Below are 113,980 nucleotides of genomic sequence, written 5' to 3'. Positions count from 1 at the left end.
ACAAATATGATAAAAGAAAGAGACGAACTATATTTATGGCCTAACAGAAATATAGGACTACTTGCTATGACAGACGCATATCTATGATTCAGAACTATCACTGGAGACTGGAATTTCTTCTTGACTTTCTTGCATTTGCATATCCCTGATCTTGATTTTGTTCAGCACACTGTAGAGGATGTCACATGGTAGCTGCCTCCTAAAAATTTCTATATCTTTCTGCATATGTATGGTAAAGTAGTTAAACATGGATCCAAGGATGAAATTTACAGTGCATGTAGGAATAATATTCGAAATCTTCACCTGTGAAAATCTCTTGGACAGCTTGGATCCCGACCATAGTTGTATGTACTTGATGACAAAAAGGCCACATGATGTCCTGAATGAATTAATTAGGATTAACCAGAATTAAAATACGAGGTTATCTTGACACAAAATAAATATCGTTCGATCGTATTGGACTCTGTATAAACAGCCAAGTCAGAGGGAATTAAAAACTGCTGGTTCACTCTGCTCTCAAACGAATGAAGAAATCAGGGTTCATCGTTACAGGCTTACAGCTAGCCATTCATTAGAAGCTGCGCCTATCAATTATCAGTAATGTCTTTTGCTCGAGAACTGACAATCTGACAAAGCAAGAATTATGTACAACAGAACATTGCTACAACCGACGAATAATTAAAACAAAAATGGATAACTTCATTCATTACAGACAAAGATTATGTACAACAGAACATTGCTACAACAGACAAATAATTAAACCAAAAATGGATAACTTCATTCATTACAGACAAAGATTATGTACAACAGAACATTGCTACAACCGACAAATAATTAAACCAAAAATGGATAACTTCATTCATTACAGACAAAGATTATGTACAACAGAACATTGCTACAACCGACAAATAATTAAAACAAAAATGGATAACTTCATTCATTACAGACAAAGATGCATGTTGCTGCTTTAATCACATAAGTTTTACAATGAATACTTGGGCGTATACATGATATAATTTCTACTCTATGGGGCTACAAAACTTGGTGCTGATGCAAGTCATTTTCTTTTGTTTTGACCAGAATTGATGATCTTTCTACTGGGCTTCAATGTCCACTACGACCTCAAAAGTATTGTTGATTAGCTTCACTTCGTGCTGGCCCATTTTTTCATCCGTGCACTGGTTACCTTTGCCTGCAACCACTCAAGCAATTATCTCAGAAAAACTGCTGGTCCGTTTATGACAAAAAAAAAAACAGCTTGATGACCGGAAAAAAATGGAAAAAAACTGCTGGTCCGTTTTATGACCAAAAAAAGAACAAGCACCTCTTCATCCCAATCACATCTAATGGTGAGATAGGCCAATACCAGCGTCTGAACTGCAGTTCCACCAATCAATCCAGACCAAATTCCCTGCAATTTAGACATAATCAGAAGATCAAGATTGATCCAAACTTTAGTTTGTTCCTCCAACCAAGTAGTAGGATGCCCCAGCAGCAGGCAGCAGCGTCTTCATCACGCCTCCAGAGTCTGCTATCTCGAACTACCATCTTAAAAGCACAAAAATAAAATTTGCCCCGCAAAGCAAATAACTACTTCAGTTTTGGACAAGTGCGCCTGTCATGTGTGCAATCGCCACATTCGCCGCACGATCTGTTTCGCCTCTTGTGCCCATTCGACTGCCTTAATGTCTCATGAAATGGCTTCATTCTTTTCTTTGATGGAGCACCTTTTGTCACGATTATTTTTGGATCAAGGACTTTCTCCCCAAAAGCATTGCTTGAGGCAGAATAATGGGATGGTATAGGACCAAAATCTGTCTCATCTGGGGTCCCATCATTCTCAACGGTACCATCGAGAATGCTTTGCAGAAAATCCATCACCTGCTGCGAACGCTCATCGCTCTTCGAAGCTTTGAATAGAGCAACACTAGCCTTGTTTCGCACTCGCCGGTAACGACCCATCTCTTCTGACCACACATGTGTATTGGCATTTGTCTCCGACACGAATGTGGCCTTGGCTTGCATTGTCCACCTAATCCAAACACAGCACGGAGGAATGGTCTCTACACCCAGGAAACTCAGAACAGAAAAAATGTGTGAACCATGGGACACCTTCGCACTCCAATTTGCGGCAACCATAGAAGATGCCATTCATTGAAGAGCCATGAAATGAACACTCTACAAAGAAGACATGTCTGCTCCCTCCTTCGGCTCCTTCTTTTAATGCAGCTCTATAGGTGACCAACCCATCTCTCTTTGTATGCTCTTCAATCTCCCATGCAGATGATCTGCGAATGCAATATCTAACCTTCCTGAACATCTTTGGTGTGTAAATACGGGCAGCATTTTTCTCTAATGGATTAGCATCTATTCTAGTGAAAGGGACTGGATGTGCAGCTTTTGCATCCAACTCGGCCTCATTTATGCGGATACGTGACATGCAGTGCTCGCTGTGCTCCACCAAGTCAACCAACGACATTTTCCGGTCTAGGTGATTATGGAGCCTAGAGTTAAGACTCTCGCTACGCTGGTTGCTCTGCATGCCCAAAAAATATCTTCCATTTGTATAAGCCACAGACCACCTCTTCCTAAGTTTGTACATTCTGGACATCCATGCAGCCTGCTCTGTGATCTCATACTTTTCCTTGAACTGAGCCCAAGATCTCTCAAACTCATATACTCTCATCTTACGATATATGAGTTTTCTGAAGTCCCGAAGCATTGGATTACGCAGGTGGCGTATCATGTTCTGCTCAATGTGCCAACTGCATAGTCGATGGTCTGTCCTCGGCATAACCTTCTTAATGGCTTTCCTCATGGCGGCGTCTCCATCAGTGATCACAGATCTCGGGTTCTTATGGCTCATCGCCTCAAGAAATGATTGCAGTAGCCACTCGTACGACGAGACAGTCTCGTCCGAAACAATACCAACACCAAAAACAATTGTACTGCGATGATGGTCCACCCCAATAAATGGAACAAATGGGAGATTATACCTATTGACCCGATATGTGCTGTCAAACACAACTAGGTCACCGAATGCTTCATAATCAATCTGAGATTGTGAATCTGCCCAGAATATATTTTGAAGATGTCCTTCATCATCCGTACTGTATTTGAAGAAAAATTCAGCATCTCGTTCAACTTGGGTTCTCACGTGGTTCAAGACAAATTCAGCATCCCTTCCTAAGATTCTTTTCTTCTTGTACTTGGCGAAGAAATTATAGAGGTCCCGGGAAACAAACCCAACCTGATCATACCCACCATGGTGCTTCTCCATAACTTCCATGATTTGGCACGTACGAAGGCCACCAAGACCATATTCTACTGCATCAGCTTTCTGAGCGTTGTTTAAACGGCGATGTGACCGTAGAAAAGGAGACTGCTTGGGGTCAAGTGGATGGCTGTGGACATCAACAAAATTCTTGACAAACCAAAGACCCGTTCCAGGTTCTCGCTGGATCTCAAGCATAGCTTTACATCCACAACGGGTGAGCGCCCGTGGCTCCCTTATTTGATCTTTTGCTACAAAGTACTTCTCCAAACGGTACCCTTCCTTACTGCAGCAGAAATGTCTTCTTTTCAATTCCGTGGTGCCACTAATTTACTCCTTGTCGTCCAATCTCACACTAAACCCTTTAGATTTTGCATAGCTGTTGTAGTGCTCGTAACCTTCTTCAACGCTTCCAAACATCTGACTCACCATCATGTGATATTCTTCCATCTCCTCCATGCTGGCATTATAACCATCCATCTCACAAACTGGCAAACCTGACATTATGAAACACCATCATCAAATTAGCACCTTTGTTCCATCATTAATAATTCCTTGTCATTGTTATCACACTCACTAATATAATTACAAGATAAGAACGAGTATTACCTTAGAATGGAACGAGGGTTTGGGTGCGGGCAGGCTGCCCGATTTCTTCCGTTCTGGGGGTGCCGGCACTGCGCCTCCTTTGGAATGGCCGCGGGGGCCGCAGGGATCGGCGCTGCGGCTCGATTGGAACGGGCAGGGGGAGAATCAGTCAGGGGGGCGCGACGCACTGGGGGGCGGCGGCGCTAGGGCAGGGGGCGCTCCGACTGGGGGTGGCAGCGGCGCACTGGCTGGAGCCGGCGCAGTCAGGTGGAGGGGCGGCGGCGCTAAGGCAGGGGGCGCTCCAGCTGGGGGTGGCGGCGGTGCTCGGGCTGGAGCCGGCGCAGTCAGGCGGCGGGTGGCGGCTGCGTGGAGGCGAAGGACAGGAGGTGGCTGTCCCTAATTGGTCTGGGTCTGTGATAATCCGATCTATTTGATTAAGGGATGAAAAGACCAATGTACCCTTTTGATATCAGCCGTTGATACCTTTGGTACTCCTATGTACGTTTTTGGAGTACCGGGGTACCGTAATTTTTCTCTACTATAATCATATATGTTTTGACATTCAAGAGAAATCTACATTTCTTCAAATTGAAATGCAGGTCCAGCGCACCCCCACCGGGTCTATAAAACTAAGTCAACAATCCTTGAACTTTGCAGCAGCTATCTACCTTCTACAATTATATATAATGTTGAAGAAAGTCATCAGTCATTAGTCAGACAGCGAATTAATGAGTTTCGTTTGAGAAACATTTTCGTACTGATGAATTACTTTGTTCCAAAATGACTTTGTTTAGTTATGCAGTCTCCAACCTTGACTGTTTGTACTAAATCCTAAATCCAGACACTTATTGTGGATCGAGGGAGTAGAAAAGATTAGAAATCAATACCACAAAATGGTCCGCCGTGAAACTCCTGTGAGTTTGCCGTGCATGAAGTCAGATGTACAATGTGAAAACTTTGGCTAGCATGTCAGCACTTCGAGTCAAATGACAATATTGGGACAGGTCGGGGGTTTCAGTCAAATGACATTATTGGGACAGGTTGGGGGTTTACAGAAGCGAATCCCGACATTGAAGCCGGACGAAGCCCTTGAGTCAGTATTTGTGCCAATTGGCACAAATTTGGACTGCACTTTGCAACCGTGTAAGATAGTTAGGGCAACTTCAACAACCGTTATTAATTTCTATTTTATAGTTTATCTCTATTCTTTTTCTTTTTTATTCACTTCTTTTTTCTAATGGCCTACATGTCATCTTCTTTTTGTTTTTTGTTCCCGCGTACCTCTTTTTGTTTTTGGTTCCCACGTAGAAGCCGTTACTTCTACAAGTAAACAAGTAACACTATTTTTTTCTATCTATCTCTCCGCCGCATAGAACAAGTACCTGTTTGGTATCAACCATTGGAGATGCCTTTAGAGAGCTTGCGGATGCAGTCGAGAACTCAAATGCTGGGCTCAGACGTAGCGCTTCTCTTTCTACTCTGACGCATAAAAAGCAAAGCCAGCCTTAGCATTTGCATGTTGCGCCCAGCATCAGATGTTAGGACTAGGATGTTTTAAAAAATTTATATTTATTTTTTCCAGTTTAAGCGTCTGCATAGGAGCCTCCGGTTCGACATGCCCTTAGCTGCTCTTAAGGTCTAGTAGTTATTTCTCCGATTCCTCCCATCCCTACATGTCCATGGCGTGTCGCGCTGCCGATTTCCAAGCATCTTGCCACTGAGACAAAGAGAGGGTGAGGGAAGGGATGGGACAGAAGCATTGGATCTTTAGAAGATGAACCGAGCTTGAGCTGCTAGTTTTGCCTCAACCGTGCGATGCAGGGAAAGAGATATACGGCCAAATTTTTGTTCTGGTGTGTTGTCCTAGCTAGCTCGGGCTGTTCTCCAAACCTGCGTACATTGTCCGGCTTTAGCTTGGGCCTTCAGCATTTATATAAGAAACGATACAATGGAGTGGTAGAGTTGATGGATGGGTGCAGTAAGCAGTAACGTTCTGCCTCACTTTTAATAGGGCATCCGCCAAATCTTTTGAATAATTGTGTGATCTTCAAACCCTGAACCAACCATCTTTACTGATCCTTGCTGGCATGGAATACCTGCAAGTAGTTCTGGATCCAAAATTAAACGAACAGTCTTCGGTTTAGACATTTTTAAGAGTTAATAATTTCACATTGGGTACGGTGTCTGTGCACTCGAAAGGTTTCATCAGATCTTAAATTTATAAGATATATATCAAGGCAGACTTATAAAGCTAACTTGAGTCGTAAATGTTAGTAGTTTTTTCTATAAACTTTAAGAATTTTGATTTAGCACAAACATAGAACATCTCATATTTAGGAACGGAGGGAGTATCTTTAACCTCTATAACAAAGTAAGGGTAGCATTCCAGAGTATTTGCTAAAACAAAATCTGGATTTTCAAGGGATTTTAGTTTTCCAGATCCATTTGTAATAAGATCTACTCACATTTCTCTCCAGCCAACAATAAATGGATTTAACACTGCAAGTTTTTGGAAGAAGAACCGTCCAAACTATATTTCTCAGAGGGGAGTAATAACGACTGGATTTCAGCAACATCATTATCCCATTAAATTCTCAAATCAGGTGAGATTCTTCTGCTAAATTGAATCCTAAAATTCATATCACATCACTGTTTTATGGTGCAATTTGCATCATAAAGATATAAAAAATCATAGGAAATCTTTCAGCTAAAGGAAGTTTCTCATGCCAATCATCTTTCCATAGTAGTCTACCAATACTTCCATTCGCAACCATCACTTTCCTACAACGCATATCAACAAACAGAGCCATTAATCCTCTTTGACTTTAGGGATAGCTTATCAGCAAGGGGGGTCATTAACCCTCATCTTCACTGAAGTAACAGAATGCTTTCTAACATATTTAGCTCTAACAATATTTTTCCACATGCCTTGACCGGTATCGAGTTTTCACCACTACTTTGAAAGGAGACAATGTTTATCAGCAAGGGGGGTCATTAACCCTCATCTTCACTGAAGTAACAGAATGCTTTCTAACATATTTAGCTCTAACAATATTTTTCCACATGCCTTGACCGGTATCGAGTTTTCACCACTACTTTGAAAGGAGACAATGTTTTGCCTGAAAAGATTTTCAACACCCAAAGCACCATTTTTTTATGTGCAGATTCTCCCCCATCTAACCATATGATACTATTTTCTTATTATTATTTCCCTATCAAAAGAAATTTATTCTATGTTTATCCACCTTCTCCACAAAAGTTTTATTCAGCAAGAACATGGATATATGATAAGAATTAAGAAGTTGGATTAGACAGCGGCAGAGCTGGTATACAAGTGATGGATTCAGATGAACTGAACCCAATAGAATTTGTCATACCTTCAATAGATTAGTCTTTTCGCGTGTTCATTAGGACAAAACTACACCATAATGAATAGAGTTGAACCCAATAATTTTTTGCTCGAGCTTTGCCACTGGGATTAGACAAACAAGCATTAAGGACTACCTACTTTTCTCCCACTGATATGTACAAGTTTTCTAGGCTTGTTACAGAACTTAGGATTCAGAAAAGCCTAGCCAGCATTTCTAAGAGCTACAAAGCTAGGTATCTTAGAGGCAGAGTTCCAACCTGACAACCAAAGATATCAACATATGAAGCAATTGACTATGGAGACAAGGAAAATCGGAGAAGATCAAAACGGCAGACAAAATATTCTGCAAGCTCTAGATATATGGCTCTCCGATGGCTCCTGTCCCATAAATATCACCAACACCGTACCTCCTAAGACCTAGAAATACTTCCATCAAGAGCACAGTATGTTCCTGGTACCTCCCATACTTAAACATAGGGCAACCTTATCTATAGCATGGACGTACCAACACCTTCTCTCCCGGGCCGATGCCCTATGGTATACATAAGTGTTGCCCTCGTCATTTTGGTCCAAGAGAGGGGCGGACAGTAGAAAGGGGAAAGCTTAGCTAGGTGTCAAATGAAAATGAAAGGTGGATCGATCGTGTAGGGTGAACGAGAGAAGAAAGCTGCTGTTTATGCGTTGGAAATCAATGTAATGTGGGGAGCAGTACACCATGAAAGGCTTCTTCAATGTTCACATGGTTGATGGTTCCTGTCCAGTTGACAACAAGCCCTAGCCTCTCAGCAAAAACTCAATCCCACACCTAAGTTGGTGGACAACTACTATCCTGGCCCTCCAAAGTTTTGATATCCGCAAAAGTCACAAGCTGTCAGAATGCTTTGATATGTTAGAGTTTGGCAAATCCCACCCCAAACTTGCCTGGCGTTTTGATTGTAGGATGAACATTTTGGCCACTTTAAGGCATCCGAAGTGTCGACTATACACTAACACGGTGCTGCCTGGCTCCCTAAAACTGCTGCCATTATCGCGGTCGCTATTGTTGCTAGGTTTAGCGCTCTTACCTCCCTCTCACAGATCCAGCCTCGCTCCCTAGGTAGGCGCCGTCCTCCGCCACTCCATACTCCACAGCGTCCTCCGCTGCTCCCTACTCGATGACGTCGGCCTCCACGGCTCCGTGCTCGAGGCCGTTCCCCGCCGCCGTGGCTCCGCCTCCTCACCCCGTACAACCTATGGAGGCATCCTCCAAATCTTCACCCGTCGATCGGGATGCCCCTATGATAGGCTGCGCCTGTGGATATGCAACCGCCACCCGCACATCCAAGACCCTTAGGAACCCTGACCATCAGTACCTGAGGTGCAAGAATGCGCCGGTGAGTTCTTGAACCAATGGATTTTGTCATGGATTTATTCTTCTCGGATTTTTCCCTCATTCGTGCGTTGCAATTTTGACAAGAGGGTTGCTTTCTGTGGATTTGGGAGGATCTGCTCAATCAATACGTCGAGGAGATCATCGAGCTGCGGACTGTGAAATTGACGCGAGAGCTGCTACGCGTTCAAGGGGAACTTGTAGCTGCCAAGGATTTGCAGACGTTGACGGAAGATCGCATTGCACAGTTGGAATTGGAGTATGCAAAATGCGAGGATGAAGGGCTGGCCCTGACGCAGAATGGGGTGATGGAGGCGGGGTGATGAGAGGCGGCGTGTGATGCGACGGCAGAGCGGACCAACATGAAGCGAATTGCAGGAGGATGAAGAACCATTCAATTCTCGTTTGTTCCACGAACAAAACAAAATCCACACATTCTATTTTTTCCAACCAAACACCATAATGGAATAATTTCGTTCCATTCGATTCTTATAGAAATGGAAGGGCTCCATTCCATTCTACTCCCGTCTGCAACCAAACACTGTCTTAATGTTCAGTGGTAGACTGCTAGTAGCTCAGATGGTTTTTTTGCTCCTTAGAGCAAATATAATAGTGTAGCCAGGTCTCATATATAGTACTAACTAGTTTTTAGGGCCTCTTTGCTTCGTAGGATTTTGATAACGTAGAAATAGGAAAAACTCAGGAATATGTTAGGAATGCATGTGTAAAATAGAGGAATGAAAACACATGAATTTTATAGACTTTGGTGTTTGATTAGCAGGAATGGGAAAAACAAAGAAATCCTAATTAATAAACACGGTCAAGTATGGTCAAACCACCAACAAAGTAAAGCTTTAATGTTCATATGCCACTAAATATCATTGTCTCGTTATGTGTGCAAAAGAATTAGGAAAAGAGATATACCTAGGTGGATTGTAGAAAATCCTATATTTTTCGTTTGAAACCCTGATCAAAGGAAAATTTTATGTGTTTTTCACATACTTCATTTCTTTGAATTAAATGAGTGAATAGTGTCCTTAAAAGGATTTTTTTTCCAATTCCCATGGTTTTCCTAGGAATCAAAGCTCTTAGTAGCCAGCATGTATAATAGTTAGCTATAAACGTGTATTACACCTATGTTGACTAACATTTTCTTACGTCTAAGTCGATGGTCCTAGCCGTTTGATCTAATCTTGATTCACCAACCCCTGCTCAAAATGTCAGGGTGGCGACTTAGACATGAGAAAATCTCAGACGACTTCGTTTTAGCAAAGCCGATTAATTTATTACTACATGACCAACATCTTATTTTCACAGATTTTGTAGGAACTCGTACTGCATCAGGCTATTAGACTACAGCCAGCTTCACTTATCTCTCCTTTTTTTGAATTAAGAAAAAATATAATATTTATTTCTTATAACCTGCTTACATTATCGTAATTGCTCTTAGATTCGGATCTTGAAAAAGAAAAATCGACATAAAAATGATGTGTGGATATCCTGGCGGTGTACACTGAGTCAGAGTAGAAAAAGGTTTGACAAGAAAACACCATATCTCCTGGATTATTTCAACTGTGTGACATCGATCAATTATTACTCGTAAGGCCCGCCGTCGTACGGACCACATGATTACTGCGGCTGTCAAAGTCCACCATCTACATATATTCAGTCCGACTCGGACGCCAGCCAAAACATGGCTGCATCTGTCGAGTACTCCAAGATAATTTACAAAATGGAGTAGCTAGAATAAGTTTTTATGAGGTGAGTGCCGGCGGCAGGGACATGATAGCTTGGCCATTTACTTTCTTCCAAGATCTTTTAGTAGCTTGGGAATGTATATTCTTCCAAGATCTTTTGAGAGAACATTTTTTTTCTGCGGATGATCTTTTTGATTTTGCACAACTTTCAGCGTCCAAAGTCCAAACTTCGACCGTTACTTCTGGAACAAATAAGTTTACGTAGTACTCTTCAGTGCTCTTTTTTTTCTCTCCTTTTAGCTTCTGTGTAATATACTTATACTGACTAGTGAGTGCTACTAGCTTAATTTTAAACCCTAAAGAAGTCGACCAGTGAGTAGCACTTTATCTTTTGAATACCACGGCGAATATGTTAACTTAACAGGTAATCCTACGTGGAATCACAACATGTGTGTAGTGCGCGCGCAAAGTGTGGCTTGCAGGAGATCTGCAGCCGTCACGACTCTGTGTTGTAGCTCTGATCCTTTTCGTTCTCCACTTCACCATGTAGAAATACAAGACGCACGTGCTATGGGACAATACAAATTATCTATCAATTTAAAGTGTTATTTACTCCCTCCGTTTCATATTAAGTGTCTCAAATTTGTCCAAGTATGGATTTATCTATTTCTAAAAAGCGTCTAGATACATGTAATATTTCGACACTTAATATGAGACAGAGGAAGTATTTCACAAATGCACACTGATCAAGCGCGATTATATATATAGCGGCATGCAATCTCCTAGCTATGTCGGATCTATACAATTGAACAAACAACTTGGTCTTTAGAACAAGATAGTAAATTAAAAAAGATATCTCAGTTGCCTGATTTTTAAGAAAAAAATTAAATCTAAGTTGTGTGCCATCATCACTCCCCTCTCTCTCAGGTACACCCCCTCTCCCACTACATATATGTTGTTTGATTAAGATCCGACCGTCAAGTGAGTTGATACATCTCTAACTTAAAAACAAGCGACTGCCGTACAACAAACCGAATTAAAAAGGCCATCTTCGTAACAATGTCAAGCAAGTCGAACCAAATAATGTTTTGATAATTTTTCAAGTCGATGCACTAAGCTGGAGCAGAACAGATGGTGAAAGAGAAAACCTGCAGGCTGGCTGGCTTGACTGGAGTTGATCAATCAGTGAAAATCCTTAACTGGCTTTCTTACTTGAAGCAGATCAGGCCAGAGGATGATCAGTGCTGATTAGCACATTATTTACACATTACTGGAGTTGGTCTCCTCCGACCATGTAAGTGCTAGCTACCCTCTAGCTACGGTAAACATTTACTCCAGAATACGTACACTTGCCTCCGAATCGATCGATCAGAGTAGAATACATACAGTTCATCCATGCATGCAGCTAGCTATCGGTACGTCGATCATTGGATCGATCTAGCTCATCGATGCATTTTGCAGTATGAACTTAATTAATATATCCACCTAGCTAGCCAGCTAGGCGGTGTTGAGGATGCCGATGAGCGGTATGCCGACGGCGGTGACGAGCAGCGTGGAGGGGGCGCCGAAGACGACGTGGCTCCAGAAGGTGAGGTCGTGGGCGTTGCGCGGCGCCCGGCGCGCTTGCTCGCACACGATCAGGTTCGCCGCCGATCCCAGCAGCGACAGGTTCCCCGCCACCGTGCTCACCCACGCCAGCAGCAGCCACGACCGTCTCACCGCCGCCTCCGAGATCGTCGCCGCCGACGCCGCCACCTCGTCCCCCATCAGCAGCACTGCACCACAACGTGACGTCGCGTTAATTAGGATATTTTCAGGTATTTATACACAGGTGTTTGTGCGTGCACGAATGAAATTACGTAACTGACCAGTAGGCACGTTGGAGGCGAGGTTGGAGAGGAGAAGTATGATGAGCGACAGCACGGTGACGCCGCTGACATGATCAATCCTAGAGTAGGGCGCCACGACGTTCCAGATGGCCCCCGGGAGCCCCGTCTTGTTGAACCCGCTGACCGTGACGAACATCCCGGAGAAGAAGACGAGCAGCGAGTAGGACACCTTCCCCAGGCAGCGCTCCGCGTCCCGGAAGTCGGCGACGACGAGCGCCACGGCGGTGGTGATGGCCGTCCACGACATGTTGAGCCCCATCATGTACGCCACCACCATCCCCGCCGTCGCCACGTACGCGAAGCTCTTCAGGAACACCCTCCGCCGCCGCTCGGTGCACTCCATGAACCACCTGTGCTTCGTCGAGATGCTGCTCTCCTGGTCGTCTTCTTCACCGGCGCCGGTGGCCACCAACGTCGACGGTGGCGATGGCAAGCCCGAGCCCTCCTCGACGACCACGACATCCTCCATCTCCATCTCCTTACTATTCCCGGCAGCCATGTCGCCGGGGGCGAGGTCCTTCCAGTACATGCAGAGGAGCAGCACCATATTGACAGCCATGCCGGCGAGCATGGCCGGCAAGACGCCAAGCAAAAACCCCACGAAGGAAATCTTGCTGCTAAACGCGATGACCAGATTCTGCGGGTTCCCGATGGGCGTCGCACTAGACCCAATATTGGCACTCGTGGCCAGCGCCAGCAAGAAGGGCTTGGCGGGGAGCTTCCTGTCGGCGGCGAGCTGGAGCACGAACTCGGTTAGCACGACGCAGCAGGTGTCGTTGGTGAAGAGCGCGGAGGCGAGCGCCGTGACGACGCAGACGCGGCAGAGCAGGTCGCGGCCCCCAGGCCGGCAGCGCCAGGCCAGGAGCCGGCCCAGGTGGGCGAACATGCCGGCCTGCTTCAGGTAACCCCCCACCACCATGGTGGCGAAGAGGAGGCCCAGGATGGGCAGGTCGATGGACGCGTAGGCGTCGTCCGGGTTGATGACGTGGAAGAGGATCATCAGGGCCGCGCTCAGCAGGGCCCCCGCCGTGCGCCCGATGGGGAGGAACGGGACGGAGGGGAACACGGCGAGGACCCAGAATACGCCGAAGGATGCCGAGCCTAGGATCACCTTGGGCAGAGACGCCAGCTGCGACATATCGATGGCTGATGATGAGCTAAGGTGATGAGCTCGATTTTCCTCCTCCTGCTCTACTGATCGACCGAAGGGCTTCTTAATTTCTCTAGCTACCTCGATATGTGATCTCTAAGTTGTAGTGGCTTGTGATGTGTGTGAGCAGAGAGGCGACCCCTGCTGGGGATTAAGTACTCGCGAGCTCTCTGCTGCAAATGGCAGCTGACGCTGCAACTTTTTATGTTCATGCACAGCAATGAGAGACGACCAAAATATCTGCATATATGTGCATGCACACTCACTGGGTCACTTGTAATGATTGACTATTAACCATGCGCGCTCTTCCAAAAGTTTGAGTAGCTGCTGGAAATCGCACGTTTAACATTTCTGTACATTTCAATACTTCTCGTAGCGGAACAAACGTAATAAAGCGATACAGCCGGCCGTACACCAAATGAGAAGTTTGCTGCTTAGTGAAAGGCTGCCACGTGTGCCGCGTGCACGGCAGCCGCGTCATCGATCCCTCCATCTGCAGAACAGCACCTGTTCCTGATTCGTCATGGTCACGTGTGCGCTGGAACCCGGCCGTGCATGTATTTGTGCTAGTGTGTGTACAGATCACCAGCTGAGCGGACTGGAATGAGTGTTAATGGATGACGATCGATCGAGAACTGTGTACTCTCTCTGAACCTCCGCACTACATGTATATACGGTTATACGCTTATTTTGGTTATGGCTAGTGCTCACTTTGCTATCGATCGCTACCGAGAATACATTGCCGAGTTATTATTATTGGTACGCGAACCAGGGGAAGTGCAGTCACGCGAGCCACTACTGATATGGCGCGGTGAAAATGGAGGCAATCTCAGGCCTCATCCGCCTCTCAGGGCATCTTCAATAGGCTGGTACTATAGCTGATACTTATAGCAGAAAGAGTGTGCAACTTTGGGCATCCAGAGGCAATAGTACCTCTAAGCTGGGACCCACCTCTTGCCTCTAACCTTATCACCAAATGCCGCAGTCTTTAGAAGCAATTTCATCTCTAAGATGGACCCCGCGTATCAGTACAAAGTATTATGATGCTCTCACATGATCTTTTTTCTTACTTATTCTGTTGGACTTTTATAGCATAGAGGTTGCCTCCAAAGAAAGAGGCATTTCTCATCTCAGATTCTTAGAGGTAGGAGATTGCAATGCTTAGAGGTTGCCTCTAATGGTTAGATGCATCTATGGAGGTAGAAAAGCTAAAAACTATGTATGCTCTTAGTGAGCTCCTCTAACAAGGGGTTACTTAGGGTTGTTACTATAATCTGAAATACTATTTAAATGATGCATGTGTGTCTTTCTTGTGAGGATCTAAAATGAACTATATCTTTGTAGTCTATATGTGAGCTCCTGAAATTCCATGTACCATGCAAGCACAAAAGTAAACTAAATGTTAGTCTAATTAATCAGCGAAAGAACACCAGGTACATCAACCACACATCAGAATTCTCTAAGAACATCATAATACTTTAGTTTGCAGAAACATAATCATCTGATGGATTCTCTAAGAACATCGGTACTTAGTTTGCAAAATATAATCATGACTTCTCTAACAGCAGCAAAATACCTAACATGATTAGATTCAACACAGTGAAAAAGAAATCAAATTCCACAGAGCTAACCCTTTCGGGGAAGCCCAACAATCGGAGGCGGCGGGGCGGCACCCATGTACTGCGACGGAGGTGGAGGTGGCGCGCAGCCGACGAACTGCTTGGGAGGCGGTGGCATGCAGCTGGCGAACTGCGCCGAAGGAGACGACGTATCTTGCATGCCCCGTGCGGAGTTTTGCCCCTGCTGCTTCGCCGTCCTCACACGATTCTTCTTGCCACAAGCCACTGCGGGGGGGGAGCTCCAGCGGCTCAGGGAGATCGAATGTCAGATGGCAGCTTGGGGAGATCGAAGGTGGGTGGCGGCCGGTGGGAGGAATCCACGGGAAGGGAATTTTTTTGCCTTGGTGGAGGAAATCGGGATGGGAGGGGAGGGGAGGGGATGGCTGTGTCCTGTGTGGGGAAGATGCACAGAGGGATCAGGAAAATATTGGTGGGTCCCTCGTAGGTAACGAAGAGGCGTCCAACAGTTGTTTTAATCGATGCGATGCTCTTGGTCATTGCGCTCGTATCGTTTCCTGCAGGAGAGACCGTTTCATCTATTTTGCTCAACTTTGTGTGCCACGTCACTGATACGCTGATGTGTCATAGCACTAGTACCTGCCTAGTTGGACTATTGGAGATGCCCTTGTCCTCAAAAACACGACGTCTTTTCTGATTGCTAGTTAGCTCCCGCGATCGGATATGTACATACATACGTGCACGTACACACTATGCCAACACGTACAAACTTAAAAACAAAATCCAGTTCAAACACATCAGTTTCGATCGGGTCTCGATCGGCGATAAAAACACACACGTGGTCTGGAGTCAAATTCAAACAATGCTCCCTTTTATTTTGTCAAACTTGGGAAAACATATTTTGTCTTTCAGTCTATTTCGGACGAGAATTCAGCCTTATATGGTTGAAGTTACTAAAATTCCAATACGAGCTTTTCAGGGTGAACCAAAATTTGATGGAGATTTTTTTGTTTTTGACTGGCAAATCGATGGAAATGAAATTGACACATCTGTTCGAGACTTCTCCAACAGAGAAGATATACGTATAGGAAAGCGGCTCCGTCATGTGCCGGTGCTCTGGATGCCTACCACGTGACATTGGGTCGGGTAATGATATATGGTATGGGTCAATGGTATATGGTATGAGTCAATGATATATGGTATTGGTATATGATATGAGTTAATGGTATATGGTAGTATCAGTCAATGGCATGTGGTTTTGGTCTATGGTATCAGTCAATGGTATATGATATTATGGTATATAGTATGAGATGCCAGGTGTCAGCACATGACTGGTTGCATGCAGCACATGGGTGGTTGCAGATTGCCGTTAGGTAGCGGAGCCGCTAGATTAGTGTTTACGATACGCACAGTGGCAACACTGGCTAAAAAGTTAGTAACTTGGAATTTTAATGTATAATTAACTAGCTACACAAATTAAATCGATAATTTAGTGGAAAAAAATCTGCTCTGTCAATCCAAACGTGACAATATAATACTGCCAAAGAGTAAGCATCAAAGATGACAAAACGATAAGTTAAGATCATCCCAAGGTGGGAAAAAAAAGGTAGTAACATAATATGTCTACAGAACGATTGAATCCAAACCAATTAACACTCCACACGGCTCAAAAGAATAAAATTAACACTCCACAGGGGACAGTACCACAGTGGCCGGCACAGTGAGTAAAGAACTGATCAGGAGACGCCACTCACGCATCACATCCCTGTCGTGTCACGAAATCGCGACGTCGCACGGCACGCTCCTGAAGGACCTCGCCGCGGCCGGCGACAAGCCGATGACCACTGGCGAGCAGACCGCGCTCATGTCATACCTTCTGGACCTGACACCGCCGACGACGAAGCGGACGCGCGCGCTCACGCGCACCTCGACGCCCACCTCCCCCGCGGCGCGGTCGTGTTCGAGCTCCCGCGCCGTCTCCCCGGCCACGGGCACCGACCGCGCCACGGCGCGCACGGCCAGCCGCGTCTCGTTCCGGGGCGGCTGCCGGAAGTCCGCCACGGGGTCCGCTACGGCCAGCGGCGCCGACGCCTTGTCGTCATTGCTGTTGCCGGCGCCGTAGTGCACGGAGAAGGCGACGTCCCTGTAGCGCACGGACAGGCGGCGGTTCGGGTTGTCGGCGGAGAAGGTGAGGTAGAAGGTGGCGTTGACGAGCGCCGCGGCGGCGTTGTTGGCGGGGGAGGTGACGTTGAGGTGGCGCACGGCGGCGTGGGTGACGGTGTACTCGATGGGCTTGGGCCGGACGATCAGCCAGAAGATGAGCACGACGAGGCCCGCGAGGAGGATGGTGGAGATCAGCGCGACCACCAGGCAGCGGAGCACGGCCGACCGCTTCGCCCGTGGGCTGCCCGAGACCCCCCTGCTTGCCGCCGGCATCGGTCACGTTTTCTTTTAGTTCTCTGCTAGGCTAGCTGCCGATCGACTGTTTAATGCTGCTGCTGTAAGAAGCTGTTGCGTCGCGTGTATGCGTGTCTCATCGTCTCGCCATGGCTCTGCTTGCTTTGTAGAGAGGGAGCCAAAGGGATCGGAGGAGCCGTGAGCTGCACTGTGTGCGCGCGATTCGTCAACTCCGATCCGCGCGCGCACGTAGTTTTTCTTTTTTGGCGGCAAAGGAATCGAGCATGTATGCACGGAAGGTATCGATCGATCGAGGAGACGAGGATGCACAGCACAGCCCGGACCGCGCTGGCTGGATGTGGGCGCATCAAAAGTCGTGCTTGGATCGATTGTCTATCGTCTTTTCTTCTTCCTTTTGCCTTCGTCGAGATCGGTTTCGGTTCCTTGTGCTTTGGCTGTCGAGGGAGGGATTCCATTTCCAGCGGTATAGTATCCCTCTCCGCGCACTCAAGGAATTCCTTTTGCTTTCTCTAGATCCAAGTTCGATCGCGACTATACTCTCGATCGGTCGGAGGAAACCCCGCTTGAAAGTTTTCTAATGCAAAAAATTCTACTAGTGCGTACTCCCTCGTCCTAAAAATAAGGCCTACTTTTTTTATTTTGACCGAACCTTTGACCAAGAATTACTTTATTTAAAGTGTGACTTAGGCTCAGTTTGGCATTGCCGAATTGTGCTGCGCTGAATTTATTTTATAATCTGATATCAAAAAATACAAACAAAAGTAGCGAAAAGTTGGTTAGCCAAACATGAAAATAGCGATAAACGGGTGGAAAAAACGGGATTATGATAATCCACCGCAATGCCAAACACAGCCTTATATGAGTCAAATTATAACCATAAACAAGTATACTTTTGAATAAAAATGTAGTGATATTAATTTTATTTTATAAAAATGCATATTAATAGACTAATTCATGGTCAAAGTGTCGGTCAAAGGAAACAATATACGCCTTATTTTTATGAACGGATGGAACACATTACAGAGAAAATAATACTTTTCGTCCTTCAACTTGTCAAAAAGTACACAAATGGTCACTCAACTTTCTTTCATTTATTTTTCATCCCCTAGGCGTTGAAACCGGACACCAATGGTCCCTTACTCCATCCAAAACGGTATTAGTGCCGTCAAATTATGGTTTTGCCTTCATAATCGTCATATCAGCCTGCCAAGATGGCATCATCACTTTTTTTTAACCCCCAGGTCAATTTGTTTATGCAAAAAAGAAACAAAAAAAACCTTAAGTCAAAGTGGTATGTCGAGGCCAAAACCATGACGTCAGTACTAATACCACTTCGCATTGGCGGAGTTAGGTACCATTGTTGTTCGGTTTCAAACATTGAGGGACGAAAAGTATACGAAAGAAAGTAGAGGGATCATTTGCGTACTTTTCGACAAGTACTTGAGGGACAAAAAATATAATTTCCTCTACATTTTTTTTAAAATTTAGTTGTACTGACTATGACCATTGCGATCTATGAAAAACAAAAGCATTTCATCGTTTGCTTCAACAGAATGTTTCTTGCTTGGGCTGTTGACCATGTAGGGCCCTAATGATATTGTTCAAGCATTTTGGTTCGTAGTATTCGATTATAGGAAAAGTAGAGGAAAATTTTCTCGGTGTCTCTTTTTTTTTTCCTCCGTTGCCTTTTTTGAGGAAAAAATACAAAAAAATTACCATCTAGTAGATCTTATTCTTAGATTCTTCTGTTTTGCATCTGATTTCCTATCCTACTCCTATGATTTTTCTGTTAATTACTACATGTTACAAACTGATTCTTATGATTTTTCTTATTCATACTTTTCGCATTCCTCGAATAAGCCCGTAGTCTTAAGCTGTACACATCTTTTGACCTAAACAGATGCACGGTGCATGTACAAAAGTGCCTAGTTAACACGTGGCTTTTGTCTTTCACATACGTACAGGTTGGCACCAAAACCCAGCTCGGGTAGTACACTGTACGTAGCAGCAGCAGCTTGACAAAAGTACCTAGAGATTAGAGATCGATAAAAGCCAGAATGACAAAAGTAAGGCAGTAGTGAAGAAGTGACACATGCACTAGCTTAACCAAAATGGCCAACACTGGCTCTTTAGCTGCTAGTTGTAGTACGTAGTAGCTAGTCAGCTAGTGGTGCGGAGAAAGTGGCAAATTGCATAGCCATCGATTTTTCTCACGTTCTCCCAATTGATCCTTGAAGTTTTCACCTAACTTTTGCACTGTGTGCATAACGGAACTTTGTAGACTTTCTTGCAAGAAAGGGTAGTTAAGACTAAAGATTAGTCGGCTTGTATCTTCGCACGTGTACATTCCCCCTCATTTTTTATGTTAAGACGAAGTACAGTTAACCACTTCTTCTACACATGATACAACAACTCCACTTACCGTTCAGCCTAGTACCACTTTAATTGGATAATAAAAACAAAAGGTTTTAATTCTTTTGGATAAGACGATATAGGACAAACTATACAGCACAAAAGGAGCAATCATCTTCCAAATGGAGGTGGCACTCAGGAGCATGTACGGTGATGTGACCTCTGCTTTTTCTTGAGTCATGTCAAGTACGATTGTCATTGAGTAAACGAGAGAACTAGGGGCCGGCCGGGAGAAGCTTGTTTTCTCATAGCTAAGATTAACCGGTGCTCTTATGAGATCAATATCTCCGCATCTCATTAATATCGAGAACCAATTAACATTGTTGGATGGTTAGGGTATGTGGTGGTTGTACCTCCAACACACTAGGGATCAAACCTAGCTCATGTTTGACATCTCATGCCTCTCATTTGATTGAGGTGTGTTTCAGTGGCAAGCCAGTATCCGTCGATATATAATGAGACGTTAGTGATAACTTCATCAATCTCCAGGCTCTGCGACTCCGATCTCCTGTAGGTGTTGTGTGAGCGCATGTATATATAGTGGTGTGTGTGATTCTACAATGTAATCGATGTTAAATAAGAATATTACAGATTATCAGCAAGATTCTAGGGGTGATTTCGCAAGTCTCAATATACTTCTCAACTCTACTTTTAGGATAGATGTGTGGGAGCGTGTGCCAAAGCCATTATTTATAGCCTTGCGCAGTTGCAACAACCCCCCGTTTTCTTAATATAGATTTGTGCATTTGAACCAACACATCTCTCGTTTCTAATATCTGAGTATTCATATTGGTTAAGAGTAAATGGATGCGAGCAATTATTGACCGGATGCGAGAGCCGAGAGAAATAATGAGCTACTCCCTCCATCCCTTAAATTAGGGAGTACTAGTATATTGTTTCTTTTGACCGAATCTTTGACCAAAGATTACTCCAATCAACATATGACTTATGTGATACAAATTATAACCATAAAACTTTTGAATACGAATGCAATGATATCAATCTTATTTCACAAAAAAATTGATAAACTAATTCTTGGTCAAAGGCTCGGTAAAAGAAAACAATATACCCTTAATTTAACGAAGGAGGGAGTATGCTAATCATAATCAGTGATTCATTGGAGGATAAAGCTAGCTACAACTTAATCCAGGATCTTTGGCAGCCGTAGATTCAAAGCAACATTATTTAATTTATCATGTAGAACTAGTTGAACGCCACAGTCACTAGTTAAGTATCTGCATGCGGCATACGACAGAACCATACTACTACTCCATCGTTTAACGACCTTTCAAATTTATGGAGACAACCTATCCTGACCTCCGCCCGGCACCGTTTATAAATGCATATATTGCCCTTTTTTTCCTTGTCTTCACTCGAGTAGTGTGGATGATAATAGACATCTCATGCATGCCACTAGTCGTCAACTGGTCTGGCGGGGGCACATCTGACATATTGTGCCAGTATATATTACAACTGACCGGCCAAAAAGGCTGATCTGTTCTTCTTCATCATCGATCATACATGCCTCCGGGTACGCGAGATCCAAAACTAGATAGCTAGCTAGCTAATGGGCTCCTGCGCGACCAGCACTGCGAAGTAAAAAACCAAAACTAGCTTAGCTTGCCAGTCACATTATTCGAGCGTGTGCCAGCAACAATACTTTCCCTTCGCACTGTTCGTGCCAAAATGGGAGGTGGACCTACCTACCTTTTGCGCGAGATCCTCTAAATGTACGCCTGGCAAATACCCAGAGCAAACTACTCCAGTATGGTCTATAGTGGAAACTTAATTAAGCTTCCCGTAAAAAAAACTTAATTAACCTTTTCTTTTTCTCAAAAGAACAATGATCCTCATTAAACAACTCCAACATTACAGAGAATATCTCTAACAAAATAAAAACAACAACTAGATTCTTGAAAACTCCCGCCTTCTTCCACCAGCATAAGTCGATAGCGTGCCGTCGCCGCTACTCTGCTATTGAAGCCAGCCTGAATGTTGCTCGCGGTTAGGAATTCATCAAGACTTAGGTTCATGAGGACCAACGTCCTGGAGAAGAAGTCGTTGCCGGGCATCATGAAGTTCTCGATCAATGTCCATCATTGCTACTCTAGGGAACAACACCGTTGGCCACATCCTCCAGTACTTGCATAAGGGCATCTCCAACAACGTACCAGCTAGGATCGGTACTAATTTTTTTTCTCTTTATTTCGATGTGTTTCATTTTTTCTTATTCATTTTTTTTTTGATGGATCCACGTGTCATATTCTTTGTTGTCTTGGTATCCGTGTAGTACCTGTTACTTCTTTAAGTAACCATACTTGGTTGTGACATTTCTCTCTCATCCACATTGACCACTAATTTTTTGGTATCCGTGTAGTAATTTTTGTTGAGGATGAGGCCTCTTCCAGCGCTCGTTTCTTCGCACCCGTCCCATAGACGCCATGTCATCTGCAAATGAGTAATTTACAGTGGATCGTTTCTTTCCACCGTCCCTACATTAAATTATCTTCTGGATCTTCTGTGCCTCCTCTTCCTCCGCTGGTAGGCTCCCTGTCTCTCCCGACCTCCCTGCTCCCTCTCTCTCTCTCTCCCTTAGATCCAAAACAATGGACTCACAGATCCGTCATTGATGGATGGTCTTAGAGTTTTTTAAGGGCAAAAATGGATCCGTGTTGGTGTTGGGAGGGTGAGGAAGAGGGTGATTTGAGGATGATACCATGTGAGGAACAAATTTCGAAAGGGAAAGAACTGCAGTGTCTGTTCATGGTGGCCAACTTCGATTTTGTTTACAGAACCACGGCTGCTCAAGGCAAGGCCCGATCTGCTTGACTGGCAGGAGGGCGGCCGGGATTGGTCTAGCAGTTGGAGACCGGCGTGACCTGTGGCTGCAGGGACAGTGACCTGTGGCGAGAGGGCAGCGGACGACCCGAGCAGGGAGGAGACTTGCAGAGCCATGGCGAGAACGGCGGCGAAGCTGGAGAGAAGAAGGGAGCAGAGAAAAATCCACATCATCGGGCCGCATGGGATCAAGCAGAATTAATGCGTTTTATGATGTACGCGCTAAGGATCGTTTTCTCCACAAGAACTCACATTAACTGAAGTGCCATGTCAGCGTTTTTCCTATGTTTTAGCGCTAAGGGACTGCTCTAAGGCAGCATAGGGAATGTCTAGGGCTCACTCTGACTGAGATCAATCGCTAGGCCTATCCCTGGCATAGTGCCGATCTGTGTGTCTTCCGTGCCCCGTGTGTGCATGTGTGTGTGGGTTCCCATGTTTCTTTGGTTTTTTTGGTTTTCTTGTTGAATTTAACAACAGGCTTTAGATTACCAAATTTTGAACATCACACGTGAAATTTTATGCGCGATTTAAAAATTGCACGTGAAACTTTATGCCTGATTTAAAAATTGCGCGAGAAGTTTTATGCCTGATTTTAAAACTTGCACGTGAAATTTTTCGTGTGATTCTAATTGCACGTGAAATTTTGTGCGCAATTCTAAAAATTGCACGTGAAATTTTATCCGCTATTCTAATTGCACGTCAAAATTTGTCGTCGATTCGAAAAATGGCACGTGAAATTTTGTGCGTGTCTAAAACACGTGAATTTTATCCGCGATTCTAATTGCATGTGAAATTTGTGCGCGATCCAAATTTTTATGTGACTTTAAAAATTTGCACGTGAAATTTATGCGCGATTCTAAAAAGTGCACATGAAATTTTATGCACGATTCTAAAGGGATAAAGAAAACAAAAAAATGAAAACAGAAAAATCAAGAGACAAAAAAGTATAAATAAGAAAAGGAAATAATAAAGAAAAAGACAAATGGAAGAAAAACGAAATGAATAAAACAATGGCAGACACGGGACTTGAACTTACAACCTCGTAAATCCAGCACAAGACACCTCTGCTAGCGACAGAACCAATTGGTTCGTAATGTTTTATAGGAGTTATTATATGATATATATTGGGGGCTATCTCAGATCGACTGAGAAACACTACAACAAAAAGGCCCTGTAGACTGTAGAGACGTTCAGTTTAGGGGCTAAAGACGCTATAAATCATCTCTATCTCCTCGTAGAGTCGATTTTGTAAAGCGTCCTAGGAGTGTCTTCTCTAGCACCGTGTCAAAGTCCATAGAGACGCATAGGAAGCGTGCCTAGTTGAAAATGAGACGTTTTAAAAGTGTGTCTATGAAAGCATGTCTACTTTAAATGAGACGTTTTAAGAGCGTCTCTACGGCAAGAGAGACGTATTGGTAGATTCACTTTACACATCACTCTATCGATGTTGAGTCACTCTATTGCGTGCCAAAGAACTACACAAAAAGGATTTATTTATAACAATGTTGTGATCAAAAATTTGTCAGATATGTAAAGAACTTTGTGCCGTCACAAATAACAAATCTGAAGAAAAAAATGCATCGCACGTAAGGGGCTATAACATTATACATTATATTACCAATAGTGATGATAGTATATTTACAGCTGAGTGGTACAACATGTATGCACACTAGAAAAAAATTCTAATTAGTTGAAACTTCGTAGTTTCTACATGCAGATAACTGTACATCAGCTCCCCTGTCTTCTCCGCTTCTCTGAATTTCCTGTAGCCTTGATTGTGCTTCTTAGACAAAATCCTCGCCCAGAAAAATTCTGCAAAGGATGACAAATGACTAATAAATTAACTCACTGGGTATATAAAAAATCCAGTAAATAACTATTGACATATGGTGCTGTCTATCAGGCGACAAGAGCAAAGTTTCATTTGGTGAGATAATGCATCTGCTAGTTTAATTCAGATTCCTATCAGAACACGTGAGCATAATAATTTTAATTGCATGAAAAAAACGCACCTTCATACAATTGTTCAGTTCATGGAAAATACAAGAGGAAATATTAATCAAGAACATTTGCCATCTTGCTTCAGGAGGGTAATATCACAGAGGCATATTATCAAGCACCTTGCAGATGTGAGGATTGATAATTTAGAAGAAATAACAGAGAAAGTAATCTGTAAGATCAATGCAAAATTGAGTCCATAGTGGTCGATAGAGAGATGGGAGTTCAGAAAACTACATAGAAGTAGTACTTCTTACTAATTACAAGCGGGCACCGAAAGAACAGAAACAAAAAAAGTCAGATTACTTTCCACACACAAATTAGTCCAGGTACTACGGAAGATTGTATGGGGGTGTGGAGAGAGGTCTACGACTACTAGGATCTTCTTCACTCTTCCGCTAGGCAACACACAAGTTCGCTGTTGAAGACGGCCTTCAGGAAGTTGGATCTCGCAGAGAGAAGCCATCCACGCCGGGGAAAAGAGGCAGGCAGCAGGCGACGGGATCATAGCCGTAGGCCGCGGCCCGGGAGAGCGAGGAGCTCCGCCGGTGGATCATGGATGGAAGGGAGGACGGAGCCAGCGGTAGATGGCGGCGCTAGGTTTTTCCCAGGGAGAGAGATGGTCGAGCAATTAGAGATGAGATTTCTTATTAAAGAAATTGGAGATAAAGGCAAAGGGTGGCTGCAGCAGGGGTGGACGTGCGACGATTTTGTATGCGTCTCAAGCAACGTCCCTACACACCGTATGATTATCCACGTATAGACGAAAATAAAAGCGTCAAAATTAAAACGTCCCTACACGTCTGTTTTGTTGTAGTGAAATATCAATTTTCAGGCGACTGAGGACTAGCAATTCCGTTGCATAAGACCCCTTTAAAATTCGTCTCGATGTCGGAGGGAGCGCTGTCGAGATGAGGTTCGATCCTGAGGAACAAAAGCCTAAAAATGTGTAGCGCCACTGTCTTGTCAACGTAACCGAGGATAATCTGACCTCATCATCCTGAGGGATACATGGTAGACCTCCATTAGTTGTTGTCCGCTTCATGCAAAGAAACAATGACGGGATACGAGGCTAATAGACAGATCACAAATTCTAATCTACAATTCAATGAAACTGAGATGGGGTCGCCCTACCTTACGATGTGGAGGAAAACATGGGAGACAGGAAGACCGGAGAGAATGAGAGATACGAGAAGCTAAAACTAACTGTGGCGGCTAAGGCACGTGCTAGGTTTTCTCCCTTGTCGCAGCGTTGCGTTTGGGGGTTTTCCGCTCGGTTTTCGTGGACCTAGATAGAAACTTAAGCATTCTGTATTGGCAAAACATCAAGCACGTGTGTGAACATAATTTGATAAAGGGATAAACAGTGAAATGGACGAGAGATAGCAACGAAAATTCCCGCAGCTCAATTCCATCATGATCTCAAAGAAGCGGATAGATGCGTTGTCATGTCACCAACTTTTACTTGACGTTTTGATAGGATCAGAGACTGACTTGACGGCATTTTGTCGTGGCTAGTGACGTCTCTGTGTCCGTGTGTGGTGCGCCTGGGCGGTCAAGGCTGCGCCCCAGCGGCCGGCACACTCAGCTCGCGCTGGATTCGGGTGAGAGATCTATCCATCCATCTCTTTCGCAACCGTGTCGCGACGCAAATTTAATTACTTCCTCCGTCCAATAAAAGATGTTTTAAATTTGTGAAAATTTAGATGTATCTAAATATGACTTAGTGTATAGATGCATTAAAATTTGATCAAAGTTGAGACATCTTTGTTGGACAGAGAGAGTAGTAGAAGTAGATTAATTAGTTGGTCGACGTCGACGTATACCCAATAATTAGATCCCTAGCTCTATCTGGGTACTTGGGTCGTACTTGTTGCTACTCCTACTTTCTCCTCTCTAATGTCGTCATAGACCATCTGTTTTCACATAGCTAGAGACAGAATTAGGGGAAAAGGTACGAGTGACACAAGGTGCGACCCCATCTAGACTGAGTCGATGCGCATTTTTTATAGAGTACTGTGATTTTGCTAATTCTCGATTCCCCGAGAATTTGTGAAACTCTTGTCACTAACATCCGACGGCGTCGATCAAATATCTATAGCAGCAGCTAGAAAACCTCATGGACCGAAATTGGAAGCGACAGACATGAACCTGGATCTCATTTCGTCGCCCCACCATTGCTCTCCTTTAATTTCCTCGTTCCCATACTACGTCATCGTCACGGCAGATGTTAGGAGGCGCTGAAAAACGCCACTGGACATCTAAAATATGCCCTGAAACGGCAAACGGGGCGAATCTGAATTACAGAAAATCCTGAAGCGAAATTTAAATCTTCGGCGCTTTCAAAAATCGTCTCCGATTGGACCAGAGTTCGTGAAGTCAGGCTATCCATTGTCCCGGACTCTGTAATTTGGAAATTCAATGAAAATGGAGCATATTCTGCTAGGTCTGCCTATGTGTTGCAATTCTGTGGAAGAATCAATCAATCAGCCCCTCCTTGATAGCGTTTGGAAGATTAAGGCTGAGGGGAAGATTCAATTTTTTTTTCTTTGGTTGGTGCTTCAGAGTAGGATTATTTGGACGGCTGATCGTCTGGCTGCGAGGGGATGTCCTCACGGCGCGCGTTGCTGCTTCTGCGATCAGGTTCTGGAAATTATTGATCATCTGTTTCTAACCTGCACCTTTGCTCGGGACTCGGGACGTTTGGTTCCGTGTGAGTGTTGTGAAGCCTGCTATTTTCTTCGACAACGCCTAGCAAAATATTATTCTTCCTTCGGCGGATTGACAGGTTGTCTAATGTTTTGCTGCTATTGTTATCCGGGGTATATGGAAGGAGAGAAATTTGACAATGCCAGATCGTCACCTGCGGTGGTGGTCGAGTCAAGTGTGGTTGACTTCAACCTTTTTCTTCAGAAAAGTTTATTGTGAGTAATCATTTCTTTGTTGGGTCTTGGCCTTGTTTTTCCTTTTATTTTTGGTTGGATCCTGTTTGTATTCCCTACTTCCGAAAATAAGTTACTCAGATTTTTCTAAATTCTAATGTATCTATACATTAAAACATGTCTACAAATTCTTTAAAAAAAATCGCCTGTGATTTTGAGACTTTCCAAAACACCTCCGATGCGTATGTAGGGTATGTAGGGGCTGGACGGAAAGTTTGAAGCCTATTAATCTTAACGAACGGTCGGTGGCTCGGCTCGATAAGAGTTCGGTTCGTTAATTTCGGAACGGAACCCGCTGTTCAGATCGTTATTTACATTAATGATCTTATCGATCTAGTTTGGCGAGCGTTCAGTAGGCACTAGGCTCGATAACAAGCTCGTATCGCTACTCCATGCTTCAATTAAGCCCATGAAGCCCACTGTTGCAGCGACCCATCTTCTATTCCACTGTGTCTGAATCGATCCCTCTCGGTCTCTCCCATTTCTCTTCGTCGTTACCCTTCCCAATCTCACGCGCAGGACGGCGACGGTTCTTCCAGTCCCAAGTGCATGCCGGCTACGGCTATCCCAATCCCAGGCGGCGGGTCTCCCTATCCAGGCGCAGGCCGTCGGCAGCGGGTCTCCCAATCCAGGCGAAGGTCGGCGGCAGCAGCTCTCCAAATCCCAGGCACAGACCGGTGGTGGTGGCGGCGGCAGTCCAGTACTTCAGCAGATCGGGAGTCCGGGATGGGAGACCGAGATCAACCGACCACCAATACATCGTCGCCCCCACAAACCTCGCTTGTTTATGTTAACGAGTAAGTAACGATCTTAACGAGCACTCGCGAGCACCTAACAAACAGAGCCAAACTAAGCTTTCATATCGCTAACAATAACGATCTTAACGAAACAAGCTCTTAACGAACCAAGCAGGCTCGTTTGCCAAACGCCTTAAAGAGGCTGAAATGGGCTAAACCCAATCACGCGCGGCCATGGCTGGGGCCGAATTGGCATATGGGCCTTTTGTACACTATTTCTCGACGTGTCAACCCAACACTTCTGCGTTTGGCAGGGAAGCAGGCGCGCGGCGCATCTCTCAAGCAGTATTGTGAGATCGAGATAGGCAATCAGAGGAGGGTGAATGATTGCGCGGAAGCAAATTAAAACTTTTCCCGAAAGTTCAAACCCTAAATCACCTTTCTGTCCGTGATATTAAAACAGCCGTAACTTTTGATTGGATGAACCAAAAAATACGTATGAGTATGCAAAAGAAAGGTATTGAAATTATATAACCAATGCAACAAGAATCGGCTCAATCGGACGTACCAATCAAAAGATATGATCAAAATAGTAACAACTGACAGAAAGTTACGAGGATTAATCTAAAACCAATTTCGAGGAATAACAAGAAAGATGAATTAATCGCAATCTTCTCTTGATCTCGTGATAAACCTGCAGCAAAGTATTATAAACTTGTGATGAACCTGCACCAAAGTGTTAGAAAGATCTAGCACGAAGATTTCATGAAGATCTGAGAAGAACAAAGATGACACCGCCAACGAATCTCTTTATTGCAACGATGTCGATCGATTACAAAAGATGCAACCATGCATCCAAGAATTAATCTAGATCCAAAGCTCTGAGTTCCCTCACGTCCTTGCTAAAACCCTAGCTAGGATGCCCTCTATTTATAAAGGAAAATTCGCGACCCTAAACCGAGTCCGAATCCAACACGAACTCCTCTGTCCCGGTCGGTATTTTGCCCGTGGGCCCCGCATACGACCTCGGTTGAGATAACTCCAAAAGAAAAGTTGTTCGTCTCGACGACGCGCACAACTTTCATGTAGACCACTTTTCCATCTGACGCCATCTTGATGACACTACTGTTTAATCTTTAAACAGCTCTCATCCAGCCACGGCTGGACCTACATATCTTCACGTCGATGCCACTCCGTGCCATCCACTCTTCTTGTGATGTCTTCAAAACTCGACCATCACGTATCGAATATCTCCAATACCGTACATATCCGGTATAAACAACGTACGACAAACCGGTGCCCTCCTGGATCATCGTAGCCTTCATTTCCATTGTTCCTGGCACGAACGTCACGCATGACCTTGATCCTCGACCTCAGCTTCTCCCAAGCTTCGTCCCTCGATCCCGTCATCGACCACATTCTTCTAGCTCCGACAACACCTGAAAGCGAACACACAAATCGCCAGTACGGGCACAAGTTCACGACTTGACTCAAGGTAAGTTCCACACAACTCACGCCATATTTTCATATAAAAAACTAATGGATCAGCACACCACTAGCAAATCACTAAGTCCAAACAAGATACATGTCATCACATAAATATCCATATTATCTAAAGTATCCACATCAATGTTTTATCTAAAACACTTGCCAATGTTACACATCACCTATGATTTCACAAGTATCACACATGTTAAGTTCTATGGGAGAACGCACGGAGTGTCTAAGATGAGGTAAGCTCACTATATGTTTTTTGAAGCGAGTATCTGAATCATAATCTGTTTTCATCCTTTTCTTTTTCATGGCAAAAGTCTCAACACTAGATGCCATATTTATAATTTCTGCAGAAATTTGCTGACACCAATTTTTTTTGAAAATTACACCATCTTTTGACATCACTTCATTTTTTATTCTGCCTAACATTACACACGATAAAAAAAACACATTTGCACGTACGTATATACATGTGCACGTACATCCGTGCACGAGTGTGCTTCTATAATGTTAAGATTAATTAACAAATATTAATTAAGGAGAATCAATCTTTAACCGTGGCATCCCACGATCCCTCCAAAAACTGTCGGAAGTAGTCATTCGGGAGTCTTGTCTCCAGGAACTGTCATATTTGATTCCCTATATATTTATATAATCAATCATCAATAAATAATGCCGATTCATTCTAGTGCACGTTATCAGCACGCTCTTAGAGCCCTTCGAGAGAACAACACAGAGAGGGAAAAGCCAAAAAAGTTTAGAATCATGACTGGGCTGCCTTTTCTGTTTCTCACGCTCCTTCGTAATGACGGCCGCTCCGTCGTTTTGCCCGTCGTCGTCGCCATGGTGTTGGTGGCCTTCGTCGCCACCAGTACGGTGTTAGCCGCCTTCGCCGTTTTGGAGGACGGCGCCTGAATGCCACTGCTCCGGCAAGCATGCCGGTTGCCGGCGTCGGACACGACGCTCGCGACCTCTCCAACTTCGCCGGTTGCACTGGCCGTGCCAGTGCCGTCGCAGACCGGCGCGACCTCCGTCGCCCTCGGCTCCGGCGCGGGCCTCCCGTCACCAACGCCGGCAACCGTGGTCGGTGTCGCGGGCAACGGCGCTAGCAGCAACTCTGCTTCGCCGGCCTCACCTACCTCCGTCTTCGGCTTCAACGCAGTCGAGGACGCCCACGGCCTTCCTGCCACCCCGCCGGAGACGCCGCGCACGGGAGCCCGCCGCCGCCTCATAGCGCTCGGCCTCCCGCTCTCCAGCCCGCCGTCCGGCGGACGCTCCGTGCGCTCGGGACCTTGGAGCCCGGCGGTGCTCGGCCTCAGCAACGGGGTGGTGCCCGGCACGCTCCTCCCTGGAGGCTCCTCCAACGAGGATCTGGCCAGAGGGAGCATGGGTCGCCGGTGAATTTCGCGTGGAGCGGCAGACATGGGTGGAGGCAGAGAGTTCGGCTGATCATTGCTATATTGGGCTGGCCCCTAATCACGTCCAGGACTCCAGGAAAATAAAAATCTGCTAGAAGGCCTTATATTGTTTGGTTTTCGCAGATTAGTCCTGTTATCAGTAGAATTTTCTAGTTTTACACTGTTTAGACCCGGTTAATTGCAGTATTTTATTTTCAGTACTGTTCATATGTAGAGTACTATACTACGTATTCCATATCCAATGTTGATGTAATATATTTCCATGTTTCCTACATGTTGAGATTATTGTATCCATTATATATTGATGTAATAAATTTCCATGTTTTACTTACATGTTGAGATTAATTATATCGACTATTTGCAATTGAGGTTTTTCAAATTTCTTGTAAATAAAGATCAATTCATAGCTTAATTGGGCATTCTGCCTCAATACGAGCAAGAATTGATATGCAAAATTCAAGTGACTACTTCTGATTGATGTTTTTGGGATCACTAGGTAGTGGAAGATCTACTGCACTGCAGATTATCTACCTATACTAATAAGCCTACATTATTGTCATTCTTGGCATGATGATTGCTTAACATAGTGCTCTCCCATACATTTTATTAAGTAATGACATAAGGCACTAGAAATACGAGTATCTACTGATTTCATCAGATTATACTTTCTAGCGCTGAGAGATTGACTCCAATTTGATTTGGAGGGTATTTACAACGTGTCAAACTTAACAATCTGAAGCCCACACAAATGATTTCAAGCCCACTTCTTGAATTTATCATTAATTTTGCATCCATTATTACAACATAACCATGATGGTTTTTGGTTTACCATGTCTTAATTGACAATTTCTGGTTTACCCGTGTAGGTAACCGATGGCTGGAAAAGAGTTTGAAGTACTCGAACTCGATGGCCACAATTACCCTACTTGGGCAATGGACGTCAAGATCACCCTTGCGTCCCGTGGGATAGTGCGTGCAATCCAGACCCCGAAGGATCCACTTTCGGCTGGAGTCGTACCACTTAGAGATGAGCAGAAATATGCGGCCGTGTACATTATAAGGCACCATATCCACACAAATCTGAAGTCGGAGTATTTGGAGGAGTAATCCCCACTTACTTTGTTCGAGGCCCTCAAAACGAGGTATGAACAGCAGAAGGCAGTTGTCCTGCCTGAAGCACTCCATGACTGGACCCATCTCCAACTTCAGGATTTCAAGTCCATCGGAGAGTACAACCATGAGGTTCATAAAATAAGTTCCAAACTGCGTTTTTGCGGGAAGGAACCTACTGATGCGGAAAAAATAGAGAAGACTTTGTCTACTATGCTCCCATCTGAAAGGCTTCTCCAGCAACAGTACAGAGCTCGTAACTACCAAGTCTATTCAGACCTTATTCATATCCTACTTCAGGCAGAAAAGCATGATGAGCTCCTCGTTAAGAATGGCTCTCAACGCCCGGTTGGTTCTCAACCTCTCCCTGAAGTTCATATGAATATCGTGAACAGACAAAGGTTTGATGGTGCTTACAATGGTAAGCCATCGAACTTCAAGGGAAAGCGAAAACGCAACCGGAACAGGAAGCCTAGGAACTCAGACCATGCGAAAAGCACCGCAAGGCCCGAGTTTGACAAAACTAAGCTTTGTGACAAGTGTGGATGCTACTCGCATCCTACTAACAAGTGCAGGACCCCAAAGCATCTGACTATTCTGTATCAGCAATCCCAAGGACGCAAGGCCCCTCAAGGGAATAGGTTTGAAGCCAACTTCAACCTCCATCCAAATGGCAACAATGAAGCTAGTGGTTTGCAAGACATTCCTCCAGGACCTAGCAAAGCCGTGACTCTCCCGCAGTCAAAGGATCCCATGGGCACGGAGAACATGATGGTTGAGTACACCTCAACCGACATGTATGGAGACTTTGAATAGTTCCTCTATCTCCTTAGTGGTCAATTTAAATATGTCTATTTATGAAGTTTTAATAAGAACATAAGTATTTGTTGACATTTATATTGTATCAGCACTCTAATATAAATAAGATTGTATATATTATATATATGAGAATAATTTCCATACTGGAAATTCTTTAACTCTATATATTGATATCTACGGGAGTCAATCCGATGGATGAGGAACAAGTATTTGAAACATAATACCCTCTCTATTGTTTTGGACTATACTACATGTATATCCAACCCGTAGCACATGTTGCATCTAAAGCAATTCCAATGGTCACAGTTTGCTCGAGACCAAATTTGGTTGAATCCCTGAATAAGAGGATAAAACTCATTGCAAGACCTTTGTTGATAAATTGCAATTTACCAACTTCACGTTGAAGTCGTACAATTTTACACATTGTTTACTGACTAACTGCATATCGCAGTACTTCCCCTCTGCAATCGATATGTGGAAATCCTCCGAGCATTTCCCATATGCGTAAGTTCGGAAGCGCTTCATGCATACCGGTCTCACCACCGCAATGTACATCAATGGGCCCACATACTAGAGATCTATGTGGGGTACAGATCTTCGTTGATCACTTAGTACCATGAACCTCTCACAATGGATTCATTTAAGCCCTGCACGTTGATTGCTATATTTAAGGATGGATTATTTCCAGGCATTAGGGGGAGACTTCTAGTACCACAGATAATGCCAAGAAATCAATTGGGACAACACATTCCACCTCATATCCACGTACTCAAGAATCTGGAATCTACGTCAAGAATTCACAAATTTGCAACATATTGCAAATAACATGCCATATTTATTTACTGATCTTAAAGGTGTTACAAAAGCTCCTTAATCCAGCTAGAAATGCGCCCGAAAGAGGAGAGGTACCAATAAAAACCACTCAACTCCCCAATCCTGGAAAGAGGGGGAGTAGTACGGCCTCTAATCAGGATCTAGCTTCTTCGCAAGCAACAAATGAAACCAAGGAGAAATCCTCTAATCAGCAAATGCAAGTCAATTTAGCATTGATGAACACCTGATGGGTAGTATACACCCAGTGGAAGGGAAACTTCCACAACCCAGCTTCAGCTTGCACACACTGGCTGGGATATCGGAACACCCAGACTCACGCGTATTGGGAAATCACGAAGAGTCATCAAGGGTGCATGAGATTTCCATCGACTATATATATCGATTCTGGAGAATCATATAATAAAAGCTTACAACTGTCGACAAACACTTCTCTTGTATGATTGCCAACAACCTTATTGATAATTCAGATCCAAAGACCATGGCCATGGCAAAGTGTAAACCACTCGCTTGGACTGAAACAATCGAAGGATGCAATCCAAGCAGAAAATAGCCTCGCATTTTCAAATGAATTCCCTATATATGGGACTCTTTCGGAAACGGGATGAGAACAAAAAGGTGGTGAGAAAGCAAGGCTTGTAGCATAAGGCCGGTTTTTCCGCAGAGATCCGAGACCTATTCTCCAGACACAAGTGGAATCCCTTTTCCGATACACTATACGATTGGCAATACAAAATCATCTATCTATGCAGTTGATAGATGTAGTGACTACATATCCATGTGGATCACTAGATACGGTTCCCAATGGAATCTCAATCCGAATCGAAATGCAAATGCAATATACATTGTGTAAAAATCAATAAGTCGTCACATGGCTTATTGTTGTTGGTAAATTTTTGGTACCCGACAAGTGAGTTCCTTATACACAACGACTACTCCTACAATGATGATTACACATGTGTGTTTGTCATATACAAGGTTAACTCCTACAATGACGAAGCACATGATCATCTAAATGACGAAATTTGAGTCGAAGGATTTGGATAAAACCAAATAATGCTTGTGACTAAAAAGTTGAGCGCCTTCACTCAAATATTATGGTACACCAAGTTGCTTATGCCAGCGCGTACCTACATGGTAGAACTGTCACTCCATTGACGTCTTCCAAACAGACTCTGGTGTACTACAACTACCAATCATTCTGAAATAAGAGACTATGTGCTAATGCGTGTAGTTTCACAGCATGATAAACCACATACATCAGTCGTGTGGTATATTGGTTCAATCGAATTATTAGCCATTGTCTACATAGATAATGTTGCCTGTGTTGCATTGATGCAAACATAATACATCAAAAGCTATATCATTAAGCATATTGCCCCTAATTATTTTATCCCCATAAACTCCAAAAGAGTGGGGGAAATCATGCGATAATCTCGCTAATCGATTCACAATGTCTCTACCAACTTCAACATTCCAGAAATTCATTCATGGGATTGGTATGCGACGACTACGAGATTTGCAAGAATCAGGGGGACTGTCTTCCTGAATTATTCATGTTCAAAGCATCATATTACACTCTTTTTCCCTTTATGAGTTTACTTCATGGGTTCTCATTAAGGTTTTTAACGAGGTAATATCAACATGAGATTTTGTGCCATACTTTCTGTTTTCCCCATCGGAGTTTTTAGGGAAAGTATACACGGCATAATTATTGTCCTCGATATTCTATGGAGCTTATTCATATTGAGTTAACAGAGATAATAACCATAATATGTTGTATCATTTTCTCCTTATTTTTCCCACGCCGTTTTAAAGAAGTTTTAACAGCATATCCTACATCACTCCTCACATTTTTCCCACAGGGTTTTTGGAGGAGACTTAATCAAAGATGATGGATCATTCTATGCAGTCAAGCAGTGATTAGGGGAAGTGTTAAGATTAATTAACAAATATTAATTAAGGAGAATCACTCCTTAACTGTGGCATCCCACGATCCCTCCAAAAACTGCCGGAAGTTGCCATTCGGGAGTCTTGTCTCCAGGAACTGCCATATTTGATCCACTATATATTTGTACAATCAATCATCAATAAATGATACCGATTCATTCTTGTCTAGTGCACAATTTACTTCTATCATATAACACGTACTCTCCCTCCACGTGACACATTTCGCTTGCCAAGGAAGCAACACACAACATGTCTCCCAAGTCCCAACTCCCAAGTAGCACCACACATGTCAAGCTCTATGGGAGGATGCATGGGATATCTAAGCCGAGGTAAGCTAATAAAACATATTCAAAATGCAATATTTTCTGAACTGTGTATCTAAATCATAATCTGTTTCGGTCAAAAATAAAAATAAAAATCATAATCTGTTTTCATCTTGGTTTTTTCACAACGAGAGCCTCAACAATAGATACCGTATTCACATGTTCTGCTGTGATTTTTTGATAGCACACCATTTCTTTATTGTGCCGAACATTACACACGATAGCCCTGGCTAAAGTCTTACTAGTTACAATTGTCTTCTCTTGTGTCTTTGGGTATGTTTGGTTCATGTCAAGGGCTCTCCTATCAAAATTTGCCAACTATGGGGTAGCCAATATATTGGCCAAAAATTTCTTGGTCCTAGTATGTCAAATTTTTTGGCAACATTTATGAAGATTGTGTGAATTGGCAAAATTTCATAGGCAACCAAAATTTTGGTGCCCTACCGAACAAGCACCAAATCTTCAAAGGCTGTCAAAAATCACAAACCAAACATTCCCTTTGTCTTGTATGGCGTTTTTTTTTCTTGTGTCAAATAATTAATTAATTATCATGCTTAATATTACATGGTGTCCTGCCAAACAAGGTCTTATGATTATAATATGGTGTGCCTGTTGTTACACTGACATTTTTGTTTCATCTAATTGCCTCTAAATCTAGATTGTGTTATACGTGCACCACCTCTCATTTTCTTTTTTACGGCAGTGGCAATTTATCTCTCAAACAGGATGTACACGTCCTACTGCTGTTCACAACGATCTCGTCGTAGCCACGGGAACGAATATCATACGAGGAACGATTTTTTCTGACAGTACAATTTTTCCTCGGCAAAACAAAAACAAAATGAGGAGCCGCGTGTTAAGCTCCCGGCCCGTTTTGCTAAACCAGGCGCTAACTCCTCGCCGCCTCCCATGGTTTTCTCGTCTCGAATCCCCCAATCCATTCCCTCCTCTCCCGTCTCGGCGTCCCGTCGACGAGCGAAATGATCCGCACCGTGCCGCGGCGGGGAAGGCGCGACCGGCCGGGCCACTCTTAGGTGGTGATTCGGCGGCGCGAGCGAACGAGTCTCCAGACGCGGCCGGGCGTGGAGGGGAGGCGGGATGTCGAAGCTGAAACTGGCCCTCTCGCAGGATGGGCACGGCGAGCGAATGGAGTTCAGGTTCTCCGGCCTCCGCGCCGTCAAGGTGAAATGTTTGGAGTATTTGCCCTATTTTGTTCGCATTGCATTGTACCACTGCATTTCGAGCGATTTGGAAGAAGAGAAATTTTTTGGTGCTTCGCTCGTGTGATTGGCGTTTTGGTTGCTAGAGTGGACGCGTTGGGGATTTCATTCATTGCCCCAGGGATCTCTATGCAGGATCGACCGTTTCCAATCTCTTTGCTTATGGTATCAAAAGTTCGAAACCTCCGTGTGATATTTCCATATGAATGAGTGGTTGGTTATTTGATTTCGAGAGTAGGCACGTTAAGTTTCTGTTTTGTAATTGGCGTTGGGTTGAGCATTCTGAATGTGTGATTTTGACATGCATGCTTAGGGAGATCGACGTATGTATATGTGCATTCCGATCCTACAGTGGGAGAAGTTTCCTCATTTTATCCATGTTTGGTTATAATTTTTGATTCAGGAAGAGCACACAATGCCAGCTGTAGAAGGAATGTTCATCTGATTATGTTTCGGAGATTGTGTTCGAGAACTATTTGCAAACTCAACATATTTAAGCTTACTAGCTAAATGCATGTGTTGCTATGGAATTTTAAAAATATATATGTATTGCCTGAGTTGTTTAAATGCTTGGGCCTTCCAACTCAGATCTTTATAAGGGTAAAGATAAAGATAAAGAATTGTCATCGTGACACCTAACACTGGGGGGGAAGGGGCATCTGAAGGTGGCAGGAGTTCCTTTTGTATACAACAAGGAGGGACACACTTAAGTGCTTGTCCAAATGAAAACAGTGGGATGTTTAAACTAGTTTCATAGAAGATGGTTTGATATTACACCATCTTAATTAGGAAAAACAGGAAAATTTGCTACTTTGCTCAGTGGCACTTAAGGATTTGCCACGCCGTTGTCTCTGGTGGTAAGCTTGCTGCTGTGGGGGCTGCAAGCCAGTCAGGATCGACCTGATGTGCCCCTACGCGCTTAGAGGCTATGCCCCCTTAAGTCCCTGACTTTGTCAGTGAGACATCGAGTTGGAAATCCTTAAGCATCAACCAGTGATGTGCAAATGCCTCAAAATACCAAGGAAGCACACAGCAATGCATAGAATACAAAGCAAACATCATACCGGTGCAAATGGATTACATGTGTCTGTTGATGAATTTTCTGATTCATGCTTTGCTCAACAGGTACCAGTAGTATCAGATAGGCTACTCATTAAAATTATTTCAGTGGTCAATGGAACAACAATTGCCAAGTCCAGTAAAGCGGCTGCCCTTAATGGGATCTGTCAATGGCCTAAATCCATCCTGGTACCAATGTGGTTTTCTCAAGATGAAGTGTCGAAAGAATTTCACGAGCGTCAGTGCAAGATCGTTGTTTCCATGGTATGGCTATTGCTAGCATGAATATTTTCTCAGTTACTTCCTATCAAATTTTCATTGCTGCACTATACTCACTGTTCTTTTTACTGAAAATACGTCTCCCATTACAGGGATCATCAAAAACTGCTGTTCTCGGGGAAGTTTTCCTAAATTTGACTAACTATCTCAGTTCATCAGACTCGACGGCTATCTCGTTGCCGTTGAAGAGGTGCAATTCTGGCACAGTTTTACAGGTAGATTTCAATTACCTACACCTATTTTCTCCACAAGAATTCTGATGGTTTATGACTCATGATCCTCTCTTTCCTACACGCTTTTAGTCCATCTAGTTATACACTTATACTTATTTTGACCCGAACCATGTAGTTGGTAGTTCCCTGAAACACCTTTGCTGTTCTGTTGAGCTGCAACCTATGCCAGTTGATTGGTGCATATTCAACAAATGTGTATCTTTGTCTGGAAATTGCTTACATCGTTTATACCTGTCAAAGTGCTGATGCTTTATTAATAATATTTCTGTTTATGGCTGCCACCCTCTGCTTATAACCTAGTATTAGTAGCAGTACACATTTTGTACAGCCAGGAAGGAAAAATGGTCACATATAATTTGATCATTTTAACTGTTAGCAGAGGAACTCATAAATCAATTATGTATCAAATTTATTATCTCTCTGTACGTATGGGAGGTATTTTGTCTTTTGCAATCAACCAAACAACAACTATGTGTCAGATAAAAGAAAAGGATAATGCTAAATACTAAGGCTTTCGATATTGTCATGCGGTAGCTGCACGATTTTGACATGTTTTTGTTACACAAGAGGTCACAGGTTTGACTCTTGTCGGGATGGTGGTTTAAGGAAATTTCCAGTTATCTCTAATTCTCTAGGTCAAAATTGTTGTCAAAATTTATGATGATATCCACTGTTTCTTATTTTGCAGCTTAAAATTCGTTGTCTTGGTGCAAGGTCTAAACCAAGGTAACTGAACCATATTCTTACGGCGATGTTGACGTGTCCGTAATTCCTGTTGTTACTCTGGTAGTTGCAAATATTTGCATCTTTTGTCTTTGGACTTTGGTGGTCCCCTACTTGATGGCCTAAACTTTTACTATTTCTTGTGTCTTGACTGCTTATAGAGCTGTTCTTTCTATTTGTCACCTTGGCATTATATGCAGTGGGCGATTATGGGACGAACTATCTCTTCGTCTTGATGACTGTAGTCCAACCGAAGATGATATGGGCATAAAGTCAGACGGCTCTAACAGTATGTTGAACAAGAGTGCTCAATCTTTATCAGAAATTCATTTAGGAAGTGTTTACCAAGATGAAGCTGGAAATGGGGTATGATGCCCTTGTTAAAGACTCTTTTGTGCCTAAATTATTTTTGAAAATATTATGTTGTGGGAGACCCATTACTGTTGGTCCTCATGGAAATATCTTCAACAGTTTGAATTCCTCATGTTCATGCTTGAGAAGTTGTGTCTAGTGATGAGAAGCGAGTTTTAGCTGAAGTAGAAGACATTTTTCTTTGTTCTGCTTAATCTGCCTGCTCTCAAATCTTTGAAACAAACTCGGCACTGCCCAATGTGCATAAGGATGACCGTTGACCAAGTTACAAATTTACATATATAACTTTATTCCATTTTCAAAGAACACTTCCATATTGATGGCTTGGCCTATAAGTTATCTTGTTCTTGGATCTCATTATTTCTAGTCAGAAATGTTCGCTCTGACTAATATTATGTTTGATACTGATAAAGGTGGATTCTGAAGATCTTCTTTGTCATGTACTACCCTGATGGTTAGTGTGCACCCTGACCCCACTTAAATGAAATGAAAGATTGAATCAACATTTGTATTTCTGCTCCTTTTCTAACCCACTGGTAAATACCTGTCCTAAGTGAAGAATGGAGGATTTTTTTTCAAGTCCGTTGTTTCGTGCCCTTGGCCTCGATTAACACGCATCTTGCAAGTTTTTTTTTAATATTATCTAATTGCAGGTGTTTATTTTTCTTTCATTAAAACTATAGCGTTATGATAAATTGAATGATGTATAAAAATAAATCAGACTGCATATGTGATTTCAGGATGCAAGTTTCTCAGCACCAGAGTCTCATCAAAATTCTAATTCTGGAGATGGCACCACAAACAGAGAAGTTCCGTCTCCTAGGGACAACTCAAATGAGGGATCTCTCATGGGGAGGCAAGACTCTGCTAGTTATGCCAGCCATGATTATGCAGATCATGGTGATGATTCATCCAGAAGTATCCTCGACACCGCCGAAGAAACAACTGAAGACGGCAAAAAAATGTTGGAGAGACATTCTGGCAATTTTAAAATCGAAACTGAGACAGTGAAGAATGAGTGTGCTGACAAACCCAAGCAACAGGCTGAGATAGCGCTCGAACTTTCTGCTTCATATTCTGAACAGGATTCCTTAAGACAAGAAATGGAAGAACTGAAATCATCTCTGGGGGAGGTAACGGCACATCAAACTATCGCAGGAACTCCAAAATCTGGGGGTGCGATAGTTCTCCAGAATGAAGTTATAGACGAGGTGCAGTTTCTGAAACTATCAAATGCAAACTTAACAGCCCAACTGAGCAAAACCCAAGAGGCCAACATAGAGCTTGTTTCTATTCTTCAAGAACTGGAGGAAACAATAGAAATACAGAGAGTGGAAATGTCAAAAGTTCCCCACATGAACGACGTGGTTGATCATGAGGTCTCCAAAAGTGATTTGACAGTTCAAGAAGCTGCAGAATTGGCTAGAATGCTGTCACTAAAAGAAGATGAAATCACATTTTTGAGGGAGAAGTTGGATCGTATTCTCAATATAGAAAAAGTCGATGGTGCACGTCCTGATGCAATTTATCTTGAATTGGAAAAGGAGAATGATTTTTTGAAGGTCAAAATACAGGAGCTTGAGAATGAATTTTCTGAATTAACTGAGGAAAATTTGAAGCTTATATACAAGTTGAAAGAAGTAAATGGGGTAGGAAAAGGAGAGGATCCCTGCATTTCTAACAGTGAGGAGATGTCCAGTGTAGAGAGATCAACATCTAATGTAAAAGACCTGGAGAGAAAATGTGCTGACCTTGAGCTGAATCTGCTGAATTTTAGGACTGAGTTCAATGGGCTAGAAGAGAATTTCCAGAAAAGCCAAGAGGAGTTAAAAGAGAGAACACTTGAATTGTCTGAGATGAGAGAAAAGCTTTTCCATGCCACTGAGCTGGAGGGACTGGAATCGGGTAGTGCAAGACGTGACCAATTGGGAAGTGGAGAACCTGATGATACTGAAACTGACTTAGATTTGATGAAGCATAGTGTTCTGCTGAAAGAACAGGAGATTGAGGGTTTGCTACATTCTGCAAAAGAAATGGAGAACATCATTTCTGATATCCAGAAGGAGAAGAATCAGTTGGAGGAGGAACGTTTGGCAGCATCACTTAAAGAAAGTAGCATGACTTTAAAATCCTTGGATGAGGTGCGAGAAGATCTCATTGTGCTTACGAGCAGTTTAGATTCCCATGTTTCTGCCAATAAGGTTCTTGAAAATAAGATTAGTGAACTTGAAAGCTCCAAAATCGGACTAGAGTCGCATGTATCAAAGCTGGAAAATGAGAATATTGAGCTGTCAGAGTTCATATCTGAACTGGAGGCACAGCTGACTTCTCTGACAAGTGAAAATGAGTCAACTAAGCTACAAATGGATGATTATAGATCACTCATCATAAATCTTAAGGATGAAGTTGATCAACAGCAAGCAGAGATGGGATCTCAAAAGTTGCATGTATCAAAGCTGGAACATGAGAATGTTGAGCTGTCAGAGTTCATATTTGAAATGGAGGCACAACTAACTTCTCTGACAAGTGAAATTGAGTCAACTAAGCTACAAATGGATGATTCTAGATCACTTATCACAAATCTTAAGGATAAAGTAGAACAACAGCAAGCAGAGATGGAAGCTCAAAAGTTGCATGTCTCAAAGTTGGAAGATGAGAATATTGAGTTAGCAAACTTCATATCTGAACTGGAGGCGCAGCTAACTTCTCTGACAAATGAAAATGAGTCAACTAAGTTACAAATGGATGATTCTAGATCACTTATCACAAATCTTAAGGACAAAGTAGAACAGCAGCAAGCAGAGATGGAAGCTCAAAAATTGCACGCATCAAAGTTGGAGCATGAGAACATTGAGCTATCAAAATTGATATCTGAACTGGAGGCACAGCTGACTTCTATGACAAGTGAAAATGAGTCAAATAAAGAAATGGATGACTCTGGATCACTTATCACAAATCTTAAGGATCAAGTAGAACAGCAGCAAGCAGAGATGGAAGCTCAAAAATTGCTTGTATCAAAGCTGGAGCACGAGAACATTGAGCTATCAAAGTTGATATCTGAACTGGAAGCACGGCTGACTTCTTTGACGAGTGAAAATGAGTCAAGTAAACAACTGGATGATTCTGGATCACTTGTCACAAATCTTAAGGATCAAGTAGAACAGCAGCAAGCAGAGATGGAAGCTCAAAAATTGCTTGTATCAAAGCTTGAGCACGAGAACATTGAGCTATCAAAGTTGATATCTGAACTGGAGGCACAGTTGACTTCTCTGACAAGTGAAAATGAGCCAACTAAACTACAAATGGATAATTCTGGATCACTTAGCACAAATATTAAGGATAAAGTAGAACAGCAGCAAGCAGAGATGGAAGCTCAAAAGTTGCATGTATCAAAGCTGGCACATGAGAATATTGAGCTATCAAAGTTGATATCTGAACTCGAGGCACAACTTACTTCTCTGACGAGTGAAAATGAGTCAACTAAGTTACAAATGGATGATTCTGGATCACTCATCACAAATCTTAAGGATAAAGTAGAACAGCAGCAAGCAGAGATGGAAGCTCAAAAGTTGCATCTATCAAAGCTGGAACATGAGAATATTGAGCTATCAAAGGTTATATCTGAACTGGAGGCACAACTGACTTCTTTGACAAGTGAAAATGAGTCAACTAAGTTACAAATGGATGATTCTGGATCACTTGTCATAAATCTTAATTATAAAGTAGAACAGCAGTATGCAGAGATGGAAGCTCAAAAGTTGCATGTATCAAAGCTGGAACATGAGAATATTGAGCTGTCAAGGTTCATATCTGAACTGGAGGCACAGCTGACCTCTCTGACAAGTGAGAATGACTCAACTAAGCTACAAATGGATAATTCTAGATCACTTATCACAAATCTTAAGGATAAAGTAGAGCAGCAGCATGCAGAGATGGAATCTCAAATGTTGGAACTTAAGCAAAAATATTTAGAATCTCAAAGAAGATTGTCAGAAGTACAAGAGGATTCAGAGGCTCTAAGAAGGTCAAACTCAAAATTACAGGCCACAGCTGATAGTGTCGTTGAAGAATGCAATTCTCTTCAGACTCTGACAGCTGACCTAAAGATGCAGAAGCTGGAATTACATGGCCGTTCTACACAGCTTGAGCAGGAATTAGATCAATCAAAAAGAAAGATGATGGATTTTTGCAAAACAGTGGAGTTCCTGGAGGCAAAACTTTCTTCACTTCAGAAAGAGATAACTTCAAAAGAACAATCTTTGCTTGCAGAGCTGGAGAATATATTCCAGGAGCATAAGGAACACGAAGAAAGGATAACTCGTGCACATTTCCTTTTAAACAAGATTGAGAATGAAAAGATTGCTGAAGTGAAGAATCTTGAGAGGGAGGTCATGAGCCTTACTGCACAAGTGTCCTCAACAGACGGGGAGCGAGGAAGTGCTGACTTGGATAGCATACATGAGGTCTCCATCCTGCGAGCAGACAAGGCTAATCTTGAAGATGCCAATGCTCAGATGAGACATTATGAGTCTCAATTGGAAGACCTTCATAAGGAGTCTAAAACCAAAATTAAAGGCATGGCTGATTCACTTAATGCATCTAAACAGAATGAGGGAATGCTGACAACAGATGTTGAGCATATGAGAGGATTGATGGAAGCTGCTAGATCCAATGAAGAAAGCCTAAGGAAAACTTCAGACGAACTAGAATTGAGGTACAAATCCAGTGATTACGAGAAACAGCAAATAATGGAAGAAATTTGTGGACTAAAAATCCAGGTCAACAAAATGACAAGCCTCCAAGATGAAGTTTTCAATCTAAAAAGTTCCCTTGAGCAAGCTAAGTTTGAAAAAGGGAAATTAGAAGAGCACCTGCAGTCATTGTCTGAAGAATGTGAAGAGGTAAAGACACAAAAGGCCATGCTAACAGACAAACTCTCCTATCTCCAGAGTACTTTGCACGATGCTGGTGATGAAAATCATAGCAAATCCATGCAAGAAAAGCTTATAATAAATCAGGTGAGCCATTTAGAATTTTTCCTGGTTTAGTACAGAATTTGTACTGAATCAGGGGTAAGTAGATTTAAATATTATAGCCATCTGCACTTCCTCACAGAACTATTTCCTTACTGCTTTAGGGTAATGATGATGTTGCTAATGGTAATGGAAGTACTCCTGTTAATGAGGATCCAGACATTCAATCAAAGATACAGTTACTGGAAACTAGACTTGCCGAAGCATTGGAGGAAAATAAATTGTACAGGGCACAACTGCAAAGGTAAACTCATTCATAACGTTCCTGGTCCCTCTGATATTTTTTTACTAGGAAACCTATTCTTTTGTCAAACACGCATCTAAAATGTGTGTCATTATGTATTAGACATTTTTACACTAGGCGGCGTGTACTGGAGTCTTGGTTAACTACCCATGTTCTGAGAGCTGCTGTTTGGTTTGAGGCCAACTTGCCATGCCAAATTTGGCTAGCCAAAATTTTGGTGAAGGTTTTGGTTGCCCATGAGTTGGCCAATGTTGGCAAGCAAAATGACTAGAGTTGGCAAAGAGGTATTGGCTTGCCAAAAAGTTGGCTACCATCCAATTTTTTTTGGTAGGGTAGACTTTGGCCACCATCCAAACATACCCGCAGCCCATCTTGGTCACTTCATAAGCATTAAAAATAAACAATGTCCCTCTGAGATGGTCTGTGTGAAACTAACTATTGTATACAAACAACCAAATAGGCATTATATTCTTAAGTCAATATAGACCACTTAAGTATCTGGATGAACTATATCTCAATCTTTGGCCAGAATCGACACGCAGTGTTGTCAAAGTGGATTAACCAACTAGTAAAAGCAAGAGAGCTTAAAAAAACTGAAGAAACAACGACGCATTTGATTCATGCATCCGTAATTTGGTAACTTATATATAACCTTTATCATACCATTAGCATGGTCAAAATAATGTGTACACTGGAGTTTTTTTGCTTCATATGTGTCTTGCTGTAAGGCATAAATTAATGATGTTGGGCTACCTTTCAAAGGTTCATATTCTCTCTTTTTACCCTGCACAGTCCAACGGAAGAGGGGCAATCTAGTAACAGAGATGAAATGGATAATAATGGTAACAGCAAGATAGCACAACTGGAGTCAGAGCTAAACGACATGCAGGAACGGTTACTCACTGTGAGCATGCAGTATGCAGAAGTAGAGGCTCAACGGGAAGAATTAGTGATGGAGTTAAAAAATGCAAATGCAAAGAAGGGACGATGGTTCTAGAGTGGCGAGGAGCAACCCTGCACCATAACCATAAGGTTCAGACCGAATAGCGCAGGTACTTCCTCCATGTATTCTCCTGCCCCTTCAAATACATGCAATTGCAGTTTGATTTCTTGGATGTGTATTGCAAAAATAAAAGGTTTTGGGTTCAATTGAAGGTTGTCAAATGCATTAGATAGTGTGGCAATGAAAACTCACACTATAGAATGTTGATTAGTTCAATAAAACTCAAAGGAACACATTAATGCAAATGTGTGACATCGATACCTAAAGATGGATGATGGGACCCACAATTCATTGAACTACAGTTATCAAGGGCATAGATGGAGGGTTTCCAATTAATTTATGAACTGTATACCAGTGCAATGCCTCATTGTGCCCCTACCAGTTGTTCGTGTAGCAACAGGACATGGGACTGCTGCTTACATGAATCCATATTTAAGCAACTCATTACATTGGCCATTGGACACTTAAGATATTTATTTTTTTGAAATTGTAGGAATAGTTTGTTTGATGCCATGCTATACCTGTCAGTTACTGAAAGAGAAAAGAAATTCCTCCAGTTCACCTAGCAGATTAACACGATCGATCATTACAACAAAACTAAACTAAGTGGTACAAAACTCTCTTTCATTGATTTTTTTTGGCAGAACACCCTCTTTTATTGAAGAAGTTTCCTCTGGTTCCCTTAGCAGATTAACACAATTCATCAGTAGAGCAAAACTAAAGAAGTGGTAGAAAACCCTCTTTCTTTGAATATTTTTATAGCAGAACACCATGTTTCATTGAGGAAGTCACGGGTAACTTTGTACTCTTCTGGCCATGTAGATGAGTTAGTACCGTCAGTGATGACATGCTTGTCTAATTGTCAGGACAGATGTTGAAAATGTCGGACCTTACCAGATTTCGCAGACAATCAATGTGTGAAAACTGACCAACTGCAAGCTCGCTGAACTGCACTGTTAGGCAAAAGAAAAGAAGATTTGGGCCCTGTTTGGAAGAGGGGTATTGCCCAGTAAAGTATTGTAATGAAGCTCTCAAAAAAATACCTTTAATACAGGATCTCATGGTTCTCACTCATCAGGTCTCAGTGACGAAGCGATGACATGAACGTTGGTCCTTCACACTCGGCAATTTGGAGACCCTGCTACGCTTGATTTCAACCTTTTATTAGTTATTGCAAGCATATGTAGTTTTTCGGGTTAGCCTAAAATCATGAGTCCATATGACCACATGCATCACTCTTCCCTTTACACAGAACCAGCATAACTGTAAATTATGAATTGCGTAACAGCTGATAAGCGTAGTTGATTTTATTGAATTGTATAGCACATCACATGATATACTTTTGTAGACTAATGTTCTTTCCTGTGTATATAGTGTATCCACTTAGTCCTTTAATTACTTTGTTGTTCTCCGCTTACTTTAGACATGGTATTCTCTCAAACATAAGCAATCTGGCATTGCTTTCATGAATTCATCTTAACGGCCCGAAGTCATCGACAAATTAGTGGACAACGGTACAACGGTCACGAGAGATCTATATTAGCAAGGAGGGGAGAGAAATGGCGTTATTGCACAATATGAAACTACTGGCAATAAGGTCATCATCATTGAAGAAAACAGCTGATTCAGTCCACCTGCGATGTTGTTCATGGAGTGGAACCTGGGGAAGTGTTAATCAGGTAGCCACTTTCCTATTAAAAAAAGGTAGCCATTTTCCTGTAGCAGCAGCATTGTTTGCATCCGGTTCTTTCCAGATCAAGACATTGTGTTAAGCAGGCCGCATTTCTCAGGCGTTATGGTGTTCCAGATTCCCTTCGCCCTCACAGCTTCAGCGGTTGTTTGCATCAGCTGATATAATCTGATGTTGGAAGTCATTGACATGCTGCTCTTGGTTATAACATGAAACGTGACTTGTGAACTGAAGTGAATTCTGCAGCTCTGCCTGTATTGTAGACAAACAGTTAAACTAAAAAAACATTATTTTTACTGAAATAATTAATGAATCAGATATCTCTTCCTATATTGACCTGCTGTGAGGCTCGACAATTACTAATCAATATGCTAGTAGGAGTAACTAAAATATCTTATACGAATGGGATGGCTCAAATTGGATATGTTCCTATTCGACTTGTTGCTATCTAGCAGGTTGCAGTTTTCCCAAGTGACAAATTGGCACATCCTATAACTGGATTTGTTATATCGTTCAAGCAACCACCAAATCCCTATCCAGTACTATTAGCTATTAGAACAAATGGTCGCTAAGTTAGCTTGGCCTCCATTAATACCTTATTCTAATCTGAAGGGTCAGGTGAGGACGGGGTCAATGATTTGTGCTCCCTTTTGCCAACAAGGGGGAGACTTCTTCCTGAATTTCTGATTTGCTGTCTCTATAACTGTAGAATTGTATGATATCGTTGGGAATATAGCTTAGCTGTTTTATAATTTCTCCACCTAAGGTGGTTGTTAATTATATTCTCCAGAATGATTAACCACTACACAATGAACAAATATCTTGGCAAGTTCTTAAAAATGAAGATATCTTAACAAACATTAAAGACTTATTTTTTAATTATTATTTTTAGATGCTAGTGCCTCTTCTGCACCTAGCATGGTGAAATAAACCCAAAAGGATAGGCCGATAGGGTATGCAATTTGATGGACTTACAGAAATAACATGCCTAATCTGTATACATTTCTTCAACGAAGCAGTAACCACATTTCGGAACATTGATTATACATGTACACGTAATTTAGCGTTAAAAAACCTTACACGGACGGACCAAAAAAAAAATTGTGAATTACTCCGTATATCTTTGCACAGTCCCAGCAAAGCTACTCCGTACAAAACAAAACTTACCCAGTTAGGTCAGCTGTAGCTGTACTGCCTGTACACCCAGGCATGCACGCGTCATCTCATCGCCCACCGGCGGCGGCACTCCCCTGCGCGCGCCTCGCGGCGGCCTGCTCCTCTCTTATCGCTTCGATCATCGCGACCACGCGCTCCAGGACGACCTCCTGGTCGTCGTCTCCGTCGCCGGCGCCGGCCGCCACCGACGCGTCCCGGCCGTCGCCAGCGGCGGCGCAGTAGCAGACGACGGCGCAGCGACAGACGGGGCAGGAGTTGCGCACGCCGAGCCACCGGTCGATACAGGCGGCGTGGAAGACGTGGCCGCACGCCGGGACGACCTTGACGCCGTCGTCGTCGCCAAATTCCTCGAGGCAGACTGGGCAGTCCCTCTCCTGCCCCTTCGTCGTGGCGCCGGCGTAGGGCACGACGGGGAGGGACGCGGCGTCGGCGGGGCGGAGGAGGAAGGCGGCGGTCGGGAATCCCGCGGCGGCGCGGCCGGCGCGCGCGCGCTGGCGGGCGCAGCGGCAGTAGGTGCAGAGCAGGATGAAGCAGAGCACGATGGAGAGGAACACCACGGCGGTGGCAGCCCCCGACGAGAGGTCGAACTGGGCCGCGGGGCCCCTCCCCGAGGTCGTTTGGCTTGGGCCGACCGCCGGGGTGGCCGTGGTCACCTCGTTGCGCGCCGCCAGGCGCCTCGCGTGCGACGACGCCGTGGCCATGTGTTTCCGGCGCCGGCGTGTGTGTTTGTGCGCGCGCGGGGGTTCCGCTCTGTGGTTGTTGAAGGCCAGAGGCGTTCTACGCGCGTATGTGGAGTATAGTACAGCCGTACAGGTGGCTACTCGTTTTTTTGGGGTCACGAGGCGAGTTTGGTTTATGACGTGCTAGCATGTTTTGCTTGTGCGAACTGAACTTTCGAATATTTGACAACCGTTTATTTTATTCAAACAATAATTAGAATGTATCCATATATGTCGATAATTCATTATTGTGTTTTGGAGAATAGTAATATTTTTTTCTTATACATGGCGTGGGCCACAAATTCTGAAGATTAAATCAAACCAGCGGTCAGGGTGGTCAATTCGTCAATGAGTACATTGACATGTCCCAGCCTGGACCTATCAACCACCTGACACCTCACAATCAAGGCGTCAGCGCAGCGCTGCACGAAGTGCCCGTTGTGATCCTGGATAACAGCGGAAAGACCAGCATCGCTGTTTCTTCGGAAAACTAGCAAACGAAACTCAAAACCACCCGAACTAATGTGTGTCGTGTTAAACAACCGCTCCGGTCTCAAATTCCCTATGTCGCCCCTCTTCCGGACTCGGGAGCTCCTACACCTCCCATACATGGGTAGAGCTCGGACAAATGATCATGGCATGATACCCATCCTCCTCTCCAAACCACATCGCAGGCTCTTAAATTGAAGGAGTGGAATAGCGCGCGACGCCCGCGCTGTAGCTCTTTGGCGCGACGCCGCGCTGCAGTCCTAGCGCGCATATGAGTTTGCATGCGAGCACGCCGCGCTGCTGGCCTAGCGTGCGAATGAGGTTGCATGCGAGCAGCACATGCTTAAGCGTCAGTTGATTCCATCAGCATAATCAGCTTGTGTCATGTTAATTTTGTTTCACGTGTGAGTGCAATATCTTTTGTATCACTACTAAAAACGCTCATTAGTAACGGTCGAAAATGGCTATCAGTAACGGGCAGGCTGCCCGTCACTAACTACCTGTCACTGATGTGGGGTACATCAGTGAAAGGCGGCCAGCCCGTTACTCATGTGCAACGCATACACTGATGATGTTTTAGCGTAATTAAAAAAAAGCTCACGGCTAGCATATAATTATGCTAGCCATGATTTTTTTTGTCCCAATTGCATACAGTACGAACTAAAAATCCACTGCAGAGTTTAGAAAAAGAGAGAGTGAGGGGGAGACCGGGGCTGCAGAAAGAGAGAAACGAGAGGGGTAAGAGACCGACCTGAAGATCTTCGACTCCATGATGGCGCCGTCAACTCCATGACCGTCATGTCGACTCCTTGACCGCGCCGTCGACTCCTTGACCGCGCCGTCGACTCCATGCCGGAATGGGGGTTTACCGGCGGCTGGGTGGCCGAGAAAGGCCGGATCCAATGGGGCGAGGACGGGGGCTGCCGGATCCGGCCCTGTCCGTCATCGGTGGCCGGCAAGGGAAGCGGGGCCGGCGTCAGAGGGGTGGCAGGGGGCGGCAGGAGAAAATATCGGGAGGCAGGGAGAGATGTGGGCCCGTGGATCCGGTTCCTCTGTTGCTCAGCCAATAGCATGACGGCACACGGATCTGTGCTTCTTAGTACTCCTGAGAATCTAGAGAACATCAGTGGCGGGTGCAATTGTAAGGCCCGCCACTGATGTTTATTTTTGTGAATTTTGCAGATTTTTAAATTGGACCATTACTAACGGACATCCCGTGCCCGTTACTGATGAAGTGTTATCAGTGACGGACATACCATGCCCGTCACTGATAAGGGGTCATCAGTGACGGGCACGGGCATGCTCGTCACTGATGTTATGTTATCAATGACGGGCATGGTATGCCCGTGACTGATGAGGGTCATCAGTGACGGGCGGGAAAGGCCGTCACTGATGACCCATCACAGATGTTGTGCTTTGTAGTAGTGTATGTGGAGGCATGAATGGATCACGAGACTTCACGGTTCAAAAAAAAGCTTCACATATTTGTCATGTTAGTTCTCATGAATTACCGCCTCCTAATAATATGTACATCCATTTCTATCATAATCTATCACTCAACCGTATCCCGTATCTGTTTCACTCCAAATTAAGTTACCACCTCGACTTAAAATGACCCAACACAAATACTATGTCCTTGTTGTCCCCTAATACATACAAATTGCCACCTTATTGAGTGCAAATCGATGTATCCAACAAACACGATAACCATATGACCATATATTTCGGTCAAAAGTATAGCATGCATCATCGCATTTCGCATCTTCTTCACTTCAAATCGAGATACCACATTCATTTAAATAAAGACCTCACACAAAGCCTATATCCAGGCGTCCCTTAACAAATACAAATTGTTACCCCTAGAGTATACAAACTGTCATCCCCTAATGAACACAAATTGCCACACATCATACACACAAATTGCCATACCCAAATTAACATAAATAACCATTTATGTCCATCCATTTTGTTAAAAATGTGTAGCACCCACCACTGCCACACTCATCTCCTCCGCTCCAAATTGAGCTACCACCTCCATTTAAAACAACCACACACAAACATATCTCTTTTCTTTCTGTAATAAACACAAATCGTCACCCCGAATGCAGATAATTGCCACGCCTAATGCAGATAAATCGACACCCCTGATGCAGATAAATCGATGCCCGTAATGGAGCTAAATTGCCACATCTCATGCAGATAAATTGCCACTCTTAATGCAGATAAATTGCCACATTGGATGCAGATAAATTGCCTCGGCTCCTGCCTTTGTGCTGCCACCGAGCTCCCCGCCATCGTGCTCTCCGTCCCGTACAGCCTCGCCCCTCGACACTTCGCCTCTCCGCTGCCATCCACGACGATGTGGATTTCCCCTGCTGGCTCCGCGTCAAGGCCGAGATCGGTGACGCCGACCCGTGGCTCCTGGAGTCGGCCGCCTTAGCCAGAAGGCCCAGAACCTTCTTCTCCGGTGCCTCCCCCGGCCACTGCTGCAGTGCGCGGCGACGAGCGACGGCTCGTGGTGGCGAGACAAGGGCAGCGCGCGGCGACGAGGGCAGGCGGGCAGCGCGCGGCGTGCGGTGTGGCACGCGGCGGCTCGCAGCAGCGCGCAGACGCGGGGCTGGTGCGCGGCGACCGCGGGGCGGCTTCTCGCGGTGGCGCGCGGAGGAAGTGAAGAAACGCGGCGGCGGCGGGGCGGGCGCGCGGAAGCAGTGAAGGCGCCCGGCGTCGGCGGCTCGCGGCAGCGCGCAGAGGCGGGGCTGGCTTGCGGCGGCGCAGGGAGACTGGGCCAGCGTGCGGCGGCGGGGACTGCTGTGACGGAAGCGGGGCTGGTGCGGCGTCTCGCGGTGGCGCGCGGAGGAAGTGAAGACACGCGGCGGCGGCGGGGCGGGGGCGAGGAAGCAGTGAAGGCGCCCGGCGGCGGCGGCTCGCGGCCGCGCGCAGAGGCGGAGCTGGCTTGCGGCGGCGACGGGGGTGGCGCGCGGCGGCGGGGACTGCCCGCGGCATAGCGTGGACGGCGGCGTTGGATGCACGGGCAGAAACGATGCGTCGCGCGAGGAGAAAGGGAAGAGGCAGTGCGTCGCGCTAGCAAACCACCGAGCGAACGTTAGTTCGTTATAATTTCCGTAAATTGAAATGTCAACTAAGCTTGATACCTGTAGTCGTTAGACCGCCAACAACCAGTTCCCATGCATGCACAAATCTTCATTTTCGCATGTACTCTGTTTGCCAGACGATCTTCCACGGAAGAACACGAATTGTACTCCCTCCGATTCATAATTTTTGTCTTAAATTTGCCTAAAAATGGATATATCTGTTTGTTTCTAAAAAGCGTCTAGATACATGTAATATTTCGACAAGAATTATGAAACGGAGAAAATAGGTCGTAAAGATGGCACAATTCCTAACATGTTCACGTGAACTGCATGCCTTGTTTACATGCAAAATTTCAAAAATCCCGTTGCAGTGACTAGTTGTGTCCTGCAATTTTTTGCACGTACGCATTGGAATTTTTTTTTACACATGTCACTGCACACGCTGTTTCCATGAACATTTTTATAATTTTTCAAAACCTTTAAGCAAGAGGCAAAAGCTTTGTTTTCCTCCCGTATCCATGACGCGTGACGAGGCGTTCTTCAAAGGGCACCCTCCGTTCCTTGAAACAGAGCATATTAGATTTCATTATGACAAAATTTTGACCACAAATTACTATCTTAAGAGGTGATTTATATGGCATGAAATTAGTATCATTAGATTCGTTATCAAAAGTATTTTATAATACTTGTGGTCTCATATCTCACAAGCCACGTATTAATAGAGTAATTCTTAGTCAAAATCTTATCTTCATGAAAGCTAATATGCGCTCTTTCAAGAAACAAATGGAGTATTATGCAAAAGTATAACCTGGCACCGTGTCCGTGTTTAATGAAGAAAGGAGAGACACTGTATCACACTCTCTCATTTTCACAAATAATGTCGCACATATTTTGAGAACTTTAACCAACAATCAGACTAATGATTTGAGAATTACGTGCTACAAAAAAATATATAGAATTTATAACATCACTGGACTCATATTTAAAAAAATTCCAATGGTATAAAATTTATAACATATAATCTACATATTATTGGTCTAAGGTTAGTCAAAATTTGACCCTGAAATTGAAATGTGTGCGCGACATTCTTTATGAAAAGGAGATAGCAATATAGAATCCGCTCTTAGTACCGAAATCAAGACAACTTGTAATTTTCTCTCAGAATACATAGTAAATGAGATCTTATTTAGATAAAAGTCATTAGGAGTTAAATCTAAATAAATACTTAATGCATATGATATTAGGGGCAAAATCCCCCTCACTCAATTTTTTAACTTCTCTGTACCACACCTATGGTACAGAGAGGCCGTCGGTGGCGAAGCCATGTATAAGTTGTGGGGTCAATAGATGCATGGTCCCCACAAAAAGAAAACATGTACTCTTAGTATTCTAGATATACAAATATTGTGGTTTTTGCACAAGTCAAGTCAGAATTTAAGGTTTTCTTGACGAAATTTACATGCACGTAGTATGCATCTGCATTTATACTGGAAAAACATAAAAAAAAATAGCTATGATTTAGAAAAATACCTGGCTCACCGGGACCCAAACGTCTACTACAGTGCTACTATTCATGACAAAATATCATTTCTCTCTTGGACTCACAGCAAAATTTGTCTGTTTTTTTTTAACTCAATGTGTATATTTCCAAGTTTGAAATTTTAGGGTGTGATAGGTACATATTGGGTCAATGCGACAAAAAAATTATAGTGGTGGTGCTAACGCACATTGGTTGCACCAAAAGCAAGTGATCCATTTCTTTACAGTTTTCAGAATCTCCTCTGCAACTGGAAAGATCAACAAGCAAGTGATCCATTTCTTTACAGTTTTCAGAATCTGTAAGCCAGACGATATACCTACAACCTGTTGAAGATCCAAAAGGAGAAGTTTTAGACGCATAGAAACATCCGGAGAAGGGAAGATCTCAAACAGTTGAAATTGAGCTGCAGAAGCATCTCACATATTGGGAATTCTGTAACCGCTGCATGTACTGATCTCACCCTGTTTTGCTTATCTGGTTAAAAGTTATTTCATCTATCGCGAGTCACTGCAGGAATGATAAGAAAAATGCTAACTAGTCAAAGAATGCATGCGGGTAATCTTGTTAAACTGTAAAGGCTAGTAGTACTAAAGAAAACTAGAAAGAGGGGGGATCTTGACAATCTGTAGTTCTGTGACATCTGTTAGCCGGTGTAGTGATGATGTTAAACAAATAAATATACATTTTACCTCAGTGCTAACTCAGGTTCCTGCTCAACTCTACGCAGACTAACATTCATATACAAGCCCTGGAGGAAAGAGACAAAGTAAGTATAATCTCATCTGAAATAGAAAATGGAACAAACCAAAAAGGAAATGAAATGAAGCTTGATATCAATTGAAACATGCTATCAGCACTGTGGCTGCTGATTCAAGTAATCACAAGACAGTAAGGATGACTACAACAGCTGTGGTTTAACATAGTCACGTGATTTCAGAACGTATAGTGCTGCTTTCATCCTTATTCTTTGTTAGCAAAAGGGCTAACGAATGTTACTTCCTCCGTTCCTTTTTATAAGATGTTTTAGCTTTGTCTGAAGTCAAACTTTTTAAAGTTTGACCAAGTTTATAGAAACATGTACCAATAATATCTGCAATAGAAAATTAAGTACAATATGAAGATAATTATCATGGAGGATTTAATAAAGCTAATTTCGAGTTATAGATGTTGGTAAATTTTTGTATAAACTCGGTCAAACTTTAAGAATTTAACTTAGGAAAAAACTAGAACATCTTATAAAAAGGAACAGAGGTAGTACTTCACTCGACTTTCCGACTTTCATCTCAATTTACTTCTAATTCTAATATTCAAAATACAAGCTTTTGAGCCATCTGCAGGTTGGTGATGAGATGAATATAATCTGGGAAACTTCAACTGGTCTATAACTAATCTAGACACTCATAAACCAAGACCATGGTGAATAGAATCATCTCCTCTGGAATCTCGCATAGTCTACCTCCAAGTACTGCAGATTTTGTCATAGTAGTTTCTATGTTTATTTTACAGATTGAAAGCAACTTGATAATGAATATGACAATGCAAAAATAGGATAATATAATATGTCTAACATGCTCTCTTACATTGGTTGTATGAATCGTGGCCCCAGTGGTCATGTTGATTTCTTGATCAGCCACAAGCTGAATGTCAATCTTCTGCAAGACAACTGCAAGTGCCACAATTGCTTCTAAAAGAGCAAACTGATCTCCAACACATTTTCGAGGACCTCCGCTGAAAGGGACAAACCTGGCAAACAGTGGTGATGGGAGCAGAGTATAATTTAATCATATTTGGTCAGGTGATAAAAATTAGTTTGATCAATTTTTTCACAAATAAAATGTAGATGGACCATATAAAGTAACACGATATTGTGACCTGAAATCAGTGTTTGACTCATTTGGAACTGGTCCCTCCAGATCAAATCTCTCTGGAACAAATTCATCCGCTCTGTCCCATACCTTTGCAACAGGAAAAAAAGATGAAGATTGCAATGATAAAATATTGGAATGGTATGCATTTATTCATGCTAAGACATTGCTAACAGGGGATAACAATTTTATATGGGCAAAGGATCTGCAGTGTGCAGAATACTTCAAGCTCCGACATTGTGTGATAAGAAATTTCCCTGAGTATGTTGTCATTATGTTGTGGAAATTGGACATAATTCCATAATATCGTCTGTTTAGAATGCATGAAAGCTCTACTCCCACATACAATAACCTATTTAACTAGTGGGTCGTGGTTTGCACATAGCTGAGTGACCCTACGATTTTCTAGTAAAAAAATTATGTACTATTCGTCAGTAAGCTAGCCATCAATATGCCATATTTCAGCATGCAAAATAGTTTATCTGAAGAGCTTAAAAAATATCAGTAAGCAGAGCAACGTGATCTGATATTCAGATGGAAAAATATACCTCAGGTGATCTGTGTATATTGTACACTGAAATCATTATATCTTGACCTGCCTTAACCTTGTAGTTTCCAGGAAGAACATCATCAACTATTGCACGCCGTATCAGCACCTGTTAATAAATTTTCTTTAGTAACCAAAACTACTTCTGAAGTTGCTTGTCTGAAGCACAAGGAATGTACAGGGGGGTGTGGGTATAGCCTCATAGACTCATTTATACAGCGCATCAAGTACTTCAGCTCTTTTACATCTTCATATCTGGGGAGTCTACCTTGTAGAACACGATCTACCTCATCCTGAGCTCTCCTTAGCGCTGCTGGATCCTTCAGCAGTGTAATACTGAGCAGTCAACAAATATTAAAGTGATAATTTAAGTAATTTGTTGTTTCTCATTTATGACTTGACTTGATACATCATTTGTCTAAGATAGAAAGGAGTACCTTACTCAGAAGATAAACAGTCCATGTCAGGACAGAACCTGTTGTTTCATGACCAGCAACTAACATTGACAACAGATCATCACGTAACTGCGAACTGTTGACCTGAGCCATATAAAGAAAAGCATGATAGTTAAAGCACTAAACAGACAGCAAGGAAAGTGTATGTACTCCCTCCGATCCATATTAATTGTCTCAAATTTGCATAAATATGGATGTATTTATGCTTAAACAGCGTCTAGATACATGTAATATTTCGACAACTAATATGGATCGGAGGGAGTAACATATATGGTGAAACAGAGCAACATATAGTAAATATTGCATGCAAATACAGCACAGCTGGCTTAGCACAGAAGCATATAAAGTGTTTTACATTTGTCAAAATTCAGCCAAAAGTGAACTGAGTCGACAACAGGAAAGGAATAACTTCACATGGAATTATTTTTCTGTCTTCTGTCACAAGTTCTTCAGAAATTGGTAGGAAAAGGAGAAGGAAATGCTCGTAGCAATAAGCACTGAACAAGTGCCACAGGTGGGACCACTTGTATCAGGTAAACATCATTTTGCTCTGCTAACTTGGAATTAGGAATAAGACAGCAGAAGTACTTAAATTAGGAATAAGACTTCATTTCGCTGGACACATTGAATGAAGTTTTGAATTAAAAATAAATCAAAGGCAAAAAATAATATGGTCCACTGTAAATATATCCATTTGCTTTGTGTAGATATCTCAACCTGCGATAGAATGTCAAGAATTGTATTCACAAACAAACCCATTTTCTCTATGATATCATTCATTTGAACTGATACTAGCAAGTTTGATCAGCTGGACACTCAATGCATGATATGGTTCAACCGCTGATTTTAACAAAAAATCAACTACATCAAAGATAAATGGATAATGAAAGATGCCATCACAAGCTAAGGGTGAAACCCTTGAGATGATAAAAATAAGACTAAAGTCGAGGATTTATATGAAATGAGAGAGTACTTTCCTACCCAGTAGAAAATCAGTTGGGGAGAAAATAGGTACTTCTCATAAAAGTTATAGCTCAGGATAGGCTAAAGTACCTCTTCACGGCTCGCAAGTAAAAAGCGCAAGATGCTAGGATCTGCCTCGTTTACATATTCATCACCCTCAATCTGTTCATTTTCAGCATCTACAATTGTCTTGCACTTCGTAATCAGTTCTTCAACGGTATTCCTTATTATGTTAACTGCCTTTTCTGCTTTTATCTGTCTAGGAACTATCTTGCGCAGTAAATCAATCTGTCAAAAATAAAAAAAAGGATGGCCTCAGATATCAGTCATGGAATTTTCGCTTCTGCAAGTTAGCTAGGTCAAAGTCAATCAGAGTTCAAAATTTGAAATGTAACATGATGAAAGAACCTACCTGCCAGTATGGTAAAAGATCTGTTGAGCGAGCCTCTGCTTCTTTGAGTGCAGTATAAACAGCATCAATAACAGGACTATCTGATGTGAGGGAATCAAAATTGTAGTTGAACAAGGACAAACCAATCACATCTAAAGTCATTTGAGAAAACCTTGCTTCCATATTAACAGGTTCACTACTCAAAGCATATGTTTCGAGTTTCTCCACTAATCTCTCAGCACATTTACAAAATACTTTTTCAACCATCACTGAGATAAATCTTTTGTGTAAAGATGGTACAACTGCTCTTCGTCTCACCTAAAATAGATGACAAATTACTAGTCAGTTGAAGAAAGTATAAATGATAAAGCATACTAAAAGGTAAGGGGTCGAACAAAGGGAGGGAGGGAAAGAAAACTTCAAATGCAATTCATGTGATTAGATACAGTACGCCTTCAGAATGCACAAACATCAACCTGAGTTCTGAGTTTCAGTGAAGTCTAATAGGGTATAATTCACAAATGGTATAACAATGAAGAAAACAAGTCAGATTGAGTCATGTTCTGTTAGATCCACTACAGTTATGAGTCTTGTTCTATACACCCAAAAGTAATCTTGATCATACAAAATATCACAACCGGTATACGATTTGGTAAATTGTTGCTTCGAACGAAGCAAATTTCCCGTGTGTCTTACACTTCACTTCGGGAACCTCAGTTGAGTACCTCATAACAATTCATCACCAAATCCCGAAAACATGCACAAAAACAATACTATTCCGTATTATTCCTCCAATTCTAAATTCTTGTCATTGTTTTAGTTCAAATTTGTACTAAAACGACAAGAATTTATGATCGGAGAGAGTACTAGATATTTATGCAATTTCTCCGACACTTCACAGAACAATATAATCACGACCATCCACTACCCCAGTCGCTCAGAAACACCACCAATTTTGAGGTCGAAACGAGAGAGAGAGAGAGAGAGAGAGAGAGAGAGAGAGAGCACCGTCCAGAGCGCTCCCTCGGCGATGGCGAACCCGGAGCCAAACAGGAACTCGGAGACCTCGGCGACGAGCCCCTTCTCGTACCGCGTGCCGTACCCGCGGAGGACGTGCTTGGCGACTGCGGGGTCGCTGACGATTACGAAGTCGCGCGGACCCGCAGCGAGGCGGTAGACGGGCCCTTCCTCGCGGAACCACTTGAAGAGCGGGAGGAAGAGCGCGCCCCCGAGGAGGTCCCGCACGTCGTCGAGCTTGGCGGACGCGACGGGGATCCCCGAGCCGTCTCCACCGCCGCCTCCCCTGCCGACCAGCGAGCGGGACAGCGACGTGAGCCAGTCGGGACTGACCCACGAGGTGGTGGGCTTGTTGTTGTCGCCACCGCCGCTCCTTGGAGGGGGCAGACGGAGGCGGGCGTGGCGAGGATGCGGCCTCCGTGGGACCCACGGCTGGGGCGGAGCGAAGGTGGAAGCGAAGGCGAGCGCCGCGGCGGGCATCGCGCCGGCCGCCGCGGAGTCGGGTTTGGGGTTTGCCGGGGTCAGGGAAACGGGGATGAGAGGAGGGGGGAGGAGCCGGGAGTTGTTGACGCGGGGAAGAGGAGGAGGGAGAGGATGAGGTGGGTCCCGCTAGTAAGCAGGCGGCGTACGGGGCGCGTGAGTTTTGAATGCTTTGGCACGCTTACAGTAGGAGAAGTGATACGGGCCCTGTGGGCTATTGCCATGTCCGGATGTCCCTCACGCTGATAGCGTGGGGAAGCTAACACACACCTGCAGGCCTTACCACCCCTCCCTCGCTTGGCCCATGAAACGTGGCCCAGGTACGGATGCACCCTTCCTTCCATCTGCGTTTGTTCGTGCGTGAGAGGCGTCCTCACGGGAGGAGCAGAAGACTAAGGGGTTGTTTGGTTGGGAACATCTTGAGTGTAGCCAATTCGAGTCTGATCGGGCAGGTTCGGCGGCCCTTGACTTCCTGCTGGGGTCCTGAGAAAGTCAGTACATGGGGAAGCTGTGCAATCTGCAGGTCAGTCGGCCATGTCGATCAGAGCTCTCTCCTCCAACTTCATTGCCGCGGCACCCTCGAAAGCCAAACGAAAATCTGTGGTGTGGTGCAAACCCCAAATCGATTGGGTTAAACTGAACGTTGATGCCTCGTTTGACGCTGATTCGCTCTGTGGCACGGTGGGGGCTGTCATCCGAGACCACACTGGAAGCTTTGTTTCAGCTATCAATTGGAAGCTGGACTTTGTTGCAGACGCTGAAGCGGCGGAGGCTCATGCTATCCATGTGGGATTGGAGCTGGCGAATCTTTCGAACTGCCAGCGAGTGCTGATTAACTCGGATTCTTCTGTAGTTGTGGATGTTCTATCATCAGGCCATCGTCCGTATGGGGCAGCAGCTGCTATTTACAAAGATTGTTTTAGTATGCTCGAGGACTTGGTGCAATTTGATATCGCACACTGCTACAGGGAGACTAATAAAGTTGCGCATGAGCTAGCCCGCATTGCCAGGTTTCAACCTGTTAGTTCCTGGTTTGCAAATCCCCCTACTTGCATTGTACCTCTCCTCACTGAGGACGTAACTCTCATTTCAAATTAATATAGAGGTACTTTGCTGTCAAAAAAAAGGGCTGTTTGGTTGCTACCGTGACACGAATATGTCTGATCGGACACAAGTCTGAAACTAGCCTGGACCTTATTTGGTTGCCACCCTGAGCTTCTTGTCCCCTTGCCTGACCTGACAACACCCACGAGTGATTAGCCTGGAACAGGCGTCTTTTTCGCTTGCGCATCTGCTTTGCTACCTCCCGACGCCCCTCCCGACCCTGTATGCGCATGCGCAGCTGCTCCTCACTCCTCGCTGTCGAGGCGACGAAGCTCCGTCCTTAGGCGAGAAGCTCGACACGCTGCAAGCTCCACGAGTTTCGTGGCATTCGAGCAAGGAGGAGATGGCCAGCCGGGCGTAAGATCCGTCAATGTTTTAATGGAGTACCAAGATCAGCTGTTTGGAAGTCCGGCGAGCTCCCTATAGTTCCATGTGCAAGGACATCGTTTGCCAACGGCAAGGCCTTTGCTCGAGCGGGATGTTCCTTGGTGATGCTGATTGATTCGCTTTTCTTTTTCCTGCTGTGTGAACAATGGATCGATCTGATCTATTTCCTTATACGTGCATCTAGTTTCCTTTCTTTCCCCTGTCATCTGGAATTAGGAGAATCGATCATCTTGGGCTTGTGTGTCCCTGGAGAATCGGTATTATGCCATGACAATAATTTTGTGCTTCAGAGGAGTGTGGAGGGGAGGAGGAAGAAGACGAGTTAGGATAAAATCAACCTGTGTAAGTATTATTTATGTTTCTCAGGCATAGTCACCAACCAAACAACATATCACAAAACTTGTCTGGTCAAGCAAAAATCACAAATTTCTCAGGCCAGTGTCAGGCAAGCATTTTTCTCAGGCACATCTCTCAGGGTAGCAACCAAACAGCCCCTAAACCCTGGCCGTCCATACCTTTGAAGAAATTTGTGATTGTGATCTCTAGCGGTTTCCTTCGTCCTTGACAGCCAATCTGGTGTTTAGAGACGGGAAAAACTACTGATTAACGTCTGGAATCTAGATTTTTTTTTCTTAATAGTTTTGTGTGTTTCTTGCGATGGAATCTTGACGTGGAGATGACATTGTCTAGTAGATTGCCATGTCCTCATTGTGGTGTTGACGTCGCAGTATATTCCATGGAGTCAGTGGTTATCGTGGCTCATCTTTTGGTGTTTTCGGTTTGTATTCCTTGTCGACTCATCAACGTGGCAGCGGCTTCACAGCTTGTTTTGTAAGGGGTGTGTCTCGGGTCATGCTGCATTCAATGATTTTAATTTTGCACTGTTTCAGTTGGACGACTCATGCGGCTTCTCAAAAGCTATATGGTTAGTCCAGCTTGTGAGGATGATGTTTTGTAATATCATCACCTAATACTTTGAGGAATATCAAAATGCGAATGATGGATCTAGTGTTGTTGATTATGAAGGACCATGATGAAGCTTTTAGTTTTATCGAGGATCTTTGTTACTTTTGTTCTTATAAATTGTATTAGTCTAGCTTTCTTTATGAAATAAAGCCATATTGTTCTAAAAATTATATGTTGTTCATAGCTACGCTAAAAAAATTATACATTGTTCATAGTGACGGCTAATGATTAACAAGGTCAAGAACGCAACATTGTCGCAACCGTCATCGAAGATTTATCGGTTCCTCTCGTCCCCTGGGTCCATCTTGCCGGGAGGAACATCGGTTCCTCCTATGTTTAATGATATGAATTGCGTGGTCCTGATCGACAAAACTACGGTGGTTTCTTTGATGTGACGATGCCTTGCCTGCTGGTGCCGCGAAGTTAGAGAGTTTTTCTCACCATAAGTTCGGTGTGCCCAATCTTGCGGACTTTGGGGATATGCCCAATCCGTTTATATAGGTCTAATAAGCTTTTGTTAGTGTATCATGGTGTTTTTGTTGGGCTGATCTTTTGTCACTTGGGAGTCATATTTACTGTTCTGATGAAGAACATGTGGTTCGATGACCTATAATTTCAAGGAATGATCACATGCCATGTTCACAGGTTCGTATCATTTTGGATGGGCGAGTCTAATTTGTGCATGGATATGATCAGTGGCGGTGTTGCTGCTTATCTAAGTTGAAGCCTTGCAGTATTTCATGTTGCAGATAATGATACAACTAAGATGTCTTCGAGATATTGCGTTATAATTCTTAATTTTAGAGTTACCTTGTAGTTTTTTTGGTCAATGATCCAAAACAATGATTGTACATATAACGGTTTTCGAGTTTGAATAAAGTTACAGATGATTCTAGGCTACGTTTTTTGTGTGGGCTCGCCGCATCGGGAAATGAGAGAATCCGCAATCATTTCAAACAAGTAGTTTGTGTACTTTGTGAGGTTTTGTGTTCTTGGTGACGACACCTTGGCGGAGGAGGCAATGGCATATGAAATAGTAATGATCAACGCTTCAACATTTTGACTGCAATTGGTGTGTCCTGACCACAACACGATGGAAGATCTTATGTTTTCTTTGTTTGAGGTGAACGACAAATGTAGGGAGTTTGGTCCTTGGTGGATGAGAAGAACATTAACCAATCCGCTGCTCTAACCATTCAACCTATGGTTGGTTTTCAGATGGCCTATTTAGTGGTGCATTGCCCATTCATTTTGCGTAGACTTGATTCGCCGTAGGAATTTACCATCCGATCTAGGTTCGTGTAAGGGAGAACTGTAAACGAATAAGAATAACCACTCGCTGAAACTCCCTGAAGCTTCAAACGTCGAAGTTTTTTTTTTTTTTTAAGAACAGCTTCAAACGTCGAAGTAGATTTGACTTTCGAGACATGGGCTTAATAGGTGGAATGGGCAGAGCGGGGAGATGCGTATGGCCCATACGTCAATACACTTGACGTTTCGACAATTTCCTCAGCAAGCCCATGTTCCCTGACATGACACGATATGGACTTCGCACAGCCAGGCCCATACTACTAGCACAGCGCCACCATCCTCTCTTTTCGTTCATCCAAACTTCCACAGCAAGAGGCGCCAAGAGCAGAAACACACCAAAAGGCGATTAGTCGGAGAACTAGGAGTACTCGACAACAAACACGAGCGCTAATTAAGTTAACCATCCCGACAGAAAAAGGGTCAGGCGGGACGACGGAGAAAGCCGTGTGATCCGCGGAAAAAGTAGTGTCGTGGAAACGAGGTGGGTTGTGCTCCGTTCGGGTTCGAAAAGAAATAGAAGAGAAATGTCGCACGACGCAGCCACGCGCCGCCGCTGGCGCTTGCTTGCGTGGGTCGTCGATCGCGAGGTGGCCGTGGTCCTCTCACGGGGATGGATATCGACCAGACGTGCGCGGGCGTGCGTGCGGCACCGAGGAAGGCGCCGGACCACACAACACCAGTTGTGGGGCGCTGCTGACCCTGAAAGCCACGGTGCAGGGAGGCAGCGAATTAACCGCGTCCCGTATGCTCCTCCTCCTGGCCCCGGTAAAAAAAAAGAACAGAAGGAAGTCTCTCCGTCCCACGTGCAGGCGCTCTTGTTCTCGGTTTTCGCAGGCAGACAGATACTGTAGGAGTAGTCTGTGGTGGGCGTGTGGCCATTAACTGCCGATGGAGGAGTAAAGATTTGCTTTCCCCCAAATGAACCATTTCAAACTATCTGAAGGTCACGAAGTTCACTGTGTAGAAATTCCAGCATTATGGTACAAAAAAGGCACCCAGAGCCTGGTACTACTACTCCTATTCCCGTTGTTAATCCATTCCCTGGCGATAAGTACTCGGCCGGCGAGCTGCTCTCTGCGGGGTACCCACGTGAAGCACTGGAGTGGAGAGTACTGTACTTCCCGAGCTAAGCTGGCGAGTAGAGCAGCCACACGACAATTAATCTTCCCAATAAGCGAAAGGGAAGAAGATACGGGTTCACGGACAGACATGGCATGCGACTAGAGGCGTTGCCACCGGATGGAACAAAGGAATCCGCCCTTTCATGTTCTAGAGAGACCAATGGCCATCTAATCTTAATCTCTTTTCTTTTAACACCAACTCACCAAGCGCACAGGCCCCTGCAAGCGCAGGAGTGCAATAGTGCATAGGAGTAGAGTAGTACTCTACAAATTCAAAATAATTACTGCTATCGCAGGTACTAGTACATCCCATGAAGACTGGTAACTGTCACGGGCGCTTTTATTAAAAGAAAAAAGAAGAAAAAACAAACCCTCATGTTGGATTCCCTCGGCGATGCCTGCGGTGCCGCTGCCGGTAGGCGGCCGCGCGGGGCACGTCGTCGGCACAAGCGGGATCACGACAGGACGACGCAGGGTAGCGTGGCGAATAAATCTAGGCGCACGGGCGGCGGGCATCCAATGCTGGCTGCTGGCGAACGATGATGCGTGCCGCCAAGTAAAAGTACAGTGGAGAGGGGAGGGGGAACAGACAGGGAGCCGCGCAGGGCCTGCGCCTGGTGCGGCTATCGCGGGCGGGGAATTGGCGCGCGGCGGCTCTGCTCTGGCCTCTGGGGCTCGGCTCGGTGGGAATCCCAGGCGTGGAAACGGCGGCATTTTTTAAGTCCTTTTCTCGGGCGATTCCCGGCGACGGTATCCGATGATCCCGCGTGTCGGCTACCACACGGGAGGGTTCGGGGACAGACAGCGTCACGTCTCTTTCTCTCGGTCACACCCCGCCCTTGTGCTTTTTCACGCCAGGGTCCTTCGTGCCCCTCCTGCTGAGTCCTGACTGACTCCTGAGTTCTGATTTGAGTGGATTTGGGAGAGGAATTTCAGGTTCTCCCGTGCGGTTCGTGTGCGTCGGCAGGCATAGGGATTTGCGGCTGATCGGTGGTGTCTGGACTCACCTTTTTCTTACCGTACGTCCCCATTGGTGGGAAGGTCTCGGGTTTACGCATTCTTCCGGCTTTTCCATTGGTAACTCCGACACAACAGTGCGAAGATGAAATACTAATATCACGGAAGAAAAAGTTCACACTCTTCTTGGGCAAGGCCTGTCGTAACGGCAAGTAACTTAGAACATTAACATGCATACGTTACTAGTCTGAGTCCCACGGTGGGTAGTAACTTATGTGTGGTGTCATGTATTGTGTCATTAATTGTTTTGTAGACTCATCTTGTCTTGATTTGTGTGGTGTTATGGTAACATATTTAGTTACCACATCTCTCTCTTATTTCATTTATTGCCATGCCATGTCACTAAATTGCCTAAGTAGCATCTATGTTATTATCCATGTTATTTGCAGTATGACTAGCCTAAGACACACACGTCTGTAAGTTTTAATTTTCATCAATAATTTAGACCAACTAATAAAATACCAGTTGTTGCCTGGTAGGAGGAAAACAGATTTTGGCCAACACAGAGGGAGTACATGAAACTCACTTTACCATCACTTTCAAAAATAAGTGTGTGAAGTTGAACTTATTCATCGATATGTGAATGAGATGAGTGGGTCAAATAGCTAAACATTTGTCATAAAATATCATCATTCTAAGAAATTAAATGAAAATGTTTGTAACAAAAATTTATTCAAAGTCCAGTTCCAGAGATTCTCTACTCTAAAATTGATGTTATATATCTTAGAACGATGAAGAAAATAGCTTGCATTTCGTAAGATCGAATTAAATTCGAACTAAGATCAAATTCACATTTAAAGTTATGTGATCTAGCTATGGATGCAAGCAAGCAATCCACTTAAGCCTCGCCTAAGTATGCTAGGAATCAACCTAGTGCAATTTCTCAATTAAAATTAGCAAGAAGTGATCTTTTGATATATTCATGTTATAGGAATTGCTACACTGACTTTGCATCCTCAGGACAACTCCAAGATCTCTTTCATATTTGGACCACTATATCTTCACTTATATAGGATTGTTCCAAAACATAGTTTCCTACGTCTAGTCACTCCAACGGTTCTCCTGAATCTATTGACCCCCCCCCCCCCCCCAACCACTACCCCTCCGTCATGACCGCAACAACCATGTTCCGAAGATGCAGGCTGACAATACGGTGAGGTAAAGATGACGACACATAAAACTTTCCTATCGACGAAGAGATGATGGTGCGGTAAGATATCAAACTTGTCGTAGGTGACAACTGAGCGAGCAGGGAAATAGGAGAAAGAAGGGAGGGGGGCTCATCTTCAATCTTCGGTGTCATGCGGGAGGAAGGTCATGATGACAAGCAGTGGCGGCGGAGACAGGTACCAGGCCAGCCCTGGCCCCGGCCCCCCCTATGATTTCGCATTTCTACTTTAGTCCTTGTATAATCATTGCAATTTCATCATCTGAGCTTCATATTCTTATGCTTTGGCCCTCCCTAATAAATCACCCTTCCATTCTGGCCCTCCCTATATTATTTTCCTGCCTCCGCCCCTGATGACAAGGGGCTTGCGTAAGCCCAAGATGGCCTAACCCGGCCTAGGACAAAGGGGGGGGGTGGTGGCTCAAGACTCCAGAAGGTGTTTGACCCTGACAAGAGGCCTTGCAGCAAGATGGAGTACTAGCCAATAAGACATCTCAATGATATTTTAGGGGTAGATTAGTCCTTTGCCCCCAAGGAAGATTCGGTTGTAATCGCATGGACAGTTGTGACCTTCACTCGGATCAGACTATATAGGCCGATTGATGGGAAAGCTTTGGGAGGAGTCTCACTTTTCAGATCATCCTCGCATCACCCCTTTAAGCTAGAATAGCTAATTCAGGGAAGAAAAGCATATCAACAGTCCACCTTTGCATACTCATATCTCAGCAAATCATCATCGCATCATCCCTTTAGGCTAGAACAACTTTAGGAAAGAAAAACGTCTCAACAACCCATCTTTGGATACTTGGATCTTGACAACCTTGTGGATCTCTTCCCCGAGTTGCTTGAACATCTCAAGACAAGATCAGCCCGAGCAAGTCTCAAACCGGAGTAGGTGTTACCTCAATCTGCGGGCTAGAACCTAGAAATCCGTGTCTCGATTACTGCCAATATTGCTAGTACAAAAACACCGACAGAAGGTTCGTGGTAGCAGTTACCCAATGACCATCCAGGAGCCGCCTAGAGTGTTGTCGAGTGAGTTACGAATTCACCATTGAATAGATGATAAAGAGTCTACCAATAAAGGGATACTCCATAATCCGTTTGAATGAGACACACAAGACGTTAATTATATAATTTGACTCTTAGGGCATCCTCAACAAGGAGTACTACACGGGTACCAAGAAATTAGTGACCAATGTGGAGGAGGGAGGAATGACACAACCAAGTAATGGTTACTTGAAGAACTAACAGGTACTACACGGATATCAACACAACAAAGAAGATGACATGTGGGTCCATAAAAAATAATGAATAAAAAAATGAAATACACTGAAAAAGGTTGAGAAAAATTTTAGTACCTTGTTGATGCCCTTATGGTTGTGAATATAACCACCACCCTAACCATCCAACCAATAGTTGTTCTCAACACGATTCTACTTTACGAGAACCACGTCCACATCCATATGCCCACAGGAAAATCAGTACAAGAGGGACCTAGGCGTAATAACAAATCATTTAGCCGTGCCCGGTACAAAAAGGACACACGCCTAATACAGAAGTGGCGCTACAAAGGGGCCCTTTCTCCCAAATCCGGAGCATATCATATCCCACCCGGCAAAATCACCCAGCGGATCAGCGCGCAAGGAAGAAGTGAGACAGTTCCCCAAGTAACCTGCCTAGCTAGCTCCTTTCGTCCTCCACTCCGCCGCACGCCCCCACAGTCACACCAACCCAACAAGTTCTTCTCGAGCTCTCTCCTTCTCTCCTCTCTAGCGCGCGCGAGCACAAGAAAGAGGCAGTAGTAGTAGTACGTGCGCGGGTGGCTCGAGGCAGCCGTCGGTCGGCCGTCAGATATCGAGGTGGCCATGTCGGCGTCCCCGGAGTTCTACAAGCCGGCGCCGGTGTTCTCGCCGTGCAGCTCGCCGCTACTCCTGCACGGGGACGCCGTCGCCGCAGCAGCAGATCAGGGAACCGCGTGGGAGGAGCAGTGCTGCCGGACGCCGAAGGGAGCGGGGACCGGGCTGGGGCCGGCGGCCGGGACGTGCCCACCGGCGCCGAGGAAGCCGCGGGCTCCCGCCGCGCCGTGCCGGAAGCGGCTGTTCGAGGTGGAGGTCTTCAGCCTGCGGCTCGAGGAGCTGGAGCGCCTCTTCTGGCGCCCGCAGCCGCAGCCGCAGCGCACGCCGCCGCCAGACAAGAAGACCGCCAAGCGCCGCAGGGTGGCTCCTCCGCCGCCGCCACCGCAGCCGGAGCCCAGCAAGAGCTAGTAGCTGGTAACAGTAGTACTGCTAGTAGTAGCTCAGGCCAAGCGGTTTTGGCTTGCTGGTGCTGGTTCCAGCTAGTAGCCGGTGGTAAAGATTTGCGTTTTTACTGCTGTATACTTGCACTCTATACTAGGTACTGCCCTATTTCCAGCAGTTCCATGTAGTTCCTGGCAGTAGTAGTACCCTAGCTAGGCTGTAGTAGTATCTCCTGCTTTTTTACTGTATGTCATGATATGATAGCGTCATAGTGTGGTGTCAAGGTGCAGTAGCAAAAATTTACCAATAGGCAGGTTAAAATTTCGTTTCCAGGCAGTGCAGCCTGTATAAATGTGTAATCGATGCTGTATATCTCTGCCCATGTTACCAGTCTCATTATTCCCAATGCAACTCCTGTGTCTCTATCCCTTCTATTTTATCTCAAGCTTTTGGGTGGGTTAGTTTAACATATACAGTTGGAGTATTGTGCGGCCGGCAAGCTAGACCATGAGAAATTTCTCTCATTCGTCTAGGAAAAAATTAGCAGTTTTCCATGCATGTTCGGTTGGCGCGTCGCATGTAAGAAGATGCCGCCGTTGCCGGCCTTTATGTTGGTGGCAGTGCGTCTTGTTGTTTTCGTTCGTCGTTGTGGCCTTGTTGCGTTGCTCGTGGTGGGTGGCGTTTTATTTTATTTTTTCTCTCATTTGATTGTAACCTTAGTTCTTAATTGGGGTTTTACTCCTTTCAATGGATAAACAACAAAGCAACTACAGGGAAGATGTTGATGATGAACCCTTGTGCCGAGGCAGAGTAGGAGTAACAATGATGCGTCGCCGTGGTTCTTGCCGAAGTTTCTGCAGCGTTTTGGAGCCGCTGCAGTTGCAAGGGAGGCGGAATGATTCGGCGACTGGTGTGAATAAATGTGTGGGGGCGTCCAGGGACATCGCAGCGAGTTCACTGGCGGCTGTTGTCCAGGAATAGTCGAGCCGCGGTGAGGACACGGCCGGGGAACTCGGGGCGGTAAAATCCTGTGATGTGGCTGCAGGCTCTCAAAATCATTGTGTCGTCCAGCTTTGTTGTGCCCCTCCCTGCCTGAAACACTGAATCTTGCCACCTTGGGGAATTTTCGGTTTCTTTTCTTTGCGCACCAGGGATACAGAGTAAAGCGCAGTGCCTTCGTTCCGCTTCCAACGAGGTGTCTTATGCATGGTGGCATTTTTTCCTTCATTCCATTCCAATTAGATAATGGCATTTATTTTGCTGTGTGGGAGAAATTGGAACAAAAGTTTACACATATTTTGATTTCTTCTGTCTTCCACGAGCTCAAAATACAAAAATCACAACTCCCTTCTTTTCACAAAGTTTGGTGTATTTGGTTTTGTTAAGACAACGTTTGAAAAAAAAAATACTCCCTCCATCTCATATTAAGTGATTCAAATTTATCTAAATATGGACGTATTTATATATTAAAATACGTCTAGATAATATGGGACGGAGGAAGTATTGAATGTATTTCTTAACACATGAAATTTATATCAATAGATTCATTTTCAAAAGTTCTTGCTAATAATTATGATTTCATATCATATAAATCACATATTAGTAAAGTTATCATTGATAAAAAAATTGTCTTGGACGAAACAAATGTGCCGATCTTTAAATAGGAGAAGTACGTACTACTATAACATACTCAATTCTATAGCAGAGAGAGAACCAACCGTAAATACGGATTACCTATTACACGTTACTGCTGGAGATGAGTGAGAACTGAAAACGGTGTTCACGTATGCAGAGCACGAGGTAGACGTCAGTACCACCTGTACGTGTAAACAGTCCAGAGCTTGTCTCAAAGCTGTGCGCAAATGCAATGAAATCCTGATGTTGCGATTTCTATACGGATGACCAGGAGCAGGACCCGAATTAAAAGTTCTGCGCAAGTGCAGTCCGTAACCAATGTTTTGATAGGGCTTTATGACAGCATCATTTATGCAGATTGTAACCGCAATGAATACCACTCTCTTGCATCAATGGTGCATTTGCAGCCATTTAAGACATCTGCAGCAAGTTAAGGTGATTGAGCACATTCATATGATGATTTCATATTTATTGTGCCGATGCTCCATGTACATCCAGTTCTGTACCTTTGCCTTCAATTGCTAACCCAACTACATTATGATACAAGGTTGTCATATACAACGAGGAAGGGCAATGGCGTTAGCATCAAAATGGGAAGGAGAAAGAATCGACAAAATCGCTGAGAAACAAAACGAAAAAGAAGGGGGGGGCGGCGGGAGGGACAGCTCTATATGCAGCTGAAGCAAACAAAAACAGAACAGTTACAATGACCATCTGTTCGTCTATGGTCCCGCCTCAATCCTCTCAATGGTTTCTGTCCTCGTTTTCCTTTTCCATCCTTTCATGGTGGCAACCAGGTTAACCAACCCGACGACCTGAGTCTTGCTGTACTCCTGCAGAGTTACCCAACAACAGACGGTGTAAATAGTTTGCATCGACCAAGTAAAAGATGAACGCATGCTAAGATTCATGGAGTTCTTTTCTCAAAAGATTCGAGTTCTTACTGGATGAGATCGTGCCCAGTGAACATACTCCGTCTCCGGCAAATAATAAGCCTGTTTGATTGACAGAAGAAATGTTAATACTTAGTAGCAAATTCAGTTGTCGACACAGAATTAATTATGGGAAATTGAACCCAAAAGGTTACCTTTACAAAAGTATCCACAATTTGCAGCTTCGGCTTAACATTCGATGATACAATGTGTTGCAGACCATTAATTAGTACCTGAAAGAATAGCAAAACTCTTAGCAAGTCATCTCCCATGTCTTCTGATTTGGCAAATCACACAAAAATCACCGTATAAGATTACAACCTGAAGGTCAAGTGACATCAAGGCACGTCCTTCATCAGTGCACCGCTTTACTCTAGAGAGTCCTTCCACTAAAACTTCTGCGATGCTCTCTATGCCATACTCCAGCAAGAGTTGTTGGAGCTGGAAAGTACATAAAGAAGTTTAATTAACTTTAATGTAGGTATATCATCAAAAAATAATTAGAGCTAGAAGGAACAAAGGCAGAGATTAAACTCTATGAAGTTTCAAAACTAATACGCCCTCCGATCCTAAATTCTTGTTGTGGTTTTAGTACAAATTTGATCTAAAACCACGACAACAATTTAGGATCGGAGGAAGTATATACCAACACAGTAAAAAAAGTGAAGTGTGACCAAAGAAGAAAATATATCATTCAGTTAATTGGATCAAACAAACCTCCTTGGAAATTCCTCCATGGTCCAATCTTGTCTTGTAATGTTTGAACTCACCCAATAACAAATCAACGTATCTATAATAAAAATAGGTCCAGGCAACAAAAAACTAATCAGCAGCATTTCCAGATCTTGTATTCATTGTAAAAGTAAGGACAAGGATTTAATATTTAATGTTTCAATTCCAGATCAGATTTGTGCAAGTGACTGGAAGAGTAAAATGTGTGATTTTATCTGCAAAAAGTAAGTTTAGCAAGACATAGAAAGGAATGACTAGCATGCATACTGCCACAGAACTCCACCAACATTACACCCATGCAAATTGATAGATTGAGGGATTAATTAAAACGATGCATCTTTCTAGATGGCATGCGGCTCAAGGAAAACAACCACAGGTGATGTAATTTATCAAAAATTAAATGCATAGGTTTATAAGAAACGGTGCCACAGATGTGTTCAAATGCGTACAAAGAGGGTGAAACAGAGACTCGAAAACAAAATATTCAAGTTACTGACATTAAGGAAGCTCAAATATATGCATACCCATTGTGCTCTATTCCAAGCTCCTTGACCTCCCATTTGGCATTTGCTATTTTATCTGGATACCTGAAAAAACACATTTGGAAGGTGAGTTGATTGAGCATCCACGGCTCCACGCGAGCATTGATTGAAAATATCAACTACAGTAGCTGGGCAAGAAAAAAATTGTTCTGAACTTCTAATACTCCCTCCGGCCTACTAAATCTGTGACAAGTAATTCCGGCCGGAGGGAGTAGCATTTGTGGAGACCAATCCTGCCCAAGTTATACTCAGCACAACCAAAAAAAAGGGACAGAAGATTTCAGGGTATTGGTAAAGCATGTAAGATTTTGCAACATACCCATTGATATGCAAAAGCATCCGTGCACTTGTCCTGTGAATGTGCTCAGCCAAATCTGGAACAGTGTCCACCTGTCACAAACAAGGGAAATGGCAAATTTCAAGATTTACCATTGAATATTTGTTATCTATGGAGTATATGGACTAGAAAGTAAGAAAATGGACTTTATTCCAAATAAACACATACAGCAGCAACAATAGCAGCAGCAATAATAGCAGAAGTCAAGAAATTTACCAGTGTGCCAAAAAACTCTTCAACAACAGAAGTGTTATTTTGAGACAACACTGAATGTAGATGAGACCTAGATCTGTTCAAAACTCGAGCAACCAATGATACTGTTTCGGCAGCTGCACACCTCTCCTGCAAAAAAGGGGAGAAGTTCCAAGTATGAATGAGGTATTCACTTGCCCGCTAAGGTAAACGAGGATACTGAATATAGAGATCATGGACATAACACAAATACACTTTAACTAGTGTGAAGAAAACGTTGATATGCCATTGTATGTCCAGGCACAAAAAGCACCATGTCCCCCTCCCAACACTACATCCAAAAGTTTTGTCTTTCCAACGATCAGCTGCTATAACTTTCCCATCCACCTTATCCACACAATCAGTATAAGCTATTAAACAGAAGACCTCAAACCAAATATGGAGAATTGTCCCACGGCAATCAGCAGAAATGAATGAACCAAAAAAAATCACAGCTACAAGAGTATTTCTTTTCCTTAAGTAGACACAATTGAAGCAGCTAACATGGTGAAGCCAAGAAAATAATACTAGATGATAAGTTGCTGATATTATGGAACTTCAGCCAGCATCTTCAAACTCTAAAAACCGCCGGAATTAGAAAACCTGAATTCTTATGAGGCAAGCTCAAGTCAAATATGTTGTCTATGACAGGACCATACATTAGATTTATGGTGAGTATTGTAACTCCATTCCAAATACTAAAAACATGTTGCGCATAGCATGGCCATGTAAAATCAGTAGCTACCTTTAACCCATAGGAGGTGAACATTGAACTTGGAGGCGCAGTAGGCATCACATCCATATGAGTGATAGTCGAATTTATTGATAAAGGTGATGACGGTGCATACAGACTGTTCTGTGGTTTGATCCACTGATCGGAGTCTTGTGTTATTTTTGATAAAGCAGCTTTAAGCCGAACTGAATACAACACAAGCATCGGAAAGGACATATGAGCTTCAAATCAGAAATCATTTATTTACAAGCATTAATAGGAAATAATGATGAGCGGAAAAAAACATGATTCATAATTACATACATGATTGGGAATCAAGTAACGGCTTGCCACTTTGACTCCTGTCCTGGTACCCAAATGTCTCGTATATGTGGAGATAAAAAATGCCAAAAAGTTGGAAAATGCCCTGGAAATTTTTGTGAAGTATGAACAAAGAGATGGTATTCCACAAGCTTCATGTCAATGCAGTTTAACAAAGGGAAAATCTATTGACATCATAACTAACCTTAAAAAGCTCAACATTGACCATTTCCAGCTTTTGCATAAGTCGGGCATATTTATCCATCATCCTGATTCCAGAGAAGCAGTGACAGTTTAGCTTAGGAAGGTATGCTAACATTTTTTCTCAAAAAGAAAGTTAAACAAACATTTCTTAAAGTTATGGTGCATGAGCATTTGATACCTTAATAAAGAAAGTGATGATCCTGTCTGCGATGAAATGTCTCCATCTTTCCAATATGAAGAATTGCCTTTAACGGTTTTTGTTTTCAAGATCCTACTGGGCAATTGGCTATCTTCATCAATGAAATCAGCGAGAAGGTCCTCATTCTCTTCATCAAAAGGTGAATTATTTCCATTACCATGACTACCATGGACAGGATTATTGCCAACTGATGAGTTGAACAGCGCATTAGACTTGGGGGATTCTGTGGAGCCATTCTCTAACTTGAAAAAAAAAGGGTTTTCAATCTCAAACCAGGAAGCAAATCCATTCTTTTGCCTCCCTATATTAGACACAGAAATATTTCCACGGAAACATGTTGGCAAGGTGGAACTACGGCTGGTAGGCGAAATCAGCGCAGCACCATCACCAGTAAGTCCTGCTAAACTAATTATTTGTGAAGCTTCAGCACACATTATTGTCCAAGATTCCTTTTCCAGTACCATTTTAAGTGCCTGTCAGAAAAAAATGCCACACTTAAAAGTAAATGCAGAAGTCAATTATGGTCATGCCAAATCAAGAATTAAGAACAAATACAAACTAGAGCAGTCCATGCATTACAAGAGCATATGAATTACTTTATCATTTATATCTTTATTACAAACACAAAACTGCAGTGAAACATATTAGAGTTATGTAAAATACCCAAATCTACAATGTGGTTATACTGTTGCAGTGACTAAAGATGCATATTAACTGCAAACTCTTTGGTGCAAGCATAAAGAGACTAGTTCGTATCAAAATCAGCATTCCTGATGCTTGCAGTTATAATAATAATTGAATATGAGTTATTGGACATACATATATATTTTGCCGGTGAAAGGTCACTACGTAGTTCAAACAGACAGTCTTCAACTTCTGCCGGAACTCACTAGCTTCAAACCCACAAAATGCTTCACCAGCCAAAATGAATATGGTGAGATCTTCATAGTTCTTCAGAAATTGGTATGTGCTAGTTGAACAAACAGCTGAAGAAGACAGTAAAACAGACAAGCGACTTGTTGCCAATTGCCAGAGATTTCTCCGCCCCCTTTCAAATGTATATGCAACAAGTTTTGTAGCATCTGCTCTCAGTTGATAGAATGGAGCATCAGTTCCTGATGTGCTAGTATCAGGATTGTTGACATCAGAAGATGATGTTCTGTCACTCTTTTCGGCTGCAAAACCATCCTGATTGACTACTGCACTTGAATGAACTTTTCCTGAATCAGCTGAAGTTTTGCTTGGACTCTGAGATGTGTTATTCTGGAGAGAAAACATAGGTTCCGTGAATAACATTATTGAGACACTGCTAACAACTCAACCAAAATATTGCATCAGATTTATATGAATATCTGTAAAATTAGGGGAAGATAGATCGAACGAGCTAGGATTTATTTCATGCTGTAAACAGGGAACTCTATTAAGTACTCAATATATGGTCCAAATGTACAACCTGCCAGCTCCATAGATAGAGAAGACATTCAAAACTGTTAGTGTTTGACACTTAAGAAGCTTGTTCAGCTGGAAGTTTCCTCAGCATTGCATGTATACACTCATTGACGCAGAAAGATAAACTTTGTAGTGTTTTGCAATGATTTACATATTACACAGAAGTGGATTCACAATCTATTCCTAGTACAAACAGGAATTGGAAACCAAGTTAGAGTAAGATTCCTTACTTGCTAGTGAGTCTCAACAATCTAGATATATCATCAAAATTTGAAAAATAAATTGAGTGCACACCTATAGAAGTTACCTTTTCATCTGGGCAAAAGCTCATGATAGCAAAATAAGATCGCATCAATGAAAATATGCTCTCAAGAGTTTTTAACAAGCAGGGGCGAAGTTTGGACTCAGGAACTTGAACACACAGATCACTATATGTAAATCTGCAGGAAATAAAGATCAATGAAGTGAGTACTCACAGAACTTGTATGCTGTCTGGTTTTGATTTTTAAGTATCTAGCCCACAAAATACCATGCAAAAAGCTGACAAGAGTTTTATCGACAAAGTCAACGTGTGCAGGGTAACACCACTATCAAGGAATACCTACCAGTACCAATTTCATCTGCAAATTAGCAGGCTAGCAGGGATCATGTTTTTTTCGCAAAAAGTGCAGTACTTCAAACAATAGCACACAACCATATGACGGTCCCAATATTTTTGAGTAAATAGTCCCAGTGACACAAATAGTGAAATATAAAATATAACCCAGTTAAGTTAGTTTGCCTTGATACACATGTCCAAATCGCTTGATTCCTATTTAAGATTAGAAGGAAATCAAAGGAACCAAAATGAGGTGCTGAAGCATACCTATTTCTCTGCGTATTATTTCCCACCTCCTGCAATATTACGAAAAACGATAATACTGTTACTAAAAGTGCCTGTTATATTGCACAGCCCAGGGGGGCAAATAGTATAAGATGATCTGGACCGCAAATCAATCTACTAGAGACCTAGACCAATACAATCTATGAGGCCGAGACCATATAGGAAACTAAATACCCCTTAACAAATATTGTCAAGAAATTGATAACGAAAACAACATGAACAGCAAGCAGTATAGAAGAAAAAAAATGACAACAAATCAAATGATGTACCTCTTCCAACATTTCTTTCAGGACAAAATGTGTCTGAGAGAGTACTTCTTGCAAAAAGAAACTCTGCATCTTTTCAGCCATGCCAACAATGTCACCCATCAGTGCGAATGCATCAATCACCTACAATTCATATTTTAATTGTTACATGAGTGTAACTCAAGTTAGCTAGCAAAAAGAATAACAAAACCCTCACAAAATAATAACCAGTTAAATACTCACGGTTAGATAGCTTTCTTCACTGAATGTTTGACAAACTCCAAGCAAACGGATGTCCAATTTTTGGATTGTCCGTGCTAACCATGCCTGTGGACGAGAAATACCATCAGCAGGATAGTAATAAGATATAAATTAATTGAAGTGAGAAATGCAGATAACTTTATTGAATTTGATGGTGCAGAAGAGTTTTGACTCTTTAAATATACCAAAAGAAAGCTATGGGACGAATCTAGACTTACTCTACACCTTAAGATTAAATCCATAACATCTCAACAGCAGTAGCCTAGTTAAAGTGAGCAAATGAAAAATTACCTCAATCCCTCGTCCCATTTCTTGTACAGCAGAAAGTCCTGAATAATTCTCCAGGATTTGCAAATACTCTGGCAATAATTGAAATGCCTGCAAACATCAGTAAGGTATCATAAGGAAACTAACATAATCCAGATGAAAAAGATAGATTGTTAACCACATAGAGAACACACAGTACTAGGGTCATTTAGGTGAAAGAGCAGCTAACCCATATTCCCAAAATTGATTTATGGTGTTAAAAACTACTCACAGACTAGCAAACACACAGTACTTGGGTCATTTAAGTGGGAATAACCAACAAGTACTCACAAAGATGATTTGTGATGTTAAAAACTACAGGAGTAAGACTAAAATAAAATAGCTGCCAATATTTCTCTTGAGTAAAGAATATAAATAAAGAAGTAGCGGCAAACGAAGTATTCATGGCCAAAAGTTAGCCCACCTGAAAGTAATTTTCCTTCTCAACATAAGTTTCAAGCTCCAACTGCATATCTTGAGCATGTCGAAGTTCTGTAAGAACAGGAAGAACATCCTGCATTACACAGAAACTAAACCTTTTTATGTACAGATCCTCAATTCTACGTACCTAGAGCTAGTGGTAGTGAGATAGTAAGCATTTGGATTTATGAAGGCATTAATAACTCCATCATTAAGAGTTAAGACACTGATAGAGGAAGGAAGGGCTGATCTAGAAGGAGCTAAAGTGCTAAACACATAAAGAACCTCATTTTACAATGTAACGGTAGCTTAGTGTTCTCTATGGACGGCTGGGAGCGATCACAAAGCTTATCCATTTAATGCAGAACATCAAAACAGGACAATAGCATGCACCTACCAGCAAAGCTTGTTTCTTCTTTGATTTTACATTGACAACCAGATCCCTTGACACCTCATTCTTGGAGGAGGATATGTGCCTTCGACCATTCTAAAATATGAATTAAAATCATCAGGGCCAGATATCCTGGAGGGGTAAAACAATGTTTGCTCGGGACAAAGTTTCAGGAGATAATACCATGCAGATTACATTCGCAACCTTTAAGTCTTGTTCTAACTCCATCACCAACTGCATCCCCTTCACTGGCCAAAAATTATTATCAGTAATCTGGTTTTCGTTGAAAGTCAAAAAACATGGCATGTTTAGTAGCATAATTGAGAAAATGCTTATAACCGATATCTCTATTCTTCACAAGTAAAGGGGCTTACACGACGTGTCAAAGGAGATGAACATTCGTGATAAGGATCAGTTGAAGACAAAAAGAAAAGAAAAGAGTGCAATAGAAATATATTCTATCCTATGCAGAGAAGTAGGAACCAACAAAAAAATTGTAATGTTGTACATTCTGATGGGATACATACCCATTTCTTCATGGTGACCCATAACATGATGTGATAACCGTTCTGCAATCTTGTCAAGCTGTGCTAACCTCAAAGTAGACTGTAAACATATGCGAAAAAAGGAATTAATTAATGTGGTAACATAAGTGTGCATGCACACAGGTAGATTGTTGAATCTAACTAATGGATAACAAGAATGCTAGGAACCGACAAAATGAGATTGGCTTCTTCTACAAACAGCACATGTTACACTTGTGAGACAATTGCTTCCAAAACTGTCATTAACAGATCATCACACGAATGCGTGCAGGAGCCAGCGACAGGCATATGGTCTACATAAACTTTTGCATCATGCACCCCGGTGATTATGACTTAAAACATGAAAGGGAGGTGATTATAACTGCCTCACAAACCTGCTTATCAAAATAGGAGGCATCGCTGCCTTCTTCGGAAATATTTGCCAAAATGAACTTTATCGGGTCAAACTCCTGCACATAATTCAAACTCAAGCACATCAGCCCCGACCGGAGGCGGGAAGTCATTGGCAGACACACAGGTCCAGAAATGCAGCACCAACCTCCTCATAGAAAACCTCCTCAAGCTCATCCACGGCAGGCCCCTGCGGGTTGCTCCCGTAGATCGAGACCAGGTCCTCCGAATTGGACGGCAGGTTGATCCTCTCGTGTGGCGGCAAACCGGCGATTGCACGTGCAGCAGCCGCGGCAGCAGCAGCTCGAGCTGGAACCTACACCCGCATGATACAAACGTCAGCAACCACTACCGCCGGATCCAACACGCGGCATGCAGAGAGAATGAATGACGAAGGGACGGGAGAATTCGGGACCTCGGGGCGGGGAGGGGCCGAGGAAGGGGTCGGGGGAAGGAGGCCGAGGGAGCGCGCGGAGCGGACGGAGCCGAGGAGCCTCTCGCCGACGCGGGAGAGGTCCATGCCGCCGCCCTGGATCAGGAGCAGGGGCAGGAAAACGAGGGGCGAGGGGGCCCCCGACTCAAAGAGCTCGCCGCCGCCGAAGAGAGACGGAGAGGAGGAGGAGGACGAGGCCGAGGGCGCGGTGGGCGGCGGCGCGTCGCTCCGCATCTCAGCAGCGCCGCGCCCCTTCGGCGCGGCGGGGGATCATGGGACTGGGAGTGAGCCCCCAGATCCGCGCGCGCGCTTAGGGCTCGCTTCGCGCGTCGTCGTCGGTGGGCTGGATGGATCGCGCGGGGAAGGGACAGAGACCGGGTGGTTGGTCGCGTGGGGCGTGTGTGGAAGTGGAGAGCGGAGGGGGGACGGGAGAAGAACGGTGAGGACGTGAGGTTAGTCTCGGAAGGGGGTGACCGGTGACTCAACTGATCGTCTCGCGATCCCCGAGCTGGTTTTCTTCATGGAGGCAGGCAGGCAGTGTGCCCGTCCGAAAAGTTTCTTCTGTTTACTGCAGTACTGCCGGTCAGGAGTGATCTTCTGATTCCAATTCCTCCATCGGTCCCATATTCACATGTCAAATTTATCTAAAAAACATATCTACATATCAAAATACGTTTACATACATGTAATATTTTGATCTAAAAAACATATCTACATATCAAAATACGTTTACATACATGTAATATTTTGGTACTTAGTATGGTGATCAAGAAAAGCGACAAGTAGTTTTTGTTTATCTTGCGTGACTAGCACAGCACATTGCCCGTGGCTTGCTACGAATTAAAAAAATCCGAGTTTAAAGAAAATCATATTGTACTATTATAGATTAAAAAACATATTTTAATGATTTGCGTCAAATTAACATGTGACAAAAAGAAAAGTGACTGGCATACACGTTCCAATTGAGTCATACAAAGAAATACTCCCTCCTTTTCACAAAATATGGCAAGCACACATTTCAAGATTTTGCTTCAACCAACAATTAGACTAATCATATGAGGATTATGTTGCATTCGTATTTAAAGAATGTTTCCTATGGTATAAAATTTATAACACATAATGTACATATTAATGGTTTAATTGTTGGTCAAAGTTCGACCGCGAAAAGCTCGTGCACCATTCTTTGTGAAATGGAGGGAGTAATCGTAAAGTACACTTGCATTGATACGGAACAACAAAATGCATTTAAAATAATATCTTGTTAAATATATTTAACATATATGAATTTTTTTAGACAATCACCGGGGGGAAAGAGAGAATCCCCACCTGAATATACTACTTCAAAGACAAGAGTTTACACATGGAGGTGATAGTCACACCACAAGCCGGCGGCTACCTTTATTAAAGCAATTAAATCTATAAGTCCGAATATGCTCCAAAAGATCCTACAAAGAGAGTCAACCATTTGCAAGCATGGAACTGCTAGCCAAAGAAAAACTCAAACTATCACCAAACTACGAGTTGCACCACCATCAATCTCGCGCCCTTGAATACTTGCCACTAGAAGGACGATATGATCCTTGGGAAAATGAGGAAAGTACAAAACGACAAGAGAAGAATACTCCTCTTTAATCAAGCACAAGAAGAGTACACAACCTCTCCACCGAAAGGATGGCCAAAACCCATGGGATGTGGGGAGAAGGACCGATGAAAGAGTGACACTGATAGACTTATCTCTAGCAACAAGGTGGCTTTAGCCTTGCGGAGAGTGTAAAAGAAGGGCACTATGCAACAATGAGTTAAGAATAATAGAGCCAACCGAGCAGCGGAAAGTTGGGAATTTTTGGAGTAGCAAACTAGGAGAGGAGGGAGCTTGGATTGCAACCTCAGCGATAGAGAATGAGCATTAAGAGTAGCGTCTTCAACAAGGTAATGACACAAAAGCGCCACCGCCGCCGATCTAGTAAGCCAGCTCAAGGGTTTCCCCACAAACTCATTGATGCTCGTTGAGAATCCAGGGCAATGCCCCCCCGGGAAGGTTAGCGGCACCCTAAGTGTCTCCACGTCGTCGGCACATATATAGGCCCCGGTGACGTGGTTATGACTAACCACGTATTCGACTCGAGTATACCCGGTATAGCCCAGTTGGAGGCCCACAAGGAAGCCTACTTCGACTCCAGGAGTCTACATGCCTTGCGACTCAAGACTAGGAAGGTTAATTAGAGTATATCTCCTCGTTGTAACCGATTTGGATTCTACCTGAGACCTGAGTTCCTACATATATAAAGGACCAGGAGGGGGAGCCAAGAATACCCCCAACTTAGATACAAGTCGCCTAGATGCACTCGATGACTCGGTGCATCTAGACTCTGCGGCACCCCATTGTAATCGACTTGTCAATACAGATCCGACAAGGAGGACGTAGGGGTATTACCTCATCGAGGGCCCTGAACCTGGGTAAATCGTGTCTCCTATGTCCTTGTTAGCCGACGAGTTCGCCAACACACACTCATCTTTCCTTGATACAAGTCCATCAATATGTACATTGTCGAAGTTACATCTTTGTCATTGGCGCCGTCTGTGGGAAGAACGTGTGTTGGAAACACGACCTCGACGGTTCCAGATCCAGCAGAACCATCATCGACTCAGGCGGAGTCGACGATCCTCAAGTCTTCTGCCGCTCGCCTTCAGTCCAACCCCGCAGTTTTGGACAAGCTTGATGCCCACTTGGATCTCATATTCGGGGAGTTCCATGTCCGATCCGGTATCCTTCGGTTACCGTGTCCGACTCCTTCGACTTCGGAAGAATCGCTTGTCCTTTCTCCTTCAGAGAAAGACCCGTCGACAAGCCCGTCGGAGCTACTCAAGGAGGCAGAGCGAGTCCCCTCTTGGACCTGGTCTGATTTTAAAGACGATCCATCCTCATGTGCGGACAGCCTCGTCCCTAGCGACGCTGGCGACCGCTCAGAACAAGGGAGTTGCCATGACAACCTCACCTCGCCGGGTTCACCCGACGAAGCAGAGCAGGTTTCCCTAGGAACCTACTCCGACTCTGACAGCAATCCACCCCAGTCTGCAGAAAGCTCCGTCCCAGGGGACGCCAGCATCTCCTCAGAGCGGGAAGGCTGCCATAGTAGCAGCGATCTTGCGCTCGAGTGCGCCATCGCTCAAGTCTTCATGACAAATCCCGCCGCCCCAAAGCAGACTCCTCCGGCCACGAGTGCATCCACAGGTCTACCGGCTGGATATTCTGCGGCAGAGAAAGATAAAGTCTAGGTAGCCCTTGAGTCAGGAGTCCTCATGAAGGATCCCACTATCGTTGAGTTGCAATTATATGCCAACTCACTTGCCAGGGCTTAGCGTGACCTGAACAAAGAGAAGGAGGATTTCGTCAAGAAGCAAAAGCTTGAAGGAGAGGCTGAAGAAACTGGATGAAGATATCCAGGCACACAAAAGAACTCGCCCGGGTTCACTCAGCGACTCTGATGGAGCCACACCTCCCAGAGATCTCCCCAGATGAAACATCTCACGTCGTGATCACACGACCCGAAACCTGGCTCAAAGCTTCATGTCGGTTGACGACCACGGTGATATGATACCAGAAACCCCGGAGGCTGCCTGTTGGGAATATGCCCTAGAGGCAATCATGTATGATGTAATTCTCAATGTATTCATAAATATTATTAAGTTGTCCTTGTTTGAACATCTGATATGTATCATTGAATATGTGATTTGATTGTGGAACTATGTATTCATGTTGTTCATACTAAATTGTCCTTAGTCATTGAGGTTGTGCTGGACACATAACCTAGACTAATGTGAAAGTTGGCTGATGACTCGGTTCCACTTGTCATGGGCATGGTGATGTCATTCCAGCTTACACGGACTCGGCTAAAGAGTTTAGCGAGTCGGACTGACCCATATTGAGATGCAACGAGTAGGTCGTCATTTGCATGTCTCAATCAATGTAATCCTTAGACCTGAGGTTATCGCACAATCCGAGTTGTGGATCACCAACTTAGGTTCTGTCAAACGTTGTTCCGTAACAGGGCAGTTATAAAGGCAGAGTTCGGGTTGATTGAGAATCAAGCTGTGTGATGTGGATAACCAAGATGGGATTTTGCCCCTCCGACTGGAGAGATATTCTCTGGGCCCTCTCGAGTGATATGATTCGGGAAGCATGGCCATGCGCGACTTGGTTAACTGTTAACCGGGTCGATCGACTAAGAGTTAGTCGGATGAATCGTATATCACGGATCGAGAAGAGAGTTGAACTATTAAAGGGATGACGATTAATCGCCTATAGTTCGACAAGGTATATCGTGAGGCAAAAGGGACTAAGACGTATGTCACATTGGAAGGTACGTCGTCATGACTCAATGGTACTTGGGAGTCGGCACGTTCTGCTAGGAGCCGCTACCGATTGATCGATTGTGAGTCGGACTCCAATCGTGTCCAAGTCGCCATGAGCCTGCGGGGTCACACACTTAAGAGCGGGAGCAAATATTTGGTCGGGTTGGACCCGAACTGGAATTGGGCTGACAATGCGAGTTGGACTCGCAGGGTGGATGGGCCACAAGGCTTGGAGCCCACTTCCACTCGATATATAAGCAGGGGCGTGGGATGCCTAAGGGGCACGGTTTTTCCACTCTCATGCGTTGAGAACCCTAGCCCGATTCAGTTCAACCGTCGCACTGGACCTAGCAGTCCGCCGCCGGAGCTCCTCCTCGCACGTGTGGATACCGGCAGAGGTGCTGTACGTTCAGCACTTCGACGATCGCGGGATTGGATCGGCTGGATCGGATCGAGGGACTGCACTGCATCAAGGCGCCGCATCGATAATCCGCAACTGCGCGTCTAGTGGTAATCCTCGTGGCCTTCTACCTCGGCTAGATCTTGGGAGTTCGCGTAGGAAAAGTTTTTTGTTTATCTCTACGCGCCCCTTCACTGCCTTGCTTGCAGCCAATACCTACCTACAAACAATCGAGCCACCGACAGTGACCCGCGCTCGCGGCTTCACAAACAGATTCTAGAAGGATTGAATAAAGCGGGGGCTTCTTGTATCAGCCAAGACTTCAACAACCGAAGGCAGCCGCGGGACAGGACTCCATCCCGCCACGAAGGAGAAATCCAGCATGACCTCGACCCGCCTCGACGAGGTCGCAGGGAGCGCGACTCGCACCTGAGGGAAACACTGGGGTCTCCCCGGGTCGCAAACCGCGATCGGCGAGACAGATATCGCGACCGCTCGCCGGATTCCGATCACGAGGCTGAGACATGCGGAGCGCCATGCTTCAGCTATCGCATCCGTCAATCTAGGATGCCCAGAAATTTCAAACCGCCGACCGATCTAGCCAAGTATGATGGCACTCAAGAGCCCAAGACTTGGCTGGAAGACTACCTCACCGGGATTCTCTGCCAAGGCGGTTCTCGTACCACCGCCATGCAGTGCCTGCAGCTGCAACTCAAAAGCCCTGCACGCACGTGGCTAACTGGCTTACCACGAGACGACATTGACTCGTGGGAAGAGCTCGTTCAAGCTTTCACCCGCAAGTTTAGGTCCACGTACAAACGACCCGTCTCCCTCGAGCAACTCCGAGCTTGCATTCAAAAGGAGGGAGAATCCATCCGTTCGTACATCCAACGCTGGACCAACACCAAACACGCTTCTGAGGAAGTCTTCGATGAAAGCGCCATCGACGCCTTCAAACGAGGACTCCGAGAGTCGAACTCAAGGAAGAATTGGGTCATGTGCGGCCCACAACCATCAGCTATCTGATGGAAATCGCCAATCGATGGGCTGACGGTGAAGACTCAGTTTGCAATGAACGCCACCGATCTCCAGAGGAAGAGGGTGATCGTGGTCACGATCGAAGGAGGAAGCGCAAAAATCGAGCCTTCGAAGAATCGCACCCACCTGAATTCATCACAGTAGCCTCTCCGCCAGATTTTGGCTCTCGGGAGAACGGAAATCGCGGTGGAGGTTTTCGTAGTGGTGACAAGCGCAAGCAACAATGGCAGAGAAAAGGGAACCAACCCACCCTTTCTCAACAACTAGCTTCCCCTTGCCCGTTTCACGTCTACAGGGATGAGCAAGGTAACATCAAGCCAAGTCACCCTCTAGCCGAGTGTCGGCGTTTCAAGGAACTACAGGCTGAGTTTTCCAGGACACGGCAGTCCGCAACCAGTGCTGGCTTCTCACAATTACCTGGGATGCTGCCATACCCTAACGAAGGAGTCAATGCAACTTTGCCGCCTCCCATACCAGGAGCTCTAGCCATTGGTGCTCCTCCTCCGCCTCCACGACCAGCCAGTTTCGTCGGCGCAGTGCACCCAGTTGCGCTTGCACCGCCACCAGAAGCGCCGACAACGGTCGTCAGTTCATATCCGACTCCGGTCGGTCACATCTGCATGATTCAAAAAGGGAAACCCACGAATCGGGTCCAAAAGTCTATAACTCGGCAGGTCCATATGGCCGTGAGGTCACCTCCCTCTTCAAGGGAGTACCTCGACTGGTCGGAAGTAGAGATCACATTCTCCAGAGAAGATCACCCACCCTGCATCCCGCAATCGGGAAACGCAGCACTGGTGCTCGACGCACAGATCGGGGGCTACATGTTGAACAAAGTGTTCATCGACGGTGGTAGTGGACTAAACATTATCTACGCCGACACCCTACGAAAGATGAACCGCTCAACAACAAAGCTGGCTCCCACAAATACAACCTTACATGGGATCATCCCAGGAAAAGCAGCCACTCCACTAGGCAAAGTTAGCCTTGACGTGCTGTTCGGCACACCCGACAACTCGCACCTTTTCATTTCTTATGCATATCACCCTGATCATATCTTAAAATTTTGGTTTTCCTTATGATGCACTTGTAAGTGTTTGAAATGATTTTTTGGAATGTGTTAGGTTGATAGAAATTGATTGGAGAATTTTCTAAAATTTAAAAATGCATTCTAGGATTTTATTTGGATTTATTTAAAGCTTAAAAACATTAAACCTATTTTTATTATTTTATTTTTGAGTGGGAATAATTTTCTTGGACTCTAAATGAAATATATTATTTTACCGAATTTTTGGGAATTTTTCTAAAGCCATTTAATATTTTAAATGATTTAAATGGAATTTCGGGTGAATTATAGATCCTGAAAAGTATTTTATAATCCTTTTTTTTATTCTTTTTCTTTTTCTCTAAAAGTACGCTTTCTCCGCGGGAAAGCATATTCTCAGAGAAATACGCTTTCACTTAAAACCCCGAAGGGGTATCTTCTAATCTCGGCCGTTCATCTCTGGAGGATGTTCAGTTTCAACATGGTGGACATGGGGAAGAGTCTCTACAACGAGATGACCCGAGAGGACATAGCTGAAGACCAGGTGGGGATATTCCAAGGACAACTGGCGCTGAAGACAACCGAGGTGAACCGCAGGGGAGACGTCATCCTGAACATGCATGAGATCATGGAGCAGATTATGTACGAGAAGGATCTCCTGCAGCTCCAAGCCCAGGTCAACAACGCCAACCCTGCACCTGCCCCTGCACCAGCATAAGATCCACCACCCCCTCAGGACGAGGAAATTTTTGCCACAGGAGGAGGAGCCTCAGGAGGCGCAGGAGATGAACACTCCTGCCACCAACACCCGTTCCAGGGCGAAGGCCTCCGAAGATGCCAACTTCCTTTCACTTCCTTAGTTTCAGCTTGGAGCCCGCCAAACTATTTATCTTACTATATTCGTTATCGTGTTAGTCATTGACCATGCCGTTGTTGTGATATGGCAATGTAGATCCGTGTGTTCGCTTGCAACTCTTTACTTGTGCTTTAGGCCGGTATGCCTTGTGAACTATTTGTTTTGGATGTTAAAACCTTAGATAATGCTTTTGCTTGTTATATTTGACTTGTTCATGATTGAATTGTTATGCTTGTGATATGCCTGTTACTTGTATTGTTGTATTGCCTGTGTTGTGGGGCTTAGTTTTCCCTTAGACCCTGTCCATCTTTTATCCTCATCTATGCTGTCCCAAAACAGATGTCGCCGAGATGCGATACCCGCCGCGATGCCGACAACACTGAGGAGGGCCAGGACAACAACGCTGCCACCATGCAGCAACTGCTGGCCGCTCAGACCCAAATCCTGCAAGTTTTGACCCAACAGATGAACAACAACAACAACAACAACAACAACAACAACAACAACAACAGCAACAACAACAACCACAACAACCAGCACCCCAACCCGCCACCTCAAGTGGACATGTTAACCTGATTTCTGAGGTTGCGTCCACCTACCTTCCCCAGCTCCTCTGAACCGATTGTGGCTGATGATTGGCTCCACTTAGTGAGCAAATGCCTAGTAATAGTGTGCTGCATAGAAGCTGACAAGGTGAGGTTTGCTGCTCACCTGCTTGAGGGACCTGTCACAGCTTGGTGGGAGACCTATCAGATTACCACACCCATGGAGGAGGTCACAGGGGAAATGTTCTAAGATGCCTTCCGCACCGCCCACATCTCTGCGGGCGTACTGAGTCGGAACCACCAGCACCGGCATCAACACCAGCGTCCAAGGTTCAACTACAACAAGGGCAATGGCCAGAACAACGGAGGCAACCCAGGGTAGAACCGTACCACTGGCAGGGATCTGAGTCAAGTGGAATGCTTCAAGTGCCACAAGATGGGGCAGTACTCCAATGATTGCCCCGAGAAATTCAACAAGGCGGGAGCAAAGCCCAACCCGTTCCAGAAGGGCAATGTGAACCACGTCAACGTGGAGGAAATCACGGAGGAGCAAGGTATCGTAATCGGCACCTTCCTCCTAAATTTTCTTGAAGCACTCGTACTGTTTGATACCGGTGCATCGCATTCTTTCATCTCAAGGAATTTTGTGCATAAGAATGGATTAACCACTAGTACCTTAGTGAGCCCTATGAAGGTGAAGTCACCTGGGGGAGAGATGACAACGGCTTATGAATGCCGAATGATGGCACTAGAAATTAGAAAACACAACTTCCCCACAGACCTGATAGTGCTAGGATCAAAAGGCTTGGATGTAATCCTAGGAATGGATTGGTTAGCCAAGTATGAAGGACTTATAGATTGTGTCAAGAGGACAATTACAGTCACAACCCTGGAGAAGATGCGAATCCGGTTCAAGTCAACCTATGAACTCGAGTTACCCAAGGTGAATTCTCTTAAGGGGGTTAGCCTAGAGGATGTACCGATAGTGAAGGAATATCCGGATGTGTTTCCAGAGGATTTACCAGGCATGCCACTGGACCGTGATGTGGAATTCCTTTTCGAGTTATTGCCTAGAAGTGGACCTATAACCAAGAGACCGTATAAGATGGCTGTAGATGAATTGAAGGAACTGAAGAAGCAACTTGCGGAACTGTTGGCTAAAGGATTTATTCACCCTAGCTCGTCACCATGGGGAGCACCTGTTCTATTTGTGGAAAAGAAAGACAAGAGCTAAATGAAGTGCATAGACTATCGTTCACTAAATGAGGTGACGATAAAGAACAAGTACCGACTACCCATAATCAATGATCTATTCGATCAATTGAAAGGAGCCTATGTTTTCTCAAAGATCAATCTTCGATCAGGTTACTTTCAGTTAAAGATCCGAGAAGTGGACATACCCAAGACGGCATTTACCACTAGGTATGGCCTGTATGAGTACACAGTGATGCCTTTTGGATTAACCAATGCCCTAGCATACTTCATGAATATGATGAACAAGGTATTCATGGAATATTTGGATAAGTTCGTCGTAGTCTTCATTGACGACGTTTTGATCTACTCGAAGAGCAAAGAAGAGCATGAAGAACATTTGCGTATGATCATGGAAAAGCTTAGAGAGCACAAGCTTTATGCAAAATTCAGCAAATGTGAATTTTGGCTGTCCGAAGTAGATTTCTTGGGACACATTGTGTCAGGAGACAGAGTCGCCGTTGACCCCGCTAAAGTAGCAGCGGTAACTGAATGAGAAGCCCCTAAGAACGTCGGTGATGTTCGCAGCTTCTTAGGACTTGCCAGATATTACCGGAGGTTCATTGAGAATTTCTCCAAGATAGCCAAACCTATGACTGAACTTTTGAAGGAGAAGAAATTTGAATGGACTGATAAGTGTGAAGAAAGTTTTCAAGATTTGAAGAAGAGATTAGTGTCTGCACCCATCCTTGTTTTGCCCGACCTACTAGAAGATTTCCAAGTGTACTGTGACGCCTCGCGTCTAGGATTGGGATGTGTCTTGATGCAAGGAGGAAGAGTCGTAGCATATGCTTCAAGACAACTTAAAAATCATGAGAGAAATTAACCCACTCATGATTTAGAACTAGCATCTGTAGTGCACGCACTCAAGACTTGGAGGCACTATCTCATGGGAAAACATTGTGAGTTATTCACGGATCATAAGAGCTTGAAGTATATATTCACGCAGAAGGAATTGAACTTGAGACAAAGAAGATGGTTAGAGTTAATCAAGGATTATAATCTAAATCTTCAATACCATCCAGGCAAGGCTAATGTAGTGGCCGACGTTTTGAGCCGCAAGGGCTATGTTAACGGACTTACAGCTGGAGAATTACCTGCTGAGTTGTGTGAGCAATTCAAGGGTCTTAGATTAGAGATAGTCCCGGAAGGTTACTTAGCCAACATGGAAGTACAACCCACCTTGCTGGACAGAATTGAAGCGACCGCCCCCGTACAGGGTTGGATCTCTGTGCTTATTTGTGCTAGTCCCTAGATCAACTCACTAGCACACACAGTTTCAAGATGTAATACCACGATACAAAGGTCGAAAGTACTTTATTACATCGTATCATCCAGAACTTAATTGTACTTACAAACTTGCATGACCCCTTGGGCCAGCATAAAAAAATATTGTTTCGAAACCATAAAACATTGTATCAGAAAACTGCAGTGGAAAGGTAGAGAGCATGTTGGAATGTAAGCACATGACCCAGACGAACCTCACTCTTCGACAGATTCACCTGCATTATTGATTGCAGCCACTACGTGGTCAATACATTGAATATATTGGCAAGTTCACCTGGAAGTTATAACAAATCCTACCAAGTATATGCAATTGAGGTATAGTGGGGTTCAGGCTTTATGGCGTGGTAGCAAAACATAATTTATCTTACTACAATTGAATGTTACATTATTGTTAACTAATGGACACCGGGTAGAAACACCGATGCTCCTATTAATCTAAGGACATCGAGTAGATACATCAATGCTCCTAATCCAAGTTCAAACCATTCATTTTATTTAAGAAATTGGAATGAGTGAGACTTTCCTTACAGCCCCCAAATCTAGTTGCTCATAATTGTCCGTAACCGGGGACACGGCTAAGTACTTAGTTTGACACTGTTGAGAGGTGGTACACTTTACCCACAAGAAATCGACATGTTAATCCCTTGTTGTCCTCAGAATAGAGTAGCAACGGCATCGATTACAGGAATTTTCAGAACATAATCCCCCAGATCGCCTGAGGGACGCGCTCCCACCTACACGGCAACATACCGATGTCATCTTCGGATCCGGGTTCATATTTCTTACATCCATCCTGCCAGAGCCCATTTAGCATGTGGTAGTACTGGAAGCTACTAAACAGGAAAAGTAGTCCGGTCTCTGGTTACCCCGGGTGGCATTCCACATTTGCGACGCAAGCGCTCCCCGAATCCACGGGGAGACGTCCATGGACGATCCGCCCCCGAATCCACGGGGACTCGACTCAGAGGGACCCATAATGCATAACATCTCAAATCCTCAAAGCCGTCCACCCAGGATGGTTCATTAGGGTTGTTTTGCCAAGTTTCCAAAATTACTCCACAATATCGGTTTCACAGTGATTGAAATTCCCTCCCACGTATACTAACATACCATGGCGGTAATATCTAATCACGATGGCTATTGGTGGAGGATTCATGGCAAAGGTAACCCTATCGCTAGTAGGTCAAATCATAGCTAGCATAAGTACGAGTAATAATCCTATCAATGCATTCTACAAGCAACACTAATGCATAAGTATTTTAAAAACAATAATAATAGGATAATGATCAAAGTGAACTTGCCTTGGTAGTAGTTGGAGTTCAAACACTCGTCACGATCACAAGGTTCGCTCTCCGAGAAAACTATACGAAACAAACAACATACATATACATAAACACACAATTCACATCACGACAAAATAAGATATGCTATGATGCGATGCAACATGTGACATGAATTGGTTTAGCGCATCCAAGAATCTCTCTCGGCGCTGGGCATCCGTGTTCACATCGTCCGACGCATAGCGGGCGAGGCTATTGAACTAGTCGATGAACTCGACCATCGTGCGGCTTCCCTGTCTGAGCCGCAGGAATTCCTTCTTCTTCAAATTAAGCACCCCCGCTGAGATGTGGGCGGTGCAGAAAGCTTCTTGGAACATTTCCCAGGTCACTTTCTCGACGGGGGTTGTGATCTGGTAATTTTCCCACCATGATGCAGCCGGTCCTTCAAGTACAAGGGCTGCAAACTGCACTTTCTCTTCCTCAGTGCAGTTGATGGTCACCAAGTTCTTATTCACAGAGCGGAGCCAGTCGTCTGCCACGATTGGCTCTGGTGAGCTAGAGAAGGTGGGTGGGCGCAAGCGCAAGAACCTAGTCAGCATATCCACCTGTGGAGGGTGGTGTTGCTGGTTGTTGTTGGGGTTCTGCTGGTGGTTGGCATTGTTGTTGGCCAGTTGTTGAGTAATCAGTTGAAAGAATTGGGTCTGAGCGGCCAACAGTTGCTGCATGGTTGCAACATTCCCTTCTGCTTCGGCGTTGTTAGCCTCGGCGTTGTTAGCGGGGTTCTGGCGTCTTGGAGGCATCTGTTTAGGGTAGCATAGATGAGGAATAATAGACAGAATAGGGCTAAGGATGTCTAAGCCCCCACAAAACCAGATATTAACACAAGCATATCTCAATCATACACTCAATCATTCATAAAAAGGTTTTGGAAAAATATAACCAATCACACTTGTTCACGATGGGACACTACCCATAAATAAAGAGTACGGAGAAAAGAATCGATCTACATTGCCATACACATAGCTTGCATGGTCAATGACTAACTCGCAAAACTAATAACGAAAATAATTGATAAAGTATGGTAGGCACCAACTAGGACTAAGGAAGTGTGGCTGATGTCACGGCTCCATTCGCCCTCTTCTTGGAGAGGGTGTTGGAGGCAGGGGTGTCCATCTCGTGAACCTCCTGGGGCTCCTCCTCCTCAGTCGGTACCTCCTCCTGAGGTTCCATCTCCTAGTCCTGTGGCGGAGGTGGGGTCTGAACAGGCGCCGGTGCGGCAGCTGGTGCGGGTGCGGGTGCGGGTGCGGCGGCGGCCGTGATGAACGCTTGGAACTGCTCGCAGTAGTAGTGAGCCTGGTCCCTCTCATACTGTAGCTGCTCAATGGCTCCTCCCATGTTGAGGACAGTGTTCTCCAACACCGTCTTGTCCTCCTGTAGCTGGGCATTCTCCCCCAGTAGTTTGCCCACCTGCTCCTCGGCTAGGTCGGTCCTGGTCATCTCGTGCTCGAGGCAAGACTCTAGGTCCACGGTGTTTGCCTCCATGTTCTCAAAGTGGGTCGTCACCGGGTTGCATCCTCGTCATTGGTTGTTGCCACTGCCGAGCATGCATGGTTCCACCTTCCAAAGAGAAGGAAGGGGGAGTCCTCTGGAAACTCGTGCCGATAGTCCCGGCACACCTGCGTGAAGGCGCACTGCATGGCAAATTGAAGGCCTTGCTAGAAGGTAGGGTAGCGGCTGATGAAGGTGATATCCGGCGTTGCTGGCGCAATCTCACACCCCGGGATCTTCGCCTCAATCTCCCACCGTGGCTGCCATCCTTCTGGCACGGCGGGCTCGACTCGGCCTCTGAACCTGGGAGGTGGCAGGTCGAGGAACGCACACAGTGCCGCCAAAGGGGCACTGAACAACTGCTCGTCGTCCGTGGAGGGGTAGTAGACGCGGGTAAACGGCGGTACGTTGCCAAAGGGTGGTGGTGGGCTTTCCATCTATAGAAAATAAGAAGAAAAGGTAAGGAAGTATCAGTGACCTGATCAAATGGTCGGATGTAAGTAAAATAAAATAAAAGATAGTAGAGTGGATAAAATGACAAGAATTACAATTAAAGGTGGAATTGCAAATATAAAAAATTGGATGCATGATAATTTGTGTATAACATGACAACATGACTATAGTGGTGGTTGGTATAATAAATGAATATGCATCGGTGGTATAATAAAATAAACATGCATCTGTGGGGTAGTAAAAAGAAATATGCGTCTGTAGTACAAGGTATGGTATTTGGTGTATTTGTAAAATAAATCAACAAACATGTCATGCATATGTAAGATACAAATGCAATGATTTAGATGAATAGGGATAAGGAGTAAAATATATGTATATATAGATCAGATAGGGATAAGAAATAATCCTAAGGTTTGGTCTTATGGTTTGGTCTTATCCTATTCCAAGCTAGGGTCATGTTCCTACAGGCAACACATTGCTCTGAAACCATCTGAAGCGACCGCCCCCGTACAGGGTTCGATCTCTGTGCTTATTTGTGCTAGTCCCTGGATCGACTCATTAGCACACATAGTTTCAAGATGTAATACCACGATACAAAGGTCGAAAGTACTTTATTACATCGTATCATCCAGAACTTAATTGTACTTAGAAACTTGCATGACCCCTTGGGCCAGCATAAACAAATATTGTTTCAAAAACATAAAACATTGTATGATAAAGCTGCAGCAGAAAGGTAGAGCAAATGGGCCTCAACTACTCCCAGAGGAGAGAGCATGTTGGAATGTAAGCACATGACCCAAAGAACATCGACGAACCTCACTCTTCGTCAGATTCACCTGCATTATTGATTGCAGCCACTACGTGGTCAATACATTGAATGTATTGGCAAGTTCACCTGGAAGTTATAACAAATCCTACCAAGTATATGCAATTGAGGTATAGTGGGGTTCAGGCTTTATGGTGTGGTAGCAAAACATCGTTTATCTTACTACAATTGAATGTTACATTATTGTTACCAAAAGAAATCGACATGTTAATCCCTTGTTGTCCTCAGAATAGAGTAGCAACGGCATCGACAAGAATTTTCAGAACATAATCCCCCAGACCGCCTGAGGGACGCGCTCCCACCTACACGGCAACATACCGATGTCATCTTCAGATCCGGGTTCATATTTCTTACATCCATCCTGCGAGAGCCCATTTAGCATGTGGTTGTACTGGAAGCTACTAAACAGGAAAAGTAGTCCAGTCTCTGGTTACCCCGGGTGGCATTCCACATTTGCGACGCAAGCGCTCCCTAAATCCACGGGGAGACGTCCATGGACGATCCGCCCCCGAATCCACGGGGACTCGACTCAGAGGGACCCATAACGCATAACATCTCAAATCCTCAAAGCCGTCCACCCATGATGGTTCATTAGGGTTGTTTTGCCAAGTTTCCAAAATTACTCCACAATATCGGTTTCACAGTGATTGAAATTCCCTCCCACGTATACTAACATACCATGGCGGTAATATCTAATCACGATGGCTATTGGTGGAGGATTCATGGCAAAGGTAACCCTATCGCTAGTAGGTCAAATCATAGCTAGCATAAGTACGAGTAATAATCCTATCAATGCATTCTACAAGCAACACTAATGCATAAGTATTTTAAAAACAATAATAATAGGATAATGATCAAAGTGAACTTGCCTTGGTAGTAGTTGGAGTTCAAACACTCGTCACGATCACAAGGTTCGCTCTCCGAGAAAACTATACGAAACAAACAACATACACATACATAAACACACAATTCACATCACGACAAAATAAGATATGCTATGATGCGATGCAACATGTGACATGAATTGGTTTATTTTATTCGGGTGATCAACCGATCCAAAGCATTAGCAATTAAAAATTAAGGCGTTAGGTTTGAAAACCAATTGCAAAAACTAGGGTTTAAACGCTAAAACAAGGTTTTATTGGTATCAGCCAATTAATTTAAATCAAAATATTTATGTCTCTGTCCCAATGGACAGAGGATAATAAAACCAAATTTTGGGCACTGGTTTCAATTAAAAAGGATTTCTAAATAATTAGTTATGAATTAAATGGCATAAAAAGCCTTTCCGTAAATTGACTGTGGTTCACTTATTCAAATTTAAATTTAAACAGTGCCAAAAGATTCTAGAGGTCAAGAGCTTTCCGTAAAGGTAAAATTTGTCAAATTTGGTCAAAGGGTTTAAAAGTTATAAGCATTTGAAGTTCTAGGGGTTTTTCTGCAAAAGTGCCATTTAAATCAAATCCGGGGTTAAAAATTGCATTTCCTTTTTCTATTATAGTGCAACGTGTTGTCACGTGATTCATCGGTACCGGTTCGTTTAAAGGAATTAACAGGATCTAATCCTATCCGTTGATGAAGAATGGACGGCTGAGATTGAACATGGGAGATTACCGGCGGCGCTAGGGTTCCAGCGAAGATTCCGGCGACGCGAGGACGCGGCGGCGGGTGGTTCTGGCGAGATTTCCGGTCGGGGAAGCGTGCGGGGGTTGCGGCTCGTCGAGGCGGAGATGGGGACGGGGTCGGCGAAGCTCGGGGGGGCCGGAGACGACGCGTAGGACGGCGGAGACGCGACGGCGGCGGCGTAGCTTCGGGTTGACGACGACGGCGAGCTGCGGGGCACCATGGACCAAACGGAGCGCATCACAAGGTGCGTGTGTCAGAGGGGAAGACGGAGGGGCAAGCGGCGACGAGAAAAAAAAACTCACGGGTGCGTCGGCGGTGAGCTCGGAACGGCGGCGACAGAGGCGAACGGTGGCGAGAAATTCCGGCAGCGTGGGCACACAATCGAGGGGGAGCAGAGGAGGAAAAGAGAGAGGAGGGCAGGGGCTTTATAGTGACGCGCGCGACGGGTTTCGAGAAGGCCGAAATCAACAGGGAGCGGCGATGGCGGCGGCGACGGCGCGCGCGGGTCGGGCTGCGTGACGCGCGGGGGTTTCCCTGAGGGGAAGACGACCCCGACAGGTGGGGCCCACCTGTCGGTGGCTCACGCGGGCGCGCGCGCGCGGGGCCGGTTCGGTTGGGCGGGCTCGGGCACGGGCGAAGCTGGGCCGGTTCGGCCCATTTGGCCGGGCCGGGCCGGTTTTCCCATTTTTTTTTCTTTTCTTTTTTTCTTTTTTTCTAATTTCTTTGATATATTTTTATTTTGAACTCCAAATTGGTCCAAATAAATTCCAGAAAATTTGTAAAATCATGTTTTATCATGATTCAGCTTTTGGGAGTAATTTCCCCTCAAAATAAAATATATAAAAATACATTTGCCCTATAAATGCCTTTAGGGCTATATAACTATTTAAATAAAATAGTTTTTCAACTCCAAATAAATATCCAAAAATTATGGGATAACTTATTTATGCAATAAACCCCTTTTATAGATAAACCTTATTGGTTTGAAGATCCAAAGCTCAAATGGGTGAAACCCTAGGGTTTAAATTGAAATAAAACCTTTTAAAAGCCTTTTGAGATTCAAATTTGAATTCAAAAATGCAATTGTGGCATGATGCTCATGAGTGCAATGCATATGGAAGGTTTTGGAATTTTGGGATGTTATAGACCTAACCCCCTTAAGATGAATCTCGTCCTCGAGATTCGGTTTGGCTAGCAAAGAGGTGCGGGTGGTCTTCTCGAAGATCATCTTCGCGTTCCTATGTGGCTTCCTCTTCTGAGTGATGGACCCACTTGACTTTGCAAAACTTGATGGTCTTAGATTGGGTATGTCTCTCAGCTGTATCCAAGATTCTGATCGGTCTCTCCTCATAGGTGAGGTCACTCTGCAGCTGGACTTCTTCTAGGGGTATCGTATCCCTTAGTGGTGTGTCGGGCATCTCAGGATGACACTTCTTCAGTTGCGATACGTGGAAGACGTTGTGGACATTGGACAGTGCTTTCGGTAAATCCAACTTGTAGGGTACCTCTCCTTGTTGTGACAAGATCTTGAAGGGTCCAATGAAACGGGGTGCTAACTTTTCTTTTATTCCAAATCTCTTAACTCCACGTATCGGTGAAACTCTGAGATACGCTCTATCTTCAGCCTCGTAGGTAACTTCCCTACATTTGGCATCTGCATAGCTCTTCTGTCTTGATTGAGCTACTTTCAGCCTGTCTCTGATGAGTCAAACTTTTCTTCCGCATCCTTTATCATATCGGGACCGTACAGGCTACGGTCTCCTAGACCATCCCATAACAATGGTGTTCTGCACTTCCTTCCATACAAAGCTTCAAATGGTGACATTCCTATGCTGGCTTGGAAGCTGTTGTTGTATGAGAATTCTGCATACGGCAGGTTGTCATCCCAACTGGATCCATAATCTAGAACGCAGGCTCTCAACATAACCTCAAGGATCTGATTTACCCTCTCGGTTTGTCCATCCGTTTGCGGATGAAAAGCTGTGCTGAATTCCAGTCTCGTTACTAGAGACTCATGTAGTTGTCCCCAAAATCATGAGGTAAATTGGGTACCTCTGTCCGAAACTATTTCCTTGGGTACCCCGTGTAACACACTATTCTAGACATGTAGCGTTTCCTGCTGGTTTCTGGGGTTCGGCTTTAACTCTGCTGCACACATCGCACAACGCAATGAATTCTGCGATGTCTCGCTTTAATCCGGACCACCAAAACATTTCCTTTAGGTCCATGTACATTTTTGTGTTCTCAGGGTGAATTGAGTACGGTGAATCATGTGCTTCTTGTAAAATCAGCTTTCTGATTTCCGGATCCTGCGGTACACAAATGCGTTTACCGAACCATATGGTTCCTTGGTCATCTTCACGAAATTTCTTTGCTTTCTCGGCAACCATATTCTCTTTTATCTCATTTATTTCCGAATCGCCCTCCTGTGCTTTTCTAATTCTGTCCAGCAAAGTGGGCTGTAGTTCCAATGTGGCCAGATGTCCTTCAGGCACAATCTCAAATCTCAGGTCCTTGAACTGTTTGCACAACTCTGGCGGTAACTCTCCAGCTGCCAGTCCATTTACATAGCCCTTGCGGCTCAATGCATCGGCTTCGACATTAGCCTTGCCGGGATGGTATTGTAGACTCAGGTCATAATCCTTTATCAGTTCCAACCATCTCTGCTGTCTCAGATTCAGCTCCTTCTGGGTGAATATATACTTCAAGCTCTTGTGATCTGTGAACAACTCACAGTGCTTCCCCATCAGGTAGTGTCTCCAGGTCTTCAAGGCGTGCACTGCTGAGGCTAACTCCAGATCATGCATGGGGTAGTTGCCGCGAAGCGTAAGCTACAACTCTTCTGAAGCGGTCCTCCCCCTTACTAGGGTTCGATCTCTGTGCTTACTGTGCTAGTCCCTGGATCGACTCACTAGCACACACAGTTTCATGATGAAATATACAGAAGCAAAGGTCAAACGTACTTTATTACATTGCATCATCCAGAATTTAAATAGTACTTACAACCTCGCATGACCTCTTGGGCCAGCATAAAACAAATACTGTTTCATCTTTATAAAACAATGTTTCAAAACTGCAGCGGAAAAGGGTAGAACAAAAGGACCTCAACTACTCCAAGGTGAGAGCATGTTGGAATGTAAGCACATGACCCACGACAAAACGACGAACCTCACTCATCGTCGGATCCACCTGCATTATTAATTGCAGCCACTACGTGGTCAATACATATGAATGTATTGGCAAGTTCACCAGAGTTATAAAGGACCTACCAAGTACATGCATAATTTGGCTAGATGGAGTTTGGCTGTTTGCATAAAAGCATCTTAGTACAATCCTATCATTTTTAATCAAGTAGTTTTCAATTCTATTGGACACGGGGTAGAAACACCCATACTCTTATTAACCTAGGCACATTGAGTAGAAACATCAATGCTCCTACCGTTTGTCCAAAAATTGTGATCCGCACCTTTCTGGAATCGTCAGAACGTGTTGAATATTTTGGCACTGTTTAATTTCAGTTTTGAACAACTTAGACAGAAGCTATTTACAGAATGATTGAATATGGTTCAAATTTCAAATGAATTGTTTCAAAATAGTTTTGAGCATGTTATCTTGCTGTAAAATTATTTAAACTTGTTCTCTGTCCATTAGGACCAGAAAAGAAATTATTTTGTGTATATTCATGGCATACAAGTTTAAATATTGCTCTATGTTGCAAAAGCCGCACAATCTTTGTTTTAAGCCCTATTCATGTATCATGCATATTGATTACCACTTGATGTTGTATAATCTGTCCAAATCTTTTGAAAAACTTTTCAAAACAGAAATGAAACTTTGTACTTTAGAACTAACCTTTGTTGTGCATCATCATAGCATATGCATCATGGCATGGCTTTTGTATTGGATGTTGTGTTTATTGTGTGCATGTTTCTTTTATATTAGATTGTGTGGAGTGTAATCCTTGTTGTTGCGAAGAGTGCGTGAACTACCACAACCTTGGACAAGGCAAGTTCACTTTGATCATTCTCCTAAATATTTTTACTATGCACTAGATGTTTTATTAGATGCATCAGGAATATTACTCGTACTTCTATGCTAGCTATAAATCTCAGGTAGTCTAGTTTACCCTCGTCATTAACTTGCTACCAAAATTGCCATCGATTGTAGTTGAATGCTAGGCTATGGTAGTATCGTGGGGAAAATAACTACATTATGATATTGTTATGCCTTTGGCGATATGAAATGTTTTGTTAGATGTAAGGCAAAACAATTAATTCAATGAACCGTCCTGGGTGGGCTGCTTTGGGATTTTGAGGATTAGCGGCGTCAGGTCCATTTCTATGGGTCCCTCTGAGTCGAGTTCCTGTGGATTCAGGAATGGATCGTCCATGGACGTCTCTCCCGTGGATTCGGGGAGCGCCTACGTTGAAAATGTGGAATGCCACCTGGGGTAACAGAGACTGGACTAGTTTTCCTGTTTAGTAGCTTCCAGTACAACCACATGGTAATATGGGCTCTGCCAGGATGGATGTAAGACATATGATCCTGGATCCGAGGGATTGTGCAGATGTAACCGTGTAGGTGGGAACGTAGGTCCCTCAGGTGGTCTGGGTGATTATGGTCTGAAAATTCCTGTAATCGATGCCGTTGCTACTCTACCCTGAGGACAGCAAGGGATTAACACGTCGATTTCTTGTGGGTAAAGTGTACAACCTCTCGAGAGTGTCAAACTAAGTACTTAGCCGTGTCCCCAGCAACGGACAATTTGAGCAACTAGATGTGGAGCTGTAAGGAAAGTCTCACTCATTCCAATTTCTTAAATAAAATGAATGGTTTGAACAGGGTAGGGGCACTTGATGAATCCACTTCAATGTGCTCTAGGTTAATAGGAGCATGGGTGTGTCTACCCCGTGTCCAATAGTCAACATTATTATAACATTTCTTTGTAGTAGGGTAATTTATGTTCTGCTTCCACGCAAATAGCCTTGAACTCCACTTTGCCACATTATGCATATACTTGATAGGCTCTGTTATAACTCCTGGTGAATCTTGCCAATACATTCAATGTATTGACCCTAGTGGCTGCATCGTTTAATGATGCAGGAAGCTCCAACGATGAGTAAGATGAACGTTCTGTTTATTTGGGTTACGGGCCTACGTTCCAACACGCTCTCACCATGGTGTTGATGTGCCCTTGTATCTTTCGCTTCCCGCTGCTAAACAGTTGTTTTAATTCCAGCTAACCTGTGAGGTTATGCGAGTTGTAAGTACCTTTTTAAATTCTGGATGATACATTGTAATATTGAGACCTTTGTTCTATGATATTACATCTTGAAACTGTGTGTGCTAGTGAGTCGATCCAGGGACTAGCACTAAAGCACAGAGATCGAACCCGTGTACGGGGGCGGTCGCTTCAGATGGTATCAGAGCATTGTGTTGCCTGTAGGATCGTGACCCTAGTGTTGGATAAGACCTAAGGACTTATTTGCAAAACTAGATATCTATGAAACCTCTCATATTCTCAACTCGTCTACTCTTCCATGATCTTATCTCCATTTTGAAAGTTTTGAAACATTCTTCTCCCTTTCAAAAGTATTAGGGTTACCGTAGAGGATGAAGAAGGAGAAGTTGCGGATCGAGATTGCGACAAGGGTACGTGAAGATTTCAACGAATGAAGTTATGAAGAACTACAAGATGACCTTGATAGGATAATAACCCATTGGTAGACGTAATATCTGAGCTGTCACTTTTGGTTTTATTGATGGCCACAAATAATAGTAGTAAATTATTTTGGGTAACAAAACTTTGTCCGTTTCCTTTCTGAACTTCTTTTCTTAGGCTTGGATGCCTGAACCAAGTTATTTGCTTGTTGGATCTTACTTGTTTGGTGATTGCTATGCCTTGCTTGCTTGTTGCTGGGTTAAGGTTCTTTTAGATCCCATCTATCTATTTCTCATCTATGCTGTCCCAAAACAGATGCTGCCGAGACGTGAAACCCGCCGCGATGCCGACACCACTGGGGAGGGTCAAGACAACAACGCCGCCACTATGCAGCAACTACTGGCTGCACAGACTCAGATTTTGCAAGCTTTGACCCAGCATATGAACAACAACAACAACCACAACAACCAGAACCCCAACCCACCACCTCAAGTGGACATGTTAACTAGGTTTCTGAGGCTGCGTCCACCAACATTCACTAGCTCCCCGGAACCGATTGTAGCTGATGATTGGCTCCGTTCTGTGAGCAAATGCCTAGTGACAGTTGGCTGCAATGAAGCTGACAAGGTGAGGTTTGCCGCTCACCTGCTTGAAGGACCTGCCGCAGCTTGGTGGGAGACTTATCGAATCAATACACCCATGGAAGAGGTCACATGGGAAATTTTTCAAGATGCCTTTCGCACCGCCCACATCTCTGCAGGCGTGCTGAGCTTAAAGAAGAGGGAATTTCACAAGCTAAGGCAAGGGAAAAGGACTGTGTCAGAATATATCGAAGCTTTCAACAAGTTGTCTCGTTATGCCCCAGACGACGTCAACACTGATGCAAAACGCCGGGAAAGATTTTTGGATGGCTTGAACGACGAACTCGCCGTTCAACTGGCAGTTGTTTACATCCTTACCTAGCAGTCCCTCATGGACAAAGCCATCATTCTGGAGAACAAGCAGAATCAGATGGAAAACAGGAGGAAGAGGCCTCACCATGGCAACAACCACGCTGGTGCACACCAGAAGCCGCGCACCACGTACGAGGGTAGTGGCAGCTCTTCGATGGTTAAGCATGGTGGAAATCATCAGAGTCACCATGGAGGGAGTGGAAATCATCACCGCCATGGAAATCAAGGACACCACCATCACCAGGGAGGTAATGGCAGCCAGAACCACCAACACCAGCATCCAAGGATCAACAGTAACAAAGGCAGTGGCCATAACAACGGAGGAAACCCAGGACAGAACCGCACCACTGGCAGGGATATGCACCAAGTGCAATGCTTCAAGTGTCACAAGATGGGGCACGACTCCAATGATTGTCCGGAGAAGTTCAATGAGGCTGGAGCAAAGCCCAACCCATTTCAGAAGGGCAATGTGAACCACGTCAATGTGGAAGAAATCACGGAGGAGCAAGGTATCGTAATCAGCACCTTCCGTCTAAATTCTTTTGAAGCACTCGTACTGTTTGATACCGGTGCATCGCATTCTTTTATCTCAAGGAGTTTTGTGCATGAGAATGGATTAACCACTAGTACCTTAGTGAACCCTATGAAGGTGAAGTCACCTGGGGGAGAGATGATAATGGCTTGTGAATGCCGAATGCTGACACTAGAAGTTGGAAAACATATTTTCCCCACAAACCTGATAGTGTTAGGATCAAAAGGCTTGGATGTGATCCTAGGAATGGATTGGTTAGCCAAGTATGAAGGACTTATAGATTGTGTTAAGAGGACTATCACACTCACAACTCCAGAGAAGAAACGAATCCGCTTCAAGTCAACCTATGAGCTTGAGTTACCCAAGGTAAATTCTCTTAAGGGGGTTAGCCTAGAGGATGTACCGATAGTGAAAGAATATCCGGATGTATTTCCAGAGGAATTACCAGGCATGCCACCGGACCGTGATGTGGAATTTCTTATTGAATTATTGCCAGGAAGTGGACCTATAGCCAAGAGACCGTATAAGATGGCCGTAGATGAATTGAAAGAGGTGAAGAAGCAACTTGCAGAACAGTTGGCCAAAGGATTTATTCGCCCTAGCTCATCACCATGGGGAGCTCCTGTTCTTTTTGTGGAAAAGAAAGACAAGAGCCAAAGGATGTACATAGACTATCGTTCACTAAATGAGGTGACGATAAAGAACAAGTACCCACTACTGATAATCAATGATCTATTTGATCAATTGAAAGGAGCCTATGTTTTCTCAAAGATCGATCTTCGATCAGGTTATTTTCAGTTAAAGATCCGAGAAGTGGATATACCCAAGACAACATTTACCACTAGGTATGGCCTGTATGAGTACACAATGATGCCTTTTGGATTAACCAATGCCCCGGCATACTTCATGAATATGATGAACAAGGTATTCATGGAATATTTGGATAGGTTTGTCGTAGTATTCATCGACGACATTTTGATCTACTCGAAGAGCAAAGAAGAACATGAAGAACATTTGCGTCTGATCATGGAAAAGCTTAGAGAGCACAAGCTTTATGCAAAATTCAGCAAGTGTGAATTTTGGTTGTCTGAAGTTGGTTTCTTGGGACACGTTGTGTCAGGAAACGGAATTGCCGTCGACCCTGCTAAAGTAGCAGCGGTGACTGAATGGGAAGTCCCTAAGAACGTCGGAGATGTTCGCAGCTTCCTAGGACTTGCCGGATATTACAGGAGGTTCATAGAGAATTTCTCCAAGATAGCCAAACCTATGACTGAGCTTTTGAAGAAAGAAAAGAAGTTTGAATGGACTGAAAAGTGTGAAGAAAGTTTTCAAGATTTGAAGAAGAGACTGGTATCAGCACCCATCCTTGTTTTGCCCGATTTACTGGAAGATTTTCAAGTGTACTGTGATGCTTCGCGTTTAGGATTGGACTGTGTTTTGATGCAAGGAGGAAGAGTTGTAGCATACGCCTCAAGACAACTCAAGAATCATGAGAAAAATTACCCCACTCATGATTTGGAACTAGCATCTGTAGTGCACGCACTCAAGACTTGGAGGCACTATCTCATGGGAAAGCAATGTGAGTTATTCACCGATCACAAGAGCTTGAAGTATATATTCACGCAGTAAGAATTGAACATGGAAATGGGATAAGGTAGGCATGGATTTCATCACTGGCTTGCCAAGGACAAGATCGGGTTATGATTCAATATGGGTAGTAGTCGACCGTCTGACCAAGGTTGCCCATTTCATACCTATGAAGACTACCTATACAAGTGCACAGTTGGCCAAACGATACATGTCTAGGATCGTATGCCTACATGGAGTTCCTAAGGAGATCGTTTCAGACAGAGGTACCCAATTTACCTCAAGATTTTGGGGACAATTGCACGACTCTCTAGGCACGAGACTAGAGTTTAGCACAACATTTCATCCACAGACAGATGGACAAACAGAAAGAGTGAACCAAATTCTTGAAGATATGTTAAGAGCTTGCGCTCTGGACTATGGATCTAGCTGGGATGAGAATCTACCGTATGCAGAGTTCTCATACAACAACAGTTTTCAAGCGAGTATTGGAATGGCACCATTCGAAGCTTTGTATGGCAAGAAGTGCAGGACACCATTGCTATGGGATGGTGTAGGAGACCGCAGTCTATTCGGACCCGACATGATAAAGGACGCTGAAGAGAAGGTCAGACTGATTCGAGACAGACTCAAGATAGCTCAATCCAGACAAAAGAGTTATGCAGATTCCAAACGAAGGGATGTCATCAACGATATTGGTGACAGAGCGTATCTCAGAGTTTCCCCGATACGCGGAGTTAAAAGATTTGGGATTAAAGGAAAATTAGCGCCATGCTATATTGGACCCTACATAGTTCTAGCACGCCAAGGAGAGGTTGCTTACAAGTTGGAGTTACCCGAAAAGTTGACAAGTGTCCACGACGTTTTCCACGTGTCACAGTTAAAGAAGTGTCACCCGGAAATGGCCGATACGCCACTAAGGGATACAGTTTCACTTGACGAAGTGGAAATTCAAAGCAATCTCACATATGAAGAGAAACCAACCAGGATCTTGGAAATAGCGGAAAGACATACCCGTTCCAAGACAATCAAGTTCTGCAAGGTTCAATGGAATCACCACACCGAAGAAGAAGTTACGTGGGAATGCGAGGATGATCTTCGAGAAGACCACCCACACCTTTTTGCTAACCAATAGGAATCTCGAGGACGAGATTCATCTTAAGGGGGTTAGTTCTGTAACATCCCAATTTTCAAAACTCTTCATATGCATTGCATATCATAAGCATCATGTCACCCTTGCATTTGATCACTTTCAAAACCCTAAAATTTGCCCAGAAAACCCTTTTGCAAAGATGCCTTTATTTGATTTTGGGCTTTGATCTTGCTCTTGAGTATTTGCATTTTAACCCATGAGGGTATTGTGGTAAAAAGGGATTTAATGCATATATAGAGCTATCCCATAGATTGGCTTTTGAAAGTATTTTGAAAGATAATTTGTTTCGATAGCTTAAGGGGCCTAAAAGACATTTTATAGGCAAAAGTATTTTTAAATATTTTATTTTGAGAAAATTCTTGTTCCAAAAGTTAGATCATATGAAAATATGATTTTACAAATTTTGTTGCATTTTATTTGGAGTGGGTTGGAGCTTCGAATCAATTTTGAGGTTCAAAACCAGAAAATAGATAAAAGAAAAGGAAAAACCGGAGTAAACCGGACCGAACCGGACCGAACCAGTCAAACCGGACCGGCCCAGCCCGAACCGCCCGGTTTCTCTCACTTACCGGTGGGACCCGCGCGTCATCTTCTTCTCCAACTGTCTCCCGAGAAACCCGGCCACGCACCGTCCGAGTCGCACACGATTCCGTTCCGATTTATTCGCGCACGAACCACCAAATCTGAAACCCCACGCGTCATATCAAAGCCCTCGAACTCCTCTACCACTTCCCCCAAACCGCTCGCCCAATTTCGCTTCGGTTTGAGATTAATTTCTCGCCGGAGTTATTCTCTGCCTGGGGTAAACTGGATACCTCTGTCCGAAAACTATCTCCTTGGGTACTCCGTGTAAACACATTATTCTGGAAATGTAGCGTTTCGCTAACTGTGCGCTGGTGTGTGTGGTTTTTACCGGTATGAAGTGGGCAACCTTGGTCAAACGGTCAACTACTACCCAAATAGAGTCATAACCTGATCTGGTCCTTGGTAAACCGGTGATAAAGTCCATGCCAACTTTATCCCATTTCCAGTCCGGTATAGGCAGCGGTCTTAGCAACCTGTTAGTTTCTGGTGTTCTGCCTTAACTCTGCTGCACACATCGCACAAGGCAATGAACTCTGCGATGTCTCGCTTTAATCCGGACCACCAAAATGTTCCTTGAGGTCCATGTACATCTTTGTGTTTCCAGGGTGGATTGAGTATGGTAAGTCATGGGCTTCTTGTAAAATCAGTTTTCTGATTTCTGGATCCTGCGGTACGCAAATGCGTTTACCGAACCATATGGTACCCTGGTCGTCTTCTCAAAAATCTTGGGCCTTTCCTATAAGCATATTCCCTTTTATAACCTTTATTTCCAAATCACCCTTCTGTGCTTCTCTAATCTTATCTAGCAGTGTGGGTTGCACTTCCAAAGTCGTCAAATAACCTTCCGGTACTATTTCCAGTCTGAGATCTTTGAACTGTTCGCACAACTCTGGTGGTAACATTCCAGCTGTTAGTCCATTAATATAGCACTTGCGGCTCAAAGCGTCGGCTACCACGTTAGCCTTGCCTGGATGGTATTGCAAATTCAGATTATAATCTTTTATCAGTTCTAACCATCTTCTCTGCCTCAGGTTCAGCTCCTTCTGAGTGAATATGTACTTCAGACTCTTGTGATCAGTAAATAACTCACAGTGTTTTCCCATCAGGTAGTGTCTCCAAGTTTTCAGAGCGTGCACTACCGATGCTAATTCCAAATCATGCGTGGGAGAGTTGCCTTCGTGGCTTTTCAGTTGTCGCGAAGCGTACGCTACAACTCTTCCTCCTTGCATTAAAACTCCTCCCAATCCTTGACGTGAGGCGTCACAGTAAACTTGGAAATCCTCCTGCAGGTCAGGTAACACAAGGATGGGTGCAGACACTAGTCTTTTCTTCAATTCCTGGAAACTTTCTTCACAGAACTCGTTCCAGGCAAACTTCTTTTCCTTCTTCAAGAGCTCAGTCATGGGTTTCGCTATTTTAGAGAAATTCTCAATGAACCTCCGGTAGTAACCAGCAAGTCCAAGGAAACTGCGGACTTCTCCGACATTCTGTGGTGCCTCCCATTTTGTAACTGCTACAACCCTAGCAGGGTCAACAGCTACTCCGGCTCCTGACACTATGTGTCCAAGGAAGCTAACTTCTGACAACCAAAAGTCGCACTTGCTGAATTTGGCGTACAGCTTGTGCGCTCTCAACTTCTCCAATATCATGCGCAGATGCTGCTCATGCTCTTCCTTGCTCTTGGAATAAATCAAGATGTCATCGATGAATACCACGACAAACTTGTCCAAGAATTCCATGAACACCTTGTTCATCATGTTCATGAAGTATGCAGGAGCATTAGTCAAACCAAAAGGCATCACGATGTACTCATACAGTCCATACCTAGTGGTGAATGCCGTCTTGGGTATATCCATCTCTTGGATTTTCAACTGAAAATACCCTGATCGCAGATCGATCTCTGAGAACACTTGAGCTCCCTTCAATTGATCGAATAGATCATTGATTATGGGCAAGGGATACTTATTCTTTATCGTCACCTCGTTTAGTGAACGATAGTCAATGCACATCCGTTGGCTCTTGTCCTTCTTTTCTACAAACAGGACAGGTGCTCCCATGGTGATGAACTTAGGCGGATGAAACCTTTCTCTAACTATTCAGCTAGCTGCTTCTTTAATTCTTTCAACTCATCCACAGCCATCTTATATGGTCTCTTGGATATGGGTCCATTTCCTGGCATCAACTCGATGAGAAACTCGACATCACGGTCCGGTGGCATGCCTGGTAATTCCTCTGGAAATACGTCCGGGTATTCCTTCACTATCGGTACTTTGTCGATGCTAACCCCCTTAAGAGCATTAACCTTGGGTTTCTTAAGCTCGTGAGTTGACTTGTACCGGATGCGTCTTTTGTCTGGAGTTGTGAGTGTGACAGTCCTCTGGGCACAGTCTACTAATCCTTCATATAAGGTCAACCAGTCCAATCCCAGGATTAGGTCCAGTCCTCGGGAATCTATAACTATAAGATCGGAGGGAAAAGTGTGTCTCCCAATACTTAGGGGTAACTGGTGGCAGTGTCGGGTTGCTAGTATTGTTTCACCCGGTGAGTTTATTTTCATAGGTCTACCCATGGTCTCAGAGGGTAATTTGCCTCTTTCTACCAATACTCTTGAAATGAATGAATGCGATGCTCCAGTGTCAAATAGAACTAGTGCTTCATTTGCATTAATGTGAAAGGTGCCAAGTATGATACTTGGTTCCTCGGTGATCTCTTCCACATCCACGTGATTCACGTGGCCCTTCTGGAAAGATTGGGCTTGTTCCCAGTGCCATCTTGGTTCTCCGAGCAGTTGGTGGCATAGTGTCCCATCTTGTGACACTTAAAGCATTCCACCTTGCTCATGTCCCTGCTGGCATTGTGGTTCTGACCATTGTTGCCCTGGCCATTGCCGTTGTTCCTGCCGTTGCCATTGCCATTGATGGGCCTTGGGCGAGCGAACTGATGCTGCTGCTGGTGCTGCTGATGGTGCCGGTTCACATTGCCACCCTGGTGGTAGTGTCCTTGGTTTCCTTGGCGGTGGTTGTGACCATTACCTCCACTGCGGTGCCTATTCTGGTTCCCGTTCCTGCTCAAGGAGGAATTGCCACTTCCATCATAGGAGGTGCGCTGCTTCTGGTGCGGGCCAGTGTGAGAACTACCTTGATGGAGTCTTTTCTTGTGGCTCTCCATCTGAGTGAGCTTACTTTCCAAAATGATGGCCTTGTCGATCAAAGACTGGTAAGTGGGGGCGTAAGCAACAGCAAGCTGGACCGACAGCTCGTCATTCAAACCGTCTAAGAACTTCTCTCTGCGCTTGGCATCGGTGTTCACATCGTCCAGCGCGTAGCGGGACAGCTGGTTGAATACTTCTATGTACTCTGACACTGAGCAGCTTCCTTGTTGCAGTCTGTGGAATTCCTTCTTGTTCAGGCTGAGCACTCCCGCAGAGATGTGGGCGGTGCGGAAGGCTTCCTGGAACATGTCCCAGGTGACATCCTCGATGGGGGTGGTGATCTGAAAGTTCTCCCACCATGACGCTGCGGGTCCTTCTAGCAAATGAGCTGCGAACCGCACTTTCTCTTCCTCAGTGCAGTTGATGGTGACCAAATTCTTGTTGACGGAATGAAGCTAATCATCAGCCATAATGGGCTCAGTGGAGCTGGAAAAGGTGGGCGGGTGCAAACGCAGAAATCTGGTCAGCATATCCACTTGGGGTGGGTGGTGCTGCTGGTTGTTGTGGTTCTGCTGATTGTTGTTGTTGTTGTTGTTGTTGGCCAACTGCTGTGTGATTATCTGGAAGAATTGGGTCAGGGCGGCCAATAACTGCTGCATGGTGGCAGCATTCTCTTCTGCGTCGGCATTGTTAGCCTCGGCGTTGTTGGCCGGGTTCTGGCATTTCGGAGGCATCTGTTTTGGGGTAGCATAGATGAGGAAATAGATAGAATAGAGCTAAGGATAACTAAACCCCCAAACAAGATATAACTCAAGCATATCTCAATCATACACTCAATCAATCATAAAAGGTTTTGAAAATCATAGCAAAAGCACACATGTTCATGATGGGACATTGCCCATAAGGAAAAGAGTACGAGGAAAAAGCAATCGACCTACATTGCCATACATAGATTGTATGGTCAAAGACTAACTCGCACTACTGATAACGAGAAGAAAAGATAAAGTCTGGCAGGCATCAACAAAACTAAGGGAGTGTGGCTGTCGGTGTGGTCCCGTTCGCCTTCCTCTTAGAGCGGGTGTTGGTGGCAGGGGTGTCCATCTCGTGGACCTCCTGGGGTTCCTCCTCCTTAGTCGGCTCCTCCTCCTGAGGCTCCATCTCCTGAACCTGTGGTGGAGGTGGGAACTGGACAGGCGCTGGTGTTGCAGCTGGTGCGGCTGTGGCTGCGGCTGCGATGAACGCCTGGAACTGCTCGCAGTAGTAGCGAGCCTGGTCCCTCTCATACTGCAGCTGCTCGATGGCGTCTCCCATGTTGAGGACAGTGTTCTCCAACACGGCCTTGTCCTCTAGCCACTAGGTCTTCTCTCCCATCAGATTACCAACTTGCTCCTCGGCTAGGTCGGCCCTGGTCATCTCGTGCTCGAGGCAAGACTCCAAGTCCACGGTGTTTATCTCCATGTTCTCGAAGTGGGTCGTCACTGGGGTTGCATCCTCGTCGTTGGTCGTAGCCACTGCCGAGCATGCATAGTTCCGCCTTCCAAAGAGGAGGAAGAGTGAGTCCTCGAGGAACTCGTGCCGATAGTCCCGGCACACCTGTGCGAAGGCGCACTGCATGGCGAACTGAAGGCCCTGCTTGAAAGTGGGGTAGCGGCTGATGAAGGTGATATCCGACGTAGCTGGCGCGATCTCACGCCCGCGGATCTTCGCCTCGATCTCCCACCGTGGCTGCCATCCCTCGGGTGCGGCGGTCTCGAGTCGGCCTCTGAACCTGGGTGGTGGCAGGTCGAGGAACGCACACAGTGCCGCCAAAAGGGCATTGAACAACTTGAAGCGACCGCCCCCGTAAAAGGGTTCGATCTCTGTGCTTTAGTGCTAGTCCCTGGATCGACTCACTAGCACACACAGTTTCAAGATGTAATATCATAGAACAAAGGTCTCAACATTACAACGTATCATCCAGAATATAAAAGGGTACTTACAACTCGCATAACCTCACGGGTTAGCTGGAAATAAAACAATTGTTTAGCAGCGGAAAACGGAAGATACAAGGGCACATCAACACCACGGTGAGAGCGTGTTGGAATGTAAGCCCGTAACCCAAACATGCAGAACGTACATCTTACTCGTCGTCGGAGCTTCCTGCATCATTAAACGATGCAGCCACTAGGGTCAATACATTGAATGTATTGGTAAGATTCACTAAGAGTTATACCAGAGCCTACCAAATATATGCATAATGTGGTAAAATGGGGTTCAAGCTATTTGCATAAAAGCTTAGTTATTGAATCCTATCTTTTAATCAAATAGAATTTTTATCACTATTGGACACGGGGTAGACACACCCATGCTCCTATTATCCTAGAGCACATTGACGTGGATTCATCAAGTGCCCCTACCCTGTTCAACCATCCATTTTATTTAAGAAGTTAGAATGAGTGAGACTTTCCTTACAGCTCCACATCTAGTCACTCAAATTGTCCGTTGCCGGGGACACGGCTAAGTACTTAGTTTTGACGCTTTCGAGAGTTTGTACACATTCCCCACAAGAAACCGACGTGTTAATCCCTTGCTGT

General features: G+C 44.3%; 8 protein-coding genes and 1 long non-coding RNA gene across 13 annotated transcripts; 2 read left to right on the top strand and 7 right to left on the bottom strand.

Annotated features, from left to right (window-relative positions):
- Nucleotides 1–1,057: 1,057 nt before the first annotated feature.
- On the bottom strand, nucleotides 1,058–3,983 carry LOC112271572 (protein FAR1-RELATED SEQUENCE 5-like). 2 transcript variants are annotated; one of them, XM_024460994.1, is made up of 3 exons: nucleotides 3,884–3,902; nucleotides 1,325–3,771; nucleotides 1,058–1,192 (listed from the first exon to the last, which is right to left on the bottom strand). In XM_024460994.1, exon 2 carries the CDS (start codon nucleotides 3,470–3,472, stop codon nucleotides 2,033–2,035), a length of 1,440 nt encoding a protein of 479 aa, XP_024316762.1. In that variant the 5' UTR covers nucleotides 3,473–3,771; nucleotides 3,884–3,902; the 3' UTR covers nucleotides 1,058–1,192; nucleotides 1,325–2,032. The 2 variants fall into 2 exon arrangements, with proteins under 2 accessions (XP_024316762.1, XP_024316761.1); XM_024460993.1 differs by having other exon boundaries at nucleotides 1,325–3,983.
- Nucleotides 3,984–11,384: 7,401 nt separating this feature from the next.
- Nucleotides 11,385–13,480, bottom strand: LOC100846007 (silicon efflux transporter LSI3). The gene is made up of 2 exons (XM_003571999.3): nucleotides 12,167–13,480; nucleotides 11,385–12,073 (listed from the first exon to the last, which is right to left on the bottom strand). Exons 1-2 carry the CDS (start codon nucleotides 13,323–13,325, stop codon nucleotides 11,796–11,798), a joined length of 1,437 nt encoding a protein of 478 aa, XP_003572047.1. The 5' UTR covers nucleotides 13,326–13,480; the 3' UTR covers nucleotides 11,385–11,795.
- Nucleotides 13,481–16,462: 2,982 nt separating this feature from the next.
- LOC100845702 (NDR1/HIN1-like protein 10) lies at nucleotides 16,463–17,701 on the bottom strand. The gene has a single exon (XM_003571998.4). It carries the CDS (start codon nucleotides 17,348–17,350, stop codon nucleotides 16,688–16,690), a length of 663 nt encoding a protein of 220 aa, XP_003572046.1. The 5' UTR covers nucleotides 17,351–17,701; the 3' UTR covers nucleotides 16,463–16,687.
- A 6,469-nt stretch (nucleotides 17,702–24,170) lies between these two features.
- Nucleotides 24,171–25,922, bottom strand: LOC112271435. The gene is made up of 2 exons (XR_002964370.1): nucleotides 25,715–25,922; nucleotides 24,171–25,580 (listed from the first exon to the last, which is right to left on the bottom strand). It is a non-coding gene; the product is annotated as an uncharacterized LOC112271435 (long non-coding RNA).
- An 11,137-nt stretch (nucleotides 25,923–37,059) lies between these two features.
- On the top strand, nucleotides 37,060–47,765 carry LOC100844786 (myosin-11). Of its 4 annotated transcripts, none has more exons than XM_014901562.2 (9): nucleotides 37,060–37,386; nucleotides 38,550–38,747; nucleotides 38,855–38,977; nucleotides 39,684–39,721; nucleotides 39,919–40,084; nucleotides 40,831–45,108; nucleotides 45,228–45,367; nucleotides 46,160–46,419; nucleotides 47,449–47,765. In XM_014901562.2, exons 1-8 carry the CDS (start codon nucleotides 37,303–37,305, stop codon nucleotides 46,362–46,364), a joined length of 5,232 nt encoding a protein of 1,743 aa, XP_014757048.1. In that variant the 5' UTR covers nucleotides 37,060–37,302; the 3' UTR covers nucleotides 46,365–46,419; nucleotides 47,449–47,765. The 4 variants fall into 4 exon arrangements, with proteins under 4 accessions (XP_014757048.1, XP_010234978.2, XP_010234977.2 ...); XM_010236676.3 differs by having other exon boundaries at nucleotides 47,242–47,765; XM_010236675.3 differs by having other exon boundaries at nucleotides 47,237–47,765.
- Nucleotides 47,766–47,801: 36 nt separating this feature from the next.
- Nucleotides 47,802–50,039, bottom strand: LOC100844475 (RING-H2 finger protein ATL74). Its single transcript, XM_010236677.2, has 2 exons — nucleotides 49,228–50,039; nucleotides 47,802–48,312 (listed from the first exon to the last, which is right to left on the bottom strand). Exon 1 carries the CDS (start codon nucleotides 49,935–49,937, stop codon nucleotides 49,284–49,286), a length of 654 nt encoding a protein of 217 aa, XP_010234979.1. The 5' UTR covers nucleotides 49,938–50,039; the 3' UTR covers nucleotides 47,802–48,312; nucleotides 49,228–49,283.
- Nucleotides 50,040–55,106: 5,067 nt separating this feature from the next.
- Nucleotides 55,107–60,917, bottom strand: LOC100835344 (carotene epsilon-monooxygenase, chloroplastic). Its single transcript, XM_003574246.4, has 11 exons — nucleotides 60,306–60,917; nucleotides 59,319–59,615; nucleotides 58,997–59,194; nucleotides 57,926–58,027; nucleotides 57,668–57,808; nucleotides 57,490–57,597; nucleotides 56,949–57,031; nucleotides 56,657–56,819; nucleotides 55,766–55,824; nucleotides 55,497–55,583; nucleotides 55,107–55,399 (listed from the first exon to the last, which is right to left on the bottom strand). The coding sequence occupies exons 1-10, from the start codon at nucleotides 60,792–60,794 to the stop codon at nucleotides 55,571–55,573; spliced, it is 1,653 nt and encodes a 550-aa protein (XP_003574294.1). The 5' UTR covers nucleotides 60,795–60,917; the 3' UTR covers nucleotides 55,107–55,399; nucleotides 55,497–55,570.
- Nucleotides 60,918–69,439: 8,522 nt separating this feature from the next.
- Nucleotides 69,440–70,536, top strand: LOC100835034 (cyclin-dependent protein kinase inhibitor SMR1). The gene has a single exon (XM_003574245.4). The coding sequence runs from the start codon at nucleotides 69,737–69,739 to the stop codon at nucleotides 70,133–70,135; it is 399 nt and encodes a 132-aa protein (XP_003574293.1). The 5' UTR covers nucleotides 69,440–69,736; the 3' UTR covers nucleotides 70,136–70,536.
- Nucleotides 70,537–72,463: 1,927 nt separating this feature from the next.
- On the bottom strand, nucleotides 72,464–81,759 carry LOC100834728 (syndetin). Its single transcript, XM_003574244.4, has 25 exons — nucleotides 81,259–81,759; nucleotides 80,992–81,159; nucleotides 80,828–80,902; nucleotides 80,436–80,514; nucleotides 80,092–80,156; nucleotides 79,915–80,004; nucleotides 79,522–79,611; nucleotides 79,083–79,169; nucleotides 78,774–78,857; nucleotides 78,555–78,674; nucleotides 78,268–78,296; nucleotides 77,710–77,842; nucleotides 76,773–77,216; nucleotides 75,933–76,426; nucleotides 75,756–75,819; nucleotides 75,554–75,656; nucleotides 75,263–75,435; nucleotides 74,503–74,628; nucleotides 74,269–74,339; nucleotides 73,932–73,994; nucleotides 73,393–73,465; nucleotides 72,997–73,116; nucleotides 72,831–72,908; nucleotides 72,688–72,738; nucleotides 72,464–72,576 (listed from the first exon to the last, which is right to left on the bottom strand). Exons 1-25 carry the CDS (start codon nucleotides 81,508–81,510, stop codon nucleotides 72,466–72,468), a joined length of 3,243 nt encoding a protein of 1,080 aa, XP_003574292.1. The 5' UTR covers nucleotides 81,511–81,759; the 3' UTR covers nucleotides 72,464–72,465.
- Nucleotides 81,760–113,980: the final 32,221 nt, after the last annotated feature.

The sequence above is a fragment of the Brachypodium distachyon genome, chromosome 3, assembly GCF_000005505.3.
Source record: "Brachypodium distachyon strain Bd21 chromosome 3, Brachypodium_distachyon_v3.0, whole genome shotgun sequence".
In the NCBI taxonomy this organism is placed as follows: Eukaryota; Viridiplantae; Streptophyta; class Magnoliopsida; order Poales; family Poaceae; genus Brachypodium; species Brachypodium distachyon.
This window is presented reverse-complemented; position numbering and strand designations above follow the sequence as displayed.

Coding starts and splice junctions, on each gene's coding strand:
- LOC100844475 (XM_010236677.2), bottom strand. CDS start 49,937: ATGGCCACGGCGTCGTCGCACGCGAGGCGCCTGGCGGCGCGCAACGAG.
- LOC100835344 (XM_003574246.4), bottom strand. CDS start 60,794: ATGCCCGCCGCGGCGCTCGCCTTCGCTTCCACCTTCGCTCCGCCCCAG. Junction 58,028..58,996: donor TACTTGCGAGCCGTGAAGAG/GTACTTTAGCCT, acceptor TATATGGCTCAG/GTCAACAGTTCGCAGTTACG. Junction 55,825..56,656: donor CCACGATTCATACAACCAAT/GTAAGAGAGCAT, acceptor TCTTTCCTCCAG/GGCTTGTATATGAATGTTAG.
- LOC100834728 (XM_003574244.4), bottom strand. CDS start 81,510: ATGCGGAGCGACGCGCCGCCGCCCACCGCGCCCTCGGCCTCGTCCTCC. Junction 80,515..80,827: donor CCTCCTATTTTGATAAGCAG/GTTTGTGAGGCA, acceptor ATATGTTTACAG/TCTACTTTGAGGTTAGCACA. Junction 77,843..78,267: donor AATAATACGCAGAGAAATAG/GTATGCTTCAGC, acceptor TATTTCCTGCAG/ATTTACATATAGTGATCTGT.
- LOC100844786 (XM_014901562.2), top strand. CDS start 37,303: ATGTCGAAGCTGAAACTGGCCCTCTCGCAGGATGGGCACGGCGAGCGA. Junction 40,085..40,830: donor AAGATGAAGCTGGAAATGGG/GTATGATGCCCT, acceptor ATGTGATTTCAG/GATGCAAGTTTCTCAGCACC. Junction 45,368..46,159: donor TACAGGGCACAACTGCAAAG/GTAAACTCATTC, acceptor TACCCTGCACAG/TCCAACGGAAGAGGGGCAAT.
- LOC112271572 (XM_024460993.1), bottom strand. CDS start 3,472: ATGCTTGAGATCCAGCGAGAACCTGGAACGGGTCTTTGGTTTGTCAAG.
- LOC100846007 (XM_003571999.3), bottom strand. CDS start 13,325: ATGTCGCAGCTGGCGTCTCTGCCCAAGGTGATCCTAGGCTCGGCATCC. Junction 12,074..12,166: donor CGCCTCCAACGTGCCTACTG/GTCAGTTACGTA, acceptor GTTGTGGTGCAG/TGCTGCTGATGGGGGACGAG.
- LOC100845702 (XM_003571998.4), bottom strand. CDS start 17,350: ATGCCGGCGGCAAGCAGGGGGGTCTCGGGCAGCCCACGGGCGAAGCGG.
- LOC100835034 (XM_003574245.4), top strand. CDS start 69,737: ATGTCGGCGTCCCCGGAGTTCTACAAGCCGGCGCCGGTGTTCTCGCCG.